The following is a 144179-nucleotide window of genomic DNA, read 5'->3' on the forward strand; positions in this document are numbered from 1 at the left end:
AGAAGAGTAGTAAAAAACTCCTAAGTGTAGTAAGACCACTGACTGGAAAAAACTGTTTCTGTAGGAATTGCCTGCCTGTTCTTCATGTCTATAATGAGACTTTAGGAAAAGACATGTAAAAAAATTAATCTGTCAGGGTATATCTGCCTGCTGGAAGCAGGTTTTGCTACTAAACAAAGAGTGGAAGAAGGATGGAGCCCTTAGTACCCTGGTGAGAAGTTTCCTTGCTTACTAAAGACAACAGAAGCTGCTCAAACATATCAGTCCTGGGAATTTTGAAAGTATTCTCCAATGTTCAACTGAAAACCCTTAGATGCTGGTTACTCTGCCTTCTTTGGGATTAAGCTCAAAATTCCCACCCTAGAAGGGCTTTATTTTGGGCCACTCTTCTTTGTAAAAAGAGTTACTTTTGAGTGTGTCTCCTTTCCACCTGGAAAGAACCTGTACCCAGGAGCAGCTCTGGTCTTAACTCAGGGCATGACCTTACAACATAAAAGCTTTTACTTGTCAATATTTAATTCAACATTTACTAAATGGCAGGTGGATGCTAGGCTGACTTCACTGGAAATAACTTGGCAAAGATTTAACTAGCTTTAATCTACATGGAAGGTAATACTGGAAATAACCCCAACATAATGGTGACATTAAACTCATGGCTCATAAGATTTTTCCTAAATGATGACATACCAGACTTGCATGTGTAAATGAGCGAAAATGGTTAAAACAATGCTAATGGCCAACATAAGAAAGGGTAATTATTAACCACTTTTTCTTCCAAAGTACTGGGAAATCCTCTGCTGTAGTTGATCCAAGTCACTGTTATGTAATAAGCAGTAAAAACTATTTTCAAATATTCATTATTCTTGTTCTGTTTTTTCCCTCTGATCTGTTACACCTGCTTGTACTGATGCCTGTGTATTGGGAACTTTGATGTTTTTAAGCTGAAAAGACTACTAAATAAAAACAGTCAGCGTTTTGGCTTTTGATTTTAGCAGTGCATGAACACAATACATTTCCATCAAGGACATGCAGCCATGAAAGATGCCAAATTTCAGTTTTCAATGTTTGACTAAGTAAGTTCTCATTTTCACCAGCAAAGTATTTATGGACATGCTTAATTTTCCTATGGAATTAGGTTTAAAACTAAACTGTATACTACTGCTTTGCCATATCAGGGCTTTTTTATAGAACTAAAACCTAAGCATCAGTTTTGCTTTCCAATTTGAGACCGAACTTCCAAAGGGACCGACTTGCATAGAAACCAGTTACATCTTTATGTCTGAATGAGTGTTCACACATACAGTTACAGACACCGTATACTCTCTAGTTACCACATATTCTCCAGCACTTCTGTTTCTAACTTCCTAGAAATGAAAAAGTTCATCTTGAGCCTCAACTTAAAATTTCAGACTTCTGTCTGAATATTCAGTTGGTGAGCTTTCAACTTAGACTTGCTTGTAAAGATTTTTTTTTTTTTTTTTTTGTTATGTTTAAATGTTAGTTAAAAAAAAAATCTTTGCTTCTTTCTTGTGTGGTTATCTAACAAAGTAATTTTTGTTTGTCCTCTTTTTTGGTCATGACTGTGTAAGTTGGCCTTGAGATGGCTTCTTTGGAGTCTTGCTCAAGTTGATACAGGCCAAATTTATAAACTTTAATCTAAAACTTGGGAAAGCTTGGATCAAAGAGGTAGCTTTGTTTAGTCTGAAAGGATTAGTTCTAGCACGGAGTACGCTGCTCTTCAATAATCATTGAATTCATGCTTTTTGGACACGTCTTCCCAAAGCAGCTTATATAACCATGTATAACTGGTTTTATACTACTGCAGTAGTGCCAGTTTTATAGCCTTGTCCTGCTTATTTTCCTGTTCTTAAGCTAATCATGAGGCATGCTGAGCACATGTCCTTTCCACAAATGACAGATGCAACTAAGAAATTGTGTATTTTGCTTTTTCACCTTGGATTAATTTAAAAGTTGTGAAGATTTAAGTTAAAACATAAATTATGTAAAAAGTAAATTAAATTTATATAGGCCTGGAAGGTATCATCTGTCACTTGTATCTAAGAGACAAGATATGTTTGAACCTCACCTGTCCGCTCCCTCACTCTCACTCCAGAGAGTGAGGAGACAATCTTGTATTTCATTGTAACCACTGTAACACCTGTGTTACAAAGGGCTAAGGTACAAGACTCTACTTTTTTTTCCTGTTAATTGTCAGATATTGGGTGCAAGTTTAAGACACTTTTAGATAAAATATGCTAGGGGATCTTATGGAGAACTTTTTTCCTGTCCCCGTAAGTGGTGTTTTCATTGATTAGGATCTTGTAACCATAGAAAGATGCCTATGCTTAGCTGAAGCAAATTTGATGGTAATATCTTTTGAGAACTTCCCTGAGATTTATGTAACAGGGTCAAAAGTGATCTGTAGGAGCTGCCAGAACAATCATAACCTCAAATACAAACCAAGCACCACATGCTCAGCAATGTCACCTTTCCTAAAAGAACAAGGTTACTTCAAATCCCAGCCAGAATTTACAGTTTCAGCCAACTCACAACTGTACAGCTGCCTCTCTACCTAATGCAACTTGGATAGCTTAGCATCTGCAAGCTTAAAGATAATCCAATTAAATTAGCTATTAAAGTCCTTGAGGAAATGCTAATGAGCCTAATTTAACATACATTGGATTTTAAGAGAAAGTAACATGGGTACCAGCAGGAAAAAGCCAAAACAGAGAGCACCTTTTCACCCCAAAGAGTGTTCTTATTTCTGCTTAGCTTTGGGATGCAAGGAACTGGTAGCAAAAGCAAAGTCAGAACTGCTACACTCTTTTCCTGACCTGTGCTTTGTTCAGTATTTAAACTGACACTGACACGGAGATCCTCTCTATGGCACAAAGCCAGAACAGCGGACAAGGCAAATCTTTTTACGAACTGCTGTGGTATGTGTTACTGTACAGTATATCTTGTCCCAGTCTTTCAAAACCTTGCAAAGGGGTGACTCCTGACCCATGCCGCACACTGTCTCACACGCATGAGTAGTGGCCCAACGCACCACTGATAAAAGCCGTTTGCAGCACGTGGAATGCTGTGGGTGTTCCCCACCTGCTCACTTGTAGTCGAGTAAGAGTATATGAATGCACGTCCTAGCCTTAGGCACTTGCATTTCTAATGTCTATTGGTTCGAATGTGGGAAGCAAAGCTTTTTCACGTTGTGTGGCAACTGAAACAACGACCTCTTGTATGGTATTGCAGCCATACACGGCATTTTGCTTTCTAATGGGTAGGAAAGATTTATTGCACGAATTTCAGCTGGTGTGTCATACTATTCTTTGTTTTTACTGTTAATTATTTATTACTCCTGAAAAGGTATAAAAGAGTTAAAGCTGGCTTTGAATTTAATTCAATTATTTAACTGTCTGCATTTCAGAGAAGAGGGCTGCTGTAGCAATCCTGAAGAAGGCTGCTTCTGAACTGCACTGAACTTCAGAAATCACTGGAAGTGAAGAATACTTTGGATAGGCGGTGAGTAGCGCCTAGAAGTTGGACTTGATACTTTGAAGCCACTTCTCAAATTTGGCAATGTTCTCCAGGGCTTGACTCAGGGAGGGAGGAATAGATTTTTCTTGGTATAAACCAATTTTGTGAAATTTGTAAACAAATAATTTCCTGATCTATTCAAGTACTCATCTGCTATATAAGCAGTCATTAATTCTGAAATATCTGTCTTCCTCTCCTGGTTAATAGATTTCTATGAAAAATAGCTTTATTTTTTCCCCCAATTTATACCTAAAAAAAAAAAAAAAACCACTTTATTTTGAAATAGAAGCACAATCTTTCCCCTTCTCAGAATAAGAGATCAGATTGAGACTTGTATGAAACACTGAAATCCAGATACAATAATTTATCATCTTGTAAAGACACTTTAGGACTGATGCCACAGGCTACAGGCATAGACAAAAAGAGACATACATATTTTTTGTCACTGTCAACTGATTACTTAACAGACTAGGTATTTCTGGAAGCTGGGGTGTTTACAGTACTTGAGATTAACTCTTGCTAAATGGTGCACTATTATAGGAATGCTCTATGCCAAATCCAAGGCATGCCACACCTGACTCCAGCAATGGTATTTTAATATTGGGAGTGTGTGATATTTTCCAAAAACAGTATAAGAAGTATTTACTTCTAAAGACTCACTTGCTAAGTGAGTCTAGATCTAAGCTAGATTTAGCTTAACAAAACTGCTTGAAAAGGAAATAATCCATTCAGTTCTTAATGGTGTTCAGAACATCTATTTTAACCAGATTGTTATGATGCCACTTAACAGGATCTAACACATAAATTGTTCCTTATTTGGAGGCCACAGAAACTTGAAATGTGTTCTTCACATTGGATGCTCTAATTAATCAATCTTGTCATTAATCGATGGTGGATTTCTTTTATGTAAGTGTGCACGTTTGATTTACAGTACCAGGGAGAGGAGCACATTCACTGAAGTACACACTGTAGACTAGTGGCAGAAGAATCTAGCTGGAAGCTCAGGGAATCATAGAATCATAGAATGGTTTGGGTTGGAAGGGGTCCAACCTGGCCTTGAATGTTTCCAGGGATGGGGCATCCACCACCTCTCTGGGCAACCTCTGCCAGTGTTCCAACACCCTCAGTGTAATTTTTTTTTCCTTATGTCTAGTCTGAATCTATCTCCCTCTCTTTTAAAACCATTACCCCTTGTCCTATGACATCAGGCCCTGCTGAAGAGTTTCTCCCTGTCTTTCCTATAAACCTCCTTTAGGTACTGGAAGGCTGCTATAAGGTCTCCCTGGAGCCTTCTTTTCTCCAGGCTGAACGGCCCCATCTCTCTCAGCCTGTCCTCATAGGAGAGGTGCTCCAGCACTCTGATCATATTCGCTTAAGTGTGTTACCTTGCAAGGATGGCTCCTTTATTGAAAGGCACAAGTGGTCAGCCAAGAGAATTCTGGCTGAGTTGAGCGGAAAAAGGTAGCAGCAGTAGCTCTAAACCACACAAGCTACAGGATAGGAGTGAGATTGCAAACTTTTCTCCTTTGTTCTCTTTTACTAGAGTTGTAGTGCTGAATCAGAAAAAAAAAAAAACAAAAAACAAAACCAAAAAGTTCTTCCAACTCATCTATCTATTTCTTATTTTCCCTATCAATGCATAGGGAGCCAAAATTCTCAAGCTGGACAATTTTGCTTTTCCAAAGGCAAAAATGATTAGATGTCAGTCTACCATGGCCCAGTAGAGCTTACTGAGTCCATCCAGGTTATTTTTACACTGTGTTTTACAAAGCTTTGTGATTTACACCCTATTGCAGTGTTGTCTCTCTTAGTGCTTTTTCCCCATTTTTCAAAGAAACTAAACTATTCTGTGCTACATCTGAAAGAGGTTTACTCTGAGGAGTGCAGAGCAGTCCATTCCGCCCCTGAGAAGCTGTGCTGGTCTACAATTACAAGTGAATTTTGTCAGCTGGAAGCTGCTCTTCTGTCTTCCACGTCTTCCTGTCTTACGCTCTTCTTAGTTTGGTTTTTTTTTCTTAGTAGCTGTGACTTAAAACTCAGCTTTTCTGAGGTGGTCAACTCCTTGGTGATTTTGTCATCTAACATAATACGACTATTTGAATACAAAATACGACTATTTAAATCCTGAGTTCATCTGAAACTGCCCCCTTTGCGTATTTGCTTTCTGTGAACATGGCAGCTTTCCGATAGCTTTTGTTTTTACTGAATTGCAGTCAGTTAATGAATGCTGAATGTTCAATAGAAGTTCAAAACCAAATCTAGATTACAGAAGGTTTATTCATACCTCTCTCAAGTCAGTTTGCTGTGCCAGTCATAATGCTCCTGCTCTGTGAACTGCTGAGCCACCCTTGCCAAGGCTAACAATTTGTAGGAATCAGTTGGATTGCATATCCTACTAATGAACTCAGCCATTGCCAAATAAACTACTGGATACGTAGGCAAGCAAAATGTAGCTCTGTTTGTAATGCTAGAGTGGAAGGTGGCCCCCAGCCTGACATAAATGAGCCTGTCCTGGTTTGTGGGTCACCTCCTGACTAGCTGTACAAGCCAGGGAGAAGACAAATCTAACCTTCCACAATAAAGAATGAATAATGAATGAATATTTCTGGATATGTATCTAAAGCACTAGCAATATGAACTTCAGGGGGAAGGAATTCATTTCTCTCCAGCTGTTAAAACATTTCAGTGAATGGCCACCAAGACCAGCAGTGCAAATCTCAGACTTTCATTCCCCTAAGTGGAACATCACTTCTTTAGATTTTTGTCCAACTCTGCAAACTGAAGATCAGGTTTCTGCTTGCTGGACCCATGCGTCTCTTCCCTGCACTGAAGTAAAAGAGACTGCAAAAGTAACATTGACAAATCCATGCAGGATTTCAATGATTTCTAGTCCCTCCCCCGTCCAGATTTCTTATTTTTTGCATCACATGGGATGTCTGTCCTGGATATGGTAAAATTCCTTTTTCGACAGTCAAGTAGATATGGTTAAAAAGTTGTGAAAGTGGAGCTCCCCAAAATACAGGAGGGAAAGTTCAGTCTGAACACTTCTGCAGATGTTGCATTGTTAGCAGTTAAACTTCCCAGACACAACAGATATAACTTAAAAGCATTTTAAAGACTGCTCAGAGAACAAGAGGAAGATTCAGCCATACAAAAAAATAAATGTGATGAGAGGAGGTGGACACAAGTTATCCTTCCCAGTGGCTTAGCTGTGAGGTTGAGTTACGTCTCCTTACATGCTTAGCAGATTGATTCTGACTGAGCCTGTGCTGTTTCTGTTTCAGTGCTATGCCTCAGACACTCTTTGTCTTGTAAGCTCTTAAATTCCAGTATAATGATGCTTTGTTCGTGTTTTGTCAGAACCTTCATTAATTTAATTATCTACATTATCTACATATTAAGTACTGTATAGCATGATAGCATTGGACATGTGGGTGCTGCAGTGAGCAAGTCTGACATTATTTTTGGTACGCTTGTTACATGTGGCATGGAACAGGTGAACTGTTTCATGATGAGACTAAGGATCTCTCTTAGAAAGTGAAATAAATTTGCCTTGGCAGCTCTTTTTGAAGAGTAATTTAGCAGGAATTGACTAAGGCCCTTTGCAACGGAGGGAAAGGAATTGTTTCCAGGTTGTCTGTATCATCGACTGCACTGGGAGGTAGAGAGGGAAGAAGGTAGTTTTTCTGGATTTAGCACTTACAGGATGCTGTCACATCTGTAGCTTATCTTACATAAAAGCTCAGCCCGATTTCTTGGAATCATCTGAAATAATGGCCTCAGTACTGCCCATGACAGCTTTTCTATCAGACAGGATTTTTCTTCTTAGAAAATCTCTTGTGTGTGTGATGGTCTCAACACAATTTCCAACCTGCTGTTTCTCTAAATTGACTGTTACTCCCTGTGTATCACAGCTTACTGTCTTGTAGACGCTTGTCTACAAGACAACTTGTATTCAAGACTGTATCTATCATTACCATAACATCCAAGCAAGCAAAGATCTTGAAATGTGTTGTCATCTCAAGATGTTGAGATAGAAGAACCCAGTAATCCATATTCCAAATGAACTGAACAGACTGACGGACTGCCCAAGATCATACAATGAAGCACAGTGTAAATAACAGATAATCCACTGCTTCCAAACCCCCAAAACCAGTTTAGTTTCTTAAAAAGTGGTGATTAAACTGTCCTTTAACACTATTAAAGCATATATGGTTCTGTTCAGGCAAGAGTTTTCTTGACAGAGACGTAAATAAACAGCACTCTCCTTGCAAGTGCTTTCAGGCAATGCTACAGCTAATATAGTCTAATAATCATTAGAATCGCACCACCAATTAATCCAAATGTCCTGGTTGCAACCCAGCCATACTCATGCAGTTCCACCTGACTATCTGAACTCCTTTTGTAGTTGCAGTTGGCTGGTGTTTCCATTCTACCAGAGAGAGTGTGTCCACTGAAGGGCCGTAGCTTTTTTCCTCTCCATGCTTTAGTTGTCCTAAGAACTGCTTACAATTCCTGCTCCACAAAGCATGCTGCCATCTGAGTAGACTACTTAAACACAGTTGACAGGTATGTTTTGGTCGCTTTTAACTGCTTCCAGTTTGGTGCTGCTGTGCCTTCCTGAATGAGGGTCTGACTTCTGAAGGAAGTAGCCAGACATCTTACAGGTTTTTTCAAGTCCTTCATGGGTCAGATTTATGGTTTTATTTAAAAAAAAAAATTGCCTCAGCTGAACAATACCCAAACTTTCCCCTTTTCTTCCCCAGCTATTTCCTAACAGGGTAACAGAATGGAGAACAAACAGCAAAGCAACAGTGAGATGAAAGAAAATAAGGCAGTGAAGAAAAAAACGGTGAGTGAATTCTCCAAATCTTCTGTCAACACATTTGTTTATTTGGGGACTGGAGACAGAAAATAGCTATTTGGATTCTATATGAATACTTGCAGGCATGGGCTCAGTGTCCTAAACATAGGAATGCTGCTTTTTCCTTTTTCCCTTGGGTACCTGGACTGCTGATGGGCTTACTGTGAGGCTGCACCACAGGCCTCTCATTTTCTTCTGTGTTTCCCTTTACATGTAACATCTGGTTTTGAATGAGCCAAAAAATGGTTTAGCCAAACCATTCTGGGATTAAGTGACTTTAGGATAGGTTAAAGCCTCCCTTTTATGGGACAGACTCTCTTTGAGGGCAATGGTAACATTTTAGAGAAGATTTTCTGTGCCTTCAAAATTCTGAAATTCTGGTAAAGTATAGGAAAAAAACCTTTTTTCTCTGACACCTTTATTTACAAGAACTCGGAAAGCTATAGATTCTTCTCCTTTTTCACCATCCACTCTGACATGTAAGAGAAAACAGATGCTGCTTTCCATGTGAACATGGATGTAGAGAGTAGCATGTGTTTGGTTGCTGTAACTTACGACGATTGTTAGAGGTCAAAAAATGTGAATGTGCTAAGGTGAGAAATTATGTACATATTAATCACACGCAAGCCATATCATTTGTATTTGAGTATGAGCTGAACTACTGGCTATTTAAAATGAAACTAAAGGAATCACAGGTGTCTGATTAATCTCAAATACACCCCATCTATTTTAGAGGTGTGATTCTCCTAACTTGACGTTTTTACTGCTTATGACCATTCAAAGAGATTATAAATTATGTCCGGATCATCCATCTATGCTGACATTTCTCAAAAAGTACAATAATTTTACATGTTAATGAGTAGCATCTGGCTTTCTATTCAAACACCGCTCAGCTCGGTCTGAGCCAGAGACACCTGCCATGTTCCTGCATCATAAATAGCTTTCAAACCTGCAGTGCTTTATGGCATTACTTACTGTGTCTTTGAGGGCTCTATGCTAGCTGTGAGGTATGTAGCATGGCAGAAGTGGAAACAGCACAGATTTACACCAATATTAACTGTGGCCAACTGGGAACAGTTCCCAGATGCACTTGATACCTATCCCTTGCCAACGAGAAGGTGTAGTTTAACTCTTAGCAGTTCAAAATCCTCGCATTTGCAAACAGGTGTTCTCAAAAGTAATAGCTGAAAGCTCTTCTCTTCCCCAGGCAGCATGTCTAATCCCCACCCGTGACACCGCTGTACCGCGGCGTGTCAGATCTCAGCCTCCTAGGGCGGCGGAAACATCCGCACGCCGTGGGGTTAGCATCTTAATTGGCCGCAAGTCTTGCGGTATCTTCACTTCCCAGCCTGGGCAACACGGGAAAGCTCGTCCCCTCCTTCCCCTACCGCCCGCCTTGCCGAAGGGCAGCCTAGCTTTCCAGGCGGCGCCCGCGGCGTGGGCCTCCCACACCCGCGAGCCGTGCTCCCGCAGCCCCCGTGCCGTGACATTTCCCTGCGCTGCGGGGTGAATCCCTGCTGCGGGACGAGGCCTGCCGGGAAGCGGCGCGCACGTTGGCTGGAGTTATGTACAAGCACGCAGATAAATGAGCCGGGACTGTTCCACCCCCCCGAGCCCTGCCCGCAGCGCCCGGCACTGCCTCCGGCAGCCGCGGCCTCCCGCTGCCCGCACCGCCGCCGCCCGCCCGGGCACCCCCCGAGCGCCCGCCCGCCCGCCGCCGCCGCCGCCTCCCGCGGCCGCGCCCCCGCTGCGCCCCGCTCGCTGCCCGGCGGAGATGCGCGGCCGCTGCGCACGTGCGGCAGCGGCATGGACCCAGCGGCGGGGCCGGAGGCGGACACGCTGGTGGCGCGGGGAAAGGGGGGCGGCCGCCGCCCCGCAGGCAGCAGCGTGAGTAGCGCGGGGCAGCGCGGCGCGTGCCCGAGGATTTGGGAAGGACGGCGGCGAGCCCGGCGGCGCGGGCGGGCGGGGAGCTCGGCCTGCGCTGCCCGCGCCTGGGGGCCGGTTAAGCGGAGAGGGGGGGATTTGAGCCCTTTCGCGGTACGCGGGGGAGGGAGGAAGAGCGCGGCTGGTGCAGGGCGGCTGTGGGAGCCGGGGTCACTCCCCCGGGAGCCAGGCAGGGCTCAGGTTGCACGGCGGAGGCGGTGAGCCCTTCCTCGCTCCGAAAGTTGTTGGTGCCAGTGCCGGAGAGGCCGGCGGCGGGCAGAGCTAAAAATACCGCGGCCGCCGAGCCGGGACCCAGAGGACGGGCGGAGGGCAGCGGCGGGAGCCGGCGTGCGCCCGGGCGGGGAGGGCAGCCGGCCCCGCGGGGGCTGAGCGGGGCGAAGGTGCAGCCTGCCTCGCCGCTTCCTCCCGAGACCACCCGTGCGGGGCAAGGGCAGGCGCGGGGAAAGGGGACGGGAGGTTTCCCTTCTCCTGCCCCAGCCCCCGGGGGCAGAATAGCCGGAGGGAGCGCGGTGTCCCCGGGCGCACCTGCCCGGAGCGCCCGGCAGTGCTGAGCTCCGGACTGCGGGGGTACCCGGTGCTTCCCTCAACGGGGTCTCCTTAAGGGTGTGCTGAAATCCGGGTTCCCGACGTCGCTAGAAAGTCTTACCAGGATCTGTTTAAGAGTATTGAAACTTCCCTATGGATGCTTACAGTTGTGTTTTGATCTGAGAAGGGGATTATAACAAACCAAAATCCCATATTCTAAACTATGTTTTGAAAACTGAAATGCAAACTGGCATGCATTTTTTAAAAAAGAGAAAGTTTAAGCCTCATAGTAGTTAACACAAATGCTACGCTGAGCAAAGACAGGAGATGGGAAAAGCATCTTTCAGAGTATGGTGCCCTGGCATCTCTGATAAGACCAAAAATGGGGACTTTCACAAGTAATCAGTTTTCAGGTACCTGGAGGTCTTTGCAGCTTTCCTGACTGAACACTTACTGCTGCGGAGATGGTCACACCTACCTGCCCTTGTGCTGACGGCAGCGACGCATGAGCACACGCGTGGCCGTGAAGTCAACACCTATGAGAGAGGCGTGGTTGCCTTCTTCGTTCCTGGTCACTGGAAAACACACTGGCTTGTGTTTTGTTTGTGGTTGTTTTTTTTTTCTTTCCTTTCATTAACGTTGCCACAGGGTTAATTTTTTTTCTGAGGAACAGTTTGGTTGTGGGGTAGGTTTTTTTTTTTTTTGCGTTCTTGCTTCATTGTGCTTTCAGCTTTTATCTGGCGTTGCTGAAGCCTAAGCAAATATTTAAAATAGTGTATGAGGAGACAGGTCATGGAGAAGCTGAAATTTGTGTTCCAAGAATTGTAAAACTTTGAATGGAGTAAATCTGAGGTTTTCTGCAGCAGGCTGTATACTTGAAGATTCTTGATATTGAAGTAGGCTGTAAACTCAGCCATTTGCAACACTTGAAAATAAGTGTTTTGAGTGAATATGGAGTTTCCTAATTTGGCAGCACTTCTGTGAGTTGTCCTGCATTATTTTCCACTTAGCCTCATGTGCATATAATTTGCCTGTGCTGAAAGGTTTAAGCATTCACTGGAGTTTTTAATAAACAGTAGACTACATGGTCTGAGTAACTTTGTTTGCAGAATCAATACAGACTGGGGAATGAAGGGGTTGTGAGCACCCCTGAGGAGAAGGACTTGGGGGTGCTGGTGGATGAGAAGCTCAACATGAGCCAGCAATGTGCACTTGCAGCCCAGAAGGCCAACCACATCCTGGGCTGCATCAAGAGGAGCATGGCCAGCAGGTTGAGGGAGGTGATTCTGCCCCTCTACTCTGCTCCGGTGGGACGTCACCTGGAGTATTGCATCCAGCTCTGGAACCCTCAATGTAAGAAGGACACGGACCTGTTGGAGAGGGTCCAGAGGAGGCCATGAAGATGACGAGAGGGCTGGAGCACCTCTCCTATGAGGACAGGCTGAGAGAGTTGGGACTGTTCATCCTGGAGAAGAGGAGGCTCCAGGGAGACCTTATAGCAGCCTGCCAGTACCTAAAGGGAGGGCCTATAAGAAACGTGGGGAGAGACTTTTTAGCAGGGCCTGTTGTGATAGAGTGAGAGGTAATGGTTTTAAAATAGAGGGAGGTAGATTCAGACTAGATATAAGGAAGAAATTTTTTACAATAAGGGTGGTGAAGCACTGGAATATTTTGCCTGGAGAGGTGGTAGATGCCCCATCCCTGGAAACATTCAAGGCCAGGTTGGATGAGGCTCTGAGCAACCTGATCTGGTTGGAGATGTCCCTGCCCCTTGCAGGGGCATTGGACTAGATGACCTTTAAAGGTCCCTTCCAACCCAAATTATTCTATTATTCTATGTTTTTCTTTCTGCTGGGTCTGACACTTGTTGGAGCAGAGCCCTTTAACAGTATTGCATCAAGATTACCGCATAGCACTTGTGAACTCGCACTTATAATTTGTGAACCCTGTGGGAGTAGACCTGGTAGACCTCCTGGAATATTCTCAGCATCATCAGTTCAGAGTAGCAGCAATCCCTCCTAAGTGTAGGAACGCTTGTGCATAGTAGAGGAATAACGGGCCCCTAATATGAGGTGTTACCCCCAGAAGGTATGTGAAGCCTTGTGTCAAAATTTCTGCTTTTTCCTACCAAAGTAATGGTGCAAAGTTTTGTGTGTGTGGCAGGTTCATTTTAAGAAGCTGGCTAATAATAATAAGTTGCATTTGGCTTGTGTAATGAACTCAACAGGATACATTTCTTATATGAGGCTTTTTTCCCCTGTACACTTCCTCCTGACCTGACCAAAACCAGACTAGTTAATGAACTGTGTAATCTCTTAAAAAGTTCCCACATCATGCTGAACAAGTTAAAAATGCTTGGCTGTCCCACAGGGCACGTTTTGAGCCCTCAGGAGGGGCAGCTACAGAGTGTGTCAGACCCCACACACTCTGGGCTGTAAACCTGGGTCCCTGCCCCGGCATCAGGGTGTCTCATCCCTTCTTCACAAGTCCCAGTCAGTCTGCGATGACAGTGTGGAAACTTGAGCTCTGGTGCATGCTGACCACCACCGTGTGTTGACTTGCCCTGCCATTCCTGTCCTGAGGCTGGTAGAGCTCGTTCCAACTCATCGTCACTGCTGCTATGCTGTGTGCTGGCTACGCAAACCTACTTCATGCGCCAAATCTTAATTTTCCAAAGCAAACATACAGCTTTGTGTAGTTGACAGAATATATTGACCTGCTGTCTCTGCTGTAAGTGATATAACTGAAGCTGGGTTTATCAGGCCTGCTTAAGCAGGTCTTTCTCCTTTTGAAAGGATTGAGGCTTCAGTGAGTGATGGGGCTGGGCATAAAATGACAGTGAACCCTGCCTGAAATGCTAGATTAAAAATTAATCTAATGCTAGATTAAAAAAAAAATTAAAAAACAGTAGAAACCCATCCACTTTTAATGTATTCAGAAGTCAAGAAAAGTGAATTGTCTTGCATGGTCTACAAAACAATGTTTACAGCCAACCAGGCACCAAAACACTGACTTTAACTTGTCTTGGGAATGGCAGTGGTCACTTCTGCCGCTCTCTGTAATGCAGCAGGAGAGCAGAGCGGCAGAAAGTAATACTGGGGAAGGTGGAAAGGACCCTGAAATGCAAAATCTTTCAAATCAACTGACTGCAACTCCAGTATCTAAGCAATCCTACCTTTAATTCAGCAGCTGATGTGGAAGAAGAAATTGTTGGCAGAGGTGGGCTAAAAACAGAGTGAGGGGGATGGAGGGAGGAGAGCTGAGAAAGGAGAGGTACAGGTGTGTTGCTGCGGAAAAAGGGCAAATGGCATCGCAACCGGAATGTGTGCATGTGTGTTGGAGTCTTGCATGTGGATTACAAAACCTGCTTCCTTAGGGGCACACCATCTGACAGGCTTTCTCCTAAGTCAGGTCTACCCACAGACCAGTTGCATCAAATTGTGCTACTCCTTTCTTTCTTGAGTTAATGGTGTGTTGCCAAGAGCTTCCCTTACTGAGGATATGTTTCTCCAGTATTTTACTTTTTGGTGTGGGGGCTGATGGGATGCTTGCAGCAAAAATCTGTGATATTGAAAGAAGTTCAGGTGTTCACTTATGCCTTGGTAAATGTTAACTGAGATGCTGTCACTTCAAATTTACTGTTCCTTGGATTGCAGCAAGGGGAGGTGTTTCAGGCCATTCTGCAGCAGGGAGATCTACCTGCAGGAGCTATGCAAGATAGAACAAGGAGTATTTAAAACTTGAGGTACGTTAATTTAAAGTATGCTAACAATAGCTGCATCTTTTCTTGTTTTTCAGAATTGGTCTGGGAGTCTTATCGTAGCCTCTTTAACTGGTGCTTTTGGGTCGTCTTTTCTCTATGGTTACAATCTCTCGGTGGTGAATGCTCCTGCAGTGGTAAGTGACAAAATTGAAATTTTATATCAGCAGAGGGCAGCTGTGTCCAGTACTGTGCGCCCCTCAACATCCTGCTTTTATAATCCTCCTGGTGTAGTAGAAGAGGTTAAATCTCGTATAGTAACTTTCCTTTGCCTGAAAGCTTCTTTCTACTGTCCGTGAGGTTTTCATGTAAGTTCAGTAGCTGTCAGGAAGCTGAATGCTGCTGTTGAGGTGAATGGGCACACGTGGTTTGCTTCTTATTCTCCCCAAGCCCAGACTAATACGCTTTTGCATGATAGCGTATTTTTAATAGTCTGTCTTTCTGACTAGTGAGTATTTGGTAGCTCTACGCACATGTTCAGCAATTTCTGTTAACATCGTTCAGTTCTGAAAGGCTGCACAACATTTAATTCCCACAGTACTGATATTATAAATAATGCCTCTGGCTTCCTCTTAAATAATGGGCCTCTTCTGCGTTTCGTGGTGATGCCTTGTTTGGTTCTGAATTCAAAACTGCTGTGTTGACCCTCAGTTGGCTGCAACATGTGGAATAGATTTGATGAATAGAGTACTGTGAAATCAGTGTACAATATTTGGGGGGGATTTCATTAAAATATCAGTTATCACAAATGGAGATCTGAACATTTTGTTTTTACAGTGGCTGTCTAGAGATCCTCTTAATTCAATCAAGCACAGCCATAAGCAATTCAGTGGATTTGCGAGCAACACTATTTTGAAAAAGTAGGTAGTAAGTTTGGGGAACTGTGGAAATTCCAGTTCAAAATAGTTCCTTTCCAAAGCTAAGCTCCTTCTTTTATGGAAATCTCTTATTAAAATATGTTACTAGGTTTCCAGCTAAACAGGTTGGTCACATGAGAGATGGGTGTGATATTTATAATGACCCAAAGGACTAGGAAGAGACTCACCTTGTAGGAAGTTTTAATTGCCCCCTTTGTAACTTCTGGAAATTTTGTTGAAGTCCATGGTACTTTTTGTACCAATAACACAGGGTTGGACAAATTGGGTATTTATTCTAGGATGACCTGTCTAGGCAGCACTTCACTTTGCAGTCATCAGGAGGTAAACATGGCTTAGAAGAAATCAGCAGGAAACTGAAATTCTGTGAGCAATGGTGTTGATTGTCCTGATGGTAGACATCCTTCCTACACTGCCTCGGTGCTGTCAACAGAGCAGTGAGAATGATCTGATTTCTACACTTCTAAGTGCCATTTGAAAAATGGGCTGTCCTGGTGATCACAGCTCTCCTGTCACTTTCTGCAGGAGTAAAGGACAGAAAAGATGATAGGACGCGCTGTTTGGTAACACTCAGACTGTTAGGTTTGAACCATGTGATGGATTATTGTGACCAGCATGCGTGTGGGGAGGCTTAAGGTGCAACCATACCGTGACGAATGCTAAATCCCAGGCGTTGTGGTTAGTAACGCTTCCAGGATTGTCCATTTTTGCTTGACGTCTTTACTGTTGCTTTTGGACTGAAACTGGACACCATGCTGCTGATGATTTTGGTCATACTGTTGACAGATATGTGTGAAGTCTCCATTTTTCCAGCATGGTGTTTCAGTGTTTGATTGAGAACTTTGTACCTTTCTTATTCATGTTAAGCCGTGCATTAGTTAGGGCTAAGGAGTAGTCCTACTGACAAGGAGTACATAACTGTGTAGTTCAGGAGCAAAATACCAGTGTGGCCTCTGTTCCTCTCTCTAGGCCCAGGATTAATGTGTCATCCATTTTCCTACGACAGGCCACCTTCCTGTCCCTGTTCCCGGAGTTGCAGTGGCCAGGTTGAAGGGAAGAGTCTGGGCTATGCTTGTAGCTGTGGCGGGAAGGAGCGAGCCGTACCAAAGCTGTGCTTCTTGCAGCACAAGAAAAGGAACCTTTGCCCCATCTATTTTCCTTTGTATGTCACCAAATTGTTCTGCTGCAAGGTGACCCTTTGAGAATACTGATGTGAGGTGACTGATGAAAACCAAAGGGTAGCAGCTTTTACCTGTAGATAAACAGCATTCTTATAAGAGGCTCTATTGGGAGTCCAATAATTCCTAAAAGCTGTAAGCTAAGTTTCATTTATAAACTTGGTGGGACAAATAACTTGTTCTGGTGACGTGCAGCTTACAGCCTGCATTGTATGAGCATCTCTCTGCAGGATGTTGGATATCTTCTGCCACTATTTACTTCAGTATAATCCCTTTTGATGTCTAAGGTCCACCAATCTTAGAGGAGGACTGTATGATGCTTTGAGATGTGTTGAAAAAATGCTTGGTAATGACTGTTGACTAAACATGGAAGTTTCCAGGATCCTGGAACTGAATACATCAGCGTGATGACTGAGCTGGAGGGGAGGAAGTTCATTTAAGACTGAGGCATTAAAGTGTTTGTAAATTCTTGTGAACATTTCCTTTTGGTGCTGGAAGTTGTGCCAGCTCATCAGACCACAGGACAACACCCCTGCGGTTCTCACCTGTGAACTTTACTGCGGGTCACCTGGTAAGGCAGAGTCAGTCCAACTTTGTTTTTGTTACAAGGGGGGAATAAACTGCACCAGCTCTGCTCAGAGCAGAGATCACTTCCCACTCAGTCCCCTATTTTTCTGTGGGAATGAGCAGCAGCCTGTCACAAGTGTGCTTCCCCCTGCACACAGCGCTTAACCACACAAGAAACATGGAACCCCAGTCTTCATGGGTTTGTTCAAAGAGTTACCAGAATTTATTAAGAAGGTATGGGAGCATTTGGTAGTAGGAGGACAAATGCTTTAACTGAATACAAGTTGAAGCTGTCTTTTTCTGAGCTGGATTTCTACAGTTCATTTTGTGGACCGGTTGTGGGCAAGGTCTGCAGAACAATGATGTGCTTTGTGCTCTGTGCGGGAAGCGAGGTCTCTGCTGCTTACTGCTGCGCAGTGCTTGCCCCCTTCCTGCGGGCAGCTGCAGCTCTGCATTCCTTTTAGAGCTGAGATGGGGGAAGTGAGACTATTGCAAAAATGTATAGCCTGCTGGGTCAGCCCGTTCAATAGGCACTGTCTGCAAGTAAACCCTCATCACTATAGGTAAGGTCATTTTTCTTCTCTAAAGACCAGCTCATCTTTTCCCTTGATGTAAGTTATTTACAGTGAAAGAGACAAGGAAAATATTTCCCTTACATTTAAAATATATACCTTATATTTATATATATAAATATATATATCCCTTATATTCCCCTTATATTTCCCACCCTAGCTTTACTACCTTAATGAACTGAGGCAGCAGAACACGAGATACTGGTATCAGCCAGCTACCATTCCTTGTGGACTTTGGTTAGCGGCTAAAATTTTTGTATACAGGTTTATGCCATTAGCATTGTTCAGACAACTGATTAAAATCCCAAAGGAGCCTTTCCACAGAATTCAGTGGATTCAAATCCAGTGGATTTGTTGAATCGGATTTGTTTTGTTTCATGTGCAACTCCTCAAAACCTGTATGTGTTATTAGCTTCCCATTTATCTGGGCACAGATGATGTGCATACCAGCACATTTATATGTTACTATTGAGTGTTGTAGTTTGTACTTTCTTTTCTTGAATACATGCAATTATTTGATGTCTCCTTGTAAATAACAAAGCTATGCTGAGAAAATTAGTCATAACACAAGGGGGGGATAATTTGCGTACTATTTTTAGCCATTATCATTAGCAAGAAATGCTAATAGTGTTCAAAAAATGTTTTCTCTTATTATTCATTACTATCAGAAATTAACTTCAAATAAATAAGAAGATATCTGAATCTAAATATAATCTGAGAATTGGCATTGAAGAGGTAAGATGTATTACTTGATTTAATGGCAGATTCATGTAGAAGTTTACTGTGAGATTCTTCTAAATGGAACAAGCACCATTTTTTGTTCTTTTTTGTGGTTTTTTTTTCTGTCTATTTTTAAAGAAACAGCTAAGATACGATGGGAGAAATATCCCTGTATTCTTTTTAATTAAGGGCACAAGAGGCCTACTGGAAACTTGATAGAAGGAAGACAGTAAGTGGTATGTTCTACCTCCACCTTTCTTAGGTATTTGCAGATAGAGAGGTGTTTCACACTAAATAAAGTCCTCAAATTGAATAGTCCATGTATCCAAGGATGGAATACTTTAAGTTTTAAATTCCTAGTTTGAACAGGGAAAAAGTAGCGTTAGGCTTATCCTACTGAGTGCTGCCCCAGGCTCATTTAGTACCTATGACATGCTGGAGGAAATCTGAGAAGAAACTGGGGAAAAGTGCCAAGATTAAGCGTTGTAATACGCTTGTAGCTCTACAACAAGTGTTGTAGAGCTTGCTGGGGAGCGGTGACACAGAACGGGTGAGAGAGTTACACAAGTGTGTTGTGCCCTTCTGCAGTAGTGACCACCTGGTACTGTATCCTTGCCCAAGCATCAGACACCATGGTGGCATTGGAGCTTTGCTTGATTACGAAACAGGAACAGCATAAAAATGAGGAAGCTTGACCATAAAGACAGTGAATAGGCAATGTCTCTGCAGACAATACAGAGACTATGTACAAATGTCATATTGGAGCTATGACGTCTTTACCTTTTAGAAAGATGAAGAAACTTCCATGTAATTAAACATCAAGGAAGGGAAGTTGTTAGAAGGCATCCTTCGAAAACCTGCAATTGTGCTTACTTGAGGAAAGTAGAAAGAGGATATAAATTCTGGCACACTGAAAGCTAAAAAAGTGGGCTGGTCCTGGAGTTTGGGTACTTACAGCAGGCACAAAAACATCCAGATAGAGGGCTTGGGGATAGAAGACCAACACATGAAGCTGAAAAAGTGTATTCAGAAAATACGAGGACTGAGCAGGAAAATGGAAATAATGTTTTGGATTGGAAAAGCCTGGGGAGGTCCCACATTGGAACCTTCTTCGTAGGGAATGTATTGGAGAAGCTGAAATGTTGGTAGAGATGTGGAATAAAATTAGTGGTAATTTTGTGTTAGGTTGCCGAAATACCTTAACATTTATTCAAGACTGAAAAAAATACCTCAAAATATAGGCTTTGTAACACAATTCAGCTTCTTTCTAAATAGCCTCAGTAATAGGGAGATTGAGAGGGTTAATGTGACTTTAAGAAAACAGTAGGTTTTAGGAGGAAAACTTGGAACACATCTGCTAAGAATCAGTTATTTGTACCTCACAAACTAGCAGAAACTGTAGTAGAAATGTGAGAATTTGGGGAAGAGCTGGCATGACTTTTGCAAAGGAGAACTGTGACTCAGGCATCTGTCAAAGTTCTTCAGAGATTCAAGAGGTACTTGGACTTTCAAAAGATACACTGGAAGGGCCCTTATGGAAGGGCGTTAAGGAAATTAAGCTGCCATGAGAGAAAAAATGTAGGTCTCAGGATAGCTGAAGAGTTAGAGAGAGGTCTTAGGTTTTCATTTCTCAAGAGAACCAGCTTGTCTGGCAGATAGATTCGTATCAGGATCTCAGGTGTCTGATTTTGTGTTTGATACATCTTTCATTACTGAAAAAAAATTGCATACCTTGTTTAACAGCCTGAACTTTGTTCAAAAAGCAGCTTATGTAAATTTGAAGGGGAGAAGCTGTAACATATAAAAGTGATTTGAGATTCTTAATTTTAATGGTGTCAGACAACTACCTCTTTTTGACTGATACTGTGGGCTTTTTTTCCCCCATCAGTATCAAACCAACAGCTGTCAGCTCTTGCCAACAGTTATTTGTCTTGGCTGTAATTTCTTTGGGAGAAAAATGTTGTCTTTCATTGCTTAGCTTAGTAGATCCTTGATTTTGTATGCGTGCCAAATGCAGCAGTGTCATAAATACAATGACTTCTTCCCTCAGTTCATGAATGCTAATTGTTTTTAGCTCACTCTATTTTTTTTTTCCTGATGTTATGCTAAAGAATTTGTAGAATCACTCAGTTTTACAATACTGGCCCTTCGGAAAAAATAGACTAGTGAAAGGCACTTAATTTTGCTAAGATATGCATTCTAGGACTGAGATACAAAATAGAGATGATAAATGTTTTTCCATGGTGTGCACAGTATCGGGTTTTGCCAAAAGGATTTGTACTTCTTTAACTTTCAAAGCAACTTTAAAAATTTTCTGGGTAATTTCCTAAGTTACGCGTGAACCCCCCTACACATCACCAGATCTATCAAGATATGGCTTTTGGTGCTATGTCCTGTAAGACAATCCAAATTCTTCTCTTTATGTCAGTCATGTTGCCATCTGACAGGAATTGGTTGCAACTCCCTTCTTCTTTGTTACCTTTACATTTCTGCCAATTCACCAATTTCTTCAAGACATTTTCACCTCTGCCTGCTACTGGAGCCTCTTTTCCTTCCTGTCCTTCCTTTATTTCCTTTCCTTTCCTTCCTTTCCTTCCATGGTACCAAGTTATTGATGCTATAGAATCATAGAATCATTAGGAAGGGACCCTTAAAGGTCATCTAGTCCAACCTCCCTGCAAGGAGCAGGGACATCTCCAACCAGATGAGGCTGCTCAGAGCCCCATCCAACCTGGCCTTGAACGCTTCTAGGGATGGGGCATCTACCGCCTCTCTGGGCAACCTGTTCCAGTGTTTCACCACCCTCATTGTAAAAAATTTTTTCCTAATATCTGATCTGAATCTACCCCCCTCTATTTTAAAACCATTAACCCTTGTCCGGTCACAACAGGCCCTACTGAAGGGCCTACAACAGGCCCTTCTTTTTCCATGAAAACACAGTGAAAATGTTTACTCTTAATGCAAGACTCTGATTAATGATCATTGGCTAATGATAGTTAGCATTTACACATTTGTGCATGTTCTGTTTTTAAAAGTCGTGGCAAATGCTAGGCAGTGAGGTTTTCCTTGGCTTGTGATTTTCTGGAGTTTCCCTCCTTAGAGATCTTCAGAAACCTCTAGGCATGGTTGTGGACGAGCAGCTCTCAGTGGCCCTGCTTGAGCTTAGGGAGTTGGACAAGATGGCCTCCAGAGGTCCTTCCAGCCTCAGCTGTTCTGTGATTCTGTGTCTGAGCCCTTAGCCCCAGTTTGGGCTGAAATGTTTGTATATGTGTACATAGTAAGGCTAAAACAAACCATTGTTAAGGTTTTACTGACAACCTGAATGGTAACATCCTTGCTTTATAGGAGTTTCTCTTTTTTAAGGCTCTTCTACATTCATATTTACCTGTGTTTTTTCCCCACCATGTTTATTACTGTCATGTAGTTAAGTGTATGCGTGCTTTGACTGGTTCAATTAGGCTGTATTGCAGCTGCCTCTAGAAGTGATGCCTCGTTTTTTGGAGGACGGAGATAGAAGAGCAAGGGTGATTCCTGCAAGCAAGCTGCTGTTTTTTTTTTTTATTCCATTTCTCTCAGTTGTGTTCCAGAAGTGTGATTTTTACATGTATTGTTATTATTATGTATTTTCTTTCAGTATATCAGGACATTTTACAATGACACTTGGGAAAGAAGATATGGCTTCTCGGTGGATGAAAGCACACTGACTCTCCTGTGGTCCATAACTGTTTCGATTTTTGCCATTGGTGGCCTTGTGGGTGCCATCATTGTTACCCCAATTGTGAAGTTCTTCGGACGGTAAGTGTATTGGAAAACCTGTAGTTTCTAAAACAGTTTCTCACTTAGTCTCTCTAAAAGGCCTTAGTTTTGTTTTTACCTTTATATTTTTATAAAAACCTTCCTCACAGAATGCAAATTTAAACATCTTCAAATTATGAAAGCTCATTTCTAAAAGTTCTGGATTTCCAGGAGTAAAATTAGTATCTTTCTCTCTGTCCTTACTGTGCATTATTTGAATTACAGAGGCTAAGTTCATTCAGCTTTTCCTTATTTGTATATTCTGTATCATTTGATAATTTGTGCTCAGTTAAATCACTGGAGAAGGTCATCATGAAGTCTTAAATATAAGCATGCAGCTCTGCTGTTCTTACTTTTCTGTTGTACGTTTTGACTGTTTCCGTCACTTTAGACTGTACTCTCCTAGGCCTGTTTGTCATGCTCCCAACTCTTACACATCCCATTTTTCACCTCAAAGAGTATGGTTTCAGGTTCTTCCATTTCATGCTTACAGCAAGTCATAGAATCATAAAATCATAGAATCGTAAAATAATTTGGGTTGGAAGGGACCTTCAAAGGTCATCTAGTCCAACCCCCCTGCAAGGAGCAGGGACATCCCCGACTAGATCAGGTTGCTCAGAGCCTCATCCAACCTGGCCTTGAACGTTTCCAGGGATGGGGCATCCACCACCTCTCTGGGCAACCTGTTCCAGTGCTGTACAACCCTTAGCATAAAAAATTTTTTCCTAATATCTAATCTAAATCTACTTCCCTCTGTTTTAAAACCATTTCCCCTAGTCCTGTCGCAACAGGCCCTACTGAACAGTCTCTCCCCATGTTTCTTGTAGGCCCCCTTGAGGTACTGGAAGACCGCTATAAGGTCTCCCTGGAGCCTCCTCTTCTCCAGGCTGAACAGCCCCAACTCTCTCAGCCTGTCCTCACAGGAGAGGTGCTCCAGCCCTCTTATCATCTTCGTGACCGTCTTCTGGACCTTCTCCAACTGGTCCATGTCCTTCTTTTCAATGTTCTCTGCTCTGTCAATCTGTTATCCATTCTTCATGAATTTATTCTGTCCCTTCACTTCACTGTTTGATTTTCAATTCTTACATAGTCACATAGTTTTTTTTTCGGTTTGCAGTTTCTTCTGCCAAATCATCAATTTGGCTTCTACACACTTCTTAAATATATGAAGCTATGCCTGACTCAGGCTGATTAATTCCCAGAATTGTCACTGAGCTGCCTTTACTTTATTAAAAAGAGAACTAGAAAATGGGTTCATAGAAGGCTTGAATTTTTGTTGAAGAGTGGAACAGCCTTGTGTTCAAGTGGTGGGTGATCTCAGTCATGTGAATACCACTTTGATGAGAGCAGATCATATTTCCAGGGCAAAGCTTTAAATCTTGCAGTCTCTGCCCCTGTTTATTATGTTTATCTCTGTTAAACTGTGAAAACAGCTCTCTTACAGTATACAACTACTTGATTAGAGATGGAAAGGGATTGCGTCTCTCAGGAACAGGGGATAAAGGTTGCTCGTCAGAATGTGGTTCTTGAGTTTGCTGTTCACGCTGCAGTGTGTTCGTCTGGTCTAGGAAACCAGACTGACTTGTTAGTATGGTATTGAGGAGCACATTATGGAATGTTGACAGAACAATAAAGTACTTCACTGTTAAATTGTTCAAGTGTAGGCTGGAGCGTTGTATGTATGATGAAACAGGGCTCCATTTACCCTGACACAAAATAATGAACTAAGGGGGATCAAAAGCTTTAGTCAGAAATAATGTATGACTTTAAAAAGAGCACTCTTGAATCATATTGCTGTAAGGTTAATAACATAATTTCAAATTACTAGATTCCTACTTACTTCAATGGAGATGTAGAGTAATTTTTTCAGAGCGCCTTCATCCACATAAGCATAAGTCCCATGTTCAAATGTGGCTTTGGCACTTCATACTGTATATTCTTTTCTACTGAGGAGCAGCTGCTGTTGTGGATCCTGAACACCCAGAGTGTTACGCGCTGTGGATGGCTTAGGCCACTGCTGGGAAGGCATTTGCAGGAGAAGGACAAGGCCTTCACTCAAGCACAGTGAACTGTTTTGAGTATGAAGCAATGAAGGGAATTTATTTGGATTATTTTAGTAATGCTACCACTTCATTATTCTGAAGTCATCTACTGTCGGTGAAATGGTGAGCCAGTATTCAATCTGTTGCTGGCTTTTATTTAAACATCTAGTTTAAAGAACACAGCTTGTTTAATTTAAACACCTGGTTTCCTTACTATACTTTTTGCCTAAGGTATCATATTTGCTCCCAAGTCTTTCTTATTACTGAATTTTGAGGCAACAATACATTTCTGATTAAATTTTAGTTCTGTCATTTTCCTAGTTGCAAGTTTTAGACAAAAAGATTATTAATTCACATCCCTAATTAAAGTTACTGCAGCCACTGAGAGCACATAGTCGCTAGGATTCTGTTCTGGCCTCTGGAACTGTCCAATGTCATGAGTGCAAATTACAACCATGAAATCAAAAGAGATTAATCATATCTGATTTTGCAAAAAGCCAAGGACAATTCTAAGCAAGAGATTCGCACATGTTTTCAATATCCAAAATACCTAAAAAATAAAAAGGCAGAAAAAAATCCTTAAAGCTGAGCTCTGTGTTTGTCTAGCTGAGGGGTGTACTGTCTGTCTCGGCTGGAACACTTGTACAAACTGATTCCTACTGAGCAAATGGCTCTTCTCTTAGGACTACTTCAGATTGAGTACAGGACTGGAAGTTACTTTCCTGCAACAGTACAGACAGTCAGCCTTAGAACCAGTTTTGGCACTAAGTTATAAAACTTACTGTTTGGTTTAAGTTGTAGCTGCTTGTGACAAATGCTCTGTGCTTTATCAGAAATTTTTGAAAGCATTTTCATTCTGGAATGCATAAATGCTTTATATTTTTTTGGCTGGAGAAAATTCTGAATTATTTGAATGGAAAGAAAAATCTTCATATCTAAATTAATGCTAGTCTAGTCTTTTTAGCGCAATAGCTGCAGCAGAACCATCTGGGGTTCTGGACTGGAACTTGAGTCCAGGTTCCTGTTCCCAGGTCTGTTCTGCATGTTAGCTTTAGGTTGAGTCCACTTGGCTATCTGTTCCTCTATTTACCCAGTTACAGAAATAGGGATATTGATGTGCACTATAACCTTCAGCAAGAACTGGAAAATGAAATGTGCTCTGTGAGAACTAGGTATGATATTTGTACTTCAATAGGTTTCATGTACCATTTGGACAATTTCTTGATCAGTTTGTAATTTGGGATGTGAGGGAAATGATTAGGCTGACCAACACATCAGTATGTGACTTTTCTAATGGTGGCTTACTGTTGCAGTTTGCACGCTTGCGCTTTGTAAGTTTGGTGAGCAGAGTAATCTGACAAGATTGGTTGGACTTTCTCAAGGGAAAGTGTCTGCTGCAGTGCTTTGTGAAGTGTGATATGTTTATATCACTTATATTAGAGCTATACAAGCAGTGGTTTGCTGGAGTTTTTTGATTTGTTTCTTTTTCCTATGCTTTGTTGCTAAGGTAATACAGTTTTGCCCTACGTGACCAGGAAGGCATGGCTTTTTTATGGTTGTAGCAGACTTGAGTGTAACATAACCTGATTGGAACTAAACTGAGATAGAATGGGGAGTTTGGAGGGTTTTGCTGTATTTTTTCCCTAGGAGTGATAATGAGATGCTGTTCCCACTGTTTGTGTTTGTGATGGGTTGGCCCCAGCTGGCAGCCAAGCACCTGCCCAGCTGTTCATCACTCCCCACCCTCCAAGTGGGATGGGGTGACTGGGGAGAAAGAGGAGGAACAGGAATGAGAAAACTCATGGGTCAAACTAAGGAAAGGGAAAACACTTACCAATTACTGTCACAGGCAAAACAGACTCAACTTGGGAATTTAACTTAAATTTATTGCCAGTGAACATAAATATTTAATTACTGATCAGGTACTGAGAAACAAGACAAACAGGACACCTTTCCTGCCACTTTCCCAGGCTGAACATCACTCCAGGCTCCTCTCCTCCCCCTTGGTACCATGGCAGGTCACACTCAGCCCCTTCAGTGAGAGAATAGGTGGTGCAGGGGGTCGGGGTCAGTGCATAGCAACTTCTCTCTGCTGCTCCTTGCTTCTCACTCTTCTCCTGTGCCCCAGCGTGGGTCCTTCGTGGCCCACAGTCCATCTGTGGTTGTACCTGCTCAGTCCTGGAACACCTTCTCCTCCATGGACCTTGTTACTCCCTCATGCCTTCTTCTCACAGAAGCCATCCCTGCAGCCCCATTGCTTCCAAAGCCTTGCCATAGATGCCCAGCACAGTGTTTTCATTACCAAAGATTTACATGCTTTACATAGTAACACTCTAAACAGCATGTTGCTTTCTTGTTTTTCTTGTTACCTGCTTTGGAAAAGAATAGAGTAGACAGCCTTTCTGGTCATTTCTCTTCTTTTGCATGGAAATTACAGTATATAGAGACTGAAAATCCATTGAGAACACTTATAAATTTAATACCAATTGAGTTTTTAAATAAAATTGGTATATTCTCAGCCTGTGTCATTTACTGTCAAAGTCAATGGATTCCTTGTAATTTACATAATCAGTGATGTTTGTTTTTTGTTTTTTTTGTCCAGGTAAATTTGTTTTCAAATCAGCTGTTTCTTTCCTATGTTATCAGTGGGTCTGGAGGCTTCAGTATTGAGTTGTACCTCTAGAGTCAAAACAAGACTGTGCTTAGTTATGTGACTGCAAAACCAGATAAAGACAAAACTCCATTGCATTACTGTGTACAGCTAAGTGAGGTGGCTCACAGGTGGAAAACATAGGGTACGATCATTCTTTTGCCGCGTAATTCTGAAGGGAATTGTAAGAAACTTTTCAGTTGCTCACAGGGCTGAACCTGATGATAATAACTTCTCCAGTCATTCACCTGCAGGCTGTAGTTTAGCAAAAAGCCACTTAAATCCTTATTTGTGAACAGGTGTGTGTAAGGTAGCAGTGATTCTCTGAGTTCTGGGTGGGTTTTCAACTTCATCTTTCAATGGAGAATTATTGCAGCAGAGCTTTTGATCGTTTTGTCTTTAACCACTCTTCTTCCTTGTGTTCACTGACCTTGTATATCAGTGTTTGAATCTGACTGTCAAAGGCCCGTGAAATCCTACGTATCATTTCTTTTGTAAAGTGTTTCTTGCTGCAGAAGTTATGAGACTTACGGTGACTTTTGAATTAATGAGTCCCTCAAACTTGAGCAGAAAGTTCTGAAAGATAAAAGCTGTAAGAAATACAGCTGTTATTATAGGGCAAATGAGAAATTGAGATATTTTGAAATTTTTAAAAGATATTTTTGTGATTTTGTTTATATATTTTTAAACAAATTTATAATTTTCCAGAAATAATATTTCTTTTGTTTGAAAGAAATATTTTTCCATGTTTTCTTTGACTGCTATAGAATGAAATAGTTTAAAAATTGGGGAAAAAAAAAAGAAAAGAAGATGTAAATCTATATTTTGGTTAATTTCAGCAGTTTTTGGAAAGTGTTGATTTTTATGACTCCTATGAGCCCAAGTGTTTTTTCTAACTCTCCAAGTAGTAAGTAATTTTCCTCAGTGTATGTTTTTAATATCCTAGGTTTAAGGATGAATTATAATGACATAAATGTCAGTGTTGGGAAGTTCTCAAAATGGCAAGAACTGTATGTAGCATAAAAATGCCTGTAGTTATAACTGACTGCTGTTTGATGCATGTTCTCTGATTCCTACATACATACCTTTACCCAGAATACGCTTGTTTATATTCATATACAGAGTCCCAGGCATGGCACTTGGCTTCTTAGGATGTGTAGGATGGATAATTGCTGTGCCTTTGTAGTACAGCTCTCTAGCTAACTATGATATGTTTTATTTTAAGGCTAAAGTATAGGTTTGGAACTGTATACATTTAGGTATAGTATTATATTTTGTAACTCGCTACAACATCTAAGAGGCAGTGTTTGTTAGGCAATTCTTGTTTTTATTTATCGCTATTTAAGAATAATAGTTTAGAGTGCTTTGAATATTACTAGATTTAATTGTTGTGATGCTGAAATCTACATTAAATATATTTTCCTTTTAGGAAATGTACATTGCTGCTCAATAATGTGTTTGCAGTGGCAGCTGCATTGTTGATGTCCCTCTCCTTGTTGGCAGGGTCATTTGAAATGCTCATACTGGGCCGCATTATAATGGGTGTTGATGCAGGTAAGCTTTTATCATGCTGTACATACCTAAAATGTTTGTGCCATGCATAATCTTTCTCCTCTCTCCTAGTTACATCTTTCTTTATACTAAAGAGATGTTTCAGGGACTAGCCACACTGATTTCACTGGGACAAAACAGCAGACTAAGTGTTGGAGGATCTGATATTTGGAGAAGGATGGATGCTAGTCGCTGCTGTCCACCCTGGTTATTCCTCCCTCTTTCCTCCTCCAGCCTCAGTAGAGCGTATGTGTCTGCATGCCATGAAAATCCTTTGTCTAGGAGGACATAGTCTGTTTATTAAACCTGTTTGCTGCTTTGTGTTTAGAAGTTGTTGGATGCCATGCTAATATCAGTAGGGGGAAGGTTTGGTACATTATTATTTGCTCCTAGCGACATGGTCTTCCCAGTTTAAAAGTAAATCATGGAGGCACTGCTGCACCAGAATAGTCTTGCAGCTGGCATTGAGGTTCTCAGCAACTTCACAGATGGCTAGATAGTGAGAAATATTTACCTAATGTGGAGACAGACTTCGTGAATTAAGATGGTTTTACACTCTTAGTGTAAGTACGTGACACTAAACAATGGAAAGGGCTTTCACTTTTGCATCACTAAGCCCCGTTTCTGTCAAGCTTTGGCTATGTTTTTAGTAAGCCCAAACTGTGGTTCTTTAAAAGTGGATGTGTCACTTGCAATTTGAAGTTCATGAGTAATTTTGGTACTGGCTGCTAGTTTTTGTCTCAGATTACCACCAGACTGCTGGAGCTGTGTAAATATTGTCAGTGTACTAACCAGAGTCATGCATTTGTTCTCTCCTGACTTTGAGCAGCATTCTCGCCTTCATTTTATGCCTGCTGTTAAAGAGTTCATTGCAGCTGTAAGCCTATATTGAGAGGAACATCTGCTAATGCCATTTACATTAAAAATATTTCGTCTGAAAGTGTCTGCTCTCTCTGCCTGACACATTGGGGTTTTTTTTTTCCTTACCTGCGACAGTGCTAATGTGATTTTACTTTCTTTGAGATGAGCAAATTTAAAATATGAAATCTGTTCTCCAAGTAACCTTTGGTGCTCCTCATCGAATAGCAGCCTATGCACGTCACTGTAGATCTGTAACAGATAATCAATCTGGTTATTAAATAGTGCAAGAGTAATTAGACATGCAGAGAAGATAATTCATATTATCTATGGATAGATACAATTGTGTTCTTTGCCTGTTTTTATGACACTCTTGTGAGCACTCAGACTCCTTCCAATAGAAGTTTGTTTCATATGTGGTGTAATGAAAAGGCTATTTGACTTAATATATGTTTTTTCCTTCCTTTGTAGGCATTTCTCTGAGTGCCCTTCCCATGTATTTGAGTGAAATATCTCCAAAGGAAATCCGTGGTTCATTGGGTCAGGTCACAGCGATTTTCATCTGTATTGGTGTTTTCACTGGTCAAGTTTTGGGGCTGCCAGAAATATTTGGGCAGGTAAGTATTTAACAGATGTTTTCTGTGAAAGAACACAAGCATGCTTAAAGTATTATATTTTCGTATTTTGGCTGAGTTCCTTACAAAAGGGGAAACCAGAAACATTGTTTTTTTGTTTTGAAGCATTTTGAAAAGTGATTTCTTCCATGTCCTTTAAAAGACATGTCGTAGGCTGAGATTAACTTGGTGGCCACTGGATGTCGTCGTTACTCTGAATAAATGAAGTCGAGGTTTATTCAGGCTGGCACTTGGAAATACTTTTCATCCAGAGGTGGATCTTCAAAGCAGTGTCAAGTAAATGTCTGCAGCAATCCTCTCGCAATGAAACCTGAACTAAGAATCCCTTCTGACAACCAGCAAAAGTAGTAAACAGTTGAAAAGTGAGGAGAGCTTGTCCTCCTGTGTCCATCCAAATTCAACTCTTTTGTAAATACACGATACCATCCTCCCTGACACTTTTATTTTTGTCTGATTGGCTCTCCTGTTCTGTCCCTTTATCCTTGTGCTCACTTATACTCTTCAGCAATCCTGAAGGCAAATGGTTTGATTCAACTTCCCCTTTATTGAAGGACAGATTATTCCTCCCCCCACCACCAAAGCAGCAGATTTCAGCAAAAAGCTTAAAATGGTTTTCACTGACCATCTTTGTGGCTTCTGCAGATCTCCCTTCTCTTGCTTTGAAAGCTAGTCTGTTACAAACGAGTGTATTAAATGTGAAGAGGCTGGTTCAACTGCTTGAATATACATCAGCCCATATGTAGTAGGGTTCTTCAGTTGTTTGGGTTTTTTTTACACTTTTAAAGGTGGAGTGTCTTGAAAATTCTTATTTCCCTGTTAAATCTTTGGGATATTTTGAATAGGAAATACTTTTTCCTTGGTTTCATCTCACTGTTGCTCTTTCTATTTCTCTTCTGTTCTTCTTGCCTTCCCAGTTTTTGTTACTCCCAAATGAGGAAGGTTGTGTTTCTGCTTCTACAACCTGCTTTAGTGAATTAATATTACACTGTCAAAGATAGCCATTAATTTATGTAAGAAGAAGTATGCTTTATGCATAGAATTAGTTCTCTTCAAGATGGGTAACATCAGCATGTAGAAGGACCAAAGTTTTGGCTGCTGTGAATTAGCATATGTCCAGTAAAATTATTGGACCTAGCTTGTATTTTCCAATTGGGTGTATTTTCCTTTTAATATATTAATTAAATTTAGCACTGAGGGGAAATTTCAGGCTGTTTGAAATATGACTCCCTGTTGCAATCTTACACTTCTTAGAAGGCTTTATCAAAATTTCTGTTGGTTTCAGTCAAGCCAGGGTTTTCTTCCCTAGCTTCATGTGGTTCCCACTGAAGTCAGTGGGAGTTTTGCACCAGGAACAGCAGTGTTACCAGAGAATGTTCCTGCAGAGAGTACGTGTGATGAGTACACTTCTGTTGAAGCTGGGAGGCAGCAAACATAGTGTCCTTCTGAGTTCTTTAGACCTTGGAACACTTCCTTTCTCCTCTCCGCAGCAACACCTTGCTGAAATTTCTGTCACTTTGTTTGATCAAGTTCAAAAAATCACATTGAAAAGTAGATTCAAGACATTTGCAGGCTATTTTCTAGTTGTAGGCTTCTCTGATTGGTGTGATGACTTCTGTTCACTAATGATGTAAAAGCTTCTTATCAAGTCATCCCCATATTATTTTTTTCCTCCGTTTTCTTCTGTTGGCGAAATCTTTGTTGCATTTAAAGTGAGGCCAGTATTCCAGATACACAGCCACCATATTTGGGAGACAGCTGTGCATTCATTGTGTCTTGTTGATGTCAGCTGTAACTGGAAAGCAAACTTGTGCTTTACTCAAAAGCCTGAGGTCATTTATGTTGTACTGAAGCCATTCTGTAATATGCCTATCTGTGGTGTAATTCTACCTTTGTAAAAGTCCTAAATTGTTTAAAGCAAATGGACAGGAAAGTTGTGATCAGTAGCAGCTTGTCACCAGCGATAATCGTTCTGCATGACTGCTTGCACTAGTGTGTGGAAAAACACCTTTGTTGAGTCTGTCTAACAATGTCTAGCTTTTTAATGATCACAGCACAAAACCTCACAGGAGTATTTTTTTCTTGCTCTGTCATTGGTTGCTTGTTTCTATCAGGATTGCTTGTTTCTATCAGGATTGGTTGTAAATAATACTAGTTACAAATACTTGTCTTCTGTCATGGTTTCATAACAATTTTCTCCTCAGCTCTGTCATGTATCTATTACTTGTGACTTCAGCAAATATCTACGAGGTTATTGACCATAGTATCTGAGCAGTGATGTTTTTGTAGAAAGGAGAGACAAAGACCAAGTTGGGCATCTTGCTGGAAGAGACTGTTTGGAACAGGAATGGAGATGGGGAGAGCTGGAGGCATGGCCGAGGTCCTATCTTGTAAGAGGAGATGACAGTAACATTGCTTGTATGGCCAAGTAAACAGGAAAGGGAAAGGAACTGAGTACACCGTGCTAACACAAGGAGGAGGAAGTACAGAGGGAATAGAGTGGCTTAATCCTGAGGACAATATTACTACAAGAATAACTTTTTATAAATGCTTTCAGAGTAATTGCATGCTGAAATTCAGTAGAATGATGTTTGGAACAAGGCTCCTGGCTGAAGTAGCTTGAGCAGAAAATTTAACTTTTCAATTGAAGCTTGGTGCACTTATCTGGATTATATGAGGTTGTTGCCTTTAGTGGTTTTGTGGAAGTCTTTCCACAGAAAATAAAAATGTTTATGGAGGCTGTGAGACATAACTTTACAAGCCTTTATTAACAACCTAATTGATAACTTCCCCGGTTATCAAATACAATAGTGTTCCTTTAAATGTCCAGGTGTGATAAAAATAGCTCCGAAGCACTGAGTGTTACTTGAGGCAATTCAGAAAGTCCTTACTGCTTTTTGTGTGAAGTCAGTTAAGAAGCCTGGAAGTTATTTTTTGGCAATCTTTTATTTATGAAGACCAGCCCAGGTGAAGCGGGAGGCACATGGGCAGCCCCAGGTTCGGTGCTGGGGGGCAATGGTCAAGTTTGGCTGTGTTACTCTCTTACTACTGGTTGGCTGTTTCCTATTCCTTCAGCCTTCGCAGGCTTTCTACTGGAAGGGCTGATGGTTGAGGATCTTCTCATTTCCTTCTGATACCTTCTTATGCCAATTCTGTCAGCTTATTGTCATTATTGTTTTGGTTGACTGTTATTCATCCCTTAATGTCTTTCTCTCCTGACCCTCTCTGCCCTCCAAAGTGTGTTTCCTTTCTCTTCTTCCTATCACTTGTGATCTTTGCGTTTCAGGTTAGACTTCATCTGCTCTAGTAAAACAAGCTCTTTAATCTCCTAATCCTAGATGCCTTTCTCTATACTAATTCTGGTTTTAAATTTGAACCCAAAAGAACAAGATTTATACAGACAACCTAGGTGAAATGGTACTTCGAATTATATTAAATACTCCCTTACTTCCTGGTTCTCCTGGAAGTATTTTAGCTGAAATATTCTAGAACTGCATTTACTTTTTTTTAGTGTTACATACCGTATTAACATGAACTTGCCAAACACTGTTAATTACATCTGATTTTTAAATTATAGTATGAAAGAGCAGACGCAAAAAAAATCTAAGAATGTAATAGGGGGTTGGACTAGATGACCTTTGAAGGTCCCTTCCAACCCTAACCATTCTATGATTCTATGAATACTTAAATACAGGCACTCTTTTGGATTCTGAATATATATTCTATTTGTCTCCAGGGGCACTAATTTTAGAGTATTAAGTCTGGGGAAGGTGTTCCTTTAGTGAGCAACATTTACCAAGAATGATTATTCCAAAGGAGAAAAGCTTCTGTCGTGACACTGGTCCTCTGCTGCTGTGATTTATGTTCTTATTTTCTTTCCCCTGTCTTAATTCCCTCCCATCCATCAAATCCCCACAATGCTTTTTTCAAGGTTCTGATTCTTGTAGATCATAACCTGTGGGAATTCACATCTACTGTCTCCATTGAGGTTTGGGAAATTACACGACAGTAGAGCTGGCTGGTGATCAGACTGCAGAGCACAACCACTTCACATGCTGGTGACCTGCTTCTCTCCACCACCCTGACTGCTGAAAGAAAAGTGCTCATTTTCATGTGCTGGCATCTTGTTTTAGTTTTCTGTAAGCCAGAGCCCTTAATTCTTCAGATAGCTGTGGCAACTGTAGATGACAATTTGATGCTGGCCCACAGGAGTGCAGTTGTGTTATCTGCTGTAACATGGGCACTGAGTTATTGCTACTGGCTACAAGATCATTTAATTTGGGGCATTTTTGGTTGTATAGCATATGCAGCTTTACGTATCTCTGACTGAAGGAAAAAACATATATAAAGATAAGGAGGAACTGTTTCAGACCTGTCACTTCTTCAAACACTGCCCTTCAGGTGTTTCCATTCTCTCTGTTTCTGTGCTTCTGCAACTTAATCACCCAGCCCATTTTTCTGACAGCTTGCTCCCTGCAAAGCAAAGGCCAGTGCATTGTCAACTTCAGTTTTGAAAGTTCAAATTTACACTTACTGTCTTGGAGGAATATTGTCTGGCCTGATTCTGGCATATTCCAATGTATCCTCAGGTATCTCTCTGTAACTAACTCATCTAGTTCCTCCTGCTCCAAAGGTTTTCCTTAGGATGGTAACATCTTTTAAATGTTGTAGACTGCCAGCCTGTCTCTTCTGTTGTTTCAGCTTTTTTAATGAAGGTGGGCTTTAATCTTTCCTTAAATGATAGAGAGTTTAGTTTATTAATATAATTGCAGTAGTTACTGTATTAATAATTTTTTTTATACATTAAACCTCAGTATCTCTTTCATCTGTGTACGGATATGTGAAGGGGGAGAAAAAAAGGTTTCACAGTGTGCATATGTATTCAGCACACGTAGAAGTGGAATTGTTGCCTGTTGCCTTGTTTTCCTCAGACTTCTACTTTGAGCCCCCTTTCCCGTGGTGTGTAAGGTTTTGCTGAGCTGTAGTTGTTTCCTCTCCAGTTGCCCCCAGTGGCTGGCCGGTTCTGGCTGCTTCTCTGCCCAGAGCAGCTGTTTGTCATAGGTAGGCCAATGGAAAAATAGATTTTATTTACTTTGGGAACTCTATTTTATACACTTCAAATGTTTCTAGGTCATGTGCCCGCAAGCTTGTCTAACTGTATTGCACTGTTTCATAGTGGATAGTATGTCATCCTAAAAACCTTGTTTTGCTCACATTCTAAGACTTATTAGGGCAACACTTTCTGAAGAATCCCTATTGCTGCTGTAGATGTTTCCAGAAAAAAAAAAAAAGTATAGCAAACAGAAAAACTGTAAAATTCCTGGTGTGTCCATCTCTTGAATGTTTCAGGCAGTTTTGGTCGCCCTGCTTTAAAAGGAGTGCAATTGAACAATACGAGGTACAAGAGGGAGCAGCAAAGATCAGAGGTGGGAAGTGGCTTCGTAAGGAGAAAAGGCTGAGTTATGCACGACAGCTCTTATGTGTAATCCCATGCTGGGTAAACACTTAAAGCAATGCAAAACAAAGTACAGCAGAGAAGACTCAGAATTTGTCTTCCAAATGGGTCTTTAAATAGCACACTTTTTTCTAGAGTTTCCTCAGTTTTTTAAAACATGTTTGGAATTTGCCATGTTGCAAAGCTATTGTGTAAGTGGTTATAGTTACGAACTTTTTCTTAATTGGATGTTGTCTTTGTCATTAAAACAACATGAATTGCAGTTTATATTCCAATTTTTGAGGAATCTCAGCAGCTTTAATGCATATCTGCCTAGAGATGACCAGTTTTTAAAAAAAGGAGTTAGTTGGAAGTAAGTCTGTGACATATGTTGAACCTGTCACAACTGATTATTTTAGCAAAGAAATTCTGTTGTTGATACAAAAAAAAACAATTTCTGCAGCAAAATGAGCTAAATTTGTGAAAGGATTAATGAACTTCATATACACTGTAGCTGTACTATATGTCTGTATGAGTCCCTTTCAAGTTAGTTCTTCTTTTTTTTTTTCTTCTCTTTTAAAAATCAAACTGAGAACTTCTGTAGGTGCTTTGTCAAACTAATTTTCTTTACAAGATCTATTAAAAATTACGTATTTGGATCATAGAATCATAGAATGGTTTGGATTGAAAGGGACCTTAAAGATCATGTAGTTCCAGGGGACTCAGGGACACCTTCCACTAGACCAGGTCACTCAAATCCGCATCCAACCTGGCCTTAAACGCTTCCAGGGATGGGGCATCCACAACTTCTCTGGGCAACCTGTTCCAGTGCCTCACCACCCTCACAGTGAAGAATTTCTTCCTCATCTAAACCTACCCTCTTCCAGTTTAAAGCCGTTACCCCTTGTCCTATCACTACATGCCCTTGTCAGAAGTCCCTCCCCAGTTTTCTTGTAGGCCCCCTTTAGGTACTGGAAGGCCAGTATAAGGTCTTCCCGGAGCCTTCTATTCTCCAGGCTGAACAGCCCCAACTCTCTCAGCCTGTCCTCACAGAAGAGGTGCTCCAGCCCTCTCATCATCTTTGTTGCCCTTGAAGTGATAGATAGTTGTGTATTTAGGAAAGTTTATATAGGAATTTTTCATTTTGCTTTGCCAAGTTCTTTTGAAAGTACTCCTTCACTTACACTGAAATGGAATAGGTAGTTGTACAGCCTGTGCAGTTGAAGGCTGTTCTGAAAACCAAGCTTTTATTTTACGAGATGGCTGGAGACGCTCTTGAAAGGAATCTTGCATATTAGCATGATAACACAAAGTGTAAATCAACCAGTTTCTTCATATTTTTCAGTGAGCTCTTTTGTTCTATACATTCCTCTTCCTGTTGAGCCATGATATAGTTAAAGATATTCGTCTTTCAAGGTATGAGTAGAAATTTATTTCAGAATATAGAACTGAGCACCCTTGTGGCAGTAAGAGAGAGAGGAGACCTTATGCAGGTGAACTCTTGCCGCTGCATGAAGCCTCTTGGAAATGAAAACAGCTTATGCCTCATGGATGCATGCAGTTTACAGAATGTAAAAAGGTGTTTGTAGCTTCCATTAGAGTAGGACTTTTTCTTATTGCTGAAGCAATTTCCATGTCATTTATCAAGGCATTTGCACTTAATTGCATGCTATAAGTTGCTAATCAGGGGCTTGGAGGTCACTTCACCCAACAGTTGATGCAGTCAAGGGAAGCTAGAGATGCACAGCGTTGGTGGTGCTGACAAGGGTACAGAAATGCTGCCAGGACCCGCTGGGTTGTTGCATATTCATAATTCAATAGTACCCATGGGAAGAGAAGGTCTGCTCTGTTACACCAGCCCTGTTGGTGAGATGTGGTGGGTGTTGATATATTTGTAATGGAGACATTAAATGAGGCATTTTGTTTATATCTACTGTGGACCAGCTGAGATTATGTATTTACTGGAGATTATAAATCAGCATTTTATTGGTTCACCAAGACAGACACAAAGGTATTTATTCATCCCTTTTCTGTACAGAACTCATTAAGTAGTGTGTGGGAAAACAGTTGTGAGTCTTTGTATTTGCGAATGAGTTTCAGTCCATTAAAGTTGTGCGTTCAATTCCTGAAGTTTTAGGAAGAACACATGGCTGATTGGCCATATGTAATACTCAGATGTTGCAGTTTTGCATGTCAAAGGGGAGCATCCTGCAGGAGAGGATTTGTCTGAATGTTGAAGTGAAAGTGTGGTTATAGAAGAAAGCAAACTCTAGAGATATATATAGATATTTATTTTTAGACTTACTGCTGAACAACAGACTTAATGGCAGAGCACCTAATGTTACTTTCCCATAGACAGTTGAAGTAGTGCACACCTTGAGAAAATAAGATTTCTATGAGGCAGTACTGTGTTTAATTAGGTCAGTTGGAAAAGCAGTAGACAAGCTTTCGTGGGAAGAAGTCCCTCAACAGCTCTGAAGTAAAGACTTCAAAATGCCATGGAAGCTGAGAGCAGTTGATTATAATTTGTCATACTGCTTTCTCTTGATCGACTGAAACACAGTTAACACATGTAACTAAGCTTAGAGGAATTGTTTATATATATAATATATGAACTTATATACTAAACTTATAAATAATACATATGACTTTGTGTTTCTTTGTCAGACTTTAAAAAGGTTTACTTTTTCACTCATTGTGGTGGACCTAATAACAGGCAATATCTGTCTACAAACCCCTTCTTATCCTGTGTAGTTGGACTCTGCTTCAGAAGTTTATGAGCAAGTAAACCTTTCAGATGAAGATTTGCGTGTCTCATTAGTGCTCGAGTATCTGATAATATTTACAAATCTGTTATTAAGCAATAAATCTAAAATTATTTGACCTGTGACTTCCTTCCCAATGTGCTTCACGCACTGGGGACATAACCACCATTTAAACCTTTCTGAAGGTTCTGCATGATTAACATTTCAGTTTTAATTTCCATTGTCCTTTGTAAAATCACCCATTATTGCAAATTCATGTCCTAATATGTAAATTTGTCCTTTACAAATTGTATATTAATGCTGTGGTAAATTGGTCAAACATCATAGGGTAGCACGCAGTCATTGCATGGAGTAGTAGGGTATATTTTCTAGACTTGTGTTTTTTAGGTTTTTTTTTAAACCGCTGACAAAAAGAAAAATCAGAAGGTATATTCTTGATTAATATTTTGAGGGTTTTTTTAACTTGAAGTAAATGTCACATTAAAATTAGATTTTTTTGTAAACTCTAAAATAGATCTGTTGCCGTTTGATAAGTGTCAAGATTGAATATTCAGCTGTTTCAGTTGTTTTTAAAACAGCAAATGTGCTTAGGATTTTTTAATAGGGTTTTTTTTTTCTAAACCTTGATATACCTTAGTCTAACCTTTATAACTTCGGTTTGTCAAAATATAATCACACAATAAAAGAATTGCATCTAATGTAATTTCTACGTGCCCTGAAGTGTTTTGCTTCAAACCTGCTGCAACCCCAGGAGGATGCTGGTCTCTGGGGCTTTCTGTGTCGCATCTGCCAGTCCCACAGGGACACCTGAGGTACTCTGGGGCATCAGAGTGATACTATATGCTCATGTTTGAGGAACTGAATCTTATCCTCTTCAATTATTTTAATTTGGTTTTTAATATTTTATTATTTATGGAAGTTAACTTGTGTCTACATGCATAACTGAAAGGAAGTTTTGTCAGAAATTTTGCATAGCTCCAACATACCTCTGATATTTCTTTCTAAAGAAGCCTAAGTATATATACTGGCTGCTAATAATAATCCCATTTGAAAGCTCTCCATTTTGCATTGCTTTTCTCAGAAATTTTTACTTTTCTCAGTAATGAATAAGCAATGAAGACAAATTATGCCATTTAAGTGTTCAGTAAGAAGATAGTTGTTACTCCAGTAAAAAGTTGCACGAAAAAGCATCTTGGGAACTTGTAATAGACACTTTAATTCTCCTTTTCAATATGTACAACATGATCTAACATGCAATTTAATGAACAGAAGATCATGGGATTTGGATACCAACCACTTTCAAGGCTGTTTTAAATACTGATGGTTTACTCAGTAACAAAAACCTCCTGCTGACCTCTGTGAATATTAGATTAGGATTGTGCAGCCTTAGGTCTCAGTACTGTTTAATACTTGGGAAAGCACTGAGATTTGAGTAATCTTACTGTCAGAGCTGTATCTGTAGTAGTGACATATAAAAATAAATATTCGTGTGGGTGCAGAACAGAGGTAAAATATGCATACTCTCTGGGTTGCCTGTGTTTTAAATGAGAGGTGAGCAATTCGTAACTCTGTTATTAAAACAAATTTTGACAGAAGTGGGTTGCAGGAATGGTCATGCAAAAAGAAAATTCTATCCAGCAGGGATGCAACTGTTAGACGGGGAGGTTAGTCAAAAAAGGTCGGAGAGCGGTGCTTGGAGTGACACAAGGGAGGTAAGAGGAAGGCAGCTGTCCTGTGCCTTATGTGAGTAGCTGGTTGGAAGCCTGAGATACAGAAGTATTCATTTCTCAGCTGCCTCATGATCATCACCACTGTGCCATACCCTTGGCTCAAGGAAGAAAAGACAGTCCTAATGCTAAGGAATTAGTTCCATCTCAGTGCTTTTTCAGTCCTCGGCCCCAAGCCAGTGAGGTTGTTCTTTACCTTTAGGAGTGTTTTATGTGGCACAGTGACAAAGAAATGCTGGACTTGTGCCATCTTCTCAGCTTTGTACACCCAAGTAAGTCTTCTCAGTCTGTTCTGAGCAGGGATGTGATTTTTTCTGTGTGTGTGGCAAATGGAGTATTTCTCATACAAAGTTTTTGTGCCAAGTCTTTACTAAAGATTATGAGATTCAATTGCATGAACATAAGCATATAGTATCATTTTGATGCCCTAGGGTACCTTGGATGTCCCTGTGGGACTGGCAGATGTGACAAGGAATCCCTGCAAACCTGCATCCTTCTGGGGCTGCAGCAGGAGATAAGGAGAGATGCTTCAGGGCATTTAGAAATTATACTAGATGTAATTCTTTTTGTCTGTGTGTGTGTGATTATATTTTGTGAAAATAAAGATTTAAATGTGTTCCTGCTTCTTACAGGAACAAGAAAAAGAAGAGACTGCAAAATCACTAGTTCCTGGACATTTTGAGTATCTTGCATTGGATGCAAGAGGCTTTTGTCTCTTTGCTGCCCACATATAAAATGGGTAAAATCTGCCATTTTACTCAAGAAAGGTATTATACAAAAAAATCACTGCTGTTTGTAAAGTGTTCAGTGTTGTAGTAAACCCATCATAACCCCCCTGCCCCAAGGAATTAGTTCCAGAATTAATATTTAAAGGAGTTTGGAATAGTGATTGGTAAACAGACTTGCTCACTGAGAGATCACAGTTCATTCTGTGCACTGAATAAGAAAAATGAGGGAGTATTTATTTTTATACAATCTCCAGCCAGTTTCAAGCAGTAAAGCTAAACAAGCCCTCAATAGCGCCATGAGACATCATGACTCTTATACTGGGATGCAAAGCAGGGCTGGAGTCCACTGGGCAGTGCCCTTTGCTGCCCTGTATGCAGGCTGCTTCCTAGGAGGAGGTGTTTGCGTCTTGCGTTTGGCTTCGGTAATTTCCCTGTGGCTCCAGAACAGGCAAGAGGCGGGGATGTGAGAACTGGGGCAGCTGGGGTCGGGGATGCTCAGCTCGACGTGAGGGTCTCCACAGCAGAGAAAACCACACTCAGGGCAGAGAGCAAAGAAGGAGCCCGACTGCGGTGTAGCGGTTGATACTCGGTTGGGAATGGAAGTGGGATGTGTGTCTAGATTATGCTTTGTAAATAAATAAATAAAATTGTTTAGAGAGGAAGAGTAGAGTCTGTGGCAGCCGTATATTTTCTTACTCAGGCTTTTTGATCCTGTCGTACATCTCGTACCAGAATACGTCATTGGCCTCAGTAGATCTTTCCAAAAATGAATGCTCATGTACAGAGCAGTACAGGGCTTCTTCCCACCTCTGTTGTATGACTCTGTCAATGATTCAGTTCTCTCTTTTAATTTTTTTATATATATGTGCATATTCTTAGCCTTTTCTCTGTCAAAAGTGTCAAATTTTGTCAAAGTCTCCCTAATTAGTGAAAATATTAAATGAAACTGTGCTTACATAGGTCAGTGAACTTAATACGGACCAATAGTTCAGCTGTCAGCAGTGCCTGTTGACATTTTCCTATGCCAGTTTCTTTTCCACCTTTTAGAAGTTAAATTTTCTGCATTTTAGCTGATGATTCTCTGACGTGGTAACATTTGGTTAACTGTATTCCAGTATGATTTAATCTTGCCTAATTTGCAGTTGATAAATCCATGTTGTGCTTTATCCATTTCCTTTTTTCCCCCCACCTTGTATTTCTGCAGCTTTGGACTTTATTTTATCAACCTTTGAATGACTCTGTGGTTGTCAAACTTGCTCTACTATTTAACTGTCTTTGGTAAATGGATCAAAGCTGGGTTTTTCATGTTCCAGCCTAAGCAAATATCTATAATGTGATGGCTTAAAATTAAAATCTTACCATCTTGACATATTATATGTACTGATTCTGAGCAGGTGATGAGTCAGGTCCCCTGTAATTAAAATATTTAATGCTTTTTTAAGTTTTTCCTGAGATAAAATGGGATGTGCTTGTTTTCATTTCTCTCAGTAGTGCCTGAGTGCTTCTCCTTACTGATGACAACTGAGGTAAAGTGTTAATGTGTCTTCTAAGTCATGCCTACTCTGTCTTCTGCTTTACCTTATTATGGCTTCTGAGCATTGTCCCAGTTTGTATCCTGTCCTATTCCTTCTTAAAGAGGTTAGTGAACCCCTTTTTTTCCCTTGCATCCTTTAATTCTCTTTATAGGGTCTAATTCAGCTGGATTTTCAGCAATTTGTATTTTATACTTTCAGAGAAACAAATGTAGGTTTTTTTACGGACCTTTTGAACTCATTTTAGTCCTCTTGTTTCTTTTCTGTAGTGGGATGAGGAATTTGCATGTGGCTAATGTAAATAAAGAGAAAAGCAAGTAGAACACATGTTCTTTAGCATTGAATAGACGTCACCTGAAACCTTTTCAAATGGATGGAGAAGTTTCCATGGATTTCAGTGACTTACTGGTTGACTCATGCCAGCAATGGCAAATGGAAGCATATTTATGATTGTTTTACCTGAAAGTTTTAAAAAACCATAAATCTTTCATAGAGGAAATAAAGGAAGCTCGGTGTCTTACGTGGTGAAAACAGAGGGCTTTTTATTATATGTCAAGGTCTGTTATTTATTGTGAAAGGTAAGTTCAGAAGTTCAGTCTCGTTCATAGCTTTTTCAAAATAACACTTTCAGAAGAGTTATTAGAGAAAAATGTAACCAACTGAAAAAAACTATATGCTGTGGGAGACTTCAAAAGGAGTGAAAGCTTATTGCAAGTATATCTCTATAGGCTGGCAGAATGTTAATAACAACAATATACAGAAGTAAGGGACTTTTTTTTCCCTTCAAAAAGTGTCCTTGGCATTGTGGAAAGTGCCTGAAGGAAATACGATGTGCTGATCAAGAGTAAGGTTTTTATCTAGAAGTATTTTTAGAAGTTCTAACACTCTATAAACATTTTATATGGTACATAGCAAGTGTATTTATATTATTTATATTATAGGAAATAATGATAGAGATTAAATGAAACAATGGATTTTTTTAAAATTACTTTGTGAGAAAGAAATGTCTACTTCCAGGCTGACATAGAATAAAACTGCTCGGTTGTACTGCCTGTTTTCTTTAAGTATCTTTTAAAACCAGGTGCCTATTTTGTTTATGTGATTTATTAATTGTTCTTTAAGTCTTAACCTAAGTTTAATTTTCTAATTTTTAAAATAAGACTGAGGCTCATTTGTTTACACACAGATTGTTAACCACCCTTGATTCTCCTATATTAGGTAACTGCATTAAAAAAAAAAATTGGGATGAAGAAATAGGATCCTGAAGTACTTATAGTAATTGAGGCTCTTAGACTCATAATCTTGACTCTTTGAGTAAGACACAATCTTGACTTTTGAGTTGTGTGACAAATCCCTTTTTCAAGTTGTTTTCCCATCCCAGGAGATTTAAAAAAAAAAACCTGTCACTTAAGGGCAACTGAAAAGTTTGAATAGGAGATATTCTGCATTTTCTACATGAGAGTTATTAAGTTATCTTAGGCTCCAGTTTGGGTTGAGGGCTTGCATTACATGTCCCTGCAATGTACGTGCAGTATGTTGTGTTTTAGCAGTTGCATTGCTGAAGTGGGAGAGCGTAAAATGAAAACTATAAATAGAAAGTTGTTTGGGGGCTTTTCACCTTTGATTTGAATGTGAAAAAATGAAGTTGAAATAAAATTTATCCAGCTCTGTTTAGGGAAATGTGTCCTCTGAATAGATAGATTCATTCTGATGGAGGAACAGGATCCAAACCCCCGGTGCCTCTCAGAGCTCAATCAGCCAGGATGCAGCGCAGTCTGCCTTTGATCTAGCCAAGCTTTTGAAAATGTGCTAGACATGGTGTAGGCCTACTGAAGTCTTAGCAGACTTTTCAATTAAGAACCAAGTCTCAAATTAGAAAGCATTGAATTAAATAGATGAATGCTGAACTTGGAGAAAATGACTAAAAAATTTCATCTTGACATTCAGTTGGAATAGAAGACATCTTAAGAACAGGGACAGATCGAGGGCCATTTTGCGGGAGAAAATAATGCTGCTGGCACCTTTCTTGTTCAACTACTTGAAAGTATCCTGTCTTGAGAGTAAGCCCAGAGAGCTGGATGAGGCTCTTTACTGCCTTTCCCAGCCTTTTCCTGAAAGAGCTTTGCTCAGGCCACTCTCTGTTGCTGATTTTAAGTAATGAATGTTTGTGGATATTGACAACTTTGTTTCAGTTGATTTTAAAGAAAATGACCGAAGTCAAGTTGTATCTGAAATCTGCTAGTAGTTGAGTAGATGGGGAGAGGCTGTTCAGTAGGGCCTGTTGTGACAGGACAAGGAGTAATGGTTTTAAAATAGAGGGAGGTAGATTTGGATTGGATATTAGGAAAAGATTTTTTACAATGAGGGTTGTAGAACACTGGAACAGGTTGCCCAGAGAGGTGGTAGATGCCCCATCCCTAGAAACATTCAAGGCCAGGCTGGATGAGGCTCTGAGCAACCTGATCTAGTTGGGGATGTCCCTGCTCCTTGCAGGGGGGTTGGACTAGATGACCTTTGAAGGTCCCTTCCAACTCTAACCATTCTATGATTCTATGATTCTATGAAATTGTGTTGGACAGTGAAGCACCTTGTGCTCCTCACCTGCATCGTGGTGGGGCTCTGGCAGGTTAAAACTGGCTGGCTTCTGTATGAGGGACTTGCCAGAGAGGGGTTATCAGTGCTTTGCATTGGTGGCAATGCTGCAGATGGCTCTTGTGTTTCAGGTCCTTGCTGGAGACTTCCAGCAGATTGCTTGCAAGGCAACAGAAAAAAGTACTTTCTATTTCACAGACTTGGGAGCAAGACTGTCAGTGTTTCATTTGAACATCTGAGCTCAGTTAGCTGATTCAGAGTGGGAAACAGTATACTGTATTATTCTTAGTTAGACTACCATAGAACCAAAAGATGTCTTTGAAGTCCTCTGATTCACTAAGAGAGTGATTAGTTGCTGGAACGGGCTCCCCAGGGAAGTGGTCACAGCACCAAGCCTGTCAGAGTTCAAGAAGCATCTGGATGATGCTTTTAGTCATATGGTTTAGTTTCAGGTAGTCCTGTGAGGAGCAGGGAGTTGAACTTGATCCTTATGGGTCCCTTCCAACTTGAGATATTCTATGATTCTATGATTTTGGGCAGGAGGATAGGTGAAACTCATTTTTTTTTTATGCTTAAATTAGCATGGAAACTAGTTTAAGAGGTGGAATCAATGGTTGCAAGAGAAAACATATCTTGTTTGTTGTTAAATTATATAGCTGTCTTTCACTCTAATTGCATTGAACTCTATGTATCCCCTTTTCTGAATGGAAATGAAAACTGCCCGACTGTGTTCGTTGTACCTGTAAGGCAAACATTGTGGTTTTCCAAGTAGAAGAGGCTTGTGGTGAGACCTCAGCACAATTTGGTTCATACCCAGCAGCTATGAAATTCTGAACAGTCACTGCCTGCATTACACCAAGAACCACAAAACTGTGCTAAACTGCAAATTAGCTGAAGTATTACCAGCATTACAGCCATATCAGTAGTATCACTGGTATCAGTGGTATCAGTGATACTGCTGTGAATGGGGATGACTTGTAGGATATCTGTTTGAGTATATATCATATTTTTACATGTATAGCTGTTGATGCTGAAGGAAAGGAAAAATATGTTATATATTGCTGTTTTCCAGCTGCCTTGCCTCTCTCTTTCCAAGATCAGTCAGTTGATGGCTTGAATTCTGTCTTCCTTGGACCTCGAGTAAGGTCATCTGAGGGGGAAGTGTTCAGACTGCTTACTGAGCTCAGGGAGAAGACATCACTCTACTCACTGACACAATATGTTGAATGATGAAAAGTTACAGCATTTCCCATCACAGCTATTTTTCTTCCTAGTGTCACTGTGGGACAGTATTACTGACTTATGTTTGCATCCATTTGCAGGAATCTCGGTGGCCGTATTTGTTTGGAGTGATCGTTGTTCCTTCATTGATACAAGTCGTGATTCTGCCGTTTCTTCCTGAAAGTCCTCGTTACCTCCTACTTGAAAAACATAACACGAGCAAGGCAGAAAAAGGTATGGTGTGTTACTTTCTTGCAACAAAAGACATTTATTGTAGGGATGCAGGCTGGAGAGTAATTTTGATATCACAGTAAAAGCAGAATATTCCAATAGGAGAGATGCTCTTGGCAATTATTTTTCCCTCACCTTTTTTGTTTGTCTGTGTGTGTGTAAATATAACTGTTGCTTTGATTTTTTTTAATAAATAAATTAAAGAAATTATTTTAAATAGATTAAATTCTCCAACAAACTAGCCTATGTAGCATTATGCGTGGTGATGCAAACCTAACCACATCATCCTGCTGTTATGCATCAGCCACTATATACAGGGTTCACATCGGAGTGAAAGGTGGTTTCAGTCTTCGTGACTCTCCCTTATCTACATTGTTTGCAGTTTGACTAACAAAAACATCGATTCTGTTGCGGGTTTGTTCAGTCATCACTATGTTTGATGCTGTGCTTCTGTAGCTCAATAACCTTTCTAGATCTAATAACCTCATACACCTATTTAACTAGGTGTCAGTTCTTCCATACAGCTTGCTTCAGTTTCGCAGACACAGGCCAGAATAATTTGTTCTTACTTTAGGTTCTATATATAAAATAATTTGTTTGCATGACCACAGCTACTGTACACTCTGCCCCAGTAGAATGACTACAGTCAGTTCTATGTTGCAATATGTCATCATGTTATGGCTGAGAGAATGTTGAATATTTGGTTTTGCTTATTATAGGGACACATTAAAAATAGGAGTGTACAAAGAAGGAAGGAGTCTGATTATAATACCGAAGTGTTTGCAGAACATAACTGCACTTCAAAAATTATCTCTAAAAACTTCATTTGAATATAACCCTTAACATTTTCAGTCACTAACTAGTTGCTTGCAAAAATACTTGCAAAGTGCAAATCAGGCCCTGAAACTTAAATTTAATACTCTTTTAGCATTAAATGAATGCAAGTCCCTCTGTCCTTTCTTCTACTATGAAATGAAAAATTGGCCTTTTTTGTTCTGATGAGCAGTCTGAAATAGAAATGGAACACTAATGAAGAGTCTCCCATGTTGTCTCAGTTTGGTGTTGAATGAAGAATTTTGTAAATGTTGGAGCCTCAGACATTTAGAGATACATTTCAGTGTATAAAAAAAAAAAAGAAGAGCAAAAGCAGCAAGGCTTTGGGGAGAATTCTTTAGCTTTACAGAGTCAGCAGAGATTTGCTGAGGCAGAGAACAGCTTTTCCAGGGACCGCAAAGGAAAGGGCTTGCCTGCCAGCTGTGGTCGGAGCACCCAGCAGTGATCTGGTGGTGAGCAGCTTGGGGCTGGCTGTGGGGTAGTAACTTCTGCAGCACCACGGCTGGGCTGGAAAGAAACGCCTTTGGGTGCCAAGTTTAAACTGGCTCATTTCTACCTGAGAAAATTGTACTGAGAAAAAATGTACTTCCAGAGCTATGGCTGGCAAAGAGTCTGCATCTGCAATGACGTTGCATAATGTCACACTTGTTTTAGGGATCTGTTGGAAATACTGCCACAGTACCTGGAAACCTCAGCACGGACTGTGAAGCTGGGCTTCTCATAGGTAGAGTTTAAAAATGGTAAAAAAATGGCAGTAAAATAACATCACCTGCCTTGAAATTCACACCATTTACTGGTGCTAGGAATGAGCCAACTGCAGTCTGGAATGTTTTCAGCATATGTGTTCTGAAAATGATTTGAAAGCTAATCTAGAAGCATTGGACGTAGATTTTTGAATAGAAGACACCAGGAGAGCAAAGTTACCCGCACCTTATTTGGTAGTTGAAAGGAAATGAACTTTAACAACTGGCTTACTGGTTATGAGAAGGTGGCTTTCATGAGCCACCTTAAAGACACCCTGAGAAAAGAAAGAGGAGGCTGATATAAAAACTTTTCAAAGTAGCTTCTTATCAATAGAAGCTTTTGGACCTGATTAATTCTAAAATAAAAATTTAATACTGAGATATATTGTAGTACAGACTGAAATTCCTCTGAGTGTAAAATTCCACAGCTTTCAAGACAGCTAGGGACTGATGATTCTAGACAGCGATTTGCAAAGGACCATAGGACAGGGAGGTCTATGCATCCCTCTGAATTTCCCTCCCTTTCCTTCCCTGTCAAGCAGCCATGCTTCCAGAATTGTCCATCTTGTTGCACAGGCAAGGTAGCCTGTAGAGTATCAAGTGCAACATAGGTAAGGATGATTGTTAGACACCATTTTGGAGTTCATAATCCATAGAATCCACCTGTAAGACAGCACAGATCATATCAATTTATACTTCTGTGTTATAAAGTATCTTCATGTTTTATTATGACGCGTGTTAGGAACACAAGCAATTTTCTTACGATTGCACGTCCTTTGTAATCCCCCCTCTCCTAATGCAGATTTGCAAGTGAGAGTATCTTTGGATCTCTGTTCAGTATGCAGATAAATGAGGAAGGAGTTTGGTTGACTCATGGAATGACCGAGCTGGGGCCACCTGTGATGTTAGCCCAATGGGGGGTTTGGAGCCTTCCCTCCCACCCCAGGGCATGTGGAGAAAGCCAAATTAGGCACAATCCAAGTCTCAGGTATCTGGAGTAATGCAGTGGAATAATGAAAGCAAGTAGGGGGAAGTCACAAAATAGGAGGATGAATAACTATGAATCAACAATAAAGAAAAATCGTTGGGATGTTAACATTATCTGCACAAATTGGGGAGGAAAAGCCTGAGTATTAGGGAGACCAGAGTCTGTGGATTATTAAAAAAACCTACTGCTTGTAAGCCATATAATGACAGTGCAGTATTCTCCATTTTAATGATGACTACAGTAATGCTTTTGAATTATTTGCCTCTTAGGTTAAATCTGCATATTAATATCAGAAATGTACAAGTCTTTCTTCTGACTAAATAATTTTTCTTTCCCCTAACGGATCAAGGCTATTCATGCAAATGTACATTTCACTGTGGATTATACCTTGTTGGAGAAATATAAAACTGTTATTTGTAAAAGGTCTGCTGTATTTAAGGCAGATGACTACATTAGTCTTTAAAAACTACTCTGAAACGGACGTGTGTGTCAAAGCTTTTAAAAAGGAGATGACAACATTAATCTTCCTAATTGTTTTAGAGCAATAAAAATCCAGTGGGATAATGTAGGTCATTGAATTTCCACAAAACTCTGCTCCTGCTTTCATCTCCTCCTTTTCCTCTGCCCTTGGGAGATAACCAAACTATAACTACCAAAATAGAAGCAACCTCATCTATTTTTTTTTTGGCAGAAGTGTAAAGAAGCATGATGCCTTTAAGTGGCAAATAAGAGACCGAAAGAGGGAGAAGGATGAAAATGTGTTGTGTAAGCGATGGAAAAGAGAAGAGATTAGAAAAGAGATTAGAAAAGAGAAAAGATTAGAGCAGGTAGGGGTCATGTCTGAACATAAACCACACCACCACTAGAGAAGGTACTCTGAGCACAAGAGTAGTGAGTCCTCAGATGAGTGATGTCTCCTGAGCTCCACTAACAGGGATCTACCCAGTTCCCTGCTTTCCCCTTTCTGGCAGCGCAAACAGTATGTGCTGTGGGTGGCTGAGCCAGTGTCTGGCTGATCAGCCATTCAGACACTGTGGCTGACTTGAAGTTGTCTGCTGCCAAAAGCAATGCCACCAGCTGAGCTCTGCTTGTCCTGCTGGAGGTCACCATCCTGTATCTGACTCCTGAGACCAACAGGAGCTGAACCATCTCCCATATTCCTGTCTCGCTGACAAATTTGAAAGAAATTATTTAAGTGTTGTGAGGGGAGAACAATTGGCTGGACCAACAGCACAATCTGTAAACCTGCTTTGCTCAAAAGCTGGTAATGGGGAGAGGGAAGGATCGTTCCAGCCTCCCAGGCTCCAAAATTAACATTCTCCTCTCTTGACAAGAACAGAAGGGAGAAAGATGCTTGGCATTTAACTGGTGTGATCTTTCTTCATGATGCTCACCAGACAGCACAGAATAAATGGGTATTTAAATGGTTGAGGAGAAGGATTTTGGAAGGACATCGTTATTCAGTTGCTAGAGAGCAGTGAGAGTGAAGAGTAACAGGGATAGAAACAGGAAGAAAAAGAAAAATCTGCTACTGTAATCACATCAGGCCATTTACCATCCAAGTTTTAGGATGGTGATACAAGAATTTGACATTAGTTGTCTAGTAGTTGCATGCCATGTGGACCCCTGATCTGTGACTGCGGCAGTGATGCAATTTAAATAAAAACAGTAGTAGTAGTGTGATGAAACAGAATATTTTTATGACTAACAACATTGGTTATAAACACTTTCAGTTGGAGAGTTGACGTGTCTCTGTTGAAGAATACTGTTATAAGGAGGAAGTCTGCATTTTCGATGCGGCTACAGTAGCAGGTCATATAAATCAGTAACGGAATTCAGCTGGCATCCCAGCTTGCCAGAGAACAAGAATATTGTTACATCTTTAGGGTCAAATAACTTGGTTAAAGTGTCACAGTAACATCTGTTGGTGACGTACCAAATCTGTTCATCTAGTATATTCAGTCATACATTAAAACTCTCCTGGTTATGAAAGAAGCATTGCAATAGGTATAGCAAGAAGTGTAGATTTACATTCTTTCTGCTTATCTGGGCTTCTTGTACGTCTCTAGGCATTATAATCCATACTTAGGAAAGAAAAAGACAGCCATGACTTCTAGACTTGCTGGCTTATGATTGAGGCTTGATCTCAAACGACTGCCGACTGCTAAAAGCTGGAGTGATTGTAGAATGTCTGTCTTACTTGTAAGCTTTTCCTAAACCTCCTGTCCTTGACAAAGGACACTTGGTTCATTGGACCTGTGATACATCTCAATTTACCAATTCTTGTGGTATTTTAGGGTGGCATGTGGATATTTTGTTTTACCTGTACATCTTGGCTAGTTTAAAGTTCAGGCCTATTTTGTATTGATGGTCTGTGAAACCAGACGTAAGAACAGGTAAAGATATAATCCCAAACTGGATGATCAATGACAGAAGGTCTATGTGTTTCTGTACTTAGAAGGAGGAGGAGGTGACACATGGCAAAAGCGTAAGCCTTTTGCTTGCAGTTATATTTACTGAATTGGAATAGCAAATTTGAGATTTATTCTTAAACTTTGCTATGCTACATGCCAGTAGTTAACTGATATTTTGCTAGATTTAAATAGCTGTTTAAATCTCTTCTAGCAAGATACATCTAAATTATTCTTCTGGCTATGCAGTACTCTTATAAAATTAGTGGTATATGAAAATACTGGTTTTTAATTTTGCCAAATATTTCCGTGCTGACATGAAGTCACTACAAGGAAATTACTACATATCTGATTCAAAAGCACTGAAGTTGGGTGAAACTTTTGCAAGTGCTGAGGCAAACAGCAAAGCACCCTGTATGTCTACTGCTGCTCAAAACAGAAGCCAGCATTAATAGGAGATGCCTAATTGGGTCCATCCAGCCCAGTATTGTGTCTCGCACTGTGGCCGAAGAAGATGCTGTTTAAGCAGAGCTTAGACAAAGCTTTGCGTTAAAGACAATGGGTTTAATATACTTAATCATCAGCGACATGAAAGTGAACATCTCTGTGGGAAAGAGATGATGATAATACTCATGGAGCTTCTTTTTTTTTTTTTTAATTTTTAAAGGCATAAGCCCTATTACCCAAACTACTACCTGTGACCACTTCTCTGTTTCTGCCTCATCTTGTGTGGGGCTGGCTCTGTTCTGTAAACCACACAATAGCATTTTGATCCTTTTAAATGTCTTCTCCAAGTTTACATCCTAATTCCATCTGTACAATAACAGGTGATTTCTTTGCACAGTCATGGAAGTACTACAGTGGTAAAAGAATTAGTAATTCCCTGTGTGGCTGAGTTCTTGAGTGTCCATCTTTTGTTAATTTAAAGTCTTGATTGATTTTAAAGACAATACCAACCTGATTTCATTCAGACTTTTGAACTGCTTTCAAATGTTTCACCTTCACTTAGTGTTGTAGTTCAGCCTCAGTCGGGGCCAGACTATGCAAGTCTCTCTCTCACTCCCCCCACCCTCCGAGAGAATAGGGGGAGATGATGTAAGGAAAAAGGCTTGAGGTTTGAGATAAGGACAGGGAGAAATCCTTAAAGTTACCATTACGGGCAAAACAGACTCGACTTGGGGAAAACTATTCATTTATAGCTAAAAACAAAGCAGGATAATGAGACAGAGAACAAGACAACCTCCCTCCACCCCTCCCTCTTCCCAAGCTTAACATGATCTCTACCACTTTCCCCGCCCTGAGCGGCACAGGGGGGAAAAGGGAATGGGGGTTGTGGTCAGTTCATCACATGTTGTTTCATGCTGCTGCTTCATTGTTGGGGAAAGAACTCCTCACATTCCTCTTCTGCTCCAGCATGGCGTCCCTCCCATGGGCTGCAGTCCTTCGTGACACTGCTCCAGCGTGGGTCATCTCTTCCACGGGGTGCAGTCTCTCCAGAACAGCTGCCCCAGCGGGCCCTCCATGGGCCACAGCCTCCTTCAGGCCTCCACCTGCTCTGGCGTGGGGTCCTCCATGGGCTGCAGGTGGATCTCTGCTCCTCCGTGGACCTCCATGGGCAGCAGGGGGACAACCCGCTCCACCATGGTCGTCACCACAGGCTGCAGGGGAATCTTGGCCAGAAGTCGCATTACTGCTCCCCCTCCTTCTTCACTGACCTTGTCATCTGCAGCCGTTCCTGTCACAAGAAAAATTCTTCACAACAGGCTGGCAGATGCCTCTCAGGATCTCTTCACGTCTCATTCACTTCTCATCTCCTCTCCACTTCTTGCAGCCAGGCCGAGCCGAGTTGGGCCCAGTCGGCTGCCCGGCAGGCGGCCAGAGGGTGAGGCCTGCAAGGCCCACGAGGCTTGCGCCTCCCCCTCTCCACCCCCGCTCAATCTTCACATCTTCTCTTCCTTCTTTTTTTTCCCTGTTTTCCCCTTCTTAAATACGTTATCGCAGAGGCGTTATCACGGAACATTCTGCTACCAATTGGCTCAGCCTTGGCCAGCAGCAGGTCCACCCTAGGCCTGGCTGAGTCCACTGATAAGGGGAACAACTAGCAGTTTCTTACAGAAGCTGCCATCGTAGGCCCCCCCTCACTAAATAAAACCAGAACACTTAGCTGAGATCTATAAAAGCTGGTGGTGTAAATGGAAGAGTTTTTCAGCTCCTTTCCCCTTGACTGGAACCATCTACTTCTTTTGCTATTTGTAAAAGCAATGTACCAACTTTTGAAAGCTAAGCACCTAGGTCCTTCTGATCCAAGGGAATTAAAAAGAAATCTGGGAAAAGTCTAAAAGTTGCTATAACTGCAACTCCTTAGGTGGTTTTAAGCGTGACATGAAGATAAGACTTCCCTATAGAGAGAAGCAGGCAGTCATGGCAGGAAATGAGTCACTGCAGCGGGGAGAGGAACGACTGCTGTGCTTCTCAGTGCCTATAATGCAGGGGTTTAAAATGTAAAATGAATAGAATTGGACATCACACATTGAAAGACCTTTGAGGTTTCCCATCTCCCTGCTAATGCAGAATTTATTTCCATATTAATTATGTATAAAATGGTGATTTTTATTGTACTGAAAAACTGTTAATGGAAAAAAATTAAAGATGTGTTGAGTAGCAGGAAGATGTTTTCCGAGAAGGCTGTGTTGTCTACTCAGAACTATGCATGTATAGCATAGCATTTTCTTAGCATTTCTTGACTTGTTGGTAATTTTAAGTATCCATCAAAGTATCCTAGTGGCATTTACATCTCTGGCCCTCATACCAGGGAGGGAAGAAAATGAAAACAGGTGTCTATGTTTTTTTGCCTTGTACTTGGTAATTTTGGTAATTGCTTTCTTTTTACTTCCTGGTCCCTCTAGAAATACAGCAAGCTCCTTTTTGCAGAAAAGACAGATTGCTTTCTTTTTACTTGACTGCACCTATATTTTTTACTTGTGTGCCCTACAGGAATGCCAAGGATTCTGAGGACAGGAAAAATAAAGAAAATTGTGCACTGACCTAATTCACACTGATAAACCAGATGCTTAAAAATCTGAGAGAATCTTTTCAAAGAAGAGTGTGGTGAAATGTGTCTGGTTGTTCTCGTCTTTATCTGAATTTTTCTTTATCAGTGCTCTGATAATGCTGAGGAAAGTGTAATTTAAGCATGAAACATTGACTGCAACATACCATAGGCACACGTTGTTCTAATTTTACATTTCTTGTCATAGCCTATAAATGCATCACACTCATTTATCAAGTACTTAGCATGTCATTTAATAATAAGTGGGCAGTGGCACAAGGACAAAACTCAGCAGCTTAAATTGTGGGGTTTGAGGTCTGAATTTGTTCACTTGTTTCTGATTGTGTGAAAAGATGAATCTCATGCTGTTTCTGAAGGATTTAAAAATTCTGACCTCTCCTCTCCCAAAAGAGAAACTAGATATCAGAACAAATGAATGTTATGAATTGACTATCCAAGTCCTTTCTGTGATCCAAAAGAGTGTATATTTACTGAAAAATGTGAAATGAATTTATTTTTAGTCAGTGCTGTGCAAAGGTGCGGATAAGAGGAAAATGGATTTAGTTTAGGAGAACTAATTCAACTTACTCTATTCTATTAATCAACTTAACAAAATTAACAATTTTAAGTGACCTGCTGTGTAAAGGATTGTTTTTAGAGTTAGCATCCTACTGGGTTGCAAAGCCTTGTTGCAGGGCTATGTGTAATGTAATTGTTTCTCTGCAGTCATTCCAAGATGATGCACATTTTAAACGTATCTTAAAAAGCCAACCCCTGGGGTATGTTTGTAAGATTCTGACAAAAGTGTCATCAGCATACAGTCTCTGTAAAACAAGGTTGGTGGAGATAAACCACTTCCATTAGGAGGTATCTGTTTGTAGTATCTCTTGGAGGAGGTGTGAGCTGGAAAGCTTTTATTATTCACAGTTGAAGGATATCTCAGTAAGTCATCGATGTGCAGTAATATAATACTAAATGGTATGTTTTCCTGGGGAGATAAGGTTGGTTGTTTGCTTACATTTGCCAGGTAAATTGACTCCTGTGTCTCCAGTGTTGACAAATAGAAAGTCTTGAACTGCTCTGTGTAATTCTTTCTAATACTAATCATCTTGACAAAGTGAACTTTTGTCTGTATGCTAGTAAAAACAAGAGGTAATATGAAGAGTAATAGCTATTCCTTTCAAATGTCTGCCTTTTCTTGGTTTACCAGACTTACGTACTTTTTCACATGTTATTACTTCTCTATCCAATCTATCTCCAGCAATGAAGTCTGCTATATTGTTAGGCTGCAAAAGTAGCCAAGTCAAATAATGTTCAGAACCGCGTTGCTATTAAACCCTTTTTTTCAGATTACACAGGGTTTCAGCTTGGCACTGGCTCTTAGGCTATTTTATATATGAAATAATATACGGAGAGATCTGGTAGGGTGCCACATAATTTATATTCTTGTTGTAGTTTCTGAGGCCAATTGGAGGAATGAGCCAGACCATACCCAGAGCAGAATGATATTGTTGGCAGAGGAATAACTAAGTTGTGGCCCATGTGTGTTCCCTGTTTGTGTCGCAGATTTCCATTTCTATGAAACAAGCCTGTTATAAATGCACGTAGTGTCAAGTGTCTGGGCTAAGGTACATGTCCTCTCTTTGCAGCATTTCAGACCTTCCTTGGGAAAGATGATGTGTCTCATGAAGTAGAAGAAGTTTTGGCAGAGTCTCGAGTCCAAAGAAACACCAAGTTAGTGTCGATACTTCAGCTCCTGAAAACCCGCGCTGTGCGATGGCAGATCGTTACCGTGATCGTCACCATGGGCTGCTACCAGCTCTGTGGGCTAAATGCTGTAAGTGTCCTTCTACAGGCCATGACATCTCCTGGGGTGCTCCTTTCTTTCCTTCTTTTTAATACAAGGTTTCTGCTATAGCATTCAGCAACCTCTATGACTTTCTATTTTTGGCTGTTTCTTATTAGTAATAATTTTGTTACACCAGCATGTGGGAAGGTCCACAGAAAGCTGAATCTTTTTTTTTTTTCCTTAAAAAAAAAAAAGGGAGGGAAGCCCTATTGTGTTAACTTTGAAGGAAAATATTAAAAGGTAGCACAGATCAGCCGAGAAAGAGTGTGCAGCTTCTCCTTCTGTTTCTGGTCAGTTGAGATCTGGTCAAATCTGCCCCGTGTTTGTTCCCATTAGGTAAACTTGGTCTTTTCAGTAGACATTTCTGTTTGGATTAATTCAATTCTGTACTTACACAATTCAGCAAAAGTTCCTGTAAGTGGTTCTAAGAGGTTGCACTAAATGTTTGATTCTTCTTGTTGTTTCATACAATTTGAAGAATAGGCTGCACTTCAATATGCCTTTCTTGGAAAGCGGAGCAAGAGGAAAAAAGACACAAAATGGTCGATAGCAAGAAGTCCTGTTGACCACTAATGTGTCTGAGGCTAATGGATATCAAAGTCTCCTTTTCCATCTGTCTAAGCCTATTGTATCAGCTAGGAGAGGGTCACAGGACAATTTAGATTGGAAGAGATCTTTGAAGGTCATCTGTTCCAACCCCTGCCTGAAGCAGAACTGACTTCAGGGTTGATTCAGGCTACTGAGGGCCTTGTGCAGTCAAGGTTGAAGAGTCCACAACCTCCCCAGGCAACCTGTGCTGGAGGTGTTTTCACCACTTATACTGTGAAAAACGTTTTCTTATATCAAGCCAGAACTTTTCTTGCTGCACCTTGTGATGTCTGGATTAGATGCTTTACAATGCACAATACAAATGCTCTCATGAAGCACCGCAAAGCAAAACAGGTTTTCGTCATTGCTCAAAGGCGTTGGTTGCTTAAATATGTGAAAGGCAGTATTAGCACTGCTGAAAGGAGCTCTCGCTGTGGCTTTATGCAGCAAGTTCTTTCCCACAAGGCTAATCAGTGATAATAAATGTAAATGCTTCTGATATCTAAGACAACACATTCAGGTTTGTCTCAGGTGTCTCTATAGCTTTGAAACTCCTAATACAAAGTAATTTGTCCAAGACCATTTGAAAGATTACTGCAAGTAGAACTCTGGTATCTACTTTTTTAACGAAAAATAGGGGGGAGCTAGGAGATTTTTTCATACTGTGTAGTGAACTATAAAAACATTTGTATAGGTGGTGTTTTCTTCTAATTGTAGGATTTCAGTGCTAATGACAGGCTATTTTGTTCTTCATTGTGGATACTTTTTAAAGAAAAGAAATGGAATTGTCTTGTCATCCAGTCTTTCTAAGATTTATCAATGCATAAGTGAAATAAAGTGACACTTATACAAAGAAACAGACTTTTAAAATAATGAAGCACATTGCCTAAAAAAAAAAGGAATGCTGCAGCTAAATTTTCAGGGATAACAATTTTGTGACTTTGAGGATATTTAACAGATGACAGAAATTGTCCAGTATTTTGTGGCAGAGCAAATCCACTCTCAGAGCAAATCCACTCTCCCCCACAAACATAGTGGGGGTGTGGGGGAATAGTGAGACATGTCCAGTCCAAAATGAATAGCAGAGTTGTTTTAAAGTGTCATTATAGAATCATAGAATCATAGAATCATAGAATGGTTAGGGTTGGAAGGGACCTTCAAAGGTCATCTAGTCCAACCCCCCTGCAAGGAGCAGGGACATCCCTGACTAGGTCAGGTTGCTCAGAGCCTCGTCCAACCTGGCCTTGAACGCTTCCAGAGATGGGGCCTCCACCACCTTTCTGGGCAACCTGTTCCAGTGTTCTATAACTCGCATCATAAAAAATTTTTTCCTAATTTCTAATCTAAATCTACCCCCCTCTATTTTAAAACCATTACCTCTCGTCCTATCGCAACAGGCCCTACTAAACAGCCTATCCCCATCTTTCTTGTAGGCCCCCTTGAGGTACTGGAAGACCGCTATCAGGTCTCCCCGGAGCCTCCTCTTCTGCAGGCTGAACAGCCCCAACTCTCTCAGCCTGTCCTCATAAGAGAGGTGCTCCAGCCCTTTTATCATCTTTGTGGCCCTCCTCTGGACCTTCTCCAACTGGTCCATGCCCTTCTTGTGCTGGGGGCTCCAGAACTGGACACAGTACTCCAGGTGGGGTCTCACCAGGGCAGAGTAGAGGGGGAGAATCACCTCCCTCGACCTGCTGGCCACGCTTCTCTTGATGCAGCCCAGGATGCGGTTGGCCTTCTGGGCCGCAAGGGCACATTGCCTGCTCATGTTAAGCTTCTCATCCACCAGCACTCCCAAGTCCTTCTCCTCAGGGCTGCTCTCAATTCATTCCCCGCCCAGCCTGTATTTGTGCCTGGGATTGCCATGACCCAGGTGCAGGACCTTGCACTTGGCCTGGTTGAACTTCATGAGGTTGGCACAGGCCCACCTCTCCGGCCTGTCAAGGTCCCTCTGGATGGCATCCCTCCCTTCCAGCGTGTCCGCGGCACCACACAATTTGGTGTCATCGGCAAACTTGCTGAGGGTGCACTCTATCCCACTGTCCATGTCGCCGACAAAGATGTTGAACAGGGCCGGGCCCAGCACGGACCCCTGAGGGACGCCACTCGTGACCGGTCTCCACCTGGACATCGAGCCGTTGACCACCACTCTCTGAGTGCGGCCATCCAGCCAACTCCTTATCCACCGAGTGGTCCGTCCATCAAACCCATGTCTCTCTAGTTTAGAGAGAAGGATGTCGTGCGGGACACTGTCAAAAGCTTTGCACAAGTCCAGGTAGATGATGTCAGTTGCTCGTCCCTTGTCCACCGATGCCGTCACCCCATCATAGAAGGCCACCAAATTGGTCAGGCACGATCTGCCCTTGGTGAAGCCATGTTGGCTGTCACCAGCCACCTCCTTGCTCTCCATTAGATGGCCACTTTGTGAAATATGCCTCAGAAAAACTGGTTTTGTCAGGAAACTTGTGTATCAAGTTGGCTGTTTTAAGCCTTACCTTTTTTGGTTTTATTACTCTGTTTCTCCTCCCATATGATGCCACTAAACATTGAAAAAAATTATTCACACAAAATTTGCATTGTGAAATTTTTTAGATAGTTCATCCAGGAAAAACAAGCAAATGATGAGAGGTCAAGAGAAACAGTTGGATCGTTTGATTAAGAGACCAGGTTTCAATTCCTTATCTCTTCTGCATGGCTTTCCTGGCTGATCTTGCTTAAGTTGCCTGAAGCTCAGAGATTAGGGGTGACAGATACAGCTGTATGCAGGTCTTGGTTTGCCTGGCTGCATCTGAGCACCTGCTGAGTGTGTGCCAGCATCAGCAAGGTTTAACTGGCTGTGAACACTTCCTTCTAACTGATAGCTCCCGTTGTTCGCTTTGTCTTTAGTGCCCTGTTAGTCAGTCTGGTCTTTTCCACAACTGCCATCTGGGCAGGGCATATGGGAAAGTTGGACTTCTTTCAGGCGAGAGTCTCAGGTCACTCTCAGGGGAAATTACCAACTGGCAGACTTCTGTAATCTTCCTGCTGGTATCTGAGAACACTTGCTTCCTTCTAAGGCTTTTACTTCATAGTAAAAATTTGTTTTGCTTAAAAATGGTACGGTACAAAAATGGAACAGAAATCACGATCATGTTAGTGTATTCAATTATGACAAAATACCAGACAGTCTGACCTAAGTTGACAGATGAGTCTATGTTAGTCTTTTTTAATCTGATAAAATTTATCCATGATACATATCATCGATTATTTATTTATTTATCTTCCACTATTATATTTCAGTTCTAAAGACACAAAATTACAGCAAAGTTCTCATTGGTGAACTTTATCCTTTTTTATATCAAGAAATATACTGCACTGCATATTGCTTTGACAGAGTCATTCCCAAGTGGGATACCTATGCTTCTGTGGGGTCTGTCCTTAAGGCAGGGACTGTATTTCAAATAGTAAGAAATCATGCAGGGGATGGGGGCCATGCAGCAATGCATGTTTTCAGTATGCAAAGGACCTGCCAGAGTGTGCGCTTCACACCTGCTGTAGCAAGGACCTGGCGTCAGGTAGCGTAGGAGGGGATGAACATGCAGTATGCATCCAGTATGCTACACAGTGTATGTCTGTGTTGTTGCCCATCTTTTTTTTGTTGCTTTCTTTTCGTGTTGAAGAGTTGAATTTCTTAGGAAGAAATGTATGTAGGGAGCTGGATGAGAAATAGAAGGGCTGGAAAATTGAGTCAATGCTAGAGGGGTCCCTGGTGTGAAAAAGTTTGGGAACACCACTGATAACGTATACCACATGCCACTTTAAGCTAAGACCTTATAGGAGTAAAAGCTTATGATAAGCCAAGAAAACAACTTTCATGCGGATAACTGTAATCTGCAGACAAGAATGCTAAAATTTTGTTTCCAAACTCACAGAATTCAGACTGCAGAGATGCAGCTGTTCCTTGTGGCAGCTGTTTAACTTCATCAAACTTCACCAAAGTGGTGAAGTTTTACTTCAGCCTGTGAAGCAACAGCAACCCACCATGAAGTCAGTCCCACCATAGGAAGTCAGATGTCCCGGTGTTGATTTGGACTAGACAGCAGTTATGTCTGGGTTTTTGGACCTTCTGGCCCATTTTCCACAGCTCTTTTGTTCCAAAACTTTCATCCCAAAGATGTAGCTAATAAAAACCACGTTAGAAAAATAACTTAAGAGAAAGTAGAGTAATCGTTATTAACCGAGTAAGGTTGTCTCAGTAGTGTCCTAGAGCAATGTGTTTCCCTGTTTAATGATACACAGCCTGCAAAACATTCACTTTTACTGCTTTCACCCTGTCTTTGGCAGTGTTTTAATCTAGCTGTGTTACTACCACTCTTGCCATCAGTGGTCAGTCGTGCCTTCTGTAAAACCACTTGTGAAACATTTTATGTTCTAGTTGTTACATTTTGGCAAATCAGTTTTGAGTTGACTACTTAAAGTGACTCTTTGGCCTCCTTCTTCTTGTTCTCTTTCAAGGTCTGTATTATCACCATCATTTTTAGCTCTACCTGCTGTGCAAAACTGTATCAAGAACAAATTGCCTAAATTACATTGTTTCTAACTTTCATTGCATTAATTTTTCAATCTCGTAATTTGTCATATGGAGAAAAAGATTGCTTTTATCACAGTTCTGTGCTACCTTGGTTTCCTTACATACTGGGTAGGGGTATGGGACGTGAATAGATTGTCACAGTACTGGGTCCCAAAAAATTTATCAGTAGGCATAAACATTTCAGAGGGAACTGAGAGCTGATCCTTGGGTTTGCTTTGGTCTGTGCTCTGTATCAGCAAGGCCAATGAAATGGACATTTAACACCAGTACACACTACCTGAAGGCACACTGCTTCATTTAGAGAAGTTTGCTGCTATCGCTTGTGGACACTGCATCTATTCCGGTGAGAGCTGATGTGCTAGCAGTAGGCATAAAAGTCTTCAGTCAGCTTCTATTTATCTGTAGTGTGATACAGGTGACTTTTTAGTCCTTGTTATTTTATTTTACTTTCATTTCATGTAAGATGAGTTGTATTTTCTTCTCAGATCTGAGACAAGCAGCTTTGCTGAAGGGGTAGTTGGGAATTTAGAATTACTTTTTTTTACAAAACTCCTGAGTTAGTAGCTTGATGAACAGATGTAGCATGTGCATAATATGCTGGCAGCCAGCAAGGTTTTCCTCATGTGATCAAAACACTTCCATTCATCAGACGAGCGTTTTCTTTAGCAGTGCTCACCCTGTTAGGGCTTGTCACATGGACAGCATGTGGAAAAAATATCACTGCTACTTTTATGTTTAGTGCAGTTATTATTTCTGGCTTTCAGTTTTGTTGTCACAGGTAATCAGCTGTGGTTTAGAACTTTATTTTCTTCTGATAATCAGTTGTTTCAGTTGTTTCTCATCTCCTCTAGTAAATCAATGATCTTTTCTCTCTTCAAGGCACTCTGTCCTTGTTGGACACTTTTGGCAGCCATAATTTTTGGCTTGTTCTTTCTTGTCACCTTGAGTCCAATATAAATATCGTACGGTTTTCAGACTTTATTTGTAGTGTGATTGGGATTCTAATACTTACCAGAGTTGTTATTTTAAAGTATTACCACTATATATTCTCTGTCTGGATATTGTCCCCAGTGGGTATGGTTTTACTGACCAAATACAAAAGTCTTCCTCTAAGCTGGTAACTGCGCTGTCTGTCTTTCTGTCCATTAATGGCAGTTCCTTCTAGCCTATGATTCATTTAATCCTAAAAGTTGTTGTTTACTTTTCACCGAATTACTCTCACTCTAAAAGAATCTTTTCTTTCCGTTGGTAATAAAGAGAGATTAGGGCGATGGCTTGACTGTAGATGTCCATGCTACAGTGAGGTTAAAGTGAGTTAAGTCTCACACCTCCTCTCCAAAAGCAGCATTTCCTGCAATGCCTCTCAGCATCTTACCTATTCTCTCTTCTGTTGTTATGTGCCATTGAAGCGTTACATAAAGCCACCCAAACCTGCTTTTTAAGTAGTGAGGCTCAACCACATGAAACCTATTTGTATCCTCTTGTTCAATCTTAAAGTAGGTTTCTTTGATTTACTCCTAAAGTGAATTAAGCTAAATTGAGTTAAAGGTGCTTGTAATTCTGCCTGGGTCTGCAAGCAGAAGTACAGCAGTGTTGTGAGTAATCCACCTGAAATTTGCACCTTTCCTTCATTTGTTGTCCTGCCCAGCCCTCGGTCCTTCCGGATTGCTCAGTGTTTTAATGAGTGTGGTCGCTGGCAGATCAGATGCTTGAACTGAATGCTGATACCTTGTAGTCCAAGCTGTAATGATTAATAACTCATTTTCTTCTCTGTAATACAGATCTGGTACTACACAAACAACATCTTTAGTGAAGCTGGGATCAATCATGAAACAATCCCCTATGTTACTCTAAGTACTGGTGCTGCTGAGACTGTGGCTGCTGTTATTTCTGTAAGTATGCTTATAAAAATCCATTAACATGCTTGATATTTAAATTACTGATTTTATTTCTTTATTCTGTTTAAAATATAAACACAATACTCTGTTGAGGATTAAATGTAATGGCTGATAAAGCAATTGAAAATACTATTTTTAGGTTTAATCCTAAATTCAGTTTTGTGGCTTGGATTTTTTTTAAGAAGATGCTCTCTAGTTTTAGTTGCATAAAAGGAGCATTAAAAGTTGGTATATCTCAAGGTGCTTTGTATGAGTGAAGAGGAAGAAGGCAGGAACAGCAGGGCCCAAAGTGTATTAAGTGATAACTCATAAATTATTTCACCTGGCAAAATGACTTTACCTGCTAGCGGTTTATTCACCTCAGAGTCTTCTTGTGTGCCTGCTGGGAAGCAGGCAGCGTTGTTGGAGAAGGCACGGGCACAGTACAGCTAGGTGTGTTCAGTCTGGATCGCAGAAGCAGCCTTATGTCTTACTGTGCGTGTTTTAATGACTCGTTTTCTATAGCGGCTTATGAACAGTGAGTGAAATTCTTCAGCCATTTAAAAATATGAGAGTAAATGTTTGTAACCCAGCTTGTTGGAAAAGTAAGCCAGCACGCTAGAACAAGGTTGTCCCATTTTGTGTTAAATTCTGCTTTCTCATTCACCGAGGGCAAACAGGCATCGTTTCATAACACGTGAGCTCCTGAGTAGGTCATGTACCTTTGCTATGCACTGAATGTAGAGGAAGATGTTAATAGGAAAAAATTATCCATGCACATTTTTTTCCTTCCAATTTCAGAATGGAAGAGTTGAGTAGGAAAAAATATACACTAAATGAGCAAACCAAACCTGAAAGTTTTAGTAGATGAATACTCTATTAATTGCTAAAGGAAATACATTTCTGTTTGCACTGCAGTAAATAAGAAACAATTTGGAATGGGAAGTTGCAAACAAACAAATATTCTTTTTATTCTTTGTTAGAATTTTTTCTTATCTTCACATGTTCTATACCAACTGTATTTGCACAATACTGGACACACCACACAAGCATTTTTAAATGTCAGAAGAATGGTTTTGGCAAAAAAAAACCCTTTCCAGTGGCAGAGCAACTGCTTATGACCTATAAAATGTTAAACTAAATCCAGCTATCAAGAATATTTTCTTATAGTCTAGGACATAAGGACTCTCGAAGGTCACAAAGATCTTCTTCAGATCTTTGTGAATTTCCACAAATCTATTTTTGGGTAAACTTTTTTTTTTTTTTTTAATGAAAGGGACAGCCTTTTAAATAGATGCAATAGTGGAGTATGGAAATCCCTGCCTCTTAGAATTTCTTCTTTGTGATGCTGCAGAAATGTTTCTTTGTTTAAGATATATATAAAAACAATAATGGTAATTCTGACAATGATTTAAGTGAAGAATACACCTCTTTTTTATGGGAACAGATGAAAATTATGTGAAGATAACTCCATTATATTAAAGCCATTCTATAAATGGGGTTTGCCATCTTTTCAGTCCCTTCTGTGCTATCAGTGGGGCATATTCAGAGCACATTGATCATACATAATGAGGTGGATGTGTCTGCTTTTTTTCCTGGTATGTGCGATAACTTTTTTATGCCCAAGAGGAGTGTTTTTAATACTTTTTCTGTGTAAGCTACTTGTGTGCCTCTGGAAATGCTGATGTATTGATATTTCTGCTCCCTTCAAATTTGCTCATTCAGTCGAGAGAAATGCTGCTTTGTAACCTTAATTTTATTTCAGTAATCTTCATAAATCTTTCATTGCTGCTGTTAAAAGGAGCAACAACATGAATTTTGTTTTTCGATTGAAGGTTTTGCAGCTTCTCATTTCTACAAGTAACTTCCACTAATTTTTTTCATGCATAGAACTAAAGATAGGGGATTTCCTCCCACTCCCAACCTCTCAGCTGCTCTTTTTGCCTTCTATTTTTTTAATCTATTTGCCAGCATTAAATATTAAGTCAGGTGCATATGTCTTTTGTACTACTCACAGGGAAGAAGGGAAGAAGCAGGAGAAAGCAAGGGGAGAACTTAATTTTCCTGGTATTTTTTTTTTACATGTTGTGCTTCCTAGCAGGAGCCAGATTTCACTAATAATAAATTTCAGGATTTCAGTAGACACTCCTATCAGTAATAGAAGTAGAATTTTTGTTCTTGTAAATGAAATAGCTATTGGAGAGATCCACAATGAAATCATGTTCCATCTGTGATCATTATACATATGTTAGGTGGTCATGAGAGGCTCAGTAAGAATAGGTTGGTATTGATGAGCTCCACTGGTGACCTCCATATGAATGGTAAAGGAAAATATTGAAATAGATATATTTCATAGAGAGGCAAAATCATATTTAGGAGATAAAATATCATTCAAACTGTGGAAAAATTTGAAAGTCTCCCTTTAACATGTCTCCTGGGACTAGCAGCATAATAGTAATAATGTTTGTGTAGTCCTTGAGGAAAGGCAAATAACATCCCATCCTTTTTATAGCTCTATATTGCCTAAGATCATTTAATATGCCTGCTAGTAGCTTGCTTTGCCTACAGCTCCATCCCTCTTCCTCTCGAGCAAAAGCCGCATAAACAAGAGATTGAAAAATGAAACATGTACATCATCATTTCCCTGTCATTTATATAATTTGGCTGCAACTCCTGCTTACACCATCACTTCCTAGTTTATTTCATTAATATCTGTGTTGTAGCATTGCGTACCTGCTGCCCTGGCTTCTCTGTGGGGAGACAATATAAACTTTCTGTATGTTTTTTGTTAATTATAGACTTCACTCATTGTACTCAACACAGGTTCAGTTTTTCAGTTTAGAGGACTGGCTAGACAAGCTGGTTTTTAATGAGAGCGCCATTAATTTCAGTTTGCTTCTGAAGTTTGGTATCCTCTGGAATGAAATGCTAAATAGATTTCTTACTCATAGACGTGTCGCAGCAGTAAGTTATCTAAACTGATGCCATGCTTTGAAGCAGGATGGAATAGACCTAAATAATTCCGTGGTAAATAGGTATTCACTAGAAGTCTGTTATTTAAATTCTGCACTAAGGAGACTCTGCAAACTTAGTTATTCTTTAGTAAGATTGGCTACTGTGACTCTTTTGTAATTTTCAGTAGTTGAGGTTAATTTAATTTAGTTGTTGTCTTACTCTTAGTGGACAGAAAGAACAATTTGCCAGTGCCTTTCTTTGACAAGGCAACAGGCTGAATGGAAATGGTGAAAGAAGTAAATGTGTGAAAAGATTCCTCCCCTCCTCCATGAAACTAACATAGAATAAAGGGGAATGTTATTCAAATTAAGCATCCCACGTCCAATTTTGCCATCTGTGGTACCACATTTGGTCTTTATATGATGTTCACAGAAAGAGACTAGCTGTGACTGTATTGAGAAGATTGTGCCTTAAGAATTTCCTGTAAGGTGATGCATCAAGGTGTTACTAATGTGCCTTCTAAAGCCCGTGACAGAGACAAACGGTATGAAGTCTGGAATGAGTTAAAATATAATTAGGTAGTAGATCATAGAATAATATAGGAAATCCTTTGCAGTATCACATAAAAGTCAAGGAAGCCAGCTTTCTTAGCTGAGATGATGTGATTCTGCTTTGGGATTACATGAGAAAGGGCTCTTAGACTTGTTCTATGTTTCTTTTAATGATAATAGATATTAACACACAAGAAGGGATTCCCTGCTTAGGGCATGGCACATCTTAAAACAGTAGTACTCTAGATACTTCAGTAGGTGTTCTCATCCCTAACACACTTCCTCCATGGAATCCAAAGGGTAATGCAAGATATGTCCATTGAAATTCTGTGGCTCCACTGGGGTTAGAACAGGAAGACATACATTCCAGTGACAGCCAGTTGTAGCAAGTAGAAAAAAATGGAGTGACAAATACTTTAATCTCGAGGATTCTTAGGAAGTTTTGTTATAATCTGTTTTTTAGTAAGACTTTTAATGCAGTCCCTTTTGACATTATTTGCACTAGGTCAGAATCAACTTTCACTTACCCATAATCCCCAATAAGTTGTAAGTAGAGTGTAAGCATGGGGCAAACATGGCATTTTCCCCTTTTGTTCCCCTCACCCTGACAAGCTGTTGCTCAAGGAGTACCAGAATTAGAAGGTAATCTCTTGGCCTTTAATAGCCTGGATAGAACTTTTTCTTTAAATTTGTCTAGTTACTTTTTAACTTTTCTGTGTTTTTAGAACCCATGGCATCCTAAAGCAGTGAATTTCACATTTTCATACATATTGTATGAAAAAGTCCATCATGTTGATATGAGAGAATATAAGATACAGTAGATGTGGGCTGGATTAAATGATAACAGTGTGGATGCTCAGCTAACTGCAAAACTATTCTTAGAGAGTAGCTATCAACACTTCACTGTCATACAAAGAAATATCAAGTGGGGTTCTGTGCTGGTTTGTCCTGGGTCAATTAATCGTAAAAATATCCATTAATTGTATGGGAGCAGTAACAAAGAGCCTTTTTGTCGTAGTTCAGCCCCGATCAGGACCAGACTACGCAGTCTCTCTCTCACTCCCCCCACCCTCCAAGAGAATAGGGGGAGAAAATATAAGGAAAAACAGCTCGAGGTTTGAGATAAGGACAGCGAGAAATCCTTAAAATTACCGTCACGAGCAAAACAGACTCGACTTGGGGAAAACTATTCATTTATTACTACAAACAGCAAGATAATGAGACAGAGAACAAGATAACCTCCATGCACCCCTCCCTCTTCCCAAGCTTAACATTATCTCTACTACCTTCTCCTCCTGAGCGGCACAGGGGGGAAGAAGGAATGGGGGTTGCAGTCAGTTCATCATATGTTGTTTCACGCCGCTGCTTCATGGTCGGGGGAAGAACTCCTCACATTCCTCCCCTGCTCAGTTGTGGGGTCCCACCCCTACGCCACAGTCCTTTGTGGAACTGCTCCGGCGTGGGTCATCTCTTCCATGGAATACAGTCCCTCTAGAACAGCTGTCCCAGTGGGCCCTCCACGGGCCACAGCCGCCTTCAGGCATCCACCTCCCCCGGTGTGGGGTCCTTCATGGGCTCCAAGTGGATCTCTGCTCCTCTGTGGACCTCCATGGGCTGCAGGGGGACAACCCGCTCCACCATGGTCGTCACCACAGGCTGCAGGGGAATCTTGGCCAGAAGCCGCATTACTCCTCCCCCTCATTTCTGAACTGACCTTGGCGTCTGCAGCTGTTCCTCACAACAGGCTGGTAGATGTCTCTCAGGATCCTTTTTACATCTTATTCACTTCTCATCTCCTCTCCACTTCTTGCAGTCGAGCCGAGACGAGTTGGGCCCAGTCGGCCGACTGGCGAGAGGCCAGAGGGTGAAGCCTGCAAGGCCCATGAGGCCTGCGCCTCCCCCTCTGCACCTCTGCCCCCGCTCAGCTTCTTCACATCTTCTCTTCCCTCTTTTTTTTTTTCTGTTTTCCCCTTCTTAAATACGTTATCGCAGAGGCGTTATCACGGAACATTCTGCTACCAATTGGCTCGGCCTTGGCCAGCAGTGGGTCCGCCCTAGGCCTGGCCAAGTCCCCTGAACAAAGGGGAGTGACTTCTAGCAGTTTCCTACAGAAGATACCACCTTAGGCCCCCCCTCACTAACAAAACCATGACACTTTTATAATCAACTATGTCATTCAGACTCTCCAAAGGGAGAAACTCAAAAGTATTTGCAAGAACTATGGGAGATCATAAGAAACTGGGCATGTGGCCTGAAATCAGTAAGATGAAATTCATCAAGAAAAGGCACCCAGTACTGCACTTTGGGAAGGAAAAAATCATATGCACCAATATAAAATGTCTTGTGGAACTGTGTCAAAAGGCTTACTGAAGTCAAAATATATCACATTTTTCGTTTTCTTTCTATCAACTCAACCTCCTCCCTAACAGTGAAAGAAGTCACACCGATCTGCACTGAGCAAATCTGTTTTGACTCTTCTTATCACCTTGGTCTCCTCTAGATGCTCTCAGGCTGTTTGATCCGTTAATAATTCATCCTAGTGTTTTAGGGGGCATGAAAGCAAGACCCTCTCTTCCTTCCTGCATAACAGAAGATAGGTGCCCCATCTGCCCAGATCCAGCACTCTCAGATATTGGCATCAGCTCACAAGATTTCTGAGATTTTCATTAGTCATCATTATAAAAGCCTATTTATTTTAACTAATAAATTGTGAGATGAAAAAATAGTCTTTAGTCAATATGTTACTGCATATTGATATGAGGGAAAAAGTTACCATTAATTTTATCCAAGAGAAATATTTATGCTGCTCATCATCTGTAATTTGAAGAAGCCATAAATAGTTGCCTACGTGAGCAAACAGTTGGCTTCCAAAAGTGCCTACAACACTAATTTGTTTTGCCGATATAAATTTTCAATTGCATGATGTTTTAGATGATTTACGTGTGCTTTGCTCAGTCCTACAAAAGTACTGCTAAGTATGTCTAATAAGTGAGATCCAAAAAAATACTTGGTGATTCATTTGGAATGTAAGATACTGAATTCCTTTAGATGCAGGGAGTCACTAATTACTCCCTAGTCACAAATTCATCCTCATTTCAGATCTCAAATGTAAATGTGTGCAATCTGTGGATCAAATTTGTGAGTGGAAAAATACTCAGATTTACATCACTGTGTTGGGCAAAATGTCATTAGAAAAAACCAGCAGTAGAAAAGAGATATTGACCAAGAAGCTTCCCAGGACATGATATTTGTCAACGACTGGAGTGCATGTGGCACATTTTCACTGCAGGGTGAATCGCAGAGTGATTGTGACTCTGTTAGTGTGTACTACCTTAATTCACAAGTGGTCAATAGAATCACTTTTCTTCTTAATAATTTTATAACACTTGAGCTTTTAGATTGACAAAGATTACATATATTGAAGTAATGATGTAGTGCCTTATGGCAGAAAGCTTCCTTACGAAGGTCTACCTTACAGCGCCACTCCTAAGACCCAAAGCATAGTGGGTTAGAGACTGTATTTGTCTAGTACAAATCCTTCAGCAGGATATGTTCAGAAATTGAAAGTTTTAAAGATGTATCTCCTGCTGTCAAGTATTTTTTTTAGAAAAAAAGATTGTGAGGAAGTTTTCTCCCAACCTGTTCAAGATGATCTGCATCAGGGCATTCAAATGCCATCATTAGAAATTAAAGCACTAGCCATGGTAATCTGTCATAGATCAAGATTGAGATATAGTCTAGCTTTTATAAAATGAAGCTCACACAGAACAAAACGTTGTGCTTTTAACAAATAAATCATCAACAAAAGGAGCTTTGTTTCAAAAATATCTACAATTTACTGAAGGCACACAATAGGAATAAAGTTATGGTGTTTTCTGTGCTGCCCTAAAGGCTGTTCCCAGACACTGCTGAGGTGAAAGCGGCCAGCTAGAACAAATCCCTGCATGGGCTACATCTTGGTCATGCTGGTCCAGCAGGCATTGAGTATGGAGACACTCTTCTAGTGAATGGAAAATTTCACTCCCAGGTAAAATTGATTAAGGATGCTTTACTGAAAAATAGTTCAAACTGAGCTTAGAAACTCAGCAATCAATTCTGCCCTTTGCTGCTAGTAATCCCTAGCCTGGTATCTACAGAAGATGCGTAGGATCATATCCTGTTGTGGCATTAACACAGATACAGGCAATCTGATGTGAGAGCCCAGGTAGGCACAGATTTATTTAAGGCTTGTGCTGATGTGGTCAAACTTGGTTTAGGTACTTAAATAAAATGACTCATTTATTTGATATATGACTGTACAATTCATACAGTAGACAAATGGATATACATAAAAATATGAATCAAAACCCAATTTATAACCCTCAGTCTTCTATTCCTCTCCTTTTCCTGGATGCAAGGTACTAAACTGTGTCATAAGTAGACCTGACAGCAATATAAATGTGATTATCCATTTTAATCCTGCTAATTAAAATGGAAATAACACAGAGTTAGCTTGTCACATTAAGTCTGAGTCTAGATATATGGTCTTACTCAGAGCTATATACAAAATACATGAGGAAAAAAGTGTGGCTACTCTTGACATTAACATACAGATCAAACTTCTTTTCAGAGCTGAGACATCAAGAAAATCTAATAGGGTTTTCTTAGTATAATTTAGGGCCAGGAAATAAGTAGGGAATAGTACTCAGTGACCTCCCATTTGGGCTGTAGAACTCGCTTACATATTCATTTTATGCAGAGAAGCTTGTCTGATCTTTTTTAATGTGCTCTGCTTTCATTATGTCAGCCCTGGTATCTGCAGCTGACTCAAGTGAAAAGACTGACATTTGCTTTTTTAACTTTATTCGCAAGTGTTTCCTTTCAGACAAAAGTAAGTTATGTGAACTGTTGACTTTTGCATATCAGTTGCCTTATTATCACTAAACGTTTGTGTTGAGAGAATTTTGGTTGCAATATTTTTTTACACATTTTCAGTAATTTCAGCTGTGTTAATTACCATGACTGGGTACAGGCTTCTACAAATGCATGTTTATGATCACACATAAACAAATATCAGCCTACACAACTGGGCAGATAACTTAGTGTGCTGTCACAGAAAACAGTTGTAACATTCTTTTTTTGACTGTACTCGAGCATATACTGAATTTCCTATTATTTCATTTACTCTGCCATATAGTGTATTTTGCCTTGTTATAGTTTTCAGTAGTTAACGGTTACCAGCATATAGCAGTAGAGCTTTCAGAACTATAAATACTTGAAAACTGGTGAATCATCTTCCACTTCTTGTGAGTCATAAGCATCTTAGTGGATTTTGCAAGTTAACAAGTTTTGGATTTGTATAATCATAACTAAAAATGAAGTTGTTGTCTGTTTATAACCTCAAAACTAGCATTTTTTTAACCAGGGAAACTTGCTTTTATAGAAGACATTTTAGACCTTTCTTTTCAAGTATTTGCTGAAACATCAGAGTTTATCTAAGTTTTTTTTTTTTTTCCATCAAGAAAAGGGGAACAAACAATTCAGCAGAGAAATGTGAGGTACTGATGTATTGTCATAGATTCTCTTAAGAAATCCTCAAAAATAAATCAAATTTTAGTTAGAAATACTGTAGACCGAAACAGGTTGATGGACTGGCTGTTGAAGTATCTGTGCGCTTAAAAGATTCAAAAAATCTTGTTGGCCTTGGTGAAAGATGAGGCTTTTCTGGTGTGGATTGGCTCCCAGTTGAACAATTTTGATGTGCTGATGTGCTAATGGGCCCTGGGATGCTTCTGCATTGCCTCCTGGTCAGCAAAGCCACAGACTCGCGTCTTTCCAGAGCATATCCTGCCTTTCACGAGACCACAGCTTTGCACTCCCTTTACCACAGGTAGGGAGTATGGTTTTGGTTGTTGTGCTTGGCTTTTTATGAGCTTGACTCAGTGTAGTATCCCATTTCAGCTAAGGCTGATGTGCCTCATTGGAATCTGTGCCATAAGAACCAACCAGTTGGGTGATACAAGATTCGCATTTGAGCAAATTAGAGGTGTCCTTAGCTTTAAAATGGAAGTAGGCATTTCTCTCCCCATAACTGTGCAGGATAATCATGTCTAATTGGGAAGCCGCCTGAGTCTTTATTTCCTGGATTTATTGGTGTCGTCAGTGTACTTAACTTTATATCAACTTTGGAAATGATTATATTATTCCCAGCAATTCTGGTACATCATAGCATCTCTGTGAATAAGGACAAAATTGCTGTTTATTTTTTCCAGTGAACAAAGTTGGTCCATTCTATAAATCACAACAAATATCACCAAGAATTGTAATTGTAAATTCTTTGGGGCAGAAAACGCAGGGAGTGCCCAGAAGCTGAAGAATTGAAGTTCTTCAGTGCTACTGTATTAAATAAATAGCAATGATGAATGCTTGGGAAACCTGGCGTCAGCTCAAGGAAAAGCATGACTGCACATGGATTTGCTTTATTTCTTCCTGAATTGTCTTTGAACAAAAAGAATTTAAATGTATTAGAAAAAGGATATGGAGCCTGCAGATTTGCTGTAAATGTCTATGCTTGGCTGCTCTCAGCTAAAACTGGGAGATCCTCACCAGCCCACTTAGATTTGTCCAAATATGTCCAGACTACTTACTCTCAATGCATGTGGGCACAAAAAGATATGCATACACATATCTTTTTTGAGGACTTAGTTCAAACTGTCCTCTCTTACTAGGGCTTGCTTTTCTTTGAGCTTTACAACCAGAAATGATCCAGCACTTTTTTTCCGGTGTTTTGCACTGTATGAGAGCAATCTATGAACCTTTTTACCTCTAAGAGAAACATTCATGCCTTACCTTGTTTTAATACAAAACCCACCAGCTGGTGTAACTCCAAAATTATTTAATCGTGACGACCAATCCAGAATTGAAAAAAATAAGGGAAATTCCCTGGTATGTCAAATTACAAATGCAGCATCTGTTGCTGAGTGTGTAATTCATATCAAATTACATGTTATGCATCTATTACAGAAGCCTCCATCTTCTTATGGACCCATCAGATGACTTTTCATCCTTTATAGCCATAAAAAATGTCTCTTGGTTAAGCGTATGTGTGGCCACATGTGTTTGCAAGATGAATTCATTAGTCATAGTGGAAAATACTTGGCATCTTATAGAGGTTTTGACTGTGCAGCAGTTACAGTTTTTGAATATTTGGACCCCATAAACACAATGTGAAATGTTAATAGCATCAGAGCGGGTCTATTTTAAACATGGCTCTGAAATAAATTCCATTATGGAAACTGTGGAAACTGTCAAAATGAGTATATTTCCTCATTTAAAGAAAGAAAGAATGCTAAAGCTCACCCCAGAGCTGCTTTCCGTGTTCTGCAGCGTCATGGTGCGCGTCTCTGGTGGGGGGTCAGCACAGGGTGTGGGGTCAGCATTTTTGGAAGCCTGTCCTAAAATCTGCTGATGAACCTCATCCTGTGGGAGAAGCACTTGCTACACAAGGCATTTCTTCCCTGGATAACATTGTATTTTCCTTTAACGCATTTCTTCTAGATGCTTGCTATGGAACGGTGTGCATTGTCTCGCAGGATTAAGGCTGTTACTCCAGATTTCATTTAAGTTGCTCACTTTATCTTTTGCTCAAGGCAGGTGTGAAAGGAGGATTTTAGTCTCCAGTAAATAATGATGTGGCAAACAGCTGTGTGATTCTGACTTTAACTTATTTGAAGTGCTACATTTCAGGCTTCATTAAATTGTTTTATCCTTCTCATAAAAAAGCCAACTGTGATCAGTAATTACAGCAGTTATCAATGGGAATAGTACATTAGATGTCATGACCTAACCTATATATTAGCTTATTTTAATGAGTCAGACTAGCAAAGAAAACACAGTTTCATGTTACAACTGTTCAAGAAATACTTCATTGTGTTCTTCTGTAGCAGGTAAGTATTCAGATTTTAGAAAAATTGATTTATGTTCAGTTGTTAAATATAAATTCAGAATGTACATGATGAGTGCACGAGTGTTACGATACCTTGTGTGAGCAAAGTTTTGTGACAGATGGATTAGTTTTATCTGGTTATTCTAATTTCATTAACTATCCAAAATCATGACTAAATGTTTTTTCTGTGTTTGGACAAAAAAAAAAAATTAAAAATAAATTTTATATTAATAACAAAATTTTAGTCTATGCTAAAAAGTTTTTAATTTTAAATTTCAAAACTTTTAAGCTTAAATTCAGAGAGATGTTGAAATTAAGAAATAGTCAAAATGCAAAAACAAGGGACTGTAATTTGTTTCAACATTTTGACATTTAGAAATCACATATTCTAAGAACATTTTTATAGAAATTTGGTGCAAAGTTGTAAGCCATTCAGTCAGGGTACAACTATTTATGCCCTGGAAAAAAAAATCAAACTTCATGTAGTTATCATCATGTTAATTATTTTTATGTAGCTGATGTACAGCACTCATTTTATTATTAAATTGTTGCACAAGAAATTAAATGTAGAAGCAACTTTGAAATCTATCATGCTAATGGCATTAAACTTGAATTTACCAGTTGCACATTGTTCCTATCTGTATGAACGTATTTGTTCTGTAGTAGGAAATCCAGGCATAAAACGAAGTACTGCTTTGATGGTTTCTGAGTTTTTTCAGCTGTTTCAAATAAGGATGCTGATGCTATGCTGACTTGTTTTTTCAAAGAGGTTAAATCATGTAAACGTAATTGTGAACACAATTAGGAACACATCATAGCTGATAAATAGTATAAAATCAACTTTCATGGTTTTATTTTTGATGTTCATATTTACTTGGAGAACATATTACACCGTCTGAATTCTTCAGTGCTTTATCAAGAAAGACAAATACCATTTTTTGTTTTCCAGGGCTTAGTTATTGAACGGCTTGGACGCAGGCCTCTTCTCATCGGAGGTTTTGGGCTGATGATTGTCTTCTTCGCAGTACTAACCGTCTCTCTGACTTTACAGGTAACACTACAGTCACTTCATATTTTACTCTCTCTTTTGCCTATTTTAAACACCAGGAGTTCGATACCCATTTGCCTCGGTGTTCCTAGATAAGCCAAGCCTTTTAATCAGTTTGATACAAAGATTCAAAGGTCTGTCTTTTGCTCATTTTTATATCTGTTAGTTTCTGTGTACTATGGTGTAGCCGTAGAGGCTTTTGCATTAAAAAGCCATAGAGGCTCTGTTACATTCAGTCTCCTGAACTCAAAGATTCATGCATATCATGAACTATTATGAAGATAATTTTACTCATATTTGGGTAAATAGTTTACCCATATTCAATTTTTTTATCTTTGTTTGTAATGCAGTCTTTTTGAGATTTCTTTCATACTGTATATGTCATCCTTATTCTTAGGTTTGGATGTTTTTTCCAGTAGTGAAAACTTTCAATGTTTGATGTTTCTTTCAGGTTTCTTTCTGATATTTTTATTGAAAATATAGACTCAGCCTTTGTAGAACATCTGTACTTAAGTTCTCAGATGTTATTAGCAGTCAGTTTCTCAGTTATTTAAAATGATCAGAGGAGGATTATTAAACAGTTCTAAATGCTGACCCTAAGTCATTTTTCCTTGTTTAGCTTCCATTTTCATAATGATACAGTATCTTTCTGTTCCTGAGGGCTTTCGAGAAGGAAAGCTGACAGTCTACAATTGCATGGTTTTGCTGTTTTTCTGCCATCATTGATTCCTGTGTCTCGCCATTAGTCTGACTTTCAAATCGTGTTTCTTGGTTGAAGGGAGTCAATAAGTCAGTTTGACTAGCAGGTGTATGCAAGACCACTGTGAAGTTTTATTTGACTTACCTGTATGTACAGCACAAAAAAGCTTTACTTCACGTACCCGTCATGACAACTGTAAGACAACTCTCCAGAAGAGAGATGTTATTGCAAGTTTTATATGCTGAGTGAAAAATTCTCTTCCAAATCTTATAAAACCTAGTCTGATGCATAGGGACCTTCAGCTATTGTAAATCTGTGGGTGCCTTTCAGCTTTACATCCTTTCAGAAGTGTCTCAATCTTTTAATCTGTTAATTAGAGATTGAGTATTGCTTTGGACAAAGGACCAGGATCCAAATAGATTTGATCTCTGGGGAATTTGTATCTACTCTGTATTTGCATCTTCTCTCTCTCAGTGCCTTTAGAGACCTTGGATCTGCATTCAAACAAGAACTCCAAAATGTGTAATTTTGATAGATCTACAAGTCACTTGGTTAATGTTAATGCCTAGGAAGTCACATTTTTCACATAACTAAGGGAGTAACACAGACTGAAAGAGAGAAAACATCAGAAGATGAGGGTCTTTATTTAACACTCAGATAAGTAATTACCTATTTTAGAAAGTATATTTTTACAGTACCAGTCAAGGTGATATTTTGTGATACTACAGTTATACATATCTCAACGAACTTTGCAAAAACAATAAAATTATAATAAAAATGGCACTCACTTTGCTAATGGAAAATATCAATTTACAATTCCCTTAAAGAGCCATTATAGTTTGTTTTCTTTTGCTCTGTACCTGTTGTTTGCACACATGGCTCTCCTTGTCTCCAAAGTCAAATTACGGCTAAAAGTCCCTGGAGTGTGGCTTTCACATGCTTTGCTAAGGTTCAGATACAGCTGTCCTACTGAAAGGCAGCCTATCGTGTCTAGACTTCAGCCCAGCGTTTAACTGGTGAACTTTGAAGCTCTATGGGCTATCATAGTTGCTGTTTTTAAACATGGCTGAAATATCTGAGGAAGAATGAGGCACCAAATCTATTCAATGGAAAGAAAAGCTCTTTTCCAGGTTGGTTTGAGCATAAGAATTTGTAAACTTTCGGAGTTGTGACTCCTGTGATGCAAGTGCTTGTCTAGTGTTTCTCTACAGGGATTCCACAGAGACCAAGACCTTTAATGCAAGTCATCTAATAAAGTTCTACGGAAGTACTGTGATTTTCTAAAGTGATCCTACAGTAAATTCTGAAATAGAGGTAGAATCATGGAAAACACTACCTGTTATCTATGATTTTTTTAAATATTGGTGATACATGCAATATACTTAACATGAACGTCTTTTATCTACCCAGAAAACTGTCCCTTGGCTTCCTTACCTCAGTATATTTTGCATCCTTGCAATCATTGCATCGTTCTGCATTGGACCAGGTATGTCTATACTTTTTCACATTTCTGTGTACATCAGAGCACGGATATTTTTGCACTGGCACTATGTTAACAAATTACTTGTAGGAAACTTAACTTTACCCTTATCTGAAGACCATAAGGAGTCTAAGACAATAAAAGTGAAGCAACACAAAGTGACAGCAACATTCTTGATAAAAACCCATGTACACGCGCATTCCCACTTAGCTGTCAGCATAATTGAGAACTAGTGCTTCAATTGTAATGCGTATCAAATTAAAATGTTGGCTATTATTGTAGAATTGCTATGATTTTGTGAATCTATAAAAAGCTCTCTGACTAGAAGCTGAGTGTTTTATTTATCAATGCTTGTGTTAGCAGTTCAGTGCTGGGCAAATGTGACACAGGTGGAGGGGGAGGAAGGGGACAGTTGTGTGTGGTTCCTTTTTTTCTCTTCCTTTTCAAAGATAGAGAAGTGTTGTGCAAGAGGGTGTACACATAGTCTCTTTAGGAAGATGATGGAAAAGGTAGATGTCCCAATGGTGGAGCTGCTTTTTGTCTGACAGTTTTCTGCTGATTGCATGCATTTTGAACCCAATGCCCTCAAGTTGTTTTTGGAGGTTGTAATGAGTTTATCAGAGCTATTGCCCCATCCCAGTTTTGGCTACTTAAGAAATGGATACAACTTTGTACACAGTATTCACAGATTGTAATTTTTTTGTTTCATTTTCCTAAACAAAGAACATGTTTATGGCATAGAAAAAGTAATAAAGCCAGACCTTTCTCAGAAGTGTAGAATTAAAGGACCAGAGCAACAGTCAAGTCTCAGCAAGGGCAATTCTGACTGGATAGAAGAGAAAAAATCTTACACTGAAAGTGGTTAAGCACTGGAAGATGTTGCTCAAAGAGGCCATGAAATGTCTATCCTTGGAGCTATTCCGAGCCCAGCTGGCAAGTTCATGAGCAACTCGTCCTGCTTTGACCAGAGGCTGATCTCCAAAAGTCCCTTCCAACCTAGTTTTTCCTGTGATTCTAATTGCATCATATCTTTGGAAAACACATTTTAACTGATATGTATAATATGCAAATACTTGCCTGAGTATAGTATTTCTCTAAACAATGTTGCTCTAGCTGTCAGATACTTGATCAGAATCAGATTCTGCAGTTATCAAATAGTGAAATGTTAACAAAAATTAATTGCAGATAGATAAAGAGGAATTTAATACAAATTCAATTCATGTACAGAATAAGATGTCAAAACAGTGCTTAAATTTTTGAAGATTCTCTCACAAACTGTTCTTCACAAAAAGGTGAAAAATCAGCGTTTCAGGAGTTTTTTCGCAGATGTTCTGCTGTAAACCTGAAAGTATTATTTCTGCTTCCCTGAGGTCTCAGGTTTTTTCCTGCACCATTTATTGTCTCTTTTTCTTTATAAAGAGTTTGACATTAAACATTAATCAGCTGTTCATACGTCTTCACCACTGAAGTGATCTAATTAATTGATTGTGGTTTATTTGGGAAAGAAAGACTTGCTGATGTCTCATGTGACTGAAATGAAACATTGCTGTAATTCTGTGGATCCTCTTTTGGAAAAGCTGAGGGAAAAAATATGCTGCTTTAGAGGAAAATGGGGAGATTAAAAGATTCCTTTTCCCTTGCTTCTGGGAAAACAATTTGTCACTACTTTCTGTGCTTATTCCTTTGTATATGGTAGCTGACTGGAAGAAGGAAGGAGTCAAACAGGCTTGACTAGGGTCACTAACACACCTGATGTTGGACTGTAGGTGGCCTATGAAGACTGTTCTTCTTCCTCACCTCCAGTGAGGCAAGGCAAATCGTGCAAACAATCTTGCAGTCCCTTTGTCCTTCTGTAAGGACAAATCTCAGGTTCAGCTAAGTCCTTAGTATTGTGGACATATGTTTCTTAGACTGAGATTTTTTTTTTTTTTTTAAGAAGAATTCTGTGGAGTAGAATGCTCTTGCATTTTGAATAGCTAAGAAAAGTCAAATGTTGACTTGAAACTTCTGGAAAACTTCCCTTCCAGTGTTTTAAGTAGTTCAGACAATTCAAGTGAGTGCAGCTGCTTGCAACATCTACCTTTGTTTTTTCTAAGAAACTCTGTTGGAACAAATTGTAATTTTTTGCCATATTACAGACATGCTCCACTGATTTTTAAAACTTGCAGATCAATATGTTCTGACATGTTGTATTTTCAGCATATTAAGATTACCTCTCTACATTTCTTCTTCACCTCACCATTCTTCAGAATGGATACTGGTTTCTTCACTTAGCTTCTTTCCTTTTACCAATGTTATTCAGGATTTCCTGTTGTACTTCACACTCTCTTTGGAGCAATATCTGCAGATATATGCAAGATAAATAGCTTTTTTTTAATATTACTTAATTTGCTTTCTACAGAAATTGTTTGAAATTAAATCCTCATTTGTGTTTTTCACTGCTCTCATTGCTTTTAAAGCCAAAGAAGCTACCTAGTTGGCCTCCTCCACCTTTCCTGTGTACGTTCAAACATTTGTAATACCTGACAATAGTGGGAATATCTCAGTAGCACTGAACATTGCTTTGCTTTTTATGAAAATTTTGTTAATTGCCGCTTCAGCTGTTCAGAAGAAGTTGTGAAGAACCATATTCTGGTTACTTTGTTAATCAATAGCAATATTTTAGCTAACTTCAGTGGGGCCAGATTAATCTTCAGTGAAACTTTTCACTTCTGGTTAGTGAGGCACAGGAGATCTAAACTACTTGGCTACCTCTTAGCTCGGAACAGTTCTCTTTCAGGAGAACTTCCATTATTAGCCGTGTTTTAAGATGGCTGAATGGGAGGAGAGCATATGTATTTTTTTTTCTGAACAAAGAAAGTATTACCAGAAAGTGAAACATCCACTGCTTTTTCTATCACAGGGCACAACTTCAATATTTGAGTGCAATTGCCATGTCAAATTTTACCCCCATCCTCCGGTACAGGAAAGACATCAATAAGCTGGGGCAAGTCCACTGGAGAGTTGCCAAGTCAGGGACAGGAGCCCTGTGAGAAGGGGCTGGGTGAGCTGGACTTGTTCTGCCTGGAGAAGAGACAGCCCTGGGGACACCTGAGAGCAGCCCCAGTACCTACGAGGAGGGTGCTGCGATGACAGAGCCAGGCTCCCGTGGGTGCTGTGTTGTCAGAATACTTCAGAAACAGAAGGTGTGTGTTGAAACAAGAAAGACACAGAGTGACTATAAGGCAAAGCTTTTTGCTTAAAGACAGTGGAGCAAGCTACCAAGGTTTTTGAGTCCTTAATTATTTCACAAAGATCAAAATTGAATAGTTTGTACTTCTGCTTTTTTATTTCAGAACTCTGTAGATCCAGTATTTCTGGATCTTCCTAGGTAGGGCGAGTGCTACTCACTAGCAATTACCAACTCATTTAAAATTGGCTTTGTTTTGTTTAAAACTGTACTGGGATAGTTATACTAAGACACCCTATATGTGAGAGATATGGCACATACAGGTATATATGTATCATATATACACTAAGGAACTAAGTTTTTTCTCAGAAAAGTGTGCAATGCCAGTGAAGTGTCATGCTACACAAAAACATAATTTCTTTTAGTGGGAAAGTCACTGGTGAAAATTAACCTTATCTTTAATTTCTTACTAATGTTAACATTTTAGCAAGAGGAACTAAGTAGGAAAGAACACATTTTTCAACACATTTCCAGTGCAGTGGCTGTTAGTTAGAAAGTGTCTAGAGAAAAGTACGAACAGGGCAAGCAGGTGAGATACTTTTCTAGAACCAGTGCACATTTTTTCCAGCTTAGGAAAGACATAGTTTCTAAGATTTTCATAGTCTTCCATGGATTTGTTCATTCTCTGTCTGAAACTGCAAAATTTTAGCATACTTTGGCAAAGAAATGTACATGTCTACCACCTCTCATGTGCATGAAGACATCCTTTGTTTTGCTTTGTGTGATGCCCTTTAGGTCTTGCATTGAAAGAAATGGAACAACTGATCTCCTTCCTCCTTCTTCAAGCTTCTCTCAGTGATATTTTATGACACTTCTTTAGCAGGAAAATTTCACACTTCAATATCTAGTATTCTTTTGCAGCACTCTGGTAGTTTAACAAGACGATGCTGCAGTTTAGGAATAAGTTTCCCACCTTTCTAGTCAGTAAGCAGGTTTTCCCCAAGAAAATTAATGCATACTCTTTATTGTTAAGTTGCAGATTTTTAATGTTTTTACCTTTTTGTAGAAGGCTGAGTGTCATTTCTTTGTGTTGGTTAAGAAGGTACTATTGTCGTGGTATTACTATCGCTTAGTATCTTACTTAATTTCTTCTGTAATTATTTAGAGCATTTCAGCATTCTTCAGAATAAATCTCATATGGTTTGTAATGATTCTGCAGATACAGATCTTAATCTAGGATGAATTAAGTTTACGTTCATTGAGCTATTGGTACTTGGAAAAATTATCCCATTTGAAAGTAGTAAATAATGTGAGGAATTGAGCTCATAAAAATACTGCTATAACTTTCTAGAGCATAAAATTGCCTTTAAAAATACAGTCTTTTCTCTCTTGTTAGAACATCTGATACTTTCTTGGTAGCTTAGATGTTATGTGGTCTCCCACTTCCTGATAGCATACGATGAGTCCCATCTGCTCCTCTACAGCTAGGATCAGCTGTTACTATAAACTGGGGTTTTATTTTATTTGTTTCATTTTTCTGAACTTGCAGATGTTTTCCAGGCATATTGCTAGGGACTGAAACAATAATGCTAACAACAGGTACATTCAGACAGGCGTGTGATTTGGTACTTTATCGTTTTTAGCAAAAGAAAGACAGACAGCAGAAAGCTTTCATGCCTTTACTAAAAATTAAAGGGACTCTTATGTTCAAGGTAGTCAATCTATGATCTGAAAGAAAATACCCTTCAAAAATTGCTTATTGTTTTATAGATTAGGGAGCAATGTTGTTCCAGACAGTTCCTTCACTGTGCCCATTTGGTTAATTATACACAAGTGAAGGTATGAGGTTGCAGAGAAACACACTGCTTTCCAATATTACTTTTGATTATGGGAACATGTTAGCAAATAATTTTACAGTTTTCACCTCAAGAAAAAGGCAGAAGCTTCATGGAAATGTTTTTCTTATCAGGCATTTGGCCTGAAATAAATACGACACATTTCAACTGAAGAAGTGCCATCCAGCAAAGAGTAAAGAGAAGGGACTGATGGGTTTGGTTCTGGTTCCTAAGGAGAAAACAAGAAAAAAAAATCAATAAAGAACACAAATCCAAGAAAAATAGTAAGAGAATATTTTCAGTATCTCCACAAAGCATTAGTGCCATGAGCAAATGGATTGATTTGGAATGCCTTTACTGAGTGAGTAAATAATGTGCACTTCCTTGGAAATTTGGGTAGTGATAGATGGACTTGTGCATGTCAAATGTCTTCCTTCTTAAACCTTGTCTTAGATAGTATTTAAGGAAAAAGGAAAAGTTAAAGGCAGTTATCCCTACTTTCTCAATTAAGCCTGTGTAGCTGCCTCTTGGTGGACACTGAAGCATGTTGAACTGTGCTTGCAGAATCTAGATCTCTTTCAGGAAAACTACACTAAAATCTGACTTAAGAAGAAGAAGTGTACATTCTGCTTATTTTTATCTGTTTACTTGAATTCCCAGTTCATCAGTTGTGCCTTTGCAATCGTTGCTGTGCAAGCAAGTGATTTTTTATTTTGCTGGTCAACTGAAAAATATCTATATGCATGTGTGGGCATTGCATGATTTCACATGGTTTTATAAATTTGCTGGAGATTGACTCCTTTTATCAACCAGCCAAATAGTTTAAAAACAAAACAAAACAAAAACAGCAGCAAGAATGCTTGGCCCAGAACGTGTCCAGTCCAGGGACAGTTTCCTTATTTGTCTGCAGGGATGTGACCCCACCTGCCAGGGAGGCTGCCAGGTGTTCTGGGGTGAGGGTCTTTCAGTCTTTGTTTTTGGGGCTGTTCCAATTTGTATAAAGTAATTAAATATTCATTCTCTGAACCAGAGAATGGCTCTTTTGCCATGTGTCAAGAGATTCACCCCAGGTGGTGGAACAGGTGGGGAAAAAAAACGATCAACTGATTAATTGGGGATTACAGTAATGTTGGCATGAACTTCCAGGTAACCTTCCCAATGGAAATAAGCATGACAAAGATGCAGTGAGAGCCTGAGAACTTTGGAAACTTGCAGAAAGCATTTTCATGTATTATCCATGTATGAAGAGATTTATTGATATTTTTTCCTTAGAATAATATTCTAAGTGTAACATCCTTCTATCCAGTTTTGATAAATGGAGGAGGCAATGCTGCAGAGACAGGGAAGGAAACCATGGTAGGGGAGGGTAGGTATCATGTCTGTCTTTATCAAAATGAAAGGGTTGGAGGAGGTGGACTGTTTTAATAATACACTCAGCTTTGAAGTAATCCTTCCATTATCACCTTCTTTCAGAAACTGAAAAAGTGTTGTGTTATTTGAATAAAAGTTTTGCATGTTTGGTGGCTCTGAAAGCACAGTGAACTGGAGCACTGGACTTATTTTACCATTGAGAATAAGTAGAAATAACCCCTATTGTTGCAGTAAGACCTGTAGAAGGTGTTTGTGTAGGACAAGTGCCCTTCCTTTGCCCTTTCTTTGACCACTGTAGCTGGGACAGAGGTCAGTCACATGTGTGCCCAGGCAGGCATGCGGTTACATTCCCTCATCCAGGGAACATTCCCCAGGAGTTCCTTGGCGTCCTCTGGAAGGAAAAAAAAAATCAGTTTTTATTACAACAAGCAGTAATACTAGGGAAGTTTCAGAAATCTGAGGAGTTACTTTTATATCCATTGCCTGATTATGATAACTCAACACATCTTTGTGCAGGAAATGTGTCTTATTTTTGTAGCACTTCCAAGTTTGAGATTAGTGATTTATTTGAAATCTCACTTCATCTTTCACAGTTTACCAGTTTCTAGTAATAGGACATGTATAACTGCAGGCAGTTGGAGAGAAAAAGAGGCTTAGAAACTCAGGAAAAGGGTGAGGATTTAAGGATGTCTGAAAATGCCAGTTAGCTAAGGGAGAATCTAAGAATGGTATCTGTAAGTGTTACACATAAAACTTCTCCATAGCTGTTTCTATTTTATCTAAGTTATTTGAAAGATTGTTTTATATTAACAATCTAAATGCACATTCTTTTACATATTTTCTCAGAGACCTAATGCATCACATTGTCATACATTGTCTCTCTGTATTCTAATGTGAAAAATGCTTATTGTGTTGTCATGTGTCATGTCATCATTTTTGAGATGATGACTTAGAGCTGAATGTTGGAGCACAAAACTGCTCATGCGGCAGTTTGCCAGGAAGGCTGCAAAGAAGGGCTACTGTGAAGGTGAAGAAAATAGATTTTTGTATGAAAAGATACAGAATAACTTTGTAGTGTCTAACAAAAAAAAGAATGGGAATATGATTTCTCTTTCTAAATAAATGGGCGAAAGGGAGAATAACACTGACAAGAGAGAATAAGCTGAAGGCAAATGTTGCTGCGGAAAATAACAAGAACCAAAACCTAGATGCTAGCTAGCCATGAATAAATTTAGAATAGAAATTGGAAGAAAACTCCTATCCACTGAAGCCGCCAAGTTCTGTATCAGCTTCTCAATGGAAACAGCAAAAGGAGAAACTAAACACACGAGTTTTACGGATTTCTGAAAGGACTGTATGAAACACTGCCTGAAACAGCTGAGGATTGGATTTGAACCAGATGATCCAGTCTGATCCTGTGTTCCTCTGCCTCCAAGTCCTGTGTTCTTCCTTTATCACTAAGTGAGATGCTTGATCCTCTGTATAAAGTCTTCTTTGTTTGCATGTTTCAAAAAGCCCATGGATCTGCGAAGATGAGCTGCTCTGAGAGAGGGTCTTCTAGCTGGTCATTACGTAGAACATGCAGCCTCTGACTTAATTTACATCAGTGGCTGCTATTTTTAAATCAGTGGTGCTACAGTGAGAAGAAAGGAGGAGTTTCTGCTTAGTCCTTACCTAGTATCACGGGTATGACATATGCTGTGTAACATCTTAGAAGTAGTTATTCTGGTCCTAAATCCTGTAGGTATTTCTGTGGATGAGTGGCGCTTCCCTCCAGAAGTCCTGCTGACTTTGGTGGAGTTTGTGTAAGGTTGAATTTAGTGTCAATAGGACCGAAGGCGGATCAGTGTGATTTTGCTTCAGTTCCTACTTTTAAAACAAGTTCCTATTCATTATGCATAAGGATGACAAAGTCAGATCAGTGGTATGTTTCCAGTCACACTCTCATCACAGAAAAGGGAAATGGATAAAATTGAATTAAATTCACTCTCTTATGGAATTTGAAAAAATAGTAATTTTATGGTAGTAAGATCTTAATTTTTTGACTGTTGCTTTTTATAGCGATTGCATTTTCAGACACAGCTAAGAAACATTAACAAACCAGACCATTTCAGAAAAATGTTTCACTTGCTTTTTGTATCTTTTTTGAGAGTTTTGTCTTATAAATGAGTTTTATAATACTTGTCATGGTTAATGGAGTGTGAATGAAGTCTTTCCCAGCACAGCTGAATACAGACACAATAGAAGCATGATGACGGTATATTCAGCATGTGTTAAATTGACATTATGAAGTAAACTAAAGAAAACTCAGAGAAAATCATTGCTGTGCCCTGAGGTATATCAAAGATATTTTGATATTTAAAGTTTAAATCAGCCTGTGCTCTTACTCTGAATGCCAACGTGCAGCTGTATTGACAGCGGAGCGGTTGTTGTAAAAGGGTCACTTTGAAAGTCATGAGGTTTGCTCAATCTGAAACGCCATCAGGGAAGCAAAAAAAATCTTCTCTTGGATGTGAAACACAAACAAAGGTGTCATAGCACATGCATAGACATAAAAGTACTGAAATGAAAGGCAGCATCAGTATTATTGCCTGAAATAGGCATTCACAGAAGCTTTGTGTTATGTTGTGTTAGCTTCTTCACTTAGAGTGGGCTGTAAGAATTTCTAATGCTCGTGGCCTCCCACAGAGACATTCTTTTAGTACACTTTCTTTTAGTGCACTTTGAGAAAGAGTTTGGAGCTTGCTTGAGTGGAAAAAAAACCTTCTATTTGTACTAGAAATGTGGATCATGTTAACAAGAAACAAATAAGCTCATGTTGGTATATATTTAATTAAAAAGTGGTAGAATAGAAAGTTTAGGTTAATTTTCAACGTATCTTTTATTCTGTAAACTAGAAGCCTTTACCATGTTTCCAGCAGGTAGGCATCCTTGATAACGTCAAATAGTTCCCGCATCAGATAAGAAGGGTATTGGTGCAGAAATAATCTTTAGTTTTCCTGGGTATTTAAGAAGAGGTTTGGTTTGTTGATAGTTACAAGGCTTTTGTGGGCACAGCAGTAGATGTAAAATATGCTGCACTAAAAGCAGTTAAATGTTCCAAACATGAGTTACAATTCAGCTCAGGAACTCATAATAACCTGGTGATATGTAATTGTTATGCAATATGTACCAGTCTCCGTTGAAGATCTGCTGAAGCATCTCTGGCCCCATCCCCTATCCCCTTGTGCCACTCTGTTTCTGCAGACTACCATCCATCCAACACCCCAAGTAGCCTTAGGATTGGCATTTTAGCCTTCCAGCTGCCACCCGTGATGGGCTGCCATATTGATGCTGTTGCTTTAATTTGTGTGGGCTGTGAAGCACAGCAACAGGAGATCTGATTTACCTTTTCTTCTCTGCTTTTCTCTAGCAATGGAAAAAGCTTCTGCCTCCTCTTGGGGGCAGGGATATTTTCAACTACTTCTACCAAGTCAAGAAGATTAAAGGATGGGAAGTTTAAGGGCTTCACATGAGAATTTCTCTCTTGATTGCCTTTCAGTGAATAAACTGAGGTTTGAGGCTGTTAAGAAATAAAACTAGAATTACCTTCAATCTGGCCGCATCTTCATTGCATTTTTTTGGAGGGGAACATAGCATGTCCCTTGAATATATTAAATACAGTATCATTCAGCATATATTTTGGGTTTAATATCTATTTTATATTTTGTTTTAATAACTGTCTCCTTAAAGAGCACAGTAGAGTAAATGTGTGGCTTTTAATAGTTCTGTTACAGAAGTTATTTCAATTCTGTATAATTAGTGGACGTTCTAAAGAAAAATGAACCCCTAGTATTTGAAAGATAATGGTATCTGTTGGTTAAAGGAATTGCTGGAGATGACACATGGTGTTCTTAGCAGCAGGGAAACTTATGAACTTTATCCCTTTAACAATAGATTTCACATATTATCTTAATTGAAGCTTTCAAAATGTGAATGCTTTGACACTTGAGAGCACTCCTCTTACCTGAACTAGTATGTTTTCCTGAATGATCGCTAATTACTTGCTGATGGCTCACAGCGTCAACACTTCAGAAATTCACTGCTGGAAAAATGCACCCATGTGTTTTAGAGCTTCACATAACCATGAAAATTTGATTTATTCAAAAGCCATGTAAGTGACTTAGGTACATTATTCAGATTCATGGGGTCTGAATATAGAAAGCCTGGTAAAAAATATTCTGTTTCTTCTGTGAATTAGTATAAAATATTTATACTTACAAAAATGCAAACTAATAAATATATAAAATATATATAGATAATAAATATATAAAATATATATAGAACAGTAGATGTAGAACTAATGAATGTAAGACAATTAAAATATTGTATTTTCCTTGTGCCCAGGCACAGTGCACAACAAAGAAGGGTTCTAAGTTAATCTCATCTATGTTTAAGCTCCATGGCTAGCATTTAAATGAAAGTAGCTCTGGGGTCTAGACAGTGTTTCTTGATAGCCAGCCTACTACGCAGAAAGCTAAATAAACAGCAGTAAGAGACGAATCAGGGGAAAAAAATAGGTCAGAAGGACAGTTGCATGGAGAAGGGTAGTCTGATGGTGTCAGTTTGACCGAGTAAGCAGTTGTTTCCTTTGAATCTCCAGATGTTACCTGTCCTACTCCAGAAACTTCTTTCAGTTGAAGCTGAATTTCATCAGAAAGAAGGTTTATATTTTTCATCACAGCAAGACTGTTACTGTCTTTCTTCAAGGTGTTACTTCTAGTCAAAGGGCACCTTCTGGCTCTGTCTTCATTTTCTTTTCTGTTTGGTAGCAAACAGATATTGCTATTTGCTGTATTTATTTTGGTTATTGGCTACAGTAAGGAAAATAAAATATTTTTATTGTACTGCGTTCACTAGTTCTGCATCTACTGCTCTCCATACTCTGTCTACCCTCCTGGAGCAGCAGCCAAATTCTTTAATCACTGGTATTTGAGTCACCATATCCTAAAGACTTCAACAGTTTCCAGAAATCATAAACACTGAAAACATGGTCTGTTGCCCATCTTAAACAGGAGGAGGGGGATAGGGAGAGACTCTTCTGTCCCAGCTTCTCTGAAAATTTGGTCCACTGTTTTTGCTCTTGGGGTCCTTCAGGATGAATGCAGCTGTACAAGGACATAATTGTGCACTGCTACTATGATTAATTTGTTTGTTAAAATATTTCATGAGGAAAGCCTGACATGCCACACTGAGTTTTCAAGACTGTTTTAGCTTGCATAGGTTCACAACCAGCAACGTTTTGTGCTAATGGGCTGTCAGCCTGAATTCCTGGCAGGGAAATCACGTCTGATGACTTTATATTTCTTTCAGTAGATTATTGCAGAAGAAGCCTAGACTAGACAGAGATCGGGTGTTTTCTGTTTTAAGTCGTGTCATAGTGATGTGACTATAAGAATATTTCACTTCCCTAGGACTGATCACACTTGTGAGCCTTTAATTCAAGTATTTCCATAATACTACCATCTGTATAGAGGGTGAGAATGTAAGGGACACTTCTGTGCTTTTATTAAAGTAAAAACCTCTGTCATCATTGATCTTGTCATTGAGATTATTGTTTTTAATAGTGTAATATTAACAGAAGTGATGTTAATCAGTGTCTAATCATCATTGTTACTTAGAACAATTATAAAATTAATTATATCATAAAGACTCTTAGTCATAGCTCAGTAAAGAATTTTTTTCTTCATGTTCAAATGGAAGAAGAGAAAGTCAGGCTGTAATTAGGGTTCTGATATGATAAAGTAGTCTGAAAATAGCCAAAATGTTTAAAGGACTATTTACATATAGTTAAAAGCTGAGTGTATTTTAATTGTATTTTATTCTTCAGTAGTTATGCAGAATTATAGTGGTGAAGCAGAAAGAAATATAGCTAAGTACCATAGTAGAAATTTAATGTTGATGGGGCTGTGACTCAGTACATCCCTATCACACATTCTGCTCCCAATTCTCTCAACAGGATTAGCTGGGTAATACAGCCATCGTATCTGACTATGCGATGTTGTTATTTGGTGGGGTATTATTCTATCAAATATAATGTAGAGGTTAAAATAATCTGACAGGTTACAGAATACCTCTTTAAAGACTGAGATACGTATTTTGCAAAATTCTTATTCTATATGTAGACCCATAGCGATGGAAGAAACTCAGTAGTTGCATTGCATCCCTCACTGGCAGAACTCCTGCAGTATATTTTCCCATGGGGTTTGGTGAGGATGGGTGTTGGTTGGTTGGTTGGTTGGTTGGGGTTTGTTGGTTGGGTTTTTTATGGCTAAAGTCTAGATAGAAACTAATAGTCTTTTGCTCTCTCACTGAAGAATATTGGGCTGTTTTTCCAGCAGTTTTCTTCTAGGATCTTTTTCTCACTTCCCTTGCTTCTCTCACACAGCTGCCCTCTAGAGTTGTCTTTTGCCCCTTGAATTGCAAATTCTGAAGCCTTTCATTGAGACAGTACTTTATCTCCCGACCCTGTTAGGATGTATCAGTCTTCTCTAGATGGCTTGCTTTGCAGTGAAAAGCTGTTTTTCTTGATCTTGTCTAGAGCTGCAGAGACTTTTTTTTTTTTTTCCAGAACAGAACATTGTTGCAAAGTCCTTGTCTGTTTTCTCAAAACATCTCACTTTGAAGACTCCTTCTCTCAAAGCATGGAGTTGGAAAGGCTGGGAGTTCTTGCCCTAATCAGGGCTCTCAGGAGCTCCACAGTCCCTCCTGTACAGGCAGAATTTGGAGTGCTGAGTTGTGCAGAAGGCCACTGGGCTGGGTGGCCATATGTGGTCCTCCTTGGTGGGGCTGGAAGCCCCACAGCTGGCCCTGGAGCCACCACCTGAACACAGAGTTTTGTCTTGAGTGTGTATTGGAAGGTGAACTGCTGGCTTAGGGAGTTCCTTTCTCTTTACTGTTTCTTAGGGGACAAAGTTTCCATTACCTTCAGAGGCAATTTACTAGTATGGTAAATCTCCCTGGTTTGCATTAGGCATTTATTTTTTTAACAGTCTAATTTTGTAAATCATATATATAGCCATGACTTCAACTACCAGTTAGGTACTGGATAAAAACAGAATGAGGATCTCAGTATTTTCCTTCCTTTTTCAGGTTTTCTGTATTCAGATTTTTTCACTGAATCAAGTAACTTCTGCTGAGTAGTATTTAACTACTCATTGAACAAAATAGTAAATATGTGTACTTAATTTTTCATAAGAAAACATAATGATACTTGTACAAGTTTAAGTATATATTTGAAAATCTGTAGCATGTATACCAAGGATATTACTTCTGTTCTAGCATTCAAATTTCATACATAAGACTATTGGGTTGAGATTCTGGATGTTTACCAGCAAATGACACTGATTCTAAGTGTAACTGGACTAATTACAGAGGGAAATGAATAAAGTACAAAGATAGATAAGTATTGTTGCATGTCTAATTTGTGTCATGTGGGCTTAATATAGTTTCAATAAACAGCCCATTGATGGACAAGTCTTGCAATTAGAGATTTGTAGTTTCCAGTAGATGTAGCATGCTGATAGGTGTAACAGTCTTTCTTTAATGGCACTGCAGTATGTAAAGAGCTTCTTCCATTATGTTTACTGCAATGCTGAAAAGAACGAAGTATTAGAATTTAATCACTATAATTATTATGGTCACTGCATTACCTCTTTAAATGTATGTTCAGAAGCTACCTTGCTGAAAAATGCCTACAGGAAATCCTAATACACGTTTTTGGTTTTATGATCAGAGCTAAAATAAAGTTGTTTCGCTGAAAGTTGTGTGGAAAGCCTTCCGAGTGAAATGCTAATGTCAGGTTCATCCCCCATGAGAAAGAACATCAGGTAGCTTTTTGATGAAACCATTTCACCCACATTCAAACACATAATAAAGTTGCAAAACTCATGACAATATCGTTACACTGTTTCAGAAAATACAAAGGTTTGGTTGGATTGCTTTTGGCTGTGGTTTCCAAGCATCCATATTTGAACACAGGCCTGTATGGACCCTTCTGGCCTAGTGGTTATATAGGGGACTGACTCTATAAGGAATGGTTGGTGAGATGCTATGATACCGTGATCTGTGCAGCCCGGATCAAACTGACCTAGTCAAAGCACACTAGAGCTTCCTTCAACCCCATGCACCCAGATTTCTTTCTCAAAGAAACCAAGTTCCAGGAGAAAAGGGGTCCTTGAGCACACCCCTGACACTTTGAAATGACTGAAGATGGACTCCTGGGGCTATAGGCTCAGCTGCTCTCATGTGCCTTCACTGTTTGCGTCTTAAGGCTTTACATTTTTTCTTCAGCATGCCCAAATTTCTTTTTCACTTTACTCAGTTGTGGAGTGTGTTCTTCACAGCGTTATGGCTCTTGTCAGGTGTTTACATCCCCTGCTCTGCATCCTAGTAAGGTCAAGTTTCTGCTCTTCCAGGCATATAGCAATGACCTGGCTTCTTTCAGTTTCTCATGTTTCTAGGCCTGGCCTGTCTTTCACATAACTCACTTATTGCTTTTTAGGCTCCTTGGTTTCTCCATATAATTTCTCTTAAGTCATGCCTCTATAGGAACTTAATTTCTCTGGTTTGTGATGCTATGGAGATGCTTGTCTATGCCACAAGAAAGTCTGGAGGTCTGTCTGTGGCACCTTTCCCATTCCTCTACAGAACATTTGAAAGAGCTCAGAGCAGCTGCTAATTTGTCTTTTTTAAAAATTTTTTTTAGAGGTTGCAAACTACTATTTTTACCATTGCTAGATTAAGTGATTATTTTTCAAATTAGATTGAAGAGCTTTTATGCAAGTGTGACTGATCATAAGTTGTAGTGATGATTAATATGTATCTAGAAATTACATTTTAATTTCAAGGAACTTTTTTCAAAGATAGTGCCTGTGCATTTTTATTTCTGTAACATTTATGCTTTCTGATATGTTTCTGTCCTTTTGTACTTTTTTTTGTCTATTTTTGCCTCCGGCTTTTTTCCTCTCTTGTACAATGTGTATTTTCCCAAATGGGTCTCGGACAGCATTTTTTATTATACTGACAAGAACAGCAATACCTCTGTAGATTGTCCTACAGCAAAGGCATGACAGAATAAATGATCATAAATAAATCATCTTATGTGATTTCTGTGTTTGCAGTCCTTCAGTTCCTCTCTCCAAGGGGCAAGTGGCCTGGCAAACCACTGCCTCACAAGGCATTTGAGATCTAATACAGATGCTGACAGATGTGATTGTTGTTTTGCCCGCCATGTCTTACGATTTGAACCCAAATCCCAAGTGTATGATAAAATAGGCACTGGAAGCCACCAAGGATTGATAGATAACATGTTGCTTGAATTCCATTAAGTTATGCCTGTTCAGCTGTTTGTTCTACCTAGAGGTAGAAATTGGTAGCACCAGAATACTGAAAACCTATCTGGTGTGAAATAATTCTGCAGGTAGATGCATGTCTAATATGCAGCATTAACTGAAATATGTAGGCAATCAGCAAATGTGATTCATGTTTTATTCTGTAAAAATAGAAATATTTCTATTGAAATATCCTGTTGGAATGAAGGAAGCCAAAGATCATAAATTGATTTTCAGCTACTCGACAGCTGTTCCCCGAGGGTATTGTCAGGCCAGCAATATGCCAGTGCTGTACAAAATAGTCCACTGCATAAGTGGAAGGAAATATGAGTGACAAATGTGGTCAACTGAGCTTGTTATTACAGAGGTCAGAGTCCTTGACTGATGGGATTAATAAACCTTGCCAGAAGTGCCAACAGTGTATCTAGTAAGGGAATGTATTAAATAAGCATCAATGAAAAGCATGCTTATAGAGAAGCAAATGTTTTGCCCTTTTTATTGCTAAAATAAAGTGGGCAGTCGTTATCCAAAAATGCTGTTTAATCTCTTTGGAGCCATCTTTCCAGCTGTTAAGGTCTAAAAGTATTTTGGAGTATTTCTGAATTTTCAGAATTTCAAGCATTTTAGTAGAAACTATCATTTTTAGTAAACGACTTGTCACATGGTACTCAGAAAGCTGTTGTGTGGATTCACTGCTCTGTCACCTGCTTGCATCACTGAGAGAATGTAAAACAAGAGGTGCAGTGGTGTGAAAGATGGAAGTGTCCTAATTCTCTAAAGTACGATTGTGACAAATCACATTTTACTGGCTCAGCAGCCCCTGCGTGCACCTGAGCAGAGAGCTGTAGAGCAGTGCTAATCACTGAGATGGAGCATGTTCATCTCTGCAAGTGAAACAGCTGTTGGCAGAGGAAGTTTACTAAAACCACCAACTTGTTGCACTCTGTTTCAGGTGGGATTCCATTTGTCCTCACGGGAGAGTTTTTCCAGCAGTCTCAGAGGCCGGCCGCGTTCATGATAGCTGGGACAGTCAACTGGCTCTCCAACTTCGCAGTCGGACTGCTCTTTCCTTTCATTCAGGTACTCAGCAGCCTGGATATTTGATATACAGTGATATAGCTGGTATAGTATAGCATATGATGTTTGAATAGTAATTTTCAGGTAATATTAAATGTCTTTTTATTGGTGTGGATGAAATTCCCACCATGTTTTTGATACAGTTCAATTGTGCTACCCACATATCTCCTTGTTTGAATGTCTTGGAGAAAATTGTTCTGCAAAAGAAAAATTATTGTAACTGTGGACAACCCTGTACAGCAAATTCCCCACAGGAGTGCTTTAGCCATTGTCCTGGTTTCAGCAGGGATGGAGTTAATCTTCTTCTCAGTAGCCGGTGTGTTTTGGATTTTGTGTGTGAAGAATGTTGATAAAAACATTCTGATGATACGAGTTGTTGTTAATGAGACCAAGGACACTGTCTGGCTTTCCAAGTCTCGTTAACGTGCAGATGCGGGAAGCTGGGCAAAAGACAGACAGAATAATTGATCCAAACTGGCCAAAGAGAGTATTCCATGCCATAAACGTCATGCTCAGTATATAAGTGGGGGTTGCCCATGGGACGGGGCATCATTTTCAGTTATTCCTTTTCTTGTCGGGTATCCGTTTGGGCACCCTTGGCATTCTTTTCTTCTCTCTTGCTTGCTGGCATCGTTCCCTCTACCTTGCTAGCTTGCTCTCCCCCTTTGTTTGCTGCTCGGTGTTGTTCCTGTGATCACTGCTCAGGACGGGCTGCGTCGGTCATTCGGACATCGGGTGGTGAGAAATTGTACATTGTTCATTTTGTATATTTTGTACATATTAATATCCTTATATCCTGTTAGCTTTGTAGTTTTTAGTATTTTTAGTAAACTGTTTTTATCTCAACCCATGAGTTTTCCTTTCTTCCCAATTTCTCTCCCCTGTCCCACTAGGTAGGGGCAGGGTGAATAAGAAAACTGTGTGGTGATCCGGGCTAAACCACTACAGCCATGCAGTCTGATGGCTGTGTCAAGAGTTCACTGGCACTGCTGCTCATTGTCACTGCCTTCTTCTTCAGCCTTTACGCCACCCATGTAGGTTTACTCTAGGCTTTGAGAATCCTTATTAGTCTAATTGTGGAATAGATCCTGGCCTCACCTTGCCTTGCCTCCCCTCTCCTCTTTCCCCTCCCCTCCCCTCCATCTAAGCTTAGCTTCATGGCTCTCTTTTTTTTCAGTCTCTTCTGTCAGGCTTTTATATTCATTAGCTGGTTCCTTCTTGCTGCAGCCTAGTTGCTGATGAATTTTCTCCTATCCCAGCTTCCCCAGGCTCCCATAAGCTTTGTTTTTAGCAGATTGACTGAACTAGTCACATCCAGGACAGAGGGCAGTTTCATCAAGACCTGTCTGACAACTGATGTTTATATTCTAACATGATAAGTTTATTTTCTAAAAATATAACTTTTGAATTTTTTAAAATGAAAAAAATTTGAAGTTCAACATAGAACAGAATTTTTCCCCTCTGATTCGTAAGAACACTTCATCATTGTTGCTGTGTCATTGTCTGGCAAAGGAGGCAAAGCTGCTTCAAGCAGCTTCTCACTCAAAACGACACTGAGGGCCCTTCCCTGGCCATGAACCTCTCCCAAGGACCATCCGCAGTCTCTGAAGCTCACACAGGAGCTGCTTCTCTATCTCAGGAGCTGAAGGACAGCTGATCAGTCCCCTGATCAACCATGTCCGAACTCTTTAAAGAGCCATCTTGCTCCACTGATAGTTTAAGAGTGAGGCTCACAACTACAGCATAGAGGAAAATACTAGAGGCAGGGGAAGGGCACAGCGAGGAGCAAGCCCTCCAGGCTATTTGCTTACAACCAGGAGAGAGATTTTGAGTTACACTTCAAATCACCTCTGAGTAAGAGATTTGAATAACGGGCAAGGAGGTGTTACTACTGTTTGTGCCTTTTTACAACTGAAAATTGTGTAATACTTTATCATATGCAATACTGTATAACAGTATTTGCAGATACTGTGAAATTCTATCATACTGTAAGACTATATATTCATTGTCATTTGACAAGTAAAACAGCTTTTACTAAGTAGTACTATTTAAAATTATCTGTATGAGATAGTTTAGGGGAGAACTTGAAAGTCTTATGAAGTCTGACCCTTGATCTAAGTTTGGCACAATTTAAATTTTCTTGTAAAGTGAAAAAGTCTCTAGTTGTTTTGATTACTTGAATCACCTTCAAAAGTCAGCATGAGTATAAAGGCTGTCATCCTTCCAGACTCTGCACTCCTACTAACATTAACTTCAATTAAACTGCTCAGAGCTATAAGTTTAAGAGCTTATTTTAATACTTACTGGAATTAGTGTTTTCTACCAGTTTCACAGTGCAGAGTAAGGACTTGCCAGCTTAGACATCTAGGGTGAGATTTTCAAAAACAAGTGGAAATATAATTTTTTTCCCACTGAGGTTGTTAGAACATCTACCAAATGCAGTGGAGAAAGAGTTAGAGAATTCTCTTGTGTTTTTGAAAACTTAACCTTAGGTCATCAGCATCAGTATGGTCCAGGAGGCAGCCACGAGCTCATCCAGCAAGTGGATGGTTCTGTGTGGTTTAGTAGCCGTTTCTGCAAGAAGATAAGGACTGATTATTTAAGCAGCATTGGGGAGTGCCTTCCATCTCAGCTGGCCAGGTGCTCATGGTCCCACCGCCTGCCTCTGTGGTGGCCGGGCAGGTGGCAGGGAACAAGGTCTTAAATCTAGGGGTGTATAATCAGGATACTTTTATTTATTGTGCTTTTAAATTATCCAGAAACATCTAAGGAAAAAATACATTTATCCAAAATTGTGGGTTTTGCCTCCTGCACAAACCTGAGCTCTTGCTGTCAGTCAGATCTGAATTCATGCAACTGAGGGCTTCTTCTCCTGCTGATCCCACCTGATAGATCATCTGGTGGGAACTATATAAAAAGGCCCTCAGTAAATTCAAATAAAATGGTAAACTACGTTCTCTAGCTTTTCATATGCATATTAAAGCTTTTTGAGTGATTTAGTATGCAAGCATATGAAGTTTGCGGTGTCATAAAAATTTCCCGTTGTGTGATTACAAAATTGCCAGTTTAGTTTTAGTGAAGGAAAATTATATTTCCATCTTGCAAGGTTTTTTGTTTTCTCTTCTTTAAAAAGTAATAAAGAGAAAAAAAAAACTTAGAGTTTGCACCTAAAAATGAAAGCAGTGTTACTCAGACTTTGATTTTTAAAGCTTTTTCACAAAATCAAACTGTAATGTCTCATTCCTTAACTTTCACTTCTTTTCTATTTCAGTCAACCTTATTCTCAAAATTCAACCTGTGAGTCACCTGCTTCTTTACAGAAAGGCAATAGCCTTTTCTTAGCTCATTTTTGTAAGGCTAAAATGGGAAAAAAAGTCTTCAAAATGCCTTCACAGAATGAATGCATAATCCTTTTTGTGTATTATAATACTAACCTGATTGCAGAGAAACAGCAGCCACTTTTTTGATCTTTGGTGTGTTTTTACAAAATTATCCTAAATGTTTGGGAAATAAATATGTTAACTTTAGAGTTACTCAGAAAATCAACTGGTAGTTAGTTCTCCAAATGTCACCAATTAGCTAGGTTGAATGCCACGATTTTCTCCGCCCAACCATCTGTAGAGACATGCAGTAGAATAAGACACTGGCTTGAGTCATACATTAAAATGTATGGATGAGATCGAAAAGCTAGTATACAAATTGTTGGAGGGAATCCAGAGGAGGGCCACGAAGATGACCAGAGGGCTGGAGCACCTCTCCTATGATGAAAAGCTGAAAGAGTTGGGGCTGTTCAGCCTGGAGAAGAGAAGGTTCCAGCAAGGCATTAGAGCGGCCTTCCAGTACCTAAAGGGAACCTACAGGAAAGACGGGGAGAAACTCTTCAGCAGGGCCTGTTGTGATAGGATGAGGGTTAATGGTTTTAAAATAGAAGGAGATAGATTCAGACTAGGTATAAGGAAAAAAAAGTTTTATACTGAGAATGGTGTAACGTTGGCACAGGTTGCCCAGAGAGGTGGTAGATGCTCCATCCCTGGAAACATTCAAGGCCAGGCTGGATGGGGCTCTGATCAACCTGACCTGGTTGGAGATGTCCCTGCTCCTTGCAGGTTGGACTTTAAAGGTCCCTTGCAACCCAAACTATTCTATGATTATATGATTCTAAATCAATTATTGACAAATTAAAAAAAAAAAAGTGGGTACTGTTCTAGCCCTCATTACTGTCTATTTGAGAAATTTGGTTTTGCCAAGGATCAGAACTGAGGTTAAAATGGCAACTGATACTATCTTAAATTCACAAGTACATTTGATATTTTGTGATTACTTGGAGGTGTCTGATAGTAGGTGTCAAAAAATGTGCATTTTTAAAAATATTTTTAGTTTGAAAATACAATAATTAAGAAGCGTTTTTGCTTGGGGTCTTGGAGCTTACAGAAATAATAAAAGATATATTTCTAGGTCTGAAGGCATTTCAGACTTGTGTTTAACATAGAGCTTGGCCTTGTGAAACATGTCACCTTGAGTGACGCTCAGTGGTATCTCTTTCCCATTGCTGTCACTTGAGAATGAAGGCATGAGGCTTTTCTGAAGAGTGAGGTATGAAGAGAAAAAGACAACTGTGATAAGCCGGTAGACCAGAGATGCCCGAAATGGTTCCTAAAGACATGGTGACCCCTTCTTTCAAAGCATTTCAGTGCTCCTACAGGTGCTAGAACTGGGTCATAATGCTCTGTTATTTGGATGCTGAAACTCCAAATTTTCATTCCTGCAAAATAGCCATCAGTGAATATTTGGAGTAAGTAAAAAAGCACTTCAGCCCTCTGCCCTCTCCTCTGATTTGCATCTCTGATATTTTTGCATGGCATTTGCATGTTAATCATAGCGGTCCATAAACAACTCCTGCTTCACACCATGTGAGCAGTGCTGTAGGGAGTTTCTCTTCAGATTGGAGCCGCACAGTGTAATAATGTTCACAGAATGAACTGTGTAATAGGTAAAAAGTAATTTGGCCACTTGGGGAAGAATGCCTGAAGTTGTCGTAATGCTTGTGTAAGCCTGAAGGAGTTAAAATGCATTATCTGAAATAATTACAACTTCAACACTTTTCATTTTGCCTTTACCTTTATACTTTTACTATATAGTAATTGGATTTGAATCTCAAATTTTTGTGAGCTAACCAAAATAACCATTTAGAAAGGTTCAAAATTTATGTGAGCTGATGAAAAGCTTATTGGATGTACTGTCATATCTAAATAGATATGTTGTGTCCTTGTTCTTAGGGACTTATGCAAACACTTAATTCTAGCATTTGATTTAAAAGTGGCTTGCATTCATAAAGCTATTGATGTGCATTCGTATGCCTTTGAAAGATCTGAACCTAAAATATGCAGTATTGGTTGTTCAATTCATGTCTGTTATCTGTTTTTTGTTACATTTTTCATTGTTTCAATATGTAGAGGTGAAAATAATAGCTTTTTTTCTTTGCACCTGTCTAATTTTTTCACTTTCCTAAAAGATGTATAAACTTTTTTTAATACAAAGTTTACGTAAATGACTCAATTAAAAAAAAAAGAAAAGAAAAGAAAAAAATTTTGTGCAGTTGCAGCATGTGTTCTTCCACATAAATGAATTTCCTGCACTAGACACCACACTATCTGGCCAAAATTTTTAAAGATAGATTCCTATAAGTTCTTCATCTAAATTACAAAATTTATCTGATTTTCAGCTGTATTGCTCAAATTTCAGTAGAAATGCTCTCGTGTCAGCATCTCACAGAAAGCATTTAAGAGCTGACTGGGTGAAGACCTAACTCAGCTAAACCCCCTCAAACACCAACTTTTTCTTTCTTGTTTGCTTTTTGTGATGACTCAGTTGCTATAGATAGTTCAGGGCAGCAGCAGGGCTTTTGTCACAATCGTGATAAATAATACTGATTCTTGCTTCAGTCCTATATTGCAGTTTTGATGCACAGTGTTACAAATCTCATTATTCCTTTTGTGACTAATATCCTTAGAAAAATAAAGCACTTTCTCACTTAGAAGGCATATAAAAGTGCAATTGTTCTCTTTGATATGTTGATAACAAATCAGGCTTTGAAAATATGACTTTTAAATATATGGAATAGTTTTAGAAAAAGAAAAGGAGACAAAACCAAGTCTTCCAAAGGCTAGCAATTCTCCTGAAACCTCCAAATAATGCAATTTCTTGAGGTCTAAAATAAGCATTTTCGTCATGGATGAGATTGCCCAGGCAAGTTGTGTCACACTTAGGCTTGCAGTGGGAGCATGAGTATGGTTTGAAATTCCCTCATAGACAGTTTGTTGTCTTTCTTCTTGAGAAAAAGTGCTAGGTGTTGTCGCCACTGATAAAATTCATGTACCCATTTTAAAATAGTGTGCGTTGATGGAAATGGGCTTCTGGTTGCTTTACGATACTGACAGAGTATCTCAACATATGAATTTCGCATGGCGAGCTCAGAGGATTAGTCATCTTCTCCGTGTGTTCCTAGTGTAACTTCTGTTTCCTAATGATTTGGCTTCTGGGAGTATGAGACAGATTTTCTTTGTGGTTTCCTTCCAAATAAATGCTAACCTAGCTGTAACACCTGGAGCAAATTATCATAAAACAGACTCCAAGTGTTTGCTCATACTTGAAGAGAGTTTATGTTCAATACGCAAACCTGTGAGTAATCAGCTTAGTTTTACTTTTGTGTGCAGAAGGCATATTGAGAATGAGCCTCTGTAGTCATCCGCAACAAATCATTCCATCATTTATTCATATTGTTCCTTGGGAATCGGGATAATATTTCATGTCTCAAATGAGCAGATATAACAAACCAAGGAAGTCTTTGGATGAAAGTTTTGGGCAATTGTGAGCGTAATTACAGAATTGTTCTAGCCGGAAAGGGTCCAGACCAGCCTCTTTATCAGAGGGGTCAGGTCTGAGATCAGACCAAATTTCTTAGCCCCCTGTCCAGTTAAAAACCACCAAGATTTGGTACTTCTGTGTTAGATAGCTTTTACATTCAGAGGAGTCAAAAGTAATCAAAATTGATGGTAGCTAAAATGCAACCAGAATTTGGCCATTTCTGAGGATAGTTTTAATCTCAGTTTTAAAAATTGAATATAATTCGCTATCAATCCTGATTGAAATAAAACACTAAAAATTCTGAAAAAGACATTGAGACTTCCTACTGCTCATCAATGTATTTTATAGCATAAATCATGACAAAAGTTTTGCTCTTTCTTAATAAATGGATGCTTTCTGGGTGTTAACAGGTGCATCTGTTCTACTCTCCCTCTGTGAAATTCTGTTTAGAAAATTAATCAGGAAGAGTCTGTGGGGACAGACAAGTCTATGAGAGTCTGTGGGATGTACACACTTCTAACTGTATGTCCTGGTTTTGGCTGGGATGGAGTTAATTTTCCTCTCAGTAGCCCATGTGTTTTGGATTTTGTTTGTGAAGAATGTTGATAAACACACTGATGTTATGAGTTGTTGCTTAAGAGACCAAGGACACTGTCCGGCTTCCCAGGTTTTGCTAATGTGCAGGTGCAGGAGGCTGGGAGGGATACAGCCAGAACAGGTGACCCAAACTGGCCAGAGAGAGTATTCCATCCCATAAACGTCATGCTCAGTACTTAACTGGGGAGTGGGCCAGTGAGCTGGCTCTTTTTTCTCTCCCTGTTTGGAGTTGTTCTGGGATCATTTACAGTTGTTTTTTTCATTTTCTGATTGCTGCTCGGTACGGGCTGTGTCTGTCATCCGGTCTTCGGGTGGTGAGGAATTGTGCATCATTCAGGCTGGATGAGGCTCTGAGCAACCTGATCTAGTCAGGGATGTCCCTGCTTCTTGCAGGGGGGTTGGACTAGATGACCGTTGAAGGTCCCTTCCAACTCTAACTATTCTATGATTCTATGATTCAGGGGTTGTTTTGTTTGTTTGTTTTGGTTGGGGTTGTTATTACTATTACTGTTATTTTCCATTATTCTTATCATTATTTTTTATATATACATATATAAAAACTATGTTTTCCTTTGCTATCCTAGTAAACTGTCTTTATCTCAACCCATGAGTTTTCTTTTCTTCCTGATTCTCTCCCCCATCCCCTGGGGAGGGGGAGGGTGATTGAGCAGCTGTGTGGTACTCAATTGCCAACTGTAGCTAAACCACAACACTGTACAATCTCCCTTTTCTCTCAAAATGATCAGCAGTATCTGATCATCTTGAGAGGAAAGGGAGATTGTACAGTTAGATGTCTAGAAGAAAAACAAAATCAAAATAGGACTATTTAGCACCATATAATGTGAATTTTGTGAACTTTGTGCACGTGTGAGACAGAGAGCAAAATACTAGTTTCTTTAGTTTCTTCTTGAGAAAAAGACTAATGCCATTTTGATGAGAATGCAAGTGACGATGATGCTGCTGTTATTTTCTGTAGGAGTAAGCCATTGGGAAGATCTTTTCATGCTGAGGCTAAAACTTCCACTGTCCTCAGCTAGGGGAGCAGGAAGCCGACCTTCACCAAAACATACTTTACATGGAGGTCTTCCTTGTCGCTGGGGGTTTCCTTTTGATGTGCATCTGTTATGTCTCTGATCTACTCTCATTAATGATAAATAATTAGATCACGGCTCAGGATAACAAGCTTGAATATGCCAGGTTTTCAGGTTAAATCCACTGACTAGAATGAATAGCACTAGCAGAATAATTAGTACTTTGTTCCGTAATTTGTTTTAGCCAACCCAAACTTTTAGGGGGAAAAAGAACATATATGTTTTATATTTTGTTGTTGTTTTGCTGAGTATGTAAGTTTTAGTGAGTAATTCCAGATATTTCAATATGTGTAGTATGTTCATCTGTATGGTTAGACTGAAGCATCCTTTTCAGTAATTACATTATAGGTATTGTACAAACCCTCCAGGTTGCTAAGAAGCTTAATTCATGGCATCAGTTAGTCTTTGACTAGAATTCACAATGAGATTTTAAAAAAAGAAGCGAGCCTCTTACACAGGGAGCAAAAGCAGCACACCTGTTTGTAGCCAGCATAAAGAAAAATTTTGAAGGTCTCTTCTGTGTGTTCTGTGTGCTTTCTTCCTGGCAATGTGCATTTTTCATCTAGACTTGCACATACAGGCTTTTTAAAATTAGACTAATTACAGCAGAGGTTATGTGGCTTTTGTTTTTCCCAATTTAGTAAATTATGTGGCTTAAGTTTGTTGACTGTTGTTCCAACGTGTAGAGCCTGTCAGGTATCAGATCTTAACTCTCTTTCCTGGAAAGTGACTCCACACTATGAAAGTATGAATTTTTGTATAGTAGACATAAGAATAAGTGTTCTTTAAGGTCAAAGTCAGTTAAGAGCATCCTCATCACTGTCAGTGGAAAGGATGTTAGTCTGAAAAATACGTAAAGCTCTTTTACTGCACAGAGCCATTTGGTTATTAAATATGGATATATTAGGAACAATATTAGTGCCTCTAATTCCCTTTTTGTATTTGCACTGTACAGTCTCCAGTAATGATGCTTTATCTCTCCCTGTTTATCCCCCCCCCAAACCAGACTGGGGTTGCATTTGCACCTAAACCTCTTCTCAGAATCGGGTCTTGAAATGTGAGAAACTTAGATTTGCATCCCCCATCATCTGGAAACAGTGTGTTTCACTTTCAATGGGGCACTTGGACCCAGCTTCACAGGTAGTAGTGTTTACTGGTCCAGCAGGATGTCCTTTGGAATCTTACTAATGTAATCAAGGGCAGAGCTGCTGCTATCATGCCTTGATCTGCAAAACTGAGCACAAAATAATCAATGGTAGATGAGACCACACATTCAAAAAGCCAAGTGATGGTAGTGGTGGTGGGATACTCCTTATAGTCGTGGTTATACAGAAAAAATAAAGCACTTAAGAGACTATACAATGTATTTTTAAAAAGAGGATGCTATTTTATTGCCATCTGCTCCATGCCCAGCAGTCTGCCCCTTTGGTCAGAGCTGGATAGTGATAGCAATCAGAGGCTCCAGCTCCTCAGATGTAGGTATACCCATCCCAGGTGACTTTTGGTGCCTGTTAGATATGAACAGAGCTTTGCTTTTCAGGCTTCTGCAAACCTCATGAAGCATAATGAAGCCTTTTTATCAAATTCTATTGGAATTAATTGATAATCTTATTGATTGCTACAACGAATGTGAAGTTTAGATTTAATGAGGTCCAGCACAAGGTCCTCTGCAGTAACTCAGCACCGCAAAGAGCTCTAGCAGGGAGATGCTTTGATACCTAGTTTAGTTTAGAATGTTTCCAGGCATGCCAGACCCACTTGCAGTTGCTTCCCCATTCTCTATTTATCTTGGGTCCAGGCCTGTTTCTGTTCACTGATTTCACCAGCAAGAAGGGTGATGAAGCAGAGAGAATGCATGTTATCTTTTCAGATAACTGCATCAAGAAGGATATTAGGAAACCTTTTAATCATGAGAATAATGTAACTGTAATGATGCATCAAGAAATTGGAGCTTCTCCATTACTGGAGATCTATAAAAGACAGGCAGACAGATGTTTGTCAAAAACAGAGGCTGCCTTGGTAATGGGTATGGACTGGCTGGCATCTGTGTTCCTCGTTTTCTATGAGTTTATTGACATTTTGAAGCCTTAAGAACAGGAAATGACTCTCATTAAGTGTACACACAGCATGTGGCTCCTTTAAGGCTCCTTTACTTTTTTTTTTTTTTTTTTTTACTGCAAGAAAGGCTGTTGCAGGCTGTGGTGGCAGGAGAATCCAAACTGAAAAAAAAGTAGAAGAGAACTGCAATTACTCCTCTCCTTGGAAGTGGTGATGGCATCACAGGAATACTGTAATGATGTTTTGGGCTAAATAATCTTGAAAAATGCAGAAAAAGAAACAGCAAAAATGGCAATGAACTTGGAATGACAGAAAGCAAACCTAAAAATATTCAGTCTGGATAAAAGATTTGAGAAAGGAAAGGCTAACTGTGAACAACTGAGGAGGGAGAAAAGATCACTTATTTTCTTCAGTTCAAAAGGATCAGAAAGTATTAAACTTCTCTGACACATCAGAGAAAAATACTTGTGAATTTCAGAACAACTTGGGCTAGAATCAAGTGTCTGCAGAAATTTAAGGAATCTCTAACCTGAAGGCCTTCAAGGTTACATTAGTCATCCTTCTGTAAGCTTATTACTACTGCATATATTTCTTCTTTTATGGATAGTGAGGGGAAACAGATCATCTTCCCTTTGTCAGTAGTGAGTCATTCAAAAAAAAAAAAAAAACAAACCAGAGGAACCTATATATTCTTGTCTGGTTTAAGTTACAAGCCATCAAGTATCACTTACTTCTGCATTAGTGAGAGTGGCACTAGTCACACATACAGTACTCAGTTACCACTGAAGGTTTCCAGTGGATTTCATACTTCTCAATAAGGTGTTGATGAATTAAAAATTGCATCTATTTCTGTTTTAAGTTTAACTAATTTAATTTTTCAGCCATCAGATACTTTATTTCTTGCAATTTTTTGTTTGTTTAATCTTCTGTTGAACAGAACAGACTGTGGGTTTTTGATATATTTTTTAATTGTTGGCTAAAGAGTTTGTGTGAATGTATTTCAAGATTCATCATCCCACAGGATATTTATTGCAGTCCTTAATTTAATGAAAAACTTCTTAAGCAGAAAAATAGTGAGTGGCTAAATAACATATAAAACAAATATACTTGCTTGTCCATAAGCCTCCTGCTTTCTCTTTCCCACAGGCACATGTATAAAAAGAAACTATTTCCAAAGCACTCAGATGAACAAAACCCAGATCTTGTAAATGTGTACATACACAAATGGACAAAGACACATCCTTATGAATTTAGCCAAACTTGAAGTTATTACTTGTGGATGTTGTTTGGCATCATCTCCTTGGATTTTCTGTTTTATGTTGGCAGAAACAAAATCTGAGGCCTTGCCTGACTTTTCTGGAGCTTGCTGTTCAAAAATCTGTTTTGAAGTGAGAGATAGCTGGTAGAAATTGGTATGCTGAGTTGATGCTGGAGTGTGGAGAACAGGGACACTTGGTAGATCAGAAATTAGAGTGTATGTGTATGTGGAAATACGTGCAATGAGCTGAAGCAGGCAGAGGGGACAACAAACTTAGTGCAGCAAAAAGCGAAGTCTAAAAGGCTTGAAAACCTCTGGTGCAATAGAATAGGCTATGTTAAGCTATTACTCTTCAGTAACAGTAAGTTTGTCGGGACAGACTTCTGTAATCCGATGGGGTAGCAGAACCTTAAATTACGTCTTATCTAGAAAAAGCTGTTTTGTATTTTTTGTAATGCATTGTATAAATACAAAAAAAAATACTAAGCATTAATAATTAGCAATTAATTTAATGTTATTTTCATTACATGATGATGTGTTCTTATGTCACGTTTCAGTTTGTTCCATTAGATTGTTATATACTGCAGCACAACATAGCAGATTTCTCCAGAAGTTTTCCGTCACAATTTCTCTTTCAAGAAGACTCTGCAGAGTCTTTTTTGGTGTCAAAGTCACGCTGTATATTCAGTGCTTATTTAAGAAATACTTAAATTACTATATATTTTATTGAAATTGAAATCTTCACATGGATATACTAAACTATATTGTAGAAAAATGTGCTTTCCTTTCCCAGGAACACACTGGAAGCAGACATAAGCCAGAGAGGCTCCGTCTCAGCAACCACAGTTGACTGCCCAGAGCCCTCCTTTTCTGCCTTTCTGCCCTGCAGAGACCAGCTGCATTTTTACTGCTCCTCTGGTTCCCTCTCTATCCCATCAGTAATTTTCCAGAACAACTCATCTTTGGGCTTTCCTGCTAATACAGGTGTTTCCAATAACCAGGGATCGAAGAGCAATACTCAGTTACAGTTACAGGTCCAGTAATTGGAAAGCTGATTTTACTCCCAGCTGGGGTTTGACTTTTATCTTTGGCACCATGGGACTACACGTCTACAGCAAGAGAGAGTTTTGAAATCATTAGAAGTGTTGGGGAAGTGATCGATGGCAGTCTTCAATCTCTCTGCATGGTTGTAGTAGAAAATGATGTAGCTCCCTATTGCAATGACAAAGAACTGAATTGGTGCTATGGTTTCCTAGGAAAAATAAAGGACTTAAATGAGGTTCCTTTAGAAATCGGAGGAACCTCTTTTTCATCCTGCCAGGCCTACATACAGTCTCTGAGGAATGCAGGGATTTTTCACCTCTTTTACTTTGGCCACAGGAGAAACTTATGTTATCCCAAAATGGGATACAAAGGCATCATTCTTTTGCAGCATTTTTGCAGCAAAACTGAAGCAATGATAGTAATAAACTGCAAGATGTTTTGCAGTTCTCTGGCAGAGCACTAGCATAGGGTATCTCATTTTTGCAAGGACTAATAAATGTCAGTGTGCAGTTTGAATGTTTTGTCTAGTTATAAAAAAACAGCTTGATTTTGCAAAGTCTTAATAGTTACATCTGTCCTCTATGTTTTTTTTTGTTTCCCTGTAATTAGGAATTGGTGTGTATTGATAAAGCAGATATATATTGTGCTATAGGTTTCAGAGATGAGCACTCAGACCTGCATAAAAAGCTTAAATTATAGATAGGTACCTGGCTCTTCAGGCTGAGGAACCAAGTGACTCACAGAAATGACCTCTCCAATTCCTCTCTGCTTCACTGGCAATGAAAAATTATGTGCTTTTTATGATGGATGAACAAATAAGTCCCTAGATTTGGGGCAGACTTCAATAATATCTGAGAAATTGATGGAAAGTTTTGGGGCCATCCTGTCGCACCTCATCAATGTCCCTCCCATAATGGTGTGCGTTTTCACAGGAAGGTTCAGCCAAGAAGGTGATAGCATATTCTGAGCTGTAGCAAACTCTAGGAAAACCTTTAAAGTAACTCAGAAATCCTATTAATATCTTTGCTCTCAGAAAATTAAAGCAATGAAAAGTGTAAGAGCATGAGAAAAGAATGATAAGAAGGAGATTATAGAGGAAATAGTATGTTACAAAAGATCAATTTTTAATATTTATTATGAAGAGCTGCCTATATCCTCTGTAGTTGTGGCTGGGAAACACCTTTTCAATGAAGAAATCCTTGGCATTGAGTGCTGATGTTTCCTGCATAAAAACTGCTGAAACTTTTGACAGTAAAATGAGGATGTAGCTGTAGATGTGCAGCTCATCGCAGCCCGTCACAGTCAGCTTGTGCCCATTTTCTGAGCTGGTGGGTGGAGGTCTAATTCCTGTGCCCTGGCACAGGAGGTCAGGGTTGGCACTTTAGTTGGCAAGCGCTGATGCTGCGAGGCAGAGGCAGATGCTGAGATGACAGGAAAGGAAAACAAATAGCTGGGTGGACATAGTGTCCCCCAAATAGTGAGTGCTTCTACTAGCTGGCTTTTGAAGTGAGGAACTCAAAGACAGTCCTCTTTAAATTTTCATGTGTCTTCTTCATGTAAGCTTTTTACTTACATTAGGGTAGAAGGCATCTGAAAGAAATAAAGTACAAATTGCCACTAGCTAGAAATTGGGTAAACTTTGATTTTATTTTATTTTTAGACTAGTTAAAAGTGTCTTGAAAAACAACCTGCTTGGATCTGTGATCCAGATGGAGCTCAGTATCACGTGCATTACAGGTGCTACAAGGCCTGTAGCCTTAGTTCAAATTGCTTACTAGTACAATACAAAGACCTATGTGTCTGTTTATTTCCCTCCTTTCAGAAACTAATTTATTTCTGCCTGTGAAGTAATACTTCTGAGTCATTATACTTGTTACTGGAGGCTCTCCTGCACTTGTGCTGTTTCTTCCTTATTTTTACACTTGAGATTTTCCTTCTCTTGCATCAAGATTCATTTACCCGGCAAGATTGTCTTTTGATTTTCCTTATTATTTCCTTAATGTGCAATAATACCCCTTGACTTTTTCCATTATGCAGTACAAGAATTTTCAGTAACAAAGGTGTGCACAGAAGCCTATACACAGGTTCCCTCAGCCAAGCTATTTTAAACTGTTGCAAATACAGCTGATGTGTAAAGTAACTACAGTGTACCTATATTAAGGGAAATGGCTAAAGTTCCCCTCAAAGATGAGAAAATTAAATGTAGGCTATCAGAAGGCTCGATATGAGAAAAAATGCTCTTAATGAGAAGCAACCCACTGCAAGTATAAAATACAAGGATCTGTTAACTGTTTTATGAGGAGGTAGTGAATGTGTGAGGGTTGGGGTTGAAATTGCAGTTCATGTCTGAAAATGTATCTATTTTTTACTTAGGAAATACATTTCATACATTGTATTTTAGTGCTCTGTCCTTCTTCATTGTCCTGCACCTTCAGCAGAACCTTAAATTACATCTGAAACTGAAAAAGGACAGAGGGTAAAGGACACAAAGTCATCCATTTGTTTCAGTGGATTATATTAATTTGAAGCAAAGTGAAGTCAAATGTCTACATGAATAACTGTTTTGCTGCTGATCATTTTAGTAAGATATCTAACCATTATCATTTGACCTCATCACTTCAAAATCCAGTTTGACCCCCATCTCATTACTTCATGGCAACTTCCAAATTCAACACCAATTGCCAGTGCCAAAGGGGCTGTGACATTGCAGGTTGAGAATTGAGAATCACATTTTGGCATTTTCTGGGAAGAGCCCAAAGTTCTGTTTTTAAAATATTAATGTGTTCAGCTTGCTAAATCTGATTTAGAATTTGTTCATCTGCTCATTTATTTTGCTGTATCTACTCTGGAATATCTGTTTGCCTGTTTTCAGTATCACAGTCTCAGCTTGGAATGTAACGTTTGCTACAGAATGAGTTAAATCAGTAAGCATCCATCATTAAATAGCACATAATGATGTTCTACTCAAATATTTTTCTATTTTTGCAGATTGCAGTGTTCACAGTATGTAAGCTATTAGCAGGAAGACTGTTCTCAGCTAGCAGACTTTAAAAGTGGCAAATTGTTAAATTTTTTTTTGTTTAAATCAGGAGCAGAAATTTTATTATTTCAATGCTAGGTTTTTTATTTGTTTCAGTTTGCCTTTTAGCTTGAAAAAAAAAAAATTAGCTCTTTTGCTCATTCATTCTGGGCACTTCAAGTCTGTTCATAATGGTAAAAATCAGATATTCTTTACCATTTTATTTAAAGAGAGATGGAGGAAATGCCTGTCCATTCTGCCTAATGTGTATAGTGGCCCTGCATGAGCTGAGAATATGTTTGTTAACCTCTTTGCTTAAGAAAATCTGGCTGGGCTGTACCTACTTATTCATATACCTCACTTAAGCAGCTACGTCTCATCCTCAAAGTCAGGTTTGATTGCTTGCCACACCTGGGATCTGATTTGGGGAATTGCCCAAGTCCTTCGACTTTGATTCTTTTTTGTGGTAATTGCATGCATGTCTTAGGTGTAATTGTTTCCTGGTTTTCCATTTTTCGGCAAACACAGAGCCTTGATCAACTGCAGAAAAATAAAGAGAACATATAAAATGAGCAATTCAAGATTCAGCTGGCCAGGACATTTCCAGAAATGCTGTGTTTTAAATAGCCTCCTTAGAAAGCTGGTATGAAAATAGAAGGTTATGAGTTTAAAAGTTTATTCTTAACTTTGAAATATCCTGTATAGCAATAACCCTCACCACCCTTGAAAAAATCCAGTGTAAATCCTGCTTTGGAGAGGCTTTATTAGCTTGCTGACTAACTAGGAACAGGCTGTAGGGATCCAAGGTGCTTTCCTCAGGAGGTTGCACCAGTAAGCCTCTGCTTTTCTCTTTCCCTGTGCACCTGAGAGGGCAGGTGCCCTGCAGTAACCCACAGGGATTACAGGCAGAAAGCCTGGCCTTTTGAGGACCTTAACCTCTGTGTCTGACCTTGACTCTGAATGCCTGTCTGTGAGCCTATCAGTAGACAGAGCCGTTGTTATTTAGGAAACCACCTGAAACTCTGGGCAACTTTGAACCTTGGGTGTTCATGCAGGAGGGCGTACTGGAGAAATGTTAAGGGAAAAGAGCTAAAAAGCACAGACTGTTGTAGTGCTTTGTTTTGTCTTCCTGCTATGCTTTTGGTTTCTAACTGTGTATGTAAAAGCCTGGCTTCAAGAATAACTGAAGAGATGCGTTCCTAGCTGTGGCAAGCCTGACTGGTGTTGGAGGAGGAGAGGCACTGTGGTGAAGGCGGCAGCTTGTTCTGAACCTGAGCAGTATGTGCAGGCAGTCTGAAGAGACTTTCCCGAGTGAATGTGGCATGGGGGAATGGATGGGGCTGGCTCTGTGCCTCCTGCGTGGCCAGAGTTGATGCTGCTGCTGCTGCTAGGAGCTGAGTGTAAGGAAGTAACCCGTCCTTATGTGGGAAACCTGAGAAGTAACAGAAACACTTACTTTCCTTGAATTTATTCTGTATTTAGTTAGAATTTTCATTAAGAATTGGCTTGCTTTTGCTTCTTCCCCCACCCTTCCCTTCTTCTTTTAACCTTCCCCTCCAGTTGTTTGGATATGGTATTTTTTATTGAGTCAAACTACTCTTCAGGTGGATACATGTATTCAGTTTTTGAACACTAAGGCTTCTATCCATGTAGTCAGTGAAACAGTGTCACAAAGTATAGAAAAATATTTACCTGTTCAAATTTTATCATGTATGTTGTCATTATTCTGGTATAATTGAGAATGCACTTGTCAGTAAAGGATCTTGAGACCATGTTCGTTTGGCCAAATATACAGAGTTGCAGAGTATCTGTGTTTTGTCACCAAAAACTTGAGTTGAAGTTCTTCCTCCCACTACAGCCCAAGATAAGTCAAACTCTGGTGTTTTAGTTCTAGAGTGGCAGCTGCACAGTCTATAGATGTCTTGTTGCTAGCAAGCTGGAAGGAGTAAAACAATAAAGAGAGAATATGGATTTGGAGATGTCAGAGAGTAAATGAGAAATACAGGCTTTATGACCATAATATAAATAATATATAAGATAAACAAGAGAAAGTATAGTAATGTCATGGAACAAAGACACAAATCCATTTTCCTGTCATATCTGCCTCTTTTATCTTGTACTTCTGTCCTACATCCTTTATCAGTGTACGGTGCAGGTAGAAGGTTTCATGTTAATAACGAGTAATTCAGTTCACACATGGCGTTCTCCTGTGCCAAATGCAAGTTCAGGTGATATGAGTTCAACTCTGAATGAGTTACAAAAAGATTGTGAATATGAGTGTTTGTCTTTCTTGTGTGAGTAAAATAATAACCAGCTTTAAGGAAATATGACTGAAGACTAGCTGGTGAGAAAAGGGCATTTTGTGATCGCCCTACAGTGTTCCTGTGCAGGAATTAGTACTCCATTGTGCTAATCCTGCTAAACACAAGGAGTGCAAAGTCTTGGTCTCTTCCCACAGAACTCATTCATAAGATTTATAATAAAATATAATTTTTAGCTTGTTCTCTGTGAAACTTCAGTTGGAGGTCCTTCTAAAGGGATCTACAGAAATTAAGGAAAGCAAGTTTATTACCAATAAATGCAAATACATTATGTAAAATAATTGAAAATAAAGTATCCACTCAGGAGAGGGTTCAGTTCAATTAGAAAAGGTTTAAGGATTCGTGAATCAAAGAAGATACTAAACACTAATTTAGATCATGGACAACAAATAAATAAGCAGGAATAAGAAAGGTGGGACAAAGTTGTGGCCACACCACCAAGAGACTGCAGGTAACTTGTGGCATCTGATTGCCAGGCTTATTCATAGTAGGTATTAATGGTTTGTTTTCATCATAGAGAAGATTTAGTTCAACAAAGATTTTTAAAAAGGAAAAACATTATTCCAGATTGGAGCTCTACCATTTGACTGAACAACAATTTCAGATGCAGAATTTGAATTCTTAACATGAAACAATGATTTATGAGGCACTGTGAAGTTATTTTTTCCCATCTACTAAATCCATTTGCTTCTGCCTCTGTATAAGTTTGAAAGTCATATCTGTTCCTATGCCAGAATATTTCCCCCCTCATCACCCATGCTCTTTGGCTTGTGATTGTCAGCTTAATCAGGAGTTCATGTTTCTAGGTTTTAACCAAAAAAAAAAGTATTGATGATCTCAAGAGTCTATAGTCAATATTTTAGAGGATTCACTTTCCAGCTTTTCCTATTACAGGTAGAAGTTAGAGCTGAACTAGGTGATGAATTATCAACAGAAAACATTGTGACCGGGCAGGCTGACAGTCTGCCATCATATTAAAAAGCAGCTGCAGAAAAGGGTTTTTTTCTTTTTTTCTTTCTTGTTCCACATGTGAATTCATGTTCTTCCCCCCTGCCACATATGATATATACTGAGCAAGTGAAATATAAAAATAGTCCTAGGAATTACATACACCCTGAGCCCCCAGAGCAGGGAACTTAACCAGCCTGCAGTGTAGGACTGGTATAACTAATGATGATGGGAGTGTATTAGAAAATGTAAAAAGTCAGGGTTACATCGTTGTAAAGCACTGTCTTACCTGTTTCAGATACACACATTTAATGGCAATTTTAAATATGAATATGTAGGAAGCCACATCTGCTTCCTCCGTCCTGAGTGATTTTCCCTGGGGTAACCTCTGCCTTGCAGCACTGGGATGATGTGCAAGGGGTCTGGCTCTCCTTACATTCACTGCTCATGACCTCACGCAAGGCTCCACAGAAAGACTGCCTTCTTTTTGGAGCTGAAGATACCACTTTCAATTTAATTTAGCTTTGTAAAGTCAAAACTGTATGTTCATTGGAAATCTGGTTTGGGGACACAGAGTGAGGTAAATCAATAGAGGAAGAAGGGAGGTTTCCTCAAAGGCTGGCAGGTTTTACTGCAGCCATGATACCAAACCTCTTCCTAGTTCAACAGAGCGCAGCTGGCAATATTGCAGTTATCAAATGTTTTTCAAAACTGTACTATTGAAGCGTAACTGAAAGCTATTAAATGATCTAATGTTCACCAGGCAATAAATACTTAGGTTTCAGTGAAGTGCAACTCCTAGTTGGTTTGAGCCTTTCCAATCAGTTTATCAATTAACTTATTTGTGTCTATACACTTTTTTTTTTGCAGTGAAGTAAAATCCAAAACATTCAAATATGGCCTGTATTTCATTTTCAGTTAATTCTTACACTAGTGTCTAGCATGAAAGAAGTGCATTTTATGGATTTTTAGTGGATATTTATGGGGGGTTTTTTTTCCTTGTTTATTTTGCCAATCTCAGAGCTTGTTACCACTGTGATGCAGATGCCCCTGTCTATGGCAGGTTTCCCATTGGTGTGTACAGATGCAGTCTGAGTGCCTCATTCTTTGTATTTAGGAATTGTGAGGCAGCACGCAGAACAACCCAGTGAAACATCTGCCTCATTTCCAGAAATACGGCGGCAGCGCAAGGCTCAGTGAAGCCGTGCACGTAGCAGGAGCCCTGCTGCCACCTGCTCTCCTCACACCCACCGTGCCTGAGCTCAGTCTGGTGTCTCCCAGCATCGCCCAGATTGAAGATCTGTGCACCTCTGCCAGGAACCTGCTTTTCCATCGATGGGCCACAGGCAGTGCTGGAAGAACTAACGATTCATGCATTTTTATGAACTTCCAAGCAATGACTTGCAATGAATGCCAGCAGTTATTATACTTGGTTAAAAATTGCTGCATACCACCCATTATTTCTTTCAAACTGTTCCTGATATTGCTTTTCTTCTAACTTTTGTCCCTTATATAATGACCTTCTCCTTTGTTTTCTGTTTGCAGAGTGGTTTACAGACCTACTGCTTCCTAGTGTTTGCTGCCATCTGCTTTGCGGGAGCTACCTACCTGTTTTTTGTCCTGCCTGAAACAAAAAATAAGACATTTAATGAGATCAGCCAGGCATTTGCCAAAAGGAATAAAGTATCTTTAGAAATGCAAGAAATGAACCACTACCCAGGGGAGAGGAAATCAAGTGCAGAACAAGAATCAAACTTCACGTCTTCAGTGGACAATGGGGAAACCAAAAAAGGGATTGTGTAAACCTAGGATGCTCTTTCGGGAAACGGGGGAAAACATGCTTTTTTTCATTCGGTACATTTAAAGCAATGCACAACTTGTATTTTTTATGTAATGGCATGAACTGCTTCCCCCTTGAATATGTTTTATGTGAGTACAGATGAATTCGTTAGCAGCTAGGGTGATGGTTGAGGAAATGAGAGGCGGGAGTAGCGGCAGCTGTGATTAAATTAATAAGAGCCGGAGTTTTCCTGGGCATCTGTGAAACAGGTGCTGTGGTGAGGGGGGTGGGGAATACAGAATCAGAGAAGCAAAACGGCGGTGGGGAGCAGGGGCTGTGAACAGCAGCTGGCTGAGCATCCCTGCATGCTCATGGGGAGGTGTGCGTGCAGTTGCTGGGGAGGAGGAGGAGGCAGGGGAAGGGAAGACATCCCGGCAGGAGTCTGCTAAGAATCAATGCAAGCGAACCTGAAATGGTACCAGCTCACATTTCTCTGTGTTTCCCAATATGTCATTCAAGTTGCACATGAGAATTGAGGACTTGAAAGAAGATTTGTGACACTCCCCTGACCTCCCGTTCCTTTTCCAGCTATTTTGACTTTCAGTTGCTTTTTCTGAACATCTCCCACCTTCCCACAAATGGAAAGCTCTGGGTCCTGATGGGTTTCATTGTTTCTCTTGCAAATCCTGATCAACTAGTAATAGAGTTGCCTCTAGTTTCCGGGTTTGCTGGCACTGCATTTCTGTGTATATATATATTTTTTTATTTTATTTTTTAAGAATAGCTATAGAAGCTTTAATATGAAAAGGAAACTAAACCTCCTGGTGAAGTGACAGAGTTCTGATGGTAAGTGTAGGGTGTAACACTAAAAAAAAAATCAAGCACCACATTTCCCAAGGGCTGGGATTTTTTGGTTGTTTTTTTGTTTTTCTTTTCAAGGTCCTTTTAAAACAAGTCTGAGGAACCAAAATTTCCCTAAGAGCCAATAAATATCACTTCTTGCCACTCAGGTCTTTCCAAAGGAATTGGCATGCCTATTTCTTATTTAAACACTAATTTTCACTAGGCATTAGATTCTGAAGCTCCAGATCTAGTTCACATTAGTAAGTTTCTAAACTATTTAATGTTTCATAAAACTGACCTCAAGGTCTGCTTAATTTCCTGATAGAAAGACTCAGCAGGCTGTCGGGGGCTAGGTGATCCATTCCCTTCTATGTGGGATTTTTTTAAATGAACATCATCTTTCTGGTGTGTAATTTTGATAGTGGTTCTTCTTTACTCTTCTAGGTACCTGGATGCTGGGGAGGAGGGTAATAAGCACTTTAAAATCAAATAGTTAGCTGTTTTATATGAAAAGTCAGTAAGTCTTAGAGCCGCTCTCGGTTAGGAGTAAGGCACGAGAAGCAAGTGAAGTATTTAGGTAGAGCCAGCTGCTTCCACAAGTTGTATTTACTAATCCAGAAGTTTATAAATTTGGGGCTATTTAGGAAAAATATATATAGAGAGAAATACATATATACTGATGTATATATTTCAAATGTAGAAGTATATATGAATATGTATGTTCATATATATACACAATGGAGAATGGCTTTCCAATACTGGGTTTTTTTCAGATTTCCCCAAGTGATAAGCTGTTTATTGGTTTGTTTTACACTGTAAATTACACTGTAAATTAAAATCAGAGATCCTAATATTCAACTATTGCTACTAAATGATGTATATGGTTTTATACTGTGATTTATTTATATGGGGCCTATTTACTGCACACATTGTAAGCTGACCTAACAGGGCAATTTTACTACTGGATAACAGAAGAAAAATTGATCTGAGCCTTTATGTCAGAATTTATGCTATTTTACTGGGATAGAGGTACAGCAGCAAGAGAATTAAGAATGAAGAATCAGATTTATGATATTGGTGCTACCGTTAAGAAACCAAGTAAATCAGGATTATACCAACTGATAATCATATATAGAACGTAATCAAATACTTGTAAAATAATATATATAGCAAATGAACTTGTCATCTTTCAGTGGTTTTTGTTGCCTATTCCATGTGTTACACGAGGCTTGCTAAGTGAATGGCTATGTGAAAAATTAGCTTTAATGCCACTGCTCCAAACAATTTCAGAAATTCTTCCTGTTCTGCCTGCAGGGTGAGACTGGCAAATTCAGACCACCTCATTCAGATTGAGAATTACCTTACTTTGCAGTTAGGGCTACTAACATGATGTGTGATCTGATTTGAGTCAGGAGGGCAAGATTGGAATCCATTATTAGTAGTATTATTAGTATTATCATGAGAATTTAGCACTTAGTGCTGTTCATTAACATACATTATGGGCATTAGATGTTGATAATGTTGGCGTTGGATAACCTCAATAAAATGTCTTGCTGGCCTGATACAGTATTGGACTTCTGCCACAAGATCAAATCATCTTGCAGTTGTTCACAGTTGCATTTGGAGCCCAGCTCTGAATGTGTTCATAAAGAGATGGTTTGATAGAATTTCCTATCACTGCTCAGGGGCTTGTACAGATTTAACAACAGGGGGTTCTGTTTTTCAAAACCCCCTTTGCCCATCTCTTGCCCTGCCTGAGAGAGGCACACTCCAGATATGCACGCTCTGTGTGGCTCCAAGGAGAGCTGCTGCAGACCAAGTACACCGTGGGACGGTGGTTGCACATCTCACCAGTGGTTTCCTCCAGCCCACAGCATGGGTTAAAAGCAATTCCAGTCTCCAGACGTGTATGTCTGCAGCTGCTTTGCTCACTGGCCAGGCAAGGCGGCTGCAGACTCCTCTGCCTTAGGTTGTGAAAGTTTCTCAGGAAACTTGGGATGCACAGGTACTGCCTTGACTTTCTCATCTCTGACCCTAACGAGAGTTTTGTGTTCTTCAAGCTGTTGTGTAATGTTTTTTTTTCCTTTCTTATGCTGCTATAGTTTCTCCAGCAATGAAAGGACAAAATGGAAAATATTAGCAATTTATCATTTCTCTTTTCTTGTTGAATGTATCAAATTGTCTACAGCCCATGTGTTCTGTCAGTGGGTGTTCAGTGCCACGTTCTCTTTTCCTGTCTGTGACAATGGGGTGAGATAGTGCTAGATGGTGTTTGTACGAGTGCCGCAAGTGGGTTGTGTGTGTGTGATCAATTATGTCCGTGCACAGTGATTGCAAAATAAACCTTTGGAATTAAACTAAAGTGGTGTAGATTTTGTTCTCAATAAATCTGTATCTCTACAGTTGTACAAGTCTCATTATACAATTCCCTGAGTTTTTGTATGTCCCAGTACAAGACTGTACAGTCCTATGTCTGGATGACCTGAGTCATTGTGAACTCTAGAGTTGGGTGGTTCGGAGTTATAAGGGAGAAAATAATCCCTGAAACTGTATCATTTTTGGACCATTATTTACATTTTACTTCTCAAATCAGATTCCATGCTTCATTCTTTCATATGTTTATACTGGGTTTTAGAAACAAAAATACAGATATCAGTGAGAGGTAAATGATTAAAACTGGCTAGCAGTAGTAATAACTGTGTATAAGACTTGTTGAATCTGATGAGGCTTTTTTTCAGTAAGTTGTCATTTGCTGTGGATGACTAAGTTGCTGAAGTTCTACTTTCTGATGAGAAATTCAATCAAGTGACTACTTCTGCTACAAAGATGTGGAAAACCTGAGATCTGAAATATGTACAAAAAATTGAATTTCATACTTCAAGTTCTGAAGCCAATTTTCACTCCACAAGGATCTGCGTTCTAGTGGGGGAAGATGTGAGTAGTTCAGCGATATGGGACAATTTTAATCTTCAGAGTCAAATGAAAAAAAAAAACCAAAACAAAACCAACCCTTTGAAATTTGCTTTCTTCCCTTTGATTATTTTATGTGCTTTTCCATGCAGAAATCACCATATAAGCTATTAGAGCTCCCATCACCCCACACAGCAGGAAGAAGAAATCTGAGCAAAGCATTCTTAGGAGACGCCTGCTGTCTTTTCCTTTCAGACTGACTCCAGAAAATGGAGTTCAGATAAATCTAAAAACCTTAACTATATAGACCCAAACTATGAAGCAGGTTTGTTAATGCAAATATCCAAGCTCTTAAAAAAAAAAAAAAAATCAGATTTGGCTTCATACTTAGTTGTCTCCACAGTGATATTATTTGGGAGGGAGCCCTATGAAAAGGTGAGTTTCACAGGAAAAGCTTGGTACTTGGACTCCTAATGAAGTTACCACAGCTCAATAAACAATCATGCATAACCTGAGTCACTACAACCCTCTTCCTTGTAAGATAAGCTGCATTAACCTTGCTTTTGCCGTGACCTAGGGGAAGTGGAGGCAGTGGGTGGTCAAGCTCCTTCTTGAGATGTTCCTCCTAAAACTGCGCTACAGCCAAATTCTTTTAAACCTTGGACTTCAAGTTTTGAAAAGCATAGAAGAAAAGCTTTCAGGAGACTTTTATTCAGTGATTAGTGAAGTCAGCAGAAGTCTCCTCCAGTGGCTTCAACCACAGAAACGTACCCAAGAAAGGCATGGTATACATAAAGGAGTTCTAAGCTTAGGAAACCCTGCACATTTTTATCTTCTTTGGATACTAAACAAATGGCTTGCTTTCTCAGTCTGGGAAAACAATATAACTATTCAGATGCTGCAAAAGCACTGATCTGATGCTTTTCTTCTGAGTTTGGGGGTGGGGGGTGGGCTGGTTGTTTGGTTGGTTGGTGGTTTGTGGGGTTTTTTATTTAAGTGGAAGCACTAGTAGTCTGGGTCATACGTCAAAGAAGAGCACCAAGCATGAGACTGCTGGAGTTGCTGGTTGTGTGAATACAATTCCCAAAAGGTAAAAAGCAAATACAACTCTGTCAGACCCCTGAAACACAATACATTAAGAGCATGATCTTGTAAGGGTAGGAGATAATTTGTCTGGTGCTATGTAAGCCACCACACAGAGACATTGATTTTTGTTTCATTTTCTCTTGTTTCTGTTAGTTAAAGAATCAATCAAGCTAAATGCAATTCTCACCTCCTTACATTTGTTCCACCTTTTGCTTCTGACTTGTTCCACCCAATTATATAAATATTTTTACAGTTCAAATTTGAAATCAGAAAAGCATTAGTTACTTAGGAAAAACAAAGATGCCAAAAATTATAAAAACGATAAATACCATTTTCTCTAGAGGCTGACGTTTTCAAAGATGAGTTAAAGAGTTAAATCACTTAAGTCCAAACTTCATATGGTGTCATCCCTTTGAATTAAACTCTACAGACTATATATGCATACGTATACATAGAGAGACTTTTCTGTTATCCAACGGAAAAAGTTCAACTGCTTTAATTCTCATACATAAAAGAAATTCGGTCATTTGGATATTATAGCAAGTTGGAAACTGGTCTCTGGTGGTGCTCAGATACTTGCATTAACAAGCTTAGCTAAAGTTTGCATGATCTGCAGTCTGGAAAGCAGACAGCAAGGCTGTCTCCTTTTGGCCAGCCTTAGATTTTTCTTTTTGCACTTTTCTAAACTGTTAGGTGGAGAGCAGTATGCTAATAGAAATATATATATAAAGTTTACTTAAATTTTATATTTATAAAATTTATTTATATTTATGTGTGTGCAGGTATATATTACAATATATAACATTTTTAAATAGATAGTATTATAATTTATTTTCTTCAAAGGAAAAAGCATAGAGTTTTTCTAAATTCTGTGGAACTATATTTTGTTAAACAAATGTGAGGTAAATAGCTAAGATAAGAAATTATATATTGCTTTAAAGCAGCACCGCAATAAACCAAGGTTAGACAAGTTATGTTCTGTCACTGACTGGCTGAAGCCTTCTGTTCCTAATTGCTACACGCACTGAGCTGTGATAGACCGGTCATCTGGATAACTAACAGTCAACAAGAGCTTTTCGTGTGCTTGTCGCACAGCACAGGAATCACCTTGGCGCAAAGCTGGGGGAAATCCTTCTTAGGGTAGCTCCAGTTCTGGACATTGATGCTAAAATAACTGCCAACATGTAAAAGAACCAATTTCCTTTTATCAAATAGGCTTCAAGAGGAATTGATGAATAGAAGAGTTATCCTTAATGGTAACTTCTGAGTTTTCTTTTGAGGCATAAAAGGAAAACATCAAAACTCTTTTCATTCAACTGGAGAACAGATCTATACTGAAGACCCTCAAGAAGCCACAGTGCTCAGTCTGGGCTATGCCAAATATACTCTTCCAGTACCTAGTGAAACTCAGATGTACTCTGTACACCAGAAGCTCTCAACCTTTTGATGAGGAGGTCTCATCATTGCCACCCGCTCCCTTCCTTTCCCTCCTCCGTCCCCACCTTCACCCGCCACGGGCTGTGCTTTCCCCGCTGTGCCGGCACGCTCCAGGATGAGGTGCACCAGCATGTCACGAGAAATGACATTTTCATCCACTGAGAAGTGAAAGAGTACTAAGAGGTAGAAAGAGGGATCAGCTCTCAGTGGGACAAAAGGATGAAGCTTTGCAACCCATGGACCTCTCGCAGGCAGGTATGGCTTCACTATTAAAATTTTCTATAGACTTTAGAGAGGGCATGAATGCTGCACCTGCCAGGAAGGTAGAAAAGAGTCAGAGTTTGTGACTGAACAGTTGCCAACAGAAGAAATCTGTGTTTGAGAAATTGTCCAAGTGGCTTCGACATTGCCGCAGTTGATTTAATTAATATAAAACATATCAGAATGCATCTCAGGCATCGCTCTGAGCTAATGATGAAAGCACTGCTCGCTTTGCAACAGTAATCAAAGAAAACAAAGGGCCAAAGGTATAGCAACAGGGCATCACAAGAAAAATGTAATATTACAAGTCTGGTTCCCCTCTCTTAAAAGGGGCATAGGAGGAGGCAGTTGATAATTATTTGAAGTTTTCTAATGGGAAATGAGAGTTTTAAAAGTTCAGAAGAAACATGGCTGAGGAAAACAGGAGGCAAGACAGATGGATGACATTTTCACAATATGTGACTCGGGTTCTACTGAATGAGCAATTTAAAATAAATTTAAAATTAATAGAAAAATTTTAAAATGCATAACTAAAGCTGTAGAATTCATTGGCACAAATTAGAATTAATGTGTTTTTATAATATTAGATATTTAAATTTACAATAACATTCAGATTTAAGTTAGGCAAGCTAAATAAAAAGGGGAAAAACTGCAGCTAATAGGAGATAAGAAATTTCTCTGAGGAGCTGAGTAGCCTGTAATTGACCATTAGATCATTCCTTGCACCTTCTTTTGAGATGTATCTATAATTTATGGAGACAAGATGATGCTCTATATGGATCCTTGCTGAGACTTGCTGCCATAATTTTCACAGGTGGCAGTGAGCACTATGAGTTGACCCAGACAGAAGTACGGAAATCCCATCACTACCTAATAAATCAGACTCTAAGTCTCACAAATGCTTCAAAAAAATAATTCAACCCTAAGCTTTCTCCATACAAGGGAGCTTTTCAGATGAAAATGGGAACATTACACCTAGTGATAATCATTGCAAAATTGTGTGCTGAACTTTCTTTGCTCTTTTAAGAGTTTTGCCACTTTTTTTTTAACTCAGTTTTGCAAAGCTGTTGTATGGTACAAGTTTCAGCCTCTTCTGATTGTTCACAGCCTTGACTAATAAGCATTAGAAATGAGTGTTAGTAAGACAGAAAAAAAAAATTGGAGCAATTCAGCAATAGTAGGAGGAGAATCAGCATGTCTGGCAAGCTTGTGTATTTTTTATGTACTAGGACAACTGCCTTCTATTACTTAAAATTTTAATTGCCTAAGAAGTAGGTTTTTAGATATTCTTAAACTGTATTTCTAAATGGGGTCAGCCTTGCGGTCTGAACTAATGGGTTGAAGTGAAGTCCAAATGAAGTGGGTGATGCTGGGACGTGGGATGTAGGTGATGCTGAAGAGATGATTGCTCTGGAATGCAAAATCATTCACAGTTCTAAAACAATGTTGGGGTTTTTCTTTAATTTAGACGTGACAGAAAATTGTAACACATCATACATGCTTTCACTGTTATTAAGCTACTCAAGACTTCTTCAGAAACATGATTTTGAAGGCAAAGACATTTATTACTTCTTTTGAATGAGGATATACTTTCTTATATACACAATATTAAATCATGGACACTTATTTGATAGCCACTTTTGGTCAATTATATTGTGAACACCTCCATCAGACCAATAGTAGAAAGCTCTTTCCAGCCCCACATGATCATGAGATGTCTTTTAGATTGCTCCTACTTCATGATAAAACAAAAATGACAAAATAGCCAAACTCAATATGAGCCAGCAATGTGCACTTGCAGCCCAGAAATCCAACCATGTCATAGGCTTCATGAAAAGAAGTGTGGCCAGCAGGTCAAGGGAGGTGATTCTCCTCCTCTACTCTGCTCTCGTGAGACCCCACCTGGAATACTGCATCCAGCTCTGAAGCCCCCAACATATGAAGGACGTGGACCTGTTGGAGTGCGTCCAGAGGAGGCCACAAACATGATCAGCGGGCTGGAGCACCTCTCCTATGAGGACAGGCTGAGAGAGCTGGAGCTGTTCAGCCCAGAGAAGAGAAGGCTCCGGGGAGACCTTATTGTGGCCTTCCAGTACCTAAAGGGTGCTCATAAGAAGAAACTTTTTAGCAGGGCTTCTTGTGATAAGACAAGGGGTAATGGTTTTAAAATAGAGGGAGGCAAGTTCAGACCGGACATAAGGAAAAAATATTTCCAATGAGGGTGGTGGAACACTGGAACAGGTTGCCCAGAGAGGTGGTGGATGCCCCATCCCTGGAAACATTCAAGGCCAGGTTGGATGAGGCTCTGAGCAACCTGATCTGGTTGGAGATGTCCCTGCTCCTTGCAGGGGGGTTGGACTAGACGGCCTTTAAAGGTCCGTTCCAACCCAAACTATTCTATGATTCTATTATTAAATATTGCAGATGGGATCTGAGGTAGGTACTGGTGGGCATTATCCTGAAGGCAGCTAATTGGCATTTTTACCTTTCCCTTCCGTCACATGTCAGGATTTCACTCAAAAATTTACTCAGCACTGAATATTCACATTAATACTTGTGGCAGTGTGAAAGTTATTGATTATCAACATGAATGAGAGCTAGTTAGAAGGTGAAAAATTCACATGACTAGGTCCTTGTTCCTCAAACAGCAGATACAGCAGATATTACCACCCTCCCCTTCTATGGTCTTGTAGATTTATTACTGAGCTAACCAGAATACTATGACTGCCACCCAAGCAGAGTGAAATTAAACCCACCTCTACAATTTGCTTTGAGCTTTGAGAAACTGCTCTGTAGGAATTAGTACAATGGATGGATTTGCCCTGGGCGTTTATCTGTAATACTTCATCTGACCTACATACAGAACTTGACCAGCAGGCGATCTGCCCTCCTGACAACTGATTGGGTTGGACCAAGTTCCTACACATTGTCACTGCTGGCAGCAGGTCTGAGATCCAGACCCTCTCCCTCAGCCAGGCACAAGTGCTTGGTTTAGTCCTTTAACATTTACTTAAAGGACAAAAACCTTACAACTTACTGAGAAGATGTGTGATAAATGCTTAATCTGCTCTATGGCCTTTTGTGCTTCATATTTATGAATTTCAAGAGTTGCTTTGTTCTCTATTTTTTGGCAGTCTCTTCATCTGTATATATGTCTTTCATAGCAAAAGAACTCCAGCCCTTGCCTTTTTCTAAGCTGCAAAGCTGCAGACACCTCCAAGATCAGATTCTCTTGCGTTATAAAACCAAAACATAACCTTGAATTCTATTTATTTAATAACTCATCAACTAACATCTTCACAACCCCTTTCAAAGTCTATACTTTTGTCAGTTGGATTTACCTGCGGGCTGTAAGAGAATGAGGTGGAAGCAGCACAAGAACAAATGTTCTAAAGGTCCACAAAGGTGTTGAGGCTGGAAGGGTCCCTCTTCCTCCAGCTGCCTCTGTGCTGGAAGGAGTCAGCTCACCTCTCACCCGCACCACAGCTTTGGGGGCTGCGATGCCTCTACCACACGTCAGGAGAAGGAGCAGCACCACTCTACCTCACTGCACTTTTGCTTGTGTTTCCAACAGCTTCTCAGGCAAAAACAAAACTGTGAAGGGGACGTGAGAAGCAGAAACAGCAGCTAAATGCCAAGATCTGACCAGCCAGGCTCTGCCAGCTGACCCTCTGACCTGAGGTGCATCCCCAGCACATTAGACTTAACACATCGCATAAACACCTGCAAATGTTTCTAGCTCAAGGAAAAAATCGCTGCTTGAAAAAAAAAGGATGTGTAATGGTCAAAAGTTTGCTTAACTTCAGGTGTGATAGGCCACTGAAAATGACACTGCCATCATATACCAGTTTGGTTAGACCTCACTTTTATCTGGTGGATCAAATACAGTTCTGTCACCACAGTGACTAATGGCTCTGCATCAGATGTATCCTGGTGCAAAAGAGAAGGAAAAACATACATTAGACAGCTAGATATTAGTTATTCCTGTATACCTTCAGTGGAGTATGAAGAACGCTCATGAATTTTAAATACCTTCTGTTGTTATTATGGTAGTTTTGGGGTTTTTTTATTTAGTTATTTTCAGATAATTTTCTGATAGTTGCTATTTTCAGATGTTTCTTCTACAAAATATTCAAATAACAGTTATGCACAGAGAAATGTGCACTTCAGACTCAAGAAAAGTCTTGCTCTTCAGTTAATAGTGCAGCTATGTGATTCATTTCCAAAATTACAAGTGCAGAGATCTTTCTATTCAAAACAGAGAATGTGTACAAAAATGGCTTATCATTGCAATAATTGCATTCAGTTACGAGATCCATTCCCAGAATAATGGAAATCATATGTACATTAGGGGAATAGTTACATATGTATTTTCATGTGCAAAGTTCTTTATACATATATGTTTATATATATATAAAAATACAATTTTATGTGCCGTATAAGATTTTCTTTAAATCCATCTTCTTATAGCAGTAATCTATAAAATTCTTTAAATTGTATCTCCTTGCACATGTTGGATTAAGTATGACCTTATTAAATTGCACAAACTCAAGCACTTCTCCAGACCAGTTCACAGATTTTTAAATTAAATTATTTATGCGTCTGTCAAGTGTTTAGTGATTTGCTTTCTTTAGAAAGGAGAAGTTATATAAATCAGCACCGGACTAGTTCTAGTTCTTAAAATATAAATGCAGCTGTGCACACCTGGTGAAGAGGGATTGCAGTTCCCTGCTGGTTTGGATTTTTCTACATTCATTCCCAGTGACTGATCCAGTTCGTAATAACCATCAGTGCACTTCCCTGCCAGCTATCTATGCAAACCTACGGCCAAATAATAATGGGCTGCAAATCTTGCTGAACTTAGAGAAGCTTAAAAAGCCACTGAAAGTAAGTTTTCATGAGTTATTTTCAGTCTAGTCCACTATAAAGGATATTCAGAAATTCTCACACAGCTTAACCAGCAGCTTTGAATGCCTCAAGAATTTTTATGATCTTGTTAATACTGAAACAGTGAAGTTCTTTCTGTATTGCTTAGTTTACATTGGCAGTAGAATGGGGAGTTATATTTTTATATACTCTAGCACAATGTTTACAGAAAAAAAAACCATGTGTGATAACATGGGTTCAGAGTCTTAGAGGTTTGACAGCTAAACCCTAGGTTTACACATGCCTAGACAGCTCAGGTACAGTAAAACAATTTGTAATTTAGTCCTCCAAAGCAAAATATACCTTTTTTTTTTTTTTAACACAAACTGGAACTATTCTCCATGTTTGAACTGGCCAAACATCTTTACAGCTGTTCAGTGTGCATTCACTGCCTGCCTGACCAGGTCAAAATCCTAGAATCATAGAATCTTTGCGGTTAGAAAAGACCTCTAAGAGCATCAAGTCCAACCGTCAACTCAGCACCACCATGCCTACTTTCAGGCTTTGTTACTGCGGACTTTCCCTCTTCCTCTAAATCATCACTGAAAATGGAAGATGTTCTCCTATAAAATTAAAACATTTCACACTATCTAGATGTAAATGATACAGTATAAAAGTGGAGTTTCCTCTGAAACTCACTCTGACATATGAATTTTTACATAAACAATTACCAGAGGAAATGGTTATTTAAAAAAAAAAAAGTACTTCCTCACAGTGTCAACATTTAAATAAATAAATAAATAGATAGATAAAAGATAGCCTACACTGCATTTCTTCCAAGTAACATGAATCTTTCTTAGCTTGTATAAAAAGGAGTATCATGCCTTACACACCACTTTAGTACTTAGGAGTAAAATTATTAGAAGCGGATGGATGGACATTATTTCCACTGTCAGCACTTTCACTGCTAGAAGTGTCATCATCTGATTCCCATGCACAGGAAGAAGGCGAGCTGCCATCAACTTCTTCAAACTTCCTCTTTAAAATTGCACTCATCACTGCAATACTGTCACATGCACCTGTCCCCGACATCAGCCTCTGAAGAAGGAATGAAAGAACTAGGGCTCAGCATGAAAAAAAAAAAATGAACACACTAAAAAAACCCATATATGCCAGAGGCTGCAGCAGAAAGGGGGGGCATTAGCTCCTGCTGGATGCAACAAGAACTTGTGGGATTCAATTGCAATTTGAAAATTTTTATAATGGTAAAGACAGCGTAACAGTAGAGTAGATGGCTGTGGAAGTTCGGGAAGGTTCTTCTCCGGGTTAACCTAAGGAACAACTTGTACAAGGGTGGTTTAGATGCAATGAATCCCTCTCTGACAAGGCAGTAGGTGGTTGCCATGGATCTCCCATGGGCTTGTGTGACACTCTTCTGGGGCTTGCACATTCAGACTGCTGGAGTAAATCATTGGCAGTATGGTACAAGGCAGGATAAAGCCAACAGGATCACAACGCGACTATAAACAGCTAGAAATTAGCGAGCAGGAATACAATTACAATTTCTCTTGACGTGCCCCCCAAATCCCCATGGCCTTGGCTGGGAGAGAGCTGCGAACAGGCAATGCTCAAGCCACAGATCAGATGCAGATGTTTCTGACTCCAGGTGGAATAACTTCTGTTTCAGCACCTTTAATCTTCCATAGTTTTCTCTTTTTCCACACTATAATCAAAGCCTTTCACTGCAATTTTCTTAACTGACAGGATACGAGAGATAATTGTTGAGTTTTTGAGTGACTTCATCCAGAAAAGCCTCTCTTCTGTTAATCCATATATTTCTGTCTCCAGCAGGAGCGGGCTGTGGTGATGATCATTTTTTCCTTGCTCAGAACTTATTTTACCCTGAAATTATTTTACAGTGCATCAGAAGAGAAGGTAGCCATGGTCACACTGATTGTATCACATCTAGCTAGCACTGCGTCAAACGCGGCTAGCTGCTTTCACCCGTACGTTATCCACAGAGACAGGGTTTAACAGTGTTTCTGTTGACTGTGATGGAAAAAAAGTCAAAAAAAAGGAAATCAATGGGAATAGGAAAAATGTTTTAATTAGCATTGAAAATTTAAAATGCTGACCATATCGATCTGGAAAGTCTCTGGTAATTACAGCTGAACCTTACAACATAGAAATGCCATGATACTCAACTACACTGTGTTTTAAAGCCATGCGGCAAAAAAAAATAAAATCACTGCTGAATATTTTTATTCTCTTGGCTCAACTTCAGTGGCAGCAGTGATTTGCGTTGATATTCTGGAATGGGAGACTCCAACCTGTGTCATCTGGACAGGACCAGTGCGTGCTGTAAATGAGCTCCTCATTAAGGCAGTGTGGTGAAACGAAGGAGCGAGCTCTCCCTTCAACCATCGAGAACTTTCAAAGCACCTTGCTGTGCACTAGGAACTTGGTAGGCACAAGTTTAATCTTCCCAAATTAGTCACGATAATATAGACTCAGGCAACAAATACCGTGCTGAAAATAAACAGAAAATGGACTCTCTTCAATATATATACGAAATCCCAACATCTGCTCCACAGTAAATACACACTGTACAGTTGCACAGTATTAGTTCTTTCATTAGCCAAGGTAATCAGCTTGGAATAGCTGACTATCTACTTCCAGTGGTGACATAGTGCTTTACCTTTAATTATTCAAAATAATTTTTAAAAATTATTATTTGAGCTGGTCTTTGAGGAAGTGAACTGAAGTGTCAGCTTTTTGCAGCAAGGTTCATGCAGAGATCAAATCTGCCTCGGTCAAATTCCTGTCCAACTGCTCGGTAATCTAATGATCACCTTCCTATTTTACAGGTTATACAAATTAATTTAAAATAGAAAGATATGACATACAGGGGGAGAAATGAACCTATGAATTATCTAAATTATTCTTTCTCTACCTATCTTGACATTACCTGTTTTGTCAGACATACCAGGGTTGCTGGAGTCACACTTTTAATCACTTTGTGCCAGGAATATCAGGCAGTACAGCTGAGAAATGTGTGCAGTTTGCAGGAAAACTGAGAAAAATAAGTAATACTTGGATACCATGGTGATAAGTGAATGATAGCATTACATTGCTTTCCACCAAAGCCATTGCCCCAGCTGTAATCAAGGGCTGGATGCAGGGCTTTGTGTCTACAGTCACATAATTAAATTTTAGATCAACAAGCTGAAAAAAATAGCATTTACCTAAATTTAAAATAATCCTCTAAATTCTGGTGAGACTCTGACTGTTACTGTGCCTATGTAACTTTGCATACATTGACCCTGGGTTTATGTCACTATAATGGTGATAAAATCCTGGTCCTTTACACTCCCAAGAAGAAATGTAAATTTTATGCTAAGATGGGGTGTGAAATATTGAAACTCTTCTCAGGATAAAGGATGCTCCTCGGAGAAAAACACTTTCAGGCTTGCCAGGGCACTGAGAGACATCCACAAAGGCTGCCCTTAATCCTGGGGCTGCCTGCCTACTGCCTGCCATCCAAACTGTGTCCTGGGGAGCCCTTCCCTCCTTGATCACAGGGCAGCCAGGAAGATGAGCTCCACTAGATGAAAGCGAGCCTTTTTTTTTTCTAATACTGCCTCGCAATGGGGTACTCATTGCATAGTAAGTGTAGGCAACCATATAACTGAAGAGGTACAGCCCCTACCCAGGGATTTATATTGAAAAGCATACTGGTGTCATAAGATCAAACCTACACTTACCAACTGTTATTGCACACTAGGTCTTGCACAAGCCACTGCCATGCTTGAACCGGCCGTACCAGTGCTCCCGTGCCATCTCAATCCGTGCCCTTCCCGCTTTCCCCGTGACCTGACAGTTCCAGCCTGGCCACAGCGAGATGAGCTGGGAGAGGGGAGGCCTGGCTCCAGCCTCTCCTCCCATGCTCCAACAGCCCCCAGGCCAGGCCAGGCAGCCCCTGGGCAGGCGTAAGCAGGACATGGAGGTGGAGGCACAAAAGCTGCACAGACCACAGCAAAATATTTTAGCTGTCACAAATCGTCAGCAGTGCAGATTATCAGAAATGCGTTCATAAATATTTCTGTATTGTTTTATATTACACACCAAGAATCAAGATACTGCACCTCCAGTGCATTGCCTAATGCTGCTCTAGGGGCAGTAACCAAAGTTGTCTTTTCAAGCATAGCTAATAGTGTGAAAGGCTACGATGAAGAAAACAAGGCCATTACTCCATTTTTCCCTTTGCAATCTACTTTAATTTGTACTTGTTTCATGGCTAGAGATGCTGTGTAAAAAATGTTATCACTACTATTCATAGCATACAATCACTCTGCATACATGGTTTATTTTGATAGTAATGTACAAATAGCGTGTCTTGTATTTTGAAAATCACTCAACTTAATTTATACAATGTTTGCAGATCCTTCCAGTCAGAAAAGATGTTATAAACATAAATTATTGTTTCCATATGCTTTTTTCTTCAAATAAGTACAGACTTTATCTAGACTCCATTTTTTTTCTTCCTGGATCTTTCTGTTGGTTCTTAATCTTAATCAATCTCTATTGATTCTGTCAAAGACAGACACTAAAGTATAATGGTAATTACTGCCATTACAAGCACAGATGATCGAACTATTCAGTGCACAGGTTTTGTGCTTTTTAGAAAAAAAATCACTCCTTTTACTTATGACATTTATCTAAATGTGCTTTTAAAACAATTTGTCAATGGAATAATTAGTATTTTTTTTCACAGCTAGCAAAATCCATTTTCTACTGTCACTGTGATTTTCAGTGAGCACTAATAAATAAGAATAAAATAAGTAAAGTACTTAAGTGTAATAGGCTAGAATACGTGGACATGTCTAGCTAATAGAATTGAAATTTGTGGGATCAGGCTCCTATAAATCTATGTTTTCTCAATCCTTCTTCCTTCCTTCTTCTATCTCTGCAGAAAATTACTTGTAAGGTTTTTCTAGTAATATCTTCAAAATTGAAAAAATAAAATGTCTTTAATCTATTTTAAGATTATAAGACCAGGACAAAAGATAGCAGAAGATTAATTTAGTCATTGTAAAACGTTCTTATTTGCAAGCGCTCTCAGCCATTGATCGTGTCTTGGGCTCCAGCTGGGTGCACTGCTGGTAAATAGTTTATCTGGGAGGAGAGGAGTGGCAGAAGCTGTTTATTTTACTGGTATTCCTGGGACTAAGTCAACTTTATATATTTATATCCACACAGCACCACACCGAACTCTGGGACCTTGGTCCTGAACGTTGGTCCCATGTTCCTGGAAAGCCAGGGTTCAAGTATTCCAGAGGTAGAGCCTTTGTAAAAATTAAGGTGTGCGTTGGATTAACGTACACACAGACTCTGAACCACCTGGAATAAACTGCCATCTCTCCATTTCCAAGCTACTTCAGATGTAACAGCCAGGTATCTGGAACTGATTTAATTGTAATAGTATAGCTGTCACAGGAAAACATAATTTTCTATCAATTCATAAGACATTTTATAGCATATAATCAATGTGCATTAAGTTCCACAATTTCTTACCTACAAAGGCTTAAACTCAACTCCCAAAGTGCACCCTATTAGTACATGATGTGGCACAAGTCATTTCTGGAATCATTCTCCTGTCCATTAGGATTAAATTCAATGTTAGTACATTCCCCACACGCTTCAAAAGAAAAACTGTGTAGAAGATGATGAATGCCACACTTTGGCTCAAGAGCACTATGAAAATAATAAAACAAAGAAAAATTTATTGTGAATTGGAAACTACCTTTCAGATCGCTCCAGAGAGCATATGAGGCTGGAGCAGAGGAGACAAACGCCTCCCCTACGGTATATCTCTCTTTTCACTCCAGCAGAGTAGCGGGTTATATTTAAACTCTAGAGGACACCATCACCTTACCCCTCTCATTGGTAAAGATTTTAGCCGCTAAATTTAGTGGCTAAATTCGTTATTTATTAGGCTTTCATCCAAAGCCTGACGTTCATGAAGCTTTGCACACAAGTCCTGCATAACTCTTTGTGAAATTTGCACCCTTACTGCAGAGTCAGAGTTTGTGTTTCAGTTGAAATTCTAACAGTTGATGTTCATACCAGCTTCCTCATCTTCAGTGGAAACCTCCTGCTGTACATCACAGCAAAGTGGCTGCTCCTCCATATGGTTCCACAGTGGAGCTGCTGGCAGCTGCTCCTTCTGCCTACCTGCCTGTGTTCCTGATCCACGGCAGGGAATCCTTCCAGCTGCACAGCCCCCATGCATGTACCCTGGGGCAAACAACCATATGCCACTTTCAGAGATGCTCCCCTTGCAAGTCCCACAAGGGTCATGTTGCCAGAGGTGGCAACAGAGATGCACAGAGGAATGGCACCCATCTCAGTGAGACCAGATGGTCCAAAAAATAACAATATTCCTTATGATCTCTGATGGTTAGGTCTGAGCCTGTAAATCAAAAGGGAACATGCCTGGGCACTCTAACCTTACCATTGTCTATAGCATTAAATCACTACAGAGGTCCCTGGCTCAGTTTTGGCTCATGCTGCCTGGTAGCCTCCAAAAAATTGCAAGGTAGAGTCTGGGAGTTAGGACAAGCCAAGACCACTCCTGATGAGCAGTTTCTCATTTCTCTGTCATTTCTTACTGCAGACCACTGTGATGTGCTAATGCATCTTGGTAATAGGTCAAATTTCCCCACCTTTTGGAGACAACGCTTGTGTGTAGCATCACTATCTCTCAGTAAAATGTTATGCAAAACTTTCTGGTTACGTTTTTTTTTTTCCAAATATGGAGTAGGAAAACAAAAAAAAAGATTCCAGATTCACACTTGTCAATGTTTTCCTATTTGCTGGCCAATGAAGTTTCCACTGGCTACACAGATTCCTATATGAGACAAAGCCCACTGACAATAAAATTACTTTTCTTAGATGCTTCCAGGTACCTTCCAAAATAACAGCCAATGCCTTAGAGACCAACCGCAGGGCAAAGGCATTCATCCAAGCACAGTGCTGCACTTTTAGGCTGAGGAAAGCCACCCTTTGCTTCACCATGTTTTTCATACTGAAAGAAAATGGCTGCCCTAATTCTTTGTGATCGCCAAGTGGCAGGAGATGACTCATTTTGAACTAGCAAAAAAAAAACAAGAGAAAAGAAAATGCCAAAGTTCCCAAGTTCAGCACTCCAAAAAATGACTTTTAATTTGATGAGCATGAGTGGAAAGTGCCCTTCACTGGACTCTGAACTGCATCTCTACTTAGCTCAGGAGACGCAAAGCACAGGTCAGGCCAGTGATATACGCAATGCAGAGCAAAACAGGGGATACTCACAAGGCATTTGCCTTCTCAGAAGAAAAGGAGAGGAATCATTCCGACATAAATCTAAAAAGTCTGAGGAGCATTTTGTTCTTAACTGGAATAAAAGAGGTGTGGACATAACTACAAAAAAAGGGTGCAGAGCCCCAGGAGGCATCTGGAAGACTCTTAGAGGATCTGTACATGGAAACACGAAACACTAAAGCAACTACAATATTATTAAAGAAGCTCCCTGCGGATTCCACAAGTACACAATTCAGGCTGCTCCCTAGGAATAAAGCTGTTGCCATTCTCCAGAGAATCTCCAGTGGTGCATAAATCAAAAGCCTAGAAGAAAAAGTAGATGATTCATCTCTCAAACAGGGACCCGTCTTGCCGAGAGCAACGTAGAGTAACCAGTTAAACCCCTGGAGAAGGTGATCAGAGGAAACAGATTTCTAAGTAAACTGTCACCAGGCAAAGACACTGACTTGTGACGGTAAAGTTTTCTATAGCTTGTAAGATTCAGTATATACTCAAAGCCTTAATAAAATTACTACATTCATGTATTTCTGAAAGCCATGACATGGACTCATCAAACTTCTTAGAACATTTGTTAGTTTGACTTCAAGACCTTGATAAAGAAAAATCAGCTTTTCCAGAAAGAACAGCCAGTTTGCACTGCTGAGGGAGCTGCATTACTGCTAGGGTGTAGTAAAAAAAAAAGCAGCCACATTTTGGGCAGAAGCAACTTCAGCGTTAGAACAGAAATGCAACACAGCAGCATTCAGCTTAGCTGAATGAACTTTCTGCACCACAAGTCCAAAAGAACAAGATGGGGAAGAATTTAGGGAGTTATCTATAATATCTTAAAAGAAGCTAACAGTGTGCAGGTAAGCTGTAACTAGAATATATAATAAATGTAGTTTACTTGGTCTCCGGGCATTTTCATCTTCACTTACTAATCTGTTTTCCAATGGGACCATTACTAACATTTCAAATATGTCAGCAGCTTTCAAAGAACCATCGTGTCTTTTAAAGTCAGTAGCTTCAAAAAAATAATTTCCTCCCCAAAGCTCATTAGTAATGCACTGCCATTGCGGTAGTTCATGCTTCATGCTGGTGTGGTGGAGGCATATATTTTTATTTTACTTTAAATAGAAGAACCATCTCAGGAAGGCTCACTGCAGATTAAGGATGGCCATCCAGGCTAGCAAAGTCAAGCTGAGGGACTTCCCTTCTCGCTGCAGACGTAGCGGTGAATAAGAGACCACAGCCAGAGAATTTGCTGAAAGCTTCACTAAAGCCGATGAAAGTTTTGCATGAATGAGAACAGCTCCAGAGCAAATGAATGAATGACATGATGGCAACTAGATATACAGATTTTTTTTTTTCCCAAATGCCATCAAAGCTCTATGATATAGGGAAGACCAGCAAAACATGCACAAACAGGAAACCAGTGAGCTCTCAACATTTTAGCTTCCACCACAGTCCTGAGCTGGGAATCCATGCAGTTGTATACAGCCAAGTGGTCTTTTGCAAAACAGGGTGGAGAGAGGAGGCCTGTTAACCTCCCGGAACATACAGGGTACATGTTTCCAGCTGATTACCTGTTATGGAGCTGGTAAGGTAAGTCATGTACTCTATGCTTTCCCCAGCCTTGGTAGATCAAAAATCCCAAACATAGCTCCCAAACTTAACATCATATAGCCAATATTCTCTCTAAATGTGTCTTCACCAAAAAGATTGTCCTAATGGCCTCCACCTGAGTATGAAACATCCAGGCTAGCCAGAAGTGAGTGCCCAGGCAGGAGAGCCACATCCAACCTGCTGTGGCCTAAGGCCACCGAAGGATCTCAGTGCTCACAGATGAGGGGGCACTGCCTGGTCTCCAGGCTGCTCTACAAGGGCACAAGCAGGTGTCCAGCTTCCATATCGTGTGAGAACTCCTCACAAGGGTTACCCAAAAATCGCCAGTACACTGTAGAGTGTTGTCTAGAGCTGGTGTCGAACACCAGGTCTTGTAGTAGAGCTTGGGCCTCAACTCAGGGCTGTGAGATGGCTGGATGAGCTTTCAACCCTTGGGGTCCAGAGACCGACATCTGCTGGGAAGGTTTCACAGAGTTCCTCTGAGTTTGTTCCTTTCTTTATTGCTCACCTGACATACAGTAGCCTGGTGGTTAAAGCACAGCAAGCAACAGAGCTGGGTTTATTGCTTTATTTTTGCCTAGGATGGGATGTTCAAACTCTAGCTTCCCAGAACAAATTTAGGCAAAGCAGCTAAGCCTTTCTACAGCACTGCTTAGGCTTCTGGGAATATGCCCCAGGTGTCTTTGTGATCTTTACCTGTTCAAAGTACAGGAAAAACTGCTGTCTTTCTAGCCCTAACTAGGAATTGTTATGTTGCCAGCTCTGCAGTTGAGATCGCGACTCAGACCTGACGATCATGAGAGAGAGAAATCACCTTCTAGTCTAGGGGGAGCTGGGAGGGGAAAAAAAAAGAAATCAAATTTCATCACTAGTCTTTGTAGCTTTCTACTTCACTTCCCTTTCCCACATAGCTGTGATAACTCTTACTTCCTTGCCAGTTGCACAGAGGGAGACTTCACTTTTATTCTTTTCAAAGAAAAATAATACTAATTTTTGATTACTCACTTGATTAGCTTCTTTCTTAGTTTCTTACCTCCAGTGCATAAACTTCCTCTCCAGATATCCCCCCTTCTTCCTCCATACTCTTCTTTGCCTGCGAGTGAGCACCCTCTCAATGCCAAACCAAGTCCTTCAGCTGAGGGCCACGCTCCGCCCCTCTCCCACTCCTCCCTCCTGCCCCAAATCCTGCTTTGCCAACCCTCACTGTCTATGGGTCTGTCACTAATTTACACTGAAGATACATTAGAGAATAAGAATCCTGCTGATCCCCTAGGCCACAGACAGTCCTTTGCTGTCCCAAACAGCAGCTGTGCCTGCAGCCACAGGACCAAGGTCAGTGTGATGGTGTTCATGTAAAATGACCAATGTTCAAGAGTGTTCACAAACCTCAACTTTAGGGCAACATGCTACAATAACTTCCATTTTTCAGAAGTTCCTGCCATGGAACATGACCACTCTTTTTTTTTTTTTCTGTAGAATCCTGAAAAAGTTGACATGAATAAAAAATTAATGAGTTTTTCTATCCAGCTGCTGCTTCTCAGTGCTTTACTGAGAACTGGGGTGGGATTTACCAGATACCCATAAGGTGTGTGTAGTCCACTCCTCTTTGCACTTCACTCTGAAGCTGCATGATTGCATGGGATGGTTGATCCAGCTCACACCAGGTCACCTCTGCCCCTGGCACTACAATAAAACACACGTGTTTTACTTCCTCTGCTGTTCTGTAAACTCACCCACAGTGACCAACAGGCAGGGGAACAAGGAGGCTATCACCAGGGGATTAGTAAAAAAATAAAGACAAACATTACCTGGAAATGTATCTGCTTTTGTCAGATTGTGTCATTTTTGGCTGAATTGGAAAGAAAATCGTGAAAAGCATTTTTGGCTTGGATGGAAAATGGATATCTGGAAAAAAAGCTTCTAAGTAAGAAAAAATATTACTTAATAGAGTGGTGAGTCAAGTTGTTGGAAGAAAAAGAGAAAAGATTTCTTTTTAGAACAGTAATGACAATCCCCCTGGCATAAGTATCTCTCAGTGCATGATTGAAGGTAATTCTCAAACAGACAAATGTCTGCATCATTAGATACATAATAATTACCCATAAATTTGGGGCATATTCAAAAAATTGAATTTCATCAGATCATCCATGCAAACAGCAAATTCTCCAAATCAGTCTACATTCATCTTCCGCCTACAGAAGGCACCAGCCAGCCATCAGCTCTTCACCTTCTCATTTTTTCCCTCTTTTTAAGGCAACTTTCCAGGTACGACAGGCCACTGGGGTAATGTTAGATATGCTGTAGTATACGCAGGGAAATGGTGGGGGCCATTTTGGCTCACAAAGCACCATCAGTGAACAAGTCCCAGTAGCTGATGAGCTCCTGCCTGCCCCTGCTCCAGCTGCCTGTGCCTGGGGATCGGGGCGAGGGAGGGTCCTGCAAGCCCCATGGATATCACAGAGCTCCCTGGGCTTGGGACCATCCCGCCCAGCTGCAATTGCAGCTCCAGTCCAGCCCTAATGGATTTTCTTTCAGCTTTCTTCTTTGACGTATAACAGACCGTCAGCAAAGGTATACTGCAATTGCCTTCTATTACTATTGCTTTCATTGTAACTTTTTCTCAGTTTTGCAATAACTTTGTCTTTTCCTCTGCTGGGTAATTCCTCCCTTGTATTTAAAAGCATCCACAGTACCAAGGTTACACTGGCCAGCACAGTGAAATAACAAGGTGTTGCTTTTGGTGACCTTACACTGAAGTGGATGAGACACTGGGATGATTTTACGCTAACAGGTCACACAGTGATCTAGAAGCAGAAAGAAAACTGTCCCCCAGTGGGATGGGGAAAGAGAAAAGAAAGAGTAGCAGTGAGAAAACTCATGGGTCAAGACAAAAATAGTAATATGTGAAGGATGGAAGGATGAAAGGAAGAACAAAACAAGTGACACAAAGGCAATCACTCACTGCCTGCCTTGTGTAGACTGATGTCCAGTCAGTTCCCAACCAAAAGATGACTAACCTACCCAACCTCGCTCCACTCTGTTTTATTGGTGAATATGACATTATACAGCATGGAACATCTCTCAGTTCAGCTCATCTGCTTGGTTGCACCCCCTCCCAGCCTCTTGCACATCCCAAATCTATTCACTGGGGGGGCGGACAGAGTGAGAAGCAGAGAATGTCTTGGTGCTGTACAAACACTCTTCAGCAAAAGCTAAAACATAGTGTGCTCTCAGCATCGTTCCGGTCACAAACCTAAAACAGAGGATCACACAGGCTGCTACAAAGAAAATTAACTCCATCTCAGCCAGAGCCAGTACAGAAGAGCTGATTTTCAGATGAGATGTGCAGCTCTGGCTGTAAATATCTATTTTAACAACACAGGATTCATAGCCAGAAGCTGATCATATTTTTGTTAACATTTATCAAAACTGCCTCTGCATCTTCAAAGGCAGATTTAATGTGGTTGAGTGAGCTGGCCACTGAAAATCCAATGAACACAATACTAAATTTGATGTCAGAATTGTTTATGTAGCAAAAGTTGCAGAGTTTTAATATGGATGTGGGTTTGTTTGCTTTCTACAGAGAATATAATGATACTTCTCTTAAATTGCACCTAGCAGCCTTGTCTTTAACTTATGGGTTGTTGGGTTTTTTTGTGGAGGAGGAAAAGAGCTAGAGGAAATAAAATATTACTGATAGAATTTCCTAACAATTTGGGAATCAATTGGAGAAATACAAATTGCTTTAAATGCCTCCAAGTGAAATATTTTGACTTGAATCCATGCGTTTCAATTTCTTGTTTGGAGTCTGAGTTATGTTTTAGGTTGGGAAGGGGGAGAATCAAGCTTAGTGAACTTCTAGACCCATCAGATCTTGAACTGTCAGCGGCTCCTCAAAAGCTGTTGAAGCATGACAAGTCCACTGTCATTCTACGTCATCGGCTTTAGACTCAGATTTGTCCTAAGGAAGACATAAAAATTACAAACCCACTCCATTACAAAACTACTCAGTTACTCCTACTAGTGCAGCATGCTGCAGTTATTCTTTTATTGTTGTGGTTACCTCCAAATTTCAAGACTGAAATAAACAGGCTTCCGCATTTTAATAGTGGGAAGGAAGACAACAGTTGGCGTTTGGAAGCAGCCCCACTCCCCCGCTGCTGCCATACCCATACGGCTCCTGCCGCTACTGCCGCTCACACACCCACAAATGCAGGCCTGGGGCTCCCACACCACACTGTCTACAGCATGTTCTGTCACTTAAAAGCACTTGATTTGCTTCCTCAGCCTAATACATTTTTTTTTCCTACTAAATCCTGCATATGAAAATAGCTATAATCCTCCAGGCAAGGAAAAAACACTGGCTGAAGAAGATTTTTTAATGTCATGTTATCTGCACAGCAGTGACTCAAATGGTTAATGATGTACCAGAATGTTAAGCAAAACTTGAGTAATTTTCTTTTATCAGACCTATCACTCCTTAGATGTATAATTTAAAAAAATAACTTGAATATTATTTTTTAAACAGATCTGCACAGGGCAAGATAGTTATGCTCAAAACTTTTTCATAAAATTGAAAATACAGCGAAGAAAAAGACAATTTTCTGTAAAATGGATCTTTGAGTTCCATCAGTGAGTCAAACTCTGTCTGGACCACGCTCCTTGCTTTGCCTTTTTTTTTTTTTTGGTTTTACTTTTCTTCCTGCTGCTTTGTTATCAAATAATGATTTTTACCAATCTATTGCAGATTTATACCCATGCTCTTACTGAGACAACACATTAAGGTGGTGTAAACGTGCCATAATTCAGTTCTGAACCAGACCTACAGTGCTTACAGGATACTTTACATCAACCAGAGAGGCAGAACTGCAATAAGGCAGAGGTTTTGCACAAGAACTATGAGGGTCATAAACAACTGCCCTGTAAAGTGTAACTGAAAAGTTTGGAACCATTTATCTTAAAAGCATGTTAGCTCACACATAAACGACTTGGCGTTTTTGTTCTCTCTGCTATGTGACAGCAATAAGGAGGCATTAGATGAAACAGAGAGGCAGCAAATGAAAAGCTGATCACAGGAACTGATTTTTCAAAAACTGTTTGACATCCTCAGATGTGAAAGTGAAACTGTAGTGAACTTCTAAGACCAAGTTGGATATTTATTTGATCTTCAATAATATCTAAGTTAAAATCATTGAGGAATCATTGCTCACCAAGGCTACAAAGACAGCATTATTCATAGCAGGTGGTAATATCTTTTATTATCCTCTATGACAAACAAAGAGACACGCACTTTGCTTCATCAGATACAGAGGCACAATACTTCAGACCTGAAGAGGGGTTTTTGTTCCCCGAAGTCTGACTGTTTATTGTATGGATTCCATATAAGATACTATAGCTTTCAGGGAATTTATAATAGTCAATGACAATAAAAACTAGGGAAGGAATATAAAACATCATTCTTCAGACACCAGTATTTTAAGCACAATTTAACATGGAACAGCTAATTAAAAGAAAATGCCTTCATTTTGAGCTGCAATATTTGGAATGGTTAGACAAACTGCCCATGCATCTTAAGAGGTATGACAGTTCCTTCCTTTTAGGATTTCTTCTTCCTGAAGACCTCAGCAACTTTCCTCCCCATACCAGGAAAGAGTTAGCAGCTCATTTTCAAATACCTTCAACACCAGACCGGTAAATAGGACATAAACTTTCTTAACTGTGGAAGATGTTAAATCTAACACTTTGTCATGCCCACATTAGGGCTTATTAAAAGTTTGAAAAGAGGAACTTAAGACATTTTTCAGTGTTCTTCCTCCACTTGTCCCTACAGAAAGAACTTTGTGCTATGAGAGTACGACAGTTTATCTTGCATAGGTTGCCCAACGGACTTCATTGGTCCAATAATTACTAATCAGGTCTGGATTCCAACCAGAGACCAAATACAGAGACACTCTATAATCCACCTTCTAGGTTATCTTCTGCTGCTGTATCAAATATTTGCTAAGAAGCAGAAGTAGGAGGAAGCAACTGAGGCTGAAACAGAGCCATAAAGAAATCCAATTACTGCCTGCTAACCCTAGAAAGTTTTTTGTTGTTTTTTATTCTTTAACTTTTTAAGCATACGTTTGGCAGTTTAGACATCTTATCTTTCCATCTAATCAAACTCAGAGGTTTACCAGTGGGGAATAAAGAAAGCCAGTTGTGTGGCACAACATGGGCTATACAACACGAAAGCCAAGAGGGTAGAAAAGCATTTCCAACTTCCCTTTAGCTCTCAGTTCTCAAAAATCCAAACCAAGTGGAATCTATGGGATGGGAATACCAGTCAACTAATTTTATCAAGGATATTTTATCTGGACTGGGCCTTTAAACAGATGGGAACTGTATCCAGACTAAGCTTTCAAAGCAGATTATTTACATGAGGACCAGACCTTCTGATCTCTGTGTACTGGGAGAGGAGAACTGGACTGAGAAATGCTGCCAATGTGAGCTGCTTCCAAAACTGTCCTTGCTGAAGGAAGGAGGTATACAGGTGTAGCCAGTTCATGAAGAGCCAGCCCTGCATGGAATGCTAAGGACCACAAACCGTAAGTCTTTATGTATCTATTCACTTTTTCTTGTATTTCATCCTTCTTCTCTCCTGTATTATCTTCCTGCAGATGGATATTCTAAATCATAAAGATGGGGACTGGTCATAATATGTTTCTAATCCTGTAGAAAGGCAAGCAGGTAGAACATAAGAAGACCACATTCCCACTGTTCAAAGGCTCAATAGATATGATGTCAGTCCAAAGTGCTGGCAGTTAAGGCTGCTGCAGATCCCACCACCTCCAAGACAGTCAGAGACTTAACTGAATAGCTGAGAGTAGCAGGAACTTCAAAACCCGACACAAGCAACAAAAGAGACCTCCAAGGACTTAAGAAAGTGTGCATCTCTCTTCTCAAAGCAGAGCAGATTCTTAAAGGGAGATAGTCTGGCTCCAATACTGGACAAAACTGAAGTCAATCCACCATTCTGATGGACCTTGAATGGTCCATTCTTACTTCAGTTACAGGCCAGTTGCAGGTAAGCTAGAAGCCCAATTCCAGTCTGGCCTCAGATCATCACTGCTTGCCAACTAGGAAGAATATCAGAGCCAAAAAGGTATTTTCATATGGCCTGAAAGCCACTGACTTGAACATAGAACGAGACATGCAGAAATTAGTCTCTTCTGAATTTGGAGTTCCTTCACAGGAAAAAAAGAAAAGAGCTTGTGGAGGACATCTTCTAGCACAGAATCCTTTCTAGCTGTTGTAGGTGAAAGAAAGCTTAAATTGTGAACATCAACGGGCTGTAGATAACCAGTGGGGAGGAGCAGGGGTCAGTATCTGAAATCAGACTTTCAAACTCTCAAGCAGAAGCCTGCTACTTGCTAGCTGCAACTGATACAGACAAGTAAATTTTGATAAAACCCGGACTGATCTGAAGTGGCACATCCTGAATCCTCCAGTTAATAAAGACGTTGAGACAGTCACTAGTTAGGAGGCTGATCACACAGTGCGCTTCTGCACATAGACTGTGTGGTGCTTGGGGTCCTGGCAAGCAGAGGTGGTGCAGAAAAGCAGGGTTCTCAAAAAGAAGTAGTCATCTTGAAAAGAAGAAGGGAGCCCAGAAAGAAGAAAGTTAAGATCTTGGCTAGAGGAAAGGCTAGAAAGGAGGTTCCCTCCAGCTACTGATTAGCAGCTCCCTAAGGAGACTATTAGACACTTTTAGGACAGTTTATTATATCTAATCTAATAGAAAATAACATTTCTTCCTGTACCAAACAATTTTCTCTAGTGCTCCATCTAATATGCTAGGAAATTAAGAAGGAGAGGAGAGATAACAAAAAAGACAATTTTAGAATGGCAAAGTCATCTCTTTTAAATCCTCTTCACCACTGAGTGATCTGTCCTAGTAGATTAAAGTTATGAAGTTTGTGCTGCTGCCATCACTGAATTTATTGCATTTGCTTTTATACACAAGGCACTGAAGCATACAATCTTTTAAAAAAGCAACCGAAAGTAGGCTGTGCCTCTTCGAGCCACAAAATAAAGCTCTCAGCCCAGAAACATGAACTTAAGGGCGTCTCAGCCTCCCTGAGGCTGCCTGAGGACACAAAGAGG

The 144179-nt window shown here is 39.8% G+C and overlaps 1 protein-coding gene across 1 annotated transcript; it reads left to right on the forward strand.

Annotated features, from left to right (window-relative positions):
- The first annotated feature begins 10204 nt into the window (after window positions 1-10204).
- Window positions 10205-115903, forward strand: SLC2A9 (solute carrier family 2 member 9). Its single transcript, XM_086746662.1, has 12 exons — window positions 10205-10285; window positions 14666-14764; window positions 22174-22334; window positions 28456-28580; window positions 29907-30052; window positions 46168-46300; window positions 55972-56159; window positions 63108-63218; window positions 75583-75684; window positions 77792-77867; window positions 94560-94687; window positions 115430-115903. Exons 1-12 carry the CDS (start codon window positions 10205-10207, stop codon window positions 115685-115687), a joined length of 1608 nt encoding a protein of 535 aa, XP_086602788.1. The 3' UTR covers window positions 115688-115903.
- Window positions 115904-144179: the final 28276 nt, after the last annotated feature.

This window comes from Chlamydotis macqueenii, chromosome 4 (assembly GCF_036417535.1).
Source record: "Chlamydotis macqueenii isolate bChlMac1 chromosome 4, bChlMac1.mat, whole genome shotgun sequence".
Lineage (NCBI taxonomy): Eukaryota > Metazoa > Chordata > Aves > Otidiformes > Otididae > Chlamydotis > Chlamydotis macqueenii.

Coding starts and splice junctions, on each gene's coding strand:
- SLC2A9 (XM_086746662.1), top strand. CDS start 10,205: ATGGACCCAGCGGCGGGGCCGGAGGCGGACACGCTGGTGGCGCGGGGA. Junction 75,685..77,791: donor CCGTCTCTCTGACTTTACAG/GTAACACTACAG, acceptor TTATCTACCCAG/AAAACTGTCCCTTGGCTTCC. Junction 94,688..115,429: donor TGCTCTTTCCTTTCATTCAG/GTACTCAGCAGC, acceptor TTCTGTTTGCAG/AGTGGTTTACAGACCTACTG.